At 57.3% G+C, this 137,761-nt stretch overlaps 2 protein-coding genes and 2 long non-coding RNA genes across 21 annotated transcripts in view; 1 reads left to right on the top strand and 3 right to left on the bottom strand.

Annotated features, from left to right (window-relative positions):
- Positions 1-23,440: 23,440 nt before the first annotated feature.
- On the top strand, positions 23,441-119,950 carry MYO18A (myosin XVIIIA). Of its 18 annotated transcripts, XM_070061146.1 has the most exons (47): positions 60,631-60,717; positions 67,744-67,873; positions 70,027-70,085; positions 72,108-72,722; positions 73,928-74,005; positions 75,062-75,097; positions 76,798-76,885; positions 77,045-77,151; positions 77,238-77,414; positions 77,691-77,901; positions 78,044-78,186; positions 78,747-78,847; positions 79,504-79,567; positions 79,696-79,840; positions 80,122-80,142; positions 82,424-82,600; positions 82,802-82,892; positions 83,118-83,310; positions 84,049-84,135; positions 86,562-86,703; positions 86,827-86,986; positions 88,060-88,246; positions 88,472-88,715; positions 90,826-90,935; positions 93,364-93,429; positions 96,044-96,172; positions 96,773-96,916; positions 97,286-97,375; positions 97,516-97,635; positions 97,834-97,945; positions 98,263-98,390; positions 98,602-98,756; positions 100,298-100,421; positions 100,508-100,708; positions 101,286-101,396; positions 102,458-102,562; positions 102,831-102,977; positions 103,356-103,469; positions 104,838-104,954; positions 105,119-105,202; positions 105,631-105,768; positions 107,285-107,470; positions 107,853-107,992; positions 108,693-108,737; positions 111,753-111,875; positions 113,089-114,383; positions 118,718-119,950. In XM_070061146.1, the coding sequence occupies exons 2-46, from the start codon at positions 67,834-67,836 to the stop codon at positions 114,377-114,379; spliced, it is 7,146 nt and encodes a 2,381-aa protein (XP_069917247.1). In that variant the 5' UTR covers positions 60,631-60,717; positions 67,744-67,833; the 3' UTR covers positions 114,380-114,383; positions 118,718-119,950. The 18 variants fall into 18 exon arrangements, with proteins under 18 accessions (XP_051681343.2, XP_051681337.2, XP_051681345.2 ...); XM_051825383.2 differs by lacking the exons at positions 60,631-60,717; positions 67,744-67,873; positions 70,027-70,085; positions 72,108-72,722; positions 73,928-74,005 and adding exons at positions 23,441-23,585; positions 36,071-37,150; XM_051825377.2 differs by lacking the exons at positions 60,631-60,717; positions 67,744-67,873; positions 70,027-70,085; positions 72,108-72,722; positions 73,928-74,005 and adding exons at positions 23,441-23,585; positions 36,071-37,150 and having other exon boundaries at positions 75,062-75,205.
- On the bottom strand, positions 58,994-60,646 carry LOC138846176 (uncharacterized). The gene is made up of 2 exons (XR_011383615.1): positions 60,518-60,646; positions 58,994-59,510 (listed from the first exon to the last, which is right to left on the bottom strand). It is a non-coding gene; the product is annotated as an uncharacterized lncRNA (long non-coding RNA).
- LOC138846178 (uncharacterized) lies at positions 111,760-126,889 on the bottom strand. Its single transcript, XR_011383619.1, has 3 exons — positions 126,033-126,889; positions 111,988-125,614; positions 111,760-111,895 (listed from the first exon to the last, which is right to left on the bottom strand). It is a non-coding gene; the product is annotated as an uncharacterized lncRNA (long non-coding RNA).
- Positions 126,890-136,253: 9,364 nt separating this feature from the next.
- PIPOX (pipecolic acid and sarcosine oxidase) overlaps positions 136,254-137,761 on the bottom strand; it is a 13,816-nt gene continuing 12,308 nt past the window's right edge. The window contains exons 7-8 of the mRNA XM_002718915.5: positions 137,286-137,361; positions 136,254-136,996 (exon numbers count right to left, since the gene is read on the bottom strand). Coding sequence (XP_002718961.1) covers positions 136,866-136,996; positions 137,286-137,361 — 207 coding nt within the window. The 3' untranslated portion in view covers positions 136,254-136,865. The remainder of the gene's footprint in view (positions 136,997-137,285; positions 137,362-137,761) is intronic.

Genomic DNA, 137,761 nt, shown 5'->3' with positions numbered 1-137,761 from the left:
TGTTGACCAGGGACCCTGTAGGCTGCAGCGCCAGGCCTCTCGTCTCTGACCGCCAGGGGGCATACACCTGTTCCCAGAGCACCCTCATTCCCATTCCATGCCTGAGCCAGTTCCCTGGGGACAGGGGAGATTCCCAGAGAAGGCAGAGACTCTGCCAGAGACTTTGAATTTAAGATCCATTAGAAATGAGTTTTTCAGAGCAAGGTTCAAGGGCCAGTAAATCCTCATCAATCAGGATGCATGGTTAAAATGCAGACTCCAGCTTACTCACCCCAGGCCCAGAGAATCCAACATTCTGAGGGTAAGGTCTGGGATTTGGATGCTAAACAAAGTCACTAAGAGATTTTTTTAAAATTTTTATTTATTTATTTGAAAGGCAGAGTTATAGAGAGAGGAGAGAGAGAGAGAGAGAGAGAGAGAGAGAGAAACAGAGGGCTTCCATCTGCTGGTTTACTCCCCAAATGGCCACAACAGCTAGGGCTGGACCAGACTGAAGCCAAGAACTCTATTCAGGTCTCCCACATGGGTAGCAGGGGCCCACACACTTGGGTCATCTTTGATTGTTTTCCCAGGCTAATTAGTAGGGAGCTGAGTGGAGCAGTCTGAACTTGAACTGGTGTTCATATTTGATATTGGCATTGCAGGTGGTGGCTTAACCCACTGTAACACAATGCCTCCTCCATTAAGCGATTATTTTTTTTACCCATTTTTTTTTTTTTTTACCACAGCACTGGACTCAGACTACCTGTCTTCATGTTGATCTTTTTGTGTGTTAACTGTGTGACCTCAAGGAAATCAATTAACCTATGAGTCAATGCTATCATTCAAGGGGAAGATAAAAACACACCTAACCCTCAGAGTTGCTGAGTAATCCATGGATCAATCCATGTGGAGAGCTTGTTTTAAACTTCTCGAGCTTTCGTTCCATTCCTGGAGGGGGCGTTTGGCCTGGCAGTTACAATGCCAGCGAGCCAGGCCGGAGGTTTGGTGTCTGGTTTTGTTCCTGACTCCAGCCCTGTGAACGCACACCCTGGGAAGCAACAGTGACAGCTCAAGTGACAGGGTTCCTGCCACCCACATGAGAAACTTGACTTGAGTTCCCAGCTTCTGGTTCTGGCCCCAGCCCAGTCCAGCTCAGACTGTTGTGGACATTGGAGAAGTTTACCAGGGGATAGTAGCTTTCTCTCTATGTATCTCTCTCTCTCAAAAAAAAAAAAAAAAAAAAAAAAAGTTTAAAGATATCATTACTATTGAGTAAACTTAGCAGATGGAGAATGAGGGGGCAAGAACACAATGGAGAGAAACTGGAGGAAGCTTGATATTGATTCCAGTCTAGCCATTGTGACCTTCATCAGCTGAGTGACCTCGGCAAGTCAGTCAACTTTCCCCAAGCCTCAGTCTCTACACAAACAAAAAAAGGGCATGGGGCTAACAGGTCTGTGAGCTCCCCCCAGCCCTGGTGCTCTATGAGTACTTCACAGGGCTCAAGGGGCCTCCTGCACACACAGGTACATGCTTGCCTACGTGCACATGCTCACACACACGTCACCCTTTTGCCTCTATGTCCCTGCAGCCCCTGTGTGGTTCTGGCATCTGGAATCCCATTGCACATCTCTTCCCTGCATTCCTGGGGAAGGTGGAGTGCTTTCATCCTCAGATCCTGGCTCAGTGCCTCGCATGGTTCTTGTGCAGTAAACATCATCCCTGTTGGCGATAGTAGACAAGTGAAGCGTCGCACAAACGTGAAGGGTCAGGATCATTTTTATTCCTTGTTGGCCTTTCAGAAAATGGCAGTTGGGGTGGGGAGGTGGGTTGGTCCAGGAATGGCTTGGGGAGCTGAGGAGAGCCTTCTGGAGGGTTGGGTGTAAAGAGAACTGCGTGCAGGGGGCAGCTGTCGCTAGGGAGCTGGCAACACGACTCTATCAGGCTCCTCCTGCAATCAACCGCCTTGTTCTCATTTGTTGTTGTTGTTTGTTTGTTTTTAAAGGAGCAGGAATGGGGTTGGTGTTATGTATTTCTGTTAGGCCGTCACAAAACACAGCAAACACCGGAGTAAGGGTTTATTGGGGAAAACCCAGCGGGCTGGAGGGAAGGGGCAAAGAAGGAAAAAGGAGAGTAAGAGAGAAAGAGGAGAGAAGAGAGGAGAGAGGGGAGTGAGTGAGAAGAGAAGGCTAGAGAGAGTGAGCAGGAGGGGAGAGAAGCCAAGAGAGCCACGTGTTCAGGAACAGGCCCTTTTAAAACTTTGCCAGAGGGCGGGCAGGGAAGCAGGAGCAGTGAATCCCATTAGGATGGGGGTGGTGCTTGGCAGAGGTGGTTGGGCCATGTGGCCACCTGACTTTCAGCAATGGCGGTGGGAGCCAGGGCATAGGATGTAATCAGGGTGTAGATCACGCCATAGATAAAGCTGCGCCATTTTCCTAACAGTCGGTGCCTTGCTTGGCCACCTGCATACAACAGGCCATCAAAGATTCCACATGTCAACCTAAGACCTGCAGCATGAGAGAGCTGGAAAGAAACAGAGGTGTGAGTCCTTGCATTTTTTTTAAAAAAGATTTATTTATTTATTTGAAAGGCAGAGTTACAGGGGCCAGCGCTGTGGCATAGTAGGCTAAGCCTCTGCCTATGGTGCTGGCATCTCATATGGACACTGTAAGGTGTCCGGCACGTAACGGATCTTCCCAGGCAAACGAATCGATTAATTCACAGGCTTTTATTGGGGTTCCACTCCCGGGCGAGGTTCCCCGGTCCCAACAGAGCAACAGAGCGGGGGCCGGGGAAGTCACGTGTCAGAGATTGGGAGAGCTCCTTTTATAGATTCAGGGCATGGTTAAAGGTTGAGGCGGGTCTGATCCTCATTGGTTGACCTTTAGGCACCTGCAGGGACCTTGACAAGGACTTTCTTCCCCGGAAGTAGGCCTCTCCATTCCCGGAAGTGTAGGCCTTCCCTCCTTGCGGATCCCAAAGCTACCATCCCAACCTTTTGATGATAGGAAAGGGGGTGACGATGAGTCTCTCTGGCTACTTCCTGCTGACTGGGGACATCGTCTACAGGGGCCCGCTGGGGGTATCTTGGGGCTCCACAGGGACAGGCATGTATGGATGGAGAAGCATCTGGTTGACTGCCTGGTTGCTGAAGGCCTTGGTTCATTCCATTATCACCTGCTGAAAACACTATAGTATGTAAGTCAGGATGAGAATAGCAACCGATGATCCTAAGAGTGGCATTAACCAGGTAATGAAAGGATTTCATAGAGGAGAGGAAATGAGGTGGGTCTCTGGACCCTTGTGAGGATTGTTTGATGGACGTGGTTTAAATCTGATCCCAGCCAAGACCGGGAGAAAGGCCACTCAACTTTTGCAGGTAGCGGGGTTTGTCTGTAGGGAAATTTTGAATAATCATACAAATTAAGTGGAGGAGAGGACCATCAGTACACACAGGTTGGGAGTAGAGCCATTGATGTTAGAGTAGAGGCTATGATTACAAAGGAATGAGACCCAAGTGGGCTAGACAGGGTCTAGAACAAAGGACAGAGTCATTATTAGAGGACCCAAGAAAGGTGCTGTCTCAGCCACAAATAAGTTCTCCGATTGAGAGACAAATAGAACCTGACAGAAGGGGCTTGAAAATAATCTGGTGGGCTTTAGGCCTTGTAAGTTAAGAGGCCCAGACCTGTCTGTCTCTTCACATGGGGTACATCCTAAGGGAGGTGTGAACCTCCTTGGGGAAGGAACCCTGTTGACTTCCATTACCTGACTGGCCTGGGAGGAGAGCTGGCCAGGTGAAGGCAGGTGGCATCTGTAACAGGAAAGTCACAGTTCTGCCTGCAGTGTTGCTGACCCTACTTGGCCATCTCCTCTCAGCAGCGGTGGTCACCTTGGAAGCTGGGCCGAGTGAAGCGCTCTTCAGCTTAGAGCCAGTAAGATCTGTGGCTCTGACCTGAAGTCCTTCGACTCCAGGAGAGGTCCACTTCCAGTGATCCAACTCTTGGCTGGCAGAGCTGCCAGGGCTCTTCACAGGCTGACTTCTGCCGAAACCCAGGCTTACCACACTGAGAGCCAATGTAGTGGCCTGGCCTGTTGGGCCTCCTTGAGGGCAGATCACTGTACAGCACAGCCATATGGACACTGGTTCGAGTACTGGCTGCTTCACTTCTGATCCAGCTCCCTGTTAATGCGCCTGGGAAAGCAGCAGAGGATAGCCCAAGTCCTTGGGCCCCTGCAGCCATGTTGGAGATGCGGAAGAAGCTCCTGGCTCCTGGCTTCTATCTGGCCGAGTTCTGGTCATTGCCACCATTTGGGGAGTGAACCAGCAGACAGAAGACCTTTCTCTGTCTCTGTAATGCTTTCTTTCCTTTTTTTTAACACATGAAACGTACTTTGGGTTTTTTTATATATATATATATTTTATTTATTTATTTGAGAGGCAGAGTTACAGACAGAGAAAGGGAGAGACAGAGAAAAGTCTTCTGTCTGCTGGTTTACTCCCCAAATGGGCGCAATGGCTGGAGCCGGGCTGAACTGAAGCCAGGAGCCAGGAGTTTCTTCCAGGTCTCCTACATGGGCACAGGGATTGAGTGGTTGGGCCATCTTGTGCTGCTTTCCCAGGCCATAGCAGAGAGCTGGATTGGAAGAGGAGCAGCCGAGACTAGAACTGGTGTCTGTAAGGTGTCGGCTCAACTCTGGCCATTGTCGCCATTTGGGGAGTGAACCAGCGGATGGAAGGTCTCCACCCCCCCCCCCCCCCGTCTACCTCTCTCTGTAACTCTGTTAAATAAATAAAATATTTTTTTTTTTTTTTGACAGGCAGAGTGGACAGTGAGAGAGAGAGACAGAGAGAGAAAGGTCTTCCTTTGCCGTTGGTTCACCCTTCAATGGCCGCCGCGGCTGGCGTGCTGCAGCCGGCGCACCGCGCTGATCTGATGGCAGGAGCCAGGTACTTATCCTGGTTTCCCATGAGGTGCAGGGCCCAAGCACTTGGGCCATCCTCCACTGCACTCCCGGGCCACAGCAGAGAGCTGGCCTGGAAGAGGGGCAACCGGGACAGAATCTGGCGCCCCGACCGGGACTAGAACCCGGTGTGCCGGCGCCGCAAGGCGGAGGATTAGCCTAGTGAGCCACAGCGCCGGCCTAATAAAATAAATCTTAAAAACAAAAATGAATAAGCCCTGCAGGGTTATAGATGGTAGCTTTGGGATCCGCAAGGAGGGAAGGCCTACACTTCCAGGAATGGAGAGTCCCTACCTGTACTTTTGGGGAAGAAAAGTCCTTGTCAAGGTCCCCACGGGTGCCTAAAGGTCAACCAATGAGGATCAGACCTGCCTCAACCTTTAACCCCCATGCCCTGTATCTATAAAAGGAGCCCTCCCAACCTCTGACGTGTGACTTCCCCAGGCCCCTGCTCTGTTGGGACCTGGGAGCGGAATCCCAGTAAAAGCTTGTGAATTAATTGATTCGTCTGCCTGGGAAGATTTGTTACGTGCCGGACACCTTGCAATAACATCTCTGTCCTTAAGAAGAGGGGAGTAGAGGGCAGGCATTTGGTGCAGAAGTAGTTAAGACGCAGCTTGGGACATCTACGTCTCATGTCAGGGTGCCTGGGTTTGAGTCCTGGCTCTGCTCCTGATTCCAGCTTCCTACTAATGCACCCCCTAGGGGGCAGCAAGTGGCGGCTCAAATGATTGGGTCCACACCCTCACCTGGAAGACCTGGGTGGAGCTCTTGGCTCCCAGCTTTGGCTCAGCCCAGCCCTGAGGGCAGGGTCGGAAAGTCTGAGGAAGGCAAAGAATGTAAATCTTCAGTGTGTTTGGCACTGGGAAACCACTGATATTTGTAGGTTCTATTACACAAGTGAGGACCAAAGAAGTAGAGAAGCTGTCCAAAGTCACACAGGAAGTGATAGAGTCCTGGACCCCGACTGCAGACTCAGATGCCCGGAGGAGACAGGAAGGAAGGCCTGAGAAGCTGGGAAGGCTTTCTGGAGGAGGGGTCCTTGGGAAGGACATCTAAACGTCATCCCCAGCTTCCCTGGAACCCTCTGCCTAAAGGGAGCAAAAGGCTTCACCAATGCGAGGTGGAAAAATGGCAGCTTTGGCCCCATTCCTGGCAGGGTAGGCCACGCCCCCTTGGCACCAGCTGGTTTCTAAGCCGGGCCTCACCTGCTCCTGGGTGTCCATACCTGTGGAGCAAATTTCCCAACCCTGGTGGGTCCTGGCCACAGCCGGGTCTCGGGGTGCGGGAGGCAGCAGGCCTCGTGGGCCTTCTGGGGCCTAGCGAGCAGGACCTGGACCATGAGGAACGCCCACATGTCTCTCAGCCTTTGTCCCAGAATTTTTTTTTCCTTTTGACCTGCAGGACCCCAGTGGCCTGGGGTCATGTCCTGTGAGGGCCCTGTCGGCAACACCCTGGGCCTCCAGTCCTCAGACAACGCCTGCTCTCAGGTACGGGGATGGTGGGCCAGGCTGCGGGGGTGGGGGGTGGGGGTGGGGTGGGGTGGGATTGTCTCCAGAATCCAGAAGCACAGACTAAAGGGGTGTCTTGCTGAGGGCAGAGGATGAGGCCAGAGCAGGCCTTGTCCACAGGGTTTGCTGCTGGGATCATTGAGACACACTTGTGAAAACACACTGCAAGCCAAACAAAATCCAAATGTGTGTATAATCCAGCCTCTGGGCCTTGGTCTGTGGCCCATGACCTCTGCCCTCAGGTGTGCCTCATGGGCTCCCCTGCAGGAAACCCAGTGAGGGGGGTGGACCAGGAGGAGAGGAGGGAGGCGCTCACTCAGGCATAAAATTTAAGGAACTGCCAAGAATCTCAGTAAAGATAAAGAATATGTTAATGCCATATTTTTAACAGTAAGATTAATGAAAAAAGTCCATATTGAGCAAAATAACATTTTCTTTTTTTCATTTTATTTGAAAGCAGAGAGACAGATGGAGAGAGATTTCCATTTGCTAGTTCACTCCCCAAATGCCTGCAATAAACAAGGCGGGGCCAGGCAGAAACCAGGAGCTAGGAATTCCATCTGAGTCACCTGTGTGGGTGGCAGGGAGCCAAGTACTTGAGCCACTCCTTACTGCCTTCAGGGTGTGCACTAGCAGGGAGCTGGATTGGAAGTAGAGTAGCCAGGCCTGGAAGGAGGCACTCCAGTGTGGAATGCAGACAGCTCAGGGGGCGACCTCACCACTTTGCCACACGCCGGCCTAAGGGTCACGTTTTCAAAAAAGGCAGCTTCGGTAGCCGGCATCATGCAGGGCCACACTGGAACCCCAGGCAATAGGAAAATCCGTGATACTGATTTAGGGCTGGGGGGCTTACGGACCACCAGTGGCACTCCTCGGCCCAGCTTGCTAGGGCTTGGAGGAGGGCAGAGATAACATGAAGACCTGGAGCTTGGAAACTGCTTTCCAGGCCTTGGCTTCTGTTTTCTGTGTGACTCCAAGATGGCCTGGAGAATGTGTACCCAACAGCCTCCACTGGCCCTGGAAGATCTGCGTGGAGAGCAGGAGAGGGTCCCCTGGAGATAGAGTGTTTGCGTGGCAGGCACGGCACCCACCCATTGTGGAGTCTTACTTTTTGGATTTTGAGTCCAGAGGTCAACTTTTTCATTCCCTCCCTCCAAGCAGAAACCAGTGCCTGGATGAGCAATTGTCACACAGGGGTGGGGGACAGTCTGGTCCCTTGGTGGACTTCAATGAATTTTTTTTTTTGGTCCTCTTGACCGGGTGAGGATGCTGCTGGCGGCTAGTGAGGAGAGACGCCTGGAAGCCTCCTGCCCCGCGCAGTAGCCTATCTGCTCCACAGTATCGCTGCGCTGAGGGTAAAGCTGCCGTTGAGAAACCCTGGCCTAAAAAGACAGATCTCTGCCCCATTTTCGGAGTTCTCCTGGGAGACCGTGTTCTCTTCCATCGCCTTAACGCTCAGGCGACCGGAAGCATCTAACCTCCTTCACTCCTAAGACTATTTTAGAACCTCCTCCGTCTAGCCTCTAGGCAGATAGAAAATAAACGCCCCTCCCCACACTATTCCTGCGCCTTGCCGATTTCTTTCCGTGCTCTCTCCTCTCTGGCTCCAATCAAGGGGGAGGGGGTGGGGCTCAGGGCCGGTTTCCTGGGCTTGAAAAGCAGCCGGAGCCTTTGTGCTGTGGGGAGGGAGGCAGGCAGGGGGCTAGACGACAGTTTCGGAGTTCGCAGGGGCGGAGGCCGGCCAGGGACGGGCGCGCAGCGCCCCCACCCCGAGAGGATTACCAACTTGGCATAATGAGGGACAGGTGGTTTCGTCTTCCACCACCTCCTGACTGTGTTCGCTTGACTAGAAGGGGGCTCCCCGCGTTTTCCGTCTCCCAGGTCAGCTCCTGTTCCTTGGGGTGAGAGAAGTTTGGACAACATCCCTAGGAGTTCCCAGTTTCTTCTTTCTGAAGAGGGAAGGGAAGAGGTGGGGGTTGGGTGGGCTGCGCCAACGCAGTGATCACAGCTTCTGTGTGTTATCCAGCACCTACTAGGCGCCAGGTGCTGGCTAAAGGCTCCCATCTTGTTTATGCGCCTTGTGTGTGATGAAAAGACATGCCTAAAATCTAGCACGCTCGCCACTGTTACACCGACAGTTCAGTGCCCTTACGCATATGCCCAGTGTTGAGCAACCCTCACCACCACCCCTTTCCAGAACGTTTTCATCACCCCGCACAGAAACTCCGCACCCATGAAACAATAGCTCTCCCGTCCCTAGCCTCTGGTGACCCCTGTCCTGCTTCCTGTCTGTCACTGTGAATTTTGGGCAAGGAGTTGTAAGAAATACGTTATCTGTAGACATCACCACGTCTCTGCAATTCCATATTAAAATATCGGCTTCACAGATGAGGAAGTCGTCCCAGAGAGGTAGAAGCATTGGCCTCACCATCATGCAGCTGGCTAGTGACAGGGCTGGGATTCGAGCCCAGGTCTGCCCGGTTCCAAAGGGGAACAGAGGGAGCCTGGGTGTTCTGGCATCCGTTCCTGCTGGTGGCTCTCTCAGGCACTGCTAACCCAGGCAAGCCTTTCTCTGCTCTCCCGAACTCAGGCCTGGAGCTGGGAGTGAGATTGGCCTGCTAGGAGCTTCTGTCTCCCTAGATTCATTGGAACTCTGGGCTCCCAATACAATTGCCAGGGCTTCCTCCTGAACCCGCCTCCTTTGGGGTCCTTGTCCTTCTGTCCCTCAACAAATTGGCCAGCGGGTGAGGCTCTCTGAGCCTGGGTCCCCCGGGTCCCCCTGTGCAGACGGCTTTGTAGGACAGAACAATGAGACAAGGTCTGATGGTGGGGCTCCATGCCAGCCAGCGTGGCTCAGGACAGCAGGGAGGCCAGGAGGTCCGCCTGGAGGCTTTGGGGGTTGGCTGGCACTGTCAGAGAAGACTGTAGAGCAATGTAGAAGGCCGGCCAGGGAAATCTTTTGGTCTGGCCTTGCCAAGGTAATCGCAGGTGGGACTTGAAAATCGATGCATCTATAGTGGCTAATTTTTAAGTTGATAACTGTGTATGGCCTGTGAATTATGTGATGAATATGCAAATGTCTAGAGGAAGTGGGGTCAAGAGATTGGTAGGACTGGGGTGAAAGAGGAAGCAAATAAGGTTCCTGGAGAGGGGAATGAGTCAGAACTCTTGGCTCCTCACTATGGGGCTCTGGGAACCCCAAGGATGGAGGAATTCTGTCATCTCATTCATTCCTTCACTCGTTCATATAGTAAACATGTGTCAAGCAGCTGTAATTCTTTTTTTTTTTTTTTTTTTTTTTTTTTTTGAGAGGCAGAGAGAGAGAGCTTCCATCTACTGGTTTACCCCTTAAATGGCTGCAATGGCCAGGGCTGGGCCAAGCCAAAGCCAGGAGATTTTTCCAGGTCTCCCACATGGGCGGCAGGTGCCCAGGCACTTGGGCCATCCTCTGCTGCGTTCTCAGGTGCATTAGCAGTGAGCTCAATCAGAGGTGGAGCAGCTGGGACATGAACTAGTGCCCATATGGGATGCTGGTGCTGCAGGCAGTAACCCAACCTTCTATGTCACCACACTGGCCCCGCAGGTACAATTGTATTTATTTATTTATTTATTTTTTGACAGGCAGAGTGGACAGTGAGAGAGAGAGACAGAGAAAGGTCTTCCTTTGCCATTGGTTCACCCTCCAATGGCCGCCATGGCTGGCGTGCTGCGGCCAGCGCACCGCGCTGATCCGATGGCAGGAGCCAGGAGCCAGGTGCTTTTCCTGGTCTCCCATGGGGTGCAGGGCCCAAGCACCTGGGCCATCCTCCACTGCACTCCCTGGCCACAGCAGAGAGCTGGCCTGGAAGAGGGGCAACCGGGACAGAATTCGGCGCCCCGACCAGGACTAGAACCCGGTGTGCCGGCGCCGCAAGGCGGAGGATTAGCCTAGTGAGCCGCGGTGGAAAGGCTTACTTCAATGTAAAACCTTTTGAAATGCATGCATAGTTTTTTCCTAAGACGCATTTCCCATGTGCTCTTTGCGGGTAGCTCCTGCAGCAGCAGCAGGTGTAGAGTGAGCTCAGCACGTGTGCAGTGTGAGCTCAGGGTCCACAGAGATCCCAGCCTTCAAGACACTCATGGCCCTCTCTAGTCCCCGCCTACAAAGATCCTGCCCTCCTCCTCCTCAAGTTCAGGAAGCCACGTTCTCTGGGGTCTTATCTCCCAGCTGCTCCGTTTTCGTCCGCGTGCCGTTTTCCTCAACTCCCTGTAAACACCAGTGGTCAGTGACATACCTCGACATCCCTCAAGTCTCTGCAGGTGTGGACTGCTAGGACGGCCGTGTCCAGCCTAAACTCTTTCCCTGCAGGAGTGGCTCAGAGGCTAGGAGCTCAGAGCTGTGTGACCTTGGGCAGGTTGCTTAACCGCCCTGTGCTTCCTTTCTTCATCTATTAGAAGTAATGACACCATTTTCCTTATGGAGTAGTGCAGCTTACTTGAGTTAATAAGCGTAAGAAAAGGGGCCAGGGTTTGGCATAGTGGGTTAGACCACTGCATGCAATACCGGGCACCAGTTCCCATTCAGCTCCCTGCTAACGCGCCTGGGAAAGCAGTGGAGGACAGCCCACGTGCTATCCACCCACGTGGGAGACCCGGAAGCTGCTCCTGGCTCCTGGCTTCAGTCTAGCCCAAATCTGGCTGCTGAGGCCATTTGGGAATGAATTGGCAGATATAACACCTCTCCCTCTGTCTCTCCTCTCTCTGTAATTATAACTTTCAAGTAAATAAATAAATCTTTTTAAAATATACAGAAATTACACTTATTTATGGAAACATTCATCTCCATTACTAGATGATGGATCATTTGATGGCAGGAGCTGTGTCATATTTGGCACTACTCTTGTGTTTAACAACTGTACCTTGGCCGGCGCCGTGGCTCACTAGGCTAATCCTCCACCTTGCGGCGCCGGCACACCGGGTTCTAGTCCCGGTCGGGGCGCCAGATTCTGTCCCGGTTGCCCCTCTTCCAGGCCAGCTCTCTGCTGTGGCCCGGGAGTACAGTGGAGGATGGCCCAAGTGCTTGGGCCCTGCACCCCATGGGAGACCAGGAAAAGTACCTGGCTCCTGCCATTGGACAGCGCGGTGCGCCGGCCGCAGCGCACTGGCCGCGCGGCCATTGAAAGGTGAACCAACGGCAAGGGAAGACCTTTCTCTCTGTTTCTCTCTCTCACTGTCCACTCTGCCTGTCAACAAAAAAAAAAAAAAAAAAAAAAAAAGAAATAAGTCCATTCTACTTTTCTACGAACTTTTTAAGTACTTTTGTGTTTAGATTATGTGTTTATTTGGGAGGCTGAAGGGAGAATTTTTTTTTTTTTCATTTTATTTGACAGAGACACACACACAAAGATACAGAGAAATCTTCCATCCCCTGGTTCACTCCCTAAATGCCTGTAAAAGCCAGGCTGATGCTTAGAGCCAGGAACTCAACCCAAGTCTCCCACATGGGTGGCAGGGACCCAGCTACTTGAGCCATCACTGCTCATTACCTGAAAACTGGATCAGAAGCCGAGGACCTAGGACTCCGGTTGGGGATGCGCTATGTGAAAGGCCTGCCCCACAGGAGGGTGTGCATGGAGATAGTGGGTGTAACTGCCCAGAGACAGAAGTTGCAGAAATGCAAAGGAAATGATATATATATTGGACAGGCAGAGTGGACAATGAGAGAGAGAGACAGAAAGGTCTTCCTTTACCGTTGGTTCACCCTCCAGTGGCCGCTGTGGCCGGTGCACCACGCTGATCTGAAGCCAGGAGCCAGTTGCTTTTCCTGGTCTCCCATGCGGGTACAGGGTCCAAACACTTGGGCCATCCTCCACTGCACTCCTGGGCCACAGCAGAGAGCTGGACTGGAAGAGCGGCAACCGGGACAGAACCTGGCACCCCGACCGGGACTAGAACCCGGGGTGCCGGCACTGCAGGTGGAGGATTAGCCTATTGAGCCATGGCACCGGCCAAGTTTAACTTTTAATTCCATTTTTATGAGCATTTTGAAGTCCGCAGTATCTCAACAGACATGGTATTCCAGAGGTGAGTAAGACCGAGGCCTCTGGGGACCAGCATTGTGACACAGAGGGTTAAACTGATGCGTGCGATGCTGCCATCCCATAGTGAAGCCCTGGTTCAAGTTCTAGCTGCTCTGCTTCTGATCCAACGCCCTCTAATGCACCCGGGAAAGCAACGGCCCAAGGACTTGTGTGCTGCCACCTCTGTGGGAGATCCAGGTGGAGTTCCTGGCTCCTGGCCATTTGGGGAATGGAGCAGTGGATGAAGATTTCTCTTTCTCTTTCTCTTCCTCACCTTGTGTTGCTCTGCCTTTCAAGTAAATAAATCATAACGACAACAAAAACCAAGCTTTTCTCCCTGCCTCCACCGTCGGGGTGCGTGTACCTGACTCTTCCCCGCCGTGTCTTCTAACAAGACCTTCAGGATCAAGAGTCCTGGACTGCCCCTCTCCCCAGTGGGTTTGCATGGAAACTGGTAACCAAAGCAGACAGTGGAGAAGCAGCAGGCTGGGCCTGTGAGGAAGTGCACTTACATGCAAGACACACAGGTTCCTGCTCGCCGGCACATCAAGCTGAACATGTCCCCATCGTCTGCACAGCTGGACATGTTTGATTAGAGCTGCAACCAGTGGCTTGGTTCAGTAATAAATATGTGAGACCTTTTGGAAAAAAACATCTAAAAAGATGGAGGCTTCTGCAATCAGGCCGTCTGGGTTCACATCCCAGCTCTGCCTCTGACCAGCTGTTTAATCTTGGGCAAATTGCTTAACCTCTTTGCAATCAGTTCCTTTACCCGAGAAGTGGGAGCTCTAATAGATTCGGTCTCTTCAGAGTGTTGTGAAGACGAAAGAGTTAATCACTGGTACCAATAAGCACCAGTCATTTTATTATCCTTTGCCGCCTAGAGCTCACTTTTGCCTTGCTGCCTGGTCCTCTGAGATTCCAGGAAACAGGGATTTGCCTAGTCATTAAGATGTCACTTGGGATGCCTGCATCTCACATTGGAGTGCTTGGTTCACTTCCTGGCTCCCTTCCAACTCCAGCTTCTTGTTAATGTGCACCCTAGGAGGCAGCAGCGATGGCTCAAGTGCTTGGGTGCCTGCCACCCACATGGGAGACCTGGCTTGACTTTCCAGCTCCTGGCTCAAGGCCCAACCCTGACTGTTAAAGGCATTTGAGGGGTGAGTCAGACGATGGGAGCTCTCTGTCCATCTCTCTCTCTCTCTGTTTCTTTCTCTCTTTCTCTCTCTCTCTCAAATTAAAAAAAAAAAAAAATTGGGAAAGCAACTGTCAACCCTTCTGTCGCTTGCTTTTATGTAGCCAATCCCTGATACCAATCTTCCTGGTATCTCCCATGCCTCTCCCCGCCTCCTGGCCCCTGTGCCACCTCCCTGGTTCGGGATCCCATTCTCACTCCCCTAGACGTCTGTGTCTGCTCTGTTCCCTCCCTCTGTTCCAACCTGCAACTGGTTCCCAAGCCCCTCAGCCTATGACCCAGCATCTCCTGACCTCCCACTCTGTTGCCTGGCAGCCCTCCCTTCCTGCGCCCCCAGGAGCGGGCCTGGGACTCTCATAGGCTTCTACATCGCCCATCCTTTGCCTCCTCCCGGGGATCTTTGACTTGAAAGTCTTCAGAATTGAACTGAGTTCAAATCCTGTGCTGCCACTGGCTGGCTGTGTGAACTTGCGCATGCTATTTGGTGCTTTGGGATCAGTTTCCTTTGCATAAAGAGATTAAAGATACCTACTTCACAGGGTCGTTGTGATGATTACACAAGGTGGCATGGGTCAAGTGCAGGGCCCGCACAGTTTCTCAGCAAGCAGAAGATGCTGCTATTTGCGATTACCAGCGAGCCCTCCTGTCTTTCTGTGAAGCCTGCCTTGACCCCGCCCTCGCCCTCCCCCTGCCTGGCAGCCAGGAGCACCTGTTTAAATCCCCTCCTGCTGTGTAGCTTTGCGGGTCTCATTGCGAGGAGGAAGGTAGTGAGGATGTGCTTTGCAGTCGGGCCCCTCACTTGGCAATTTACGTGGAATCTGGCTCAACTCACACCTGAAGCCTGTCAGAAAACCAGGCTGAGATAGCCAGTCGCCTACCTCCCTCCACAGCTGGCACCACTTCCTAACAATCCCTTAGCAACCAAGGAAGTTCCTCCCCGGGTCTAATCTGAATCTTACTGGCTGCAGCTGAAGCTGCCCTCCTTGGGCTTCAGGTTACTGATGTTTAAAACCTGAGGAGGTGCTATCAAGTATAACCAGAGCTGTGACCCTCCTGTGACCCAGCAATTCTATTCCTAAACCCACGCATCATTTTCTCATAAAACTTACGTTCATGAATTTTCGAAGATCCTTGGTATGCATGAATTTCAAAAAAATTTCTGCGCCAGAATAAGCTTAGTTTTAATTTCATTGTCCACCAACTGTTCGAAGTAGCCTCATGCATGTCCTAGAAAGTCTCTTGCACAGTTAACATCCAAAGGAATGTTTCAAGGAACAGCTGTTTAGCGTGGCAGCTAAGATGCTACTTGGGACCCCTGTGTGGCACACTGGAATGCCCAGTCCCAGTGCTGCCCCTGATTCCAGCTTCCTGCTAACGTGCATCCCAGGAAGCAGCAGATGATGGCTCAAGTACCTGGGTCCCCCACCCACATGGGAGACCCGGATAGAGTTCCAGGCTCCCGACTTCAGTCTGGTCTGGCCCTGGCTGTGGCAGGCATTTGGGGGAATGAATTAGATGATGGGAAATCTCCCTCTGTCTGTCTCTCCTTCAATAGATAAAAATACGTTAATTACAAGTTATGAAAAAGATATGTTTTTATTGTTCACATCAGCAATGTTTTCAATAGCTAAAAAACAGAAACCATATTCATCAACAGAAGAATGGATAATTTGATTGTAGAAATTATACAATAGTGAAAAGGAATAAATTAGAGCCAATTGTATTAATATGAATCAATGATGAGAAAAAGCAAACTTCAGAAGAGTAAAAACAATGTAGTGTTATTTTTACAAACTTGGCCAAATAATACTTTGAATGGTTTGAGGATATTTGCTATGTCATAAAAGTGTGTTACAAGTGCAAGGAAATGATACACACCCAATTCAGAATAGTGGTTGCTGCTGGGAGGGGGGAAAGCCACACAGGTGTTAACCACTGGGCGTTCAGACCGAGTTTGAGTGATAACTTTATTATTTAAGTGGAATAGTACGTTTTTGTAGCTGCATTGTGTTGTTATTTATATTGTGTTGTGTTCTGAATTGTGTTACGGGTTTTAAAGCAAATAGTACCAAATGGATTGTTTCTATTTGCTTATTGTAATAACAGTAAACACAAAATGTAACACAAAATGTAGCTTTTAAACCATTTTAAATTGAACAGTTTAAATCAATTTTTATATGGAGATTTTTTCCAAGAAAAGAATAATAGAAACATAATTTACTTTTCTCCTCCCCCTGCTGGGAGGATTTTCCCTTCTCTTCGTGGGTGGCAGTTGTGAGACACGGGCCTCGTGATCTGCTGGGTACGATATGGGGAACCAGGAAACTCTGCTGGGCCCTCTCTTTTTGGAACAGATTGGATTTATGGAAATTACTCATGGTTTTGGAGTCACTGAGCCCTGAGTTTTGTTGTCTCTGACCCTACCCAGCTGTCTCATCCTGACCAAACTCTTTGGCTTCTTCCAGCCCAGCTTATAACCTGAGGATTGCAGGCAGGCGTATCGGCAGGGTTACAACTGACTGATTCATAGGGCGTCTTGCCCTGTGCTTGGCACACGGTGGAGAGATGTGGCACAAGTCCCCTTTCCTCCATACTCCTGGTCGGCTAATCAGAGGGCTGGCCCCTGTTTTGCCCCAGCTGCAATCAGATGTCTCTCCTGGAGAGAAAGTTACTTTTCATGTTATTCTCACATCTTGTGCTATAGAAATAATTTTTTCATTAAGCATATAATTCATGGATAATATATTAATGAATACATTAATTCATCAAGCAAATAACAGTATGGTATGGTAATCAAACTATGGACTTCTAGTTGTGGCTATGCATATACTAGCTGTGTGACCTGGGCAGGTCACTTCAACTGTCTGTGTTTCCTTTATTCATCTGTCTAATGGGTGCTACAATAGGGCTGACCCCATCAGAGCGTGGTGCTTAGTGGCAGCTGTTAGTGTCCCTACTTTGCTTGGCACTGCGGGGAGGAGGAAGTACGAACAAGACTGCTCTTGAGGCAGTATGGTCAAAAGACATGGTGACCGGCTGACGCCGCAGCTCACTAGGCTAATCCTCCGCCTTGCGGTGCCAGCACACCGGGTTCTAGTCCCGGTTGGGGCGCCGGATTCTGTCCCAGTTGCCCCTCTTCCAGGCCAGCTCTCTGCTGTGGCCAGGATGTGCAGTGGAGGATGGCCCAGGTGCTTGGGCCCTGCACCCCATGGGAGACCAGGAGAAGCACCTGGCTCCTGCCTTTGAATCGGCTTGGTGCGCTGGCCGCGGCGGCCATTGGAGGGTGAACCAACGGCAAAGGAAGACCTTTCTCTCTGTCTCTGTCTCTCTCACTGTCCACTCTGCTTGTAAAAAAAAAAAAAAAAAGACATAGTGACTGAGCGGTGCCTTATACGCTCGTACAGTGATATACGGAAATGGTAGGAAGCGCTGGAGTCAGGGAGGACCGGCTCTTCCTGTAGGTTGCCAGGCAGTTGCACAGAGGAGCTCACAGGTGGAACACACCTTGAAGAATCAGTGGACTCCTTAGCCCAGGGGATGGGGAAGGATGCTTTGAATTGGGAGGGCAGCACGTCTTCAGGGAAGAAGGCATTTCCCATGGCTGCTGGTTGCAAAGAGCCTTTGGCCAAGAAGCCTGGATCCCTTGGGCCAGGGGTTGGCAAACCAGAACTCTCAGGCCAAATCTGTCCCGCCGTCTGTTTTCATAAATAAAATGTTATCGGAGCACATTCATGCCCCTTCACTTCTGTGTTGTCTGTGGCTGCTTTTGTGCTATGACGGTAGGGCTGAGTGTGGAGACAGAAAGCCCTGGGCTGGGGAAGCTCAGACTACTATCCGGTCCTTCACAAAGTTCGCTGACCACTATGCTAGGCCACTGAGAACCTTTGAAGAACTCCAAGCCTGGGAATGACGTGATCATATTGATATTTTAGGAAAATCACCCTGGCGGTGACATGGAGGACAGGCTGGAGGGGATGAAGTGCAAAGAGGTGACCACCACAAGGCCTGAATTGAGGGGACGGCAGTGAGGGGCAGACGATGCAGACGGGGGGCACCTTCGGGAAGCAGGGGCCAACAGGGCTTAATGCCTCAGTGAATGGGGGCTGCAGGGGTGGGAAGAGGTGGGGAGAGTGGATTTCTGGCCTCATTAACTGGATCATTAGCAAAAGGAAGAAGTTGGTGAGGAAGGTTGTACATTTACTTGGGATTTTGGGATATTTGTGAGTGATGGTGCGGATACCAAGCTTGCCCGAGATGATGTCTGCCATGGAGACTTGGGAGCTACCTGTGTGTGAGAAGCGGTTGGGGATCCTGGGAGTGAAAAGATCTCCTAAGGGGAGGGGTGTAGGAGCGTAACAGCAGAAGGCAGGGCCCGGTTTGCTGTGGCACAGTGGGTTAATGCCTCGGCCTGAAGCACCGGCATCCCATAGGAGCGCCAGTTCGGAGCCCGGCAGCTCCACTTCCTATCCAGCTCTCTGCTATGGCCTGGGATAGCAGTGGAAGATGGCCCGGGTCCTTGGGCCCCTGCACTCACATGGGAGACCTGGAGGAGGCTCCTAGCTCCTGGCTCCTGGCTCCTGGCTTCGAATCGGCTCAGCTCCGGCCGAATTGGGGATTGAACCATTGAACAGAAGACCTCTCTCTCTCTCTCTCTCTCTGCCTCTCTTCTCACTGTGTAACTCTGACTTTCAAATCAATAAATAAATCTTAAAAAAAAAAAAAGGCAGAAGGCGAAGGAAGAAATACTGAGAAGTGACAGCATTGGAAGGAAGCATATTCAGCAATGAGACTCTGAAGATGTGGTTCCAAAGGCCAAGTTCTAGAAAGGAGGCAAACCTGGTAGGCCACAGTCTGTGGCTCTGGGAGGCGGTCCCCAGAATTGGCTAATGGGGTCACCGCCTGGGTGTTCAACTCATACCCAGGACCTTCTCAGCTTTAGCCCAGAAAAATCCACATCCTGGGAGTTCCCTTGGTCTCAGGCAAACCAGGACAGATGGGCACTCCAGCTGACCTTACCAGAATGGTGTGGAGAAGGGTTTAGGTTGCAGCGTAGCTCGCTTTTGAAGGCATCACTGTTCCAGTGAGAAGATTACTAACTCCCAGGCTGATTGCCTGAGCAGAGTAATGAAAAGCTCTCTTTCTGTACAGCGCTTGACCATCATAGGACCTCCCTCAATCTTTACAACAGCCTGGGGACTAGGGCTTTGTAGCCCCAGTTTCACAGGAGTACAAGCCGAGAGGTTAAGTCATTTGACTAAGCTCCGGAAGCACCTAAGCAGCAAAGGCAGGGCTCTACCTCGAGGCTTTTGGCTCCAGAAGCGCTTGCGCTGGCTGTCTCTGGCTTGAGCCATAGCAGGGGTGCTGGGCTCGTGGCTGCAGGGCCCACTGGAATATTCTCTGATGAAATGATGTATATCCCGGATTTGCTGCCAAGCTGTGTTGAACATCAAGGGGAGTAGGTAGAGAGACAGTGGAAGCAAGATTTTCATGAGTTGACAACTATTGAAGTTGTGAAATGGGGGTTGGTTAGAATCTTTGGGCTTATTTTGTATGTGTTTGAGCTTCCCAAGAGAAAACACTTTAGAAATGTGTTCCCTCATTTTGGCATGAGCTTCAGCAGGTACCGTCTCCTAAGAATTTAGCTTTAAGTTTCCTAGAGTATTCTTCACCCATCCTTCAAGCTTCTATGTAAAGGAGTAAAAGATTTTAAGCTAATGACTGCATTTTGAAGAGCAATATTCAAAGGTACATCTTTGTCATCTGAACAGCACCAGCTGGCAGGCAGATTTGTGGGCTTTTAAAAAAGTAGGCTTGCTTATTTGCCATTCTTTTGGGCAATCCTATTATGATAGCTTACCATGTAACAGATAGCATTTTACAAGCTTTTGTATCTCTATTTCTCCTTTTTTTTTTTTTTTTTTTTTTGACAGGCAGAGTGGACAGTGAGAGAGAGAGAGACAGAGAGAAAGGTCTTCGCCGTTGGTTCACCCTCCAATGGCCACCGCGGCTGGTGCACTGCGCTGATCCGAAGGCAGGAGCCAGGTGCTTCTCCTGGTCTCCCATGGGGTGCAGGGCCCAAGCACTTGGGCCATCCTCCACTGCACTCCCGGGCCACAGCAGAGAGCTGGCCTGGAAGAGGGGCAACTGGGACAGAATCCGGCACCCCGACTGGGACTAGAACCCGGTGTGCCGGTGCCACAAGGTGGAGGATTAGCCTAGTGAGCCGCAGCACCGGCCCTCTATTTCTCCTAAGCCTCACAGCAAACTCATGTCCTATGTGTTTTCAGCCTCCGTTTCACAGATGGGGAAATGAAGGTCCAGAGGTATTAATGATAGTTATCATTTGTTAACCATGAAGGGTCTTTCAAGTGCTGGGCTAATTGCTTTAAATGAACTTGCTTATTTTATCGTCTCATATCCTTATGAGGTAGACACTATTATTATCCCCATTTTATAGATGAGGAAATTGAGGTTTCAAGAGGCTCAAGAGCTTGTGGGCAGCTGCTGGAGCCAACCATGCTCTTTGGGTCACCCCGTAGCCCGGGCACTGTCTGCCCCGCATCACTCCCAGGATGCAGCCTGGAGGGGTGGTGCAGGGCACTTGTTCTCAACTCTGCTAGTTATTAGTCCTGTGGCCTGGGGTCACATGCCTCCCTTTCTGAAGCCTGGTTTGTAATCTGTAAAATGGGGCTAATACTAGTACCTCTCTAATAGAGTAATTATGGAGATTAACTGAGACAAGGCATAGGACCTGATGTGGAGAGCAGAGAGCTCTATTGGAAGCAGTGTGTTTTTTTTTTTTCTTTTTTTCTTATCATGCTTCTTCCTTATTTGTAGAGATAAATTTATTTATTTATTTATTTATTTGAAAGGCAGAGAGAGTGTGATATCTTTCATCTGCTGGTTCACTCCCTAAATGGGTTCAATGTCTGGGACAGGGCCAGCACCAAACAAGTAGCCAGGGGCTCTCTCTGGGCCTTCCCCAGGGTGGGTGGGAGGGGCCAGCCTCTGTGGCCTCCCAGGTGTATTAAGAGGAGGCTGGGCCAGAAGCAGAGATGCCACTAAATCCCAGGCACTCTGAAACGGGTTCTGGGTGTCCCACGCGCCAACTCAACCAGCTGCCCAGTGGGGACATCTGTCCCGTAAAGCAGTTTTAGGTTCACAGCAAAGCTGAGTGGGAAGTGCAGAGTTCCCATGTACCTGTGCACCTCCGCAGCCTCTGCCGCAGTCATCGTGCATCAAACTGTGTGTTTATTGTAATCGATGAATCTCCGCCGACACATCCTTATCGGCTGAAGCCTGTAAGTTTACATTAACTGTGCTGGCGTATATTATATAGATTTTCACAAATGTATAGTGACATGGACCCAATCTGTAGTGTCGTACGGAATCCTGCCTATCCCCCCTCTTCCCCTCTAACCCTGGTACTATTTCCAGGGTTTTGTCTTTTCCGCAATATCATGTAACTGAAATCATACAGAAGACTTTTCAGTTTGGCTTCTTCTACTCAGTAATATGGATTAAGGTTTCCTCACGTCTTTCTATGGCTTGGTAGTGCATTTCTTTTTAGTGTTGAATAATATTCCATTAATTAGTTGCATCATAGTGCATTTCACTTGGTTGCTTCCGAGTTTTGGCAATTACACTTTGTGTGCAGGCTTTTGTGCAGACATAGCTTTTTTTTTTTAAATTAAAAAAAAATTTTTGAAGAGTTACATAGTGAGAGAAGGAGAGGCAGAGAGAGAGAGAGAGAGTCCTTCCATCCGCAGATTCACTCCAACTGGCCACAACAGCTGGAGCTGCACTGATCAGACACCAAGAGCCGGGAGCTCCTTCCGGGTCTCCCAGGTGGGTGCAGGGGCCCACCAGGGGGGTGAACCAATGGAAGGAAGACCTTTTTTTTTTCTCTCTCTCTCTCTCTCTCTCACTGTCTGTGACTCTGCCTGTCAAATTAAAAAAAAAATTTTTTTTCTCCAAGTCTATGGTCTGTCCTCCTCTTGACAGTCTTTTACAGAATAGACATTTTGAATTTTAAACAAATTCCAGTTGATTAATTCTTTCTTTCACGCATGATGCCTTCGTGTTCTATTGAAAACATCACTGCCATACTCACAATCACCTAGGTGTTCTTTGTTATCCTCTAGGAATTTCATGGTTTTGTATTTTACACTTAGATCTGTGATGTGCTTTATTTTTGGTGAAGGTTGACAAGTCTGTATCTGGATTCATTTTTTCCCCTTCTTTTGCTTGTGGGTGTCCAGTTGTTCTAGCATCATCTGTTGAAAAGACTAAGCTCATTTAGTTCACAAAATAAACATTGAGGATAGGAGGCACCATTATTATCCCCGTTTTTCAGATCAGGAAACTGAAGAATGGAGAGATTTTTATGAACCGCCCGGAGTAGCAGAATATTTGACAGAACTGGGATTTGAACCCAGGCAGCCTGGCTCCAGAGTCAATATACTCAATCCACGTTTGTAATAGTATCTCCCTCACAGGTGTGTTGTAAGGAACAGAGACGGTGTCTGGCACATAGTAGGTGCTCAGGAAGCAGTGGTGACGGTCATTACCCTGCCTGGCCCTCCAAGGCTCTGCTCAGCGCGGTGTCCATCACAGCACCTGTGTCACCACCTGTGACAGCCTGCTGCCTTCACCTGTCACAGCTCCCCCCCCTCCCCGCTCCCCATGTGAGTTCTCTGGGGACAGGACCCACGTGGGTTTCTTCCGGCATCACCCCAAGTGCCTGGGGCTGCACTTGGCACTTGGCAGCTTATCAGTAAAAGTTTGCTGAGTTTGAGTAGCACGGTAGTCCTTCATCCAAAATGCACACGGCGCCGCGTGGTTCCCAGGAGTTCCCTGGTTCTTACTCAGCTCTTTGCTCCTGTGCTGCCTCACCCAGCCTTCCCTGGTCTGTCGGGTTGGGCCACCCTTGCCTGGAGAAGTTTCCATTCGGTCTGTGAAGGGACGCAGCTGCTCCTGTCTGCTACACCCTTTCTCCTCTACCTCTCCACCTGGCTTCTCCCCCATTCTGGAGTATTCCACTCCACCCCAGACACTGCCTGGAGACCTGTCTGCTTCTCTGTCTCTCCCCGCCACCCGGCCCCAGCTCAGGACTTAGCACCTGTCTAGGAAGCCTGGTTTCTCAGTACCCCTTGGCATCTCCCAAGAGGTCTAAAATCTCTTCTTGCTCCGAGAGGGACTTCATTCGGAAGAGCTGGTGAAGACTGTTGATCTTGGCATTGCCGGGCTTCTTCAGGAAGTGAGTGCGTTGATAGCCATGACCCCTGGGTCCTGGTACACCTCTTGAGCAGCTCCACACCAAGCAGAGCTCTCTCAGACCAGGCCACCCCGAGCCCGATCCCATCTTGGGGAGTTTGTCTTGGCAGGGTTCCCTGGACAGGGCAGGCAGTACCTGCTCTGGACTGAGCCCACTGACAGTGTAGGGAAGGCAGCTGTGTGTGCCCCTGCAGAGCCACCTGGGAAGCAGCTGGCTCTGGACAAAACTGTCCTGGGTACAGCCAGCAGGGTCCCTGGACATGTCCAGCAGCCTCCAGGCCCAAACGCACATCAGACCCTCTGGGCGGAGCCTTTCGCACACAGCGAGAGGAGCCTGGGAGCCCACTGTGGACGAAGCCTCCCTGGGCGGCTCCGGTGCCCGCTGACCCGCGTCTGGCGGCGCGCCCGCGCGCTGCCCAGGCCTGCCGGGCGTTTATCCCCGCAGCCGCCAGCAGGGAGCTCCCTTTCGGCTCCGCTCGCGCGGTCGCGGGGGGCGGCGCTGCGCTGCGCCGCGCCGCGCTCCAGCCCCGACCGGGCCGGGGTCGCTGGATGCCGCGTCTCCGCTGCTGCTGCCTGCCCGGCGGGCTCCGGCGGCCGGTGAGTGCGGGGCGGCGGGGGCGGTCGCTCGATGGTGGGCCCTGCCGGGTGGGGCGGCGGGGTGAGCTCCAGCCCGGCAGGCGGACGGGCGGACGGGCGGGCAGGCGGGCGGCGGGGCCCGCCGGCTCCTCCTCCCGCGGCCGCTGGAAGCAGCGGCCCGGACTCCCGGCTCCCGTCCCTGGTGGCGCCGCAGAGCTCGACGCCTGAGGGTGGGGGCCGACCCGAAGGGGCAGCGAGGGCAGCGCTGGCCCCCTTTGGCCAGCATGGGGGACGCGGGGCAGCAGGACAGGGTGGCCTTCAGTTTGGGGGTGGGGGGATTTGAGGCTTGGAGGAACCCAGGTGGCCCAGAGCTACGGGGTGGAGGGAGCCACCTCAGGGGTGGGGGCTTCCCAGGGCCAGGCCCGGGACTCCCAGATACAGCGGTCGAGCGAGGCGCTGAGGAAGGCAGTGGGGAAGGCGAGCACCTCCACAGAGCCCTTTATCCCTCCCAGTGGCCTTCACCCTTTCACTGCCAGGCCGCCAGCGGGCTCCGCTCAAAGGAGCAGCTGCTAGACAGCTGGCAAAACAATGGAGACCCCGCTTCCCGGCCCCCTCCTCTGGGGGCAGATGATGGGGGCGGGGTGGGCGAACGGCAGGCCTGGGAGCTTAGGAGCGCAGGCGCTCCCCTGGGGCCGGCTGCGCACCTCACCTTGCCTGCAGAGGGGTGGGGTGCGTGTGGGAAGGTCGGACCGCCTGCCCTGCCCAGGCCTCTGCGAGAGCGCGCCCTGATGCCCCGCCCTGCGAACCTGTCATGCCAGTTGCTTCGCCAATGGGAAGGGGAGGTAGCAGGGTCAGCCGCCCTGCCCTGCCCGCCGCCGACAACCCCCGTGCCATGGGAGGCGGGCGCGAAGCTTGGTACCAAGGCTGGTGAGGAGTGGGTCATGTCCCTGGGTGAGATAAGGCCCGCAGGGACGCACGCACGGTGGGGCTTTGTGGTGGGGGTAGAGGGGTGTCGCCCAGTTTGAAGGCACATGTGTGCAGCTGATTAGTTGGAAAGGCTGCCGCCCTGTGGGGGCGAAGGTGGAGGTGAAGACAGCCCGTTTGTGGTTTGAGCTGGGACTCATTTTGCCTGGTCACTTGGCCAGTGGGGCATGTGTTTAGCTGTGGGTTCACACTTTGCTGCGAAGCACCCTCCTGGCTGGGGCCTTCCTGCCCACGGTTGGCCCCCTAGCATTGTAGGCTTGGTCCCTTGACCCCACTCCGCCTTGTCGGTGACCTGTAATCCTTTGCTTTGGTTTCATTTTGTCTTCTGGAGTCCCTGATCTGTCTGTGGCTGAGGCGGCTTTGGGCGTGTGAGTGTGTGCGCTGTGCTCTGTGGCCGTGTTGGAAGGGACAGCAGTCACCCTGGCTGAGACTGCTTCAGCAGGACACTGACTCTGGAGGGCATTGAATCAGTGCCTTGCTTTTGCTTACCAGCTCTGGAACCTTTTTCTGGAGCAGGTTGGTGTCCTGTTGTCATGGCAACAGGCCTGGCCTACCATTTCCCACCTCTTTTATTTTATTTTTTGGTTCAGGGGCTACTTTCTATTCGAGGATACTGAAAGTCTTTCTCCTGAGATCTCTGGCTTCCTGAGAAGCCTGGCTGGCTCCTCGTCAGTGGCCTGCCACCTCCTCAGCTTCCCCTCGTCCTTTTGTGATGAGGACTTTCCAGGAAACATCCTCCTGGTTGCTGGACATGACCCGACTGGTTATATATAGCCGTGGGTGGAGGTGTGCTTGTCCATTTGGGGTTGAGGACATAATGGTTGGGGCCTGGATTCTAGGAAGACAATGGCTTTGGGGTAAGCTATTATGAGAGGAAGACTCCCAGGGGATTGAGAAGGGTTGTGGCTAGGGGCGGCGGGTGGGCGTGGGAGGGGTCAGAAGCTGGTGGGCACTTCCTTTGGGAGCTGTGAACTTGGGAGAGTTGATGGCGGCATGCCTGGCAGCTCTGAGGGTCAGGTTTGTTTATTCCCTGCTGCTCTGGTTCAGGTGCCAGGGCACATGCCCAAGGACCTCCTCCAACCCTCACTCTCCCAGAAGACTCCCGGGGATTATGGCCTCCTTGACCACCTGCCTGGGCTGTGCAGCACACTCCTGGATGGTCTGGACAGCCCGCCTGTTGTCTGCCCTACCCCCCACTGGCCCTGCTGGAGGCTGCTCCTTGAGGGGTGCATGTGTCCCCAGAGGTTGGACCTGAAAACTCTGGGGTCTGCTGGGCACAGGTCCACGGAGGTGCACCGGGTGGAGCAGACCTGGGAGTGCACCTGCAGGGGAGGAGCAGGGAGTTCCTGGAGCTCAGCGGGGCTGCTCTGGCTCCTTCAGACCAGACATCCATCCCAGGCAGACCCCTCACCTGGTATGGACACTGCAGACAGGAGCCAGAGCATCCATGTGAACTGGGCCCCTCCCCGGCCTCTCCTGGGTGCGGTGGGGGAAAGCTGGGGGCTCTGGTTCAAAGGTGGTTTTCTTGAGTGAAGGTGCGGGCCCAGCCCACTGTGTGCTGTGACCCACCAGTGCTTGCACAACTCAGGATGCATCTTGGAGTTTGAAGTTCTGCTTTGAGCCAGGCCTGGGGGTTTTATATCTGCCCAGTGCCCCCCACCCCAGCGCCATCTCCCCCTTTATTGAGGTGCCGCTGCCAATTTTTGAGGTAGTCTGATGAGAAGCTGGTGTACAGAGGTGGGCGCTGGCCGGGGGAGGGGGGTTGCCACTCTGCACCCCTCCTCCCCTGCCCTTTGTCTTGGGCTGGGGCCACACAGCACTTTAAGTTGCGGGCTGCTGATTTTACAGGGCCCAAAGCCCCTGCCCTCTTCCAGGTACTTTATCATCATTTACGAGGGATTATTTTTATTATTCTCTGGTTTTTCAGAGATGTAGCAAGAGGGACTCAAGGTCACACAGTGCGAGGGAGGCAGCACGGGATTAGAACCTGTAGTTTGTGGTTGCTCAGAAAACCTCTCAACAGAGGCTTGGGGCCAAGTCAGCTCGCCGGCCCTTGGAGATTTATAGTTGAAATAGCGGAGGCCAGCAGAGGGGACGAGGCGCTCTCAAGGTCACACGGGAGGGGGTGGGGAGAGGTGCGGGAAGCGCGCGCGAGGCGGGCGGCGGCGGCCCGGAGTCACGCCCTGGAAGGCCCGCAGGGGACCTGGCTGGGCTGCTGGCGCCTCTCCCGCGCTGTTTCTCCCGGGACCCGCGGGCTCACCGCGTTCCAGGGGAGACCGTATCGCGGCGAGAGGCGCCGCGGGCCGCACCGGCCGCACGGAGAGGCCGCGGGCCGCCGGACTCGCGGCGCTGCGGCGGGCCGGCCGGCTGCTGTCATGTGAGAGGCGGGCGGTCGGAGCACACCTGGAGCCAGATAAGCTCCGTGTGACCTGGCAGTGAGTCACAGGGCGCTGCGGAGCTCAGCAGAACCGCGGGAGCAGGCTCGGCAGCCGCCGCCCCGGGCTGGGCCAGGCGGGGCCGGGCCAGGCAAGGTGCGGGGGGACCCCCGCAGGCCGCTTCTGCAACCCCCGGTGCCGGGCCGGCGCCGTGCTAGGGCCTCAGGACTGTAGGAAACTGCCACTCTGGGAGGTCAGAGGCCGAGGGAGGGAGGCCGGCCCTCTTGGGAAAGCATTTCCTTTGTATTTATTTATGAGTGTGGTCTGCGGGTGGGGGTGGGGGCCCAGTCCTCCCCCTCCTCCGTCCTGGGATCTGTTTCCTGGAGCTTTTGCTTTGCCTGCTGCAGAGTGACCCATTTAAATCTGTCCCCACTGAAAGCCTCGGGACAACAGTGCCATCAGTTAGCTGAGTCCCCCAAGTCGCTGAAAGTTTCCAGACAGGAAGGCCAGCCTTGAAGTGCCACTCCAGCCCCACTCCCAGCGCCCCACTTCCCAGCCGATGCCAGCGCTGCCTGCTCTCTTGTCAGCACTCTTCCATCTTTCAGCTTTTTCCTTTTTAATCTTTAAAATCACCAAAGACACGTGCTGAGAAACAGCTGAGTCAGTAGGAGGTGTTTTAGGTAGAAAGCTAGGTGTTAGCCCTTTTCCTCCATGCCCCAGAGATAACCAGTCGAGTCCCAGCTGCTCCACTTGCGATCCAGCTCTCTGCTATGGCCTGGGAAGGCAGCAGAAGGTGGCCCAAGGCTTTGGGCCCCTGCACCCACATGGGAGACTCGGAGGAAGCTCCTGGCTCCTGGCTTCGGATTGGCACAGCTCCGGCTGTTGCGGCCAACTGGGGAGTGAACCAGCAGATGGAAGACCTCTCTCTCTGCCTCTCCTTCTCTCTCTGTGTAACTGTGACTTTCAAATAAATAAATAAATCTTTAAAAAAAATCCAAACAATGTATATGTAACCCAGGTTTGCTTTGGTCCTTCTCTAATCCCAATTTCTTCCCAGAGCATCTGTTTTCCTAACCAAATGCAAATGTTGTAGGTGATGTGCATATCCACATGTATACATCGTTTTTTATTTGTTATTTATTTATTTATTTATTTATTTATTTATTTATTTATTTATTTATTTTTTGCCGGGCAGAATTAGACAGTGAGAGAGAAAGACAGAGAGAGAGTTATAGGCAGTGAGAGAGATACAGAGAGAAAGGTCTTCCTTCTGTTGGTTCACTCCCCTAATGGCCGCCACGGCCGGTGCTGCACTGATCCAAAGCCAGGAGCCAGGTGCTTCCTCCTGGTCTCCCATGCGGGTGCAGGGACCCAAGTACTTGGGCCATCCTCAACTGCCCTCCCGGGCCACAGCAGAGAGCTGGACTGGAAGAGGAGCAACCTGGACAAGTACCCGGCGTCCACATGGGATGCTGGCGCTGTAGGCAGAGGATTAGGCAAGTGAGCCACAGCACCGACCTACATAATTTTTTTAATGTTATATACTATCTTGTGACTTTTTTTTTCATTCAACAAGGTAGTATAGAATCTTTCCAGGTCAGTGTATACAAATCTACCTTATTATTTCTTTTTAAAGATTTTATTTATTTGAGAGACAGAGTTAAAGACAGTGAGAGGGAGAGACAGAGAGAAAGGTCTGCCAACTGGTGGGTCACTCCCCAATTGGCTGCAACAGCCAGGGCTGTGCCGATCCGAAGCGAGGAACCAGGAGCTTCTTCCGGGTCTCCCACACAGGTGCGGGGGCCTAAGGACTTGGGCCATTTTCCACTGCTTTCCCAGGCCATAGCAGAGAGCTGGATAGGAAGTGGAGCAGCCAGGACTTGAACTGGCACCCATATGGGATACCGGTACCCACTATGCCACAGCGCTGGCCTCCCAGTTTGTACTTTCACCAACAAGGCAACTCCTTGCTTCCCATTTTCCTAATTTTTGAATGTTATCAACCTGGATAGCTTTTACTAAACTGCCCAGTGAAACACAGTAACTTCTGTTTCACACGTCTGTGAACGCTACTGAGGCCATTGTGTTTCTCCTCCTGTGAATTACCCATCTGCACCCTTGGCAGGAGCTGCATGGGCCTCTGGACCCTGCCAGCGTGTTCCAGCTTGGCCGCATACTCACTGAGTCGTCCTCACTTCTGTGGGCTCTACTTTCAGATATTTTCATCACACCTGTGACTGTGATGCTAATGCTCCTTGTGTGCTCTGTTATCGCCCCTACCATCCCGTGCCCTCGCAGAGTGTGCCTGGTTGCTATTGGCACCATTCTCGAGACCCCCCATGGGCTGGGCATTGTGCGAAAGATGCGCGCACGCGCACACACATTTCATTCCACGCCCACTCCTGATACAGCAGATGCCAATGTGGAAGCAAACAGAGACATTTAGTGACTTGCCCAAGGTTGCATAGCCATGAACTTGGTTTGTTCTCACGTTTGTGGCCTGACGTCTGAGCTCTTTCACTAGGCTTATTTCCCTTTCAATCTTTTCCCTTTGGTAGGTGCTTGAGAGCTACATAATTTCCCCCAACATTTTGTCACAAAGATCTGCAAACATTCGGAAATGGTAAGGAATTTTATGGCTGATATTCCCTACCACATCCTCCTGGATTCTGCAGTTAACATTTTCCTATCCTCACTTTATCATTTATTTAGCTCTTGATCCATCTATCAAGCTAGAACACATCTCAAAGTAAATTACCATCATCAGGACACTTTAGCCCAAATGGTTTAACATTACCTGGAATCCAATATTTGTTTATAGTTTTTTTTTTTTAACTTTTGGATGACTATGTACATACAATGAATGCACAAATCTTATGTGCACCTTTTTTTTAAAAAAAGATTTTAATTGCTTATTTGAGAGGCAGAGTTATAGACAGAAAGAGGGAGAGACAGAGACAAAGGTCTTCCATCTGCTGGTTCACTCCCCTGATGACTGCAACGGCTGGAGTTGGCCTGATCCAAAGAGAGAAGCTAGGAGCTTCTTCCAGATCTCCCAGATGGGTGCAAGGGCCTAAGCACTTGGGCCATCTTCCACTGCTTTTCCAGGCCATAGCGGAGAGCTGGATTGGAACAGGAGCAGCCAGAACAGGAACTTGAGCCCATATGGGATGCCGGTACCACAGGTGGAGGCTTAACCTGCTACCCTACAGTGCTGGCCCTTGCACAATGATTGTTGTAAATCTATTTATTTATTTGAAAGTCAGAGCTACAGAAAAGGAGAGATAAAAAGAGAGATCTTCCATCTGTTGGTTCATTCCTCAGATGGCTGCCAAAGCCAGGAGCCAGGAGCTTCTCCCAGGTGGGTAGCAGGGATCCGTACACTTGGGTCATTGTTGCTTTGCCAGGCAGATTAGCAGGGAGCTGGATCAGAAGTGGACCAGCCGGGACATGAACTGGCACCCATGAGGGTTGCTGGCATTGCTAAACCATGACACGGACCACTCTGTGCACTATTTGATGACAGTTGACGAATGCATGTAGCTGTCAACATACAGGACATGAACAGAATCCCAGATAGTCCCCTCCTCCCCTTCTCAGGTGGGCCTCCCACCCCCTCACCCCCCATCACCTAAAGGGAACTGCTCTTCTGATTTCCTTTCACCTTAGATTAGTTTTGCCTGCGATGGAGCTTCATAGAACCAGAATCACAGCAATATCTGCTTTTTCCCTCGACTTCTTTCCTTTTGCGCTGGCATCATGTTTTTAAGATTGATTGGCTGGCACCGTGGCTCACTAGGCTAATCCTCCGCCTGTGGCGCCAGCACACCGGGTTCTAGTCCCGGTTGGAGCGCCAGATTCTGTCCCGGTTGCCCCTCTTCCAGTCCAGCTCTCTGCTGTGGCCAGGGAGTGCAGTGGAGGATGGCCCAAGTGCTTGGGCCCTGCACCCCATGGGAGACCAGGATAAGTGCCTGGCTTCTGCTGGATCAGTGTGGTGTGCCGGCCATTGGAGGGTGAACCAACGGCAAAAGGAAGACCTTTCTCTCTGTCTCTCTCTCTCACTGTCCACTCTGCCTGTCAAAAAAAAAGAAAGAAAAAAAAGAAAATTGATTGCTGTTGGTGAGTGTATTGGTCATTGTTCCCTGTTTCTTACTGAGTAGTATTCCATGTGTCCATTCTCGTTGCTGACACCTGGACACACATTTGAGTGGAATGTTCCTTGGCTTCAAGATGCTTATAAAGTGATAAAACAACTGAGTTGACAGATTGTACTTAGCTTCCTTTTTAGGGATGAGGGGGTCAAAATAATTTAGGTACTTATCCTAATTTACATGCACATCTTTCCTCCACCTAAAGTTAGGAGAAGCTTCCTGGAGTAGGATGAGGAAAGACAGGCAGAGAAAGAGGTCAGAAGAATCCTCCAGTTACCCTCACTGGCTGAAGAGGGAGGGCGAGGGAGGAAGGGAAGAGGGGAGAAACTGCAGCGTGAGATGGGGAAGGAGGGAGGAGGCGGCGGGGTCAGACCCGCAGGAGACAACTCGAGGACAGAAGGTGCTGGCAAGTCCAAGGTCGACATAAAGATGACGGAGCCTAGCTCTCCAGCACATCCGGGGTTCAGAAGCGCAGGAGCGGCCGTTGCTGTTGCAGCTGCACTGCAGATCTGGGCCTGGGAGGAAAGACTGCAGGCAGCCAGGTCGCTCCAGTGTGTGGCGCAGGAGAGAACCGGTCCACAGCCCAGCCTGGAGACTGTGGGATGGCTCTGCAGAGGGGCTGGCTTGTGAGCTATGCAGAGAACAGTGGCAGGCAGGAGTGGTGAGGGTGGGGCTGACGTAGCCTCAGCTCAGCTTCTGAAGGCCCCAGCGTTGGGATGAGAGGGGTGCCTTTGCAGAAGGTTAATGACTAACCTGTGTCCACAGGAGACTCAGATATGTGGAATCTGAGAGCTAGAAGAAGCCTGGATCATCTCGTTCCGCCTTGAGCAGAGTGTCGGGGTAGGGTCCTCCAGCTTCCCACCTGGGGCGCCCCTGTGCTGCTGCTGTGCCTGTGCGATGGGACATCGAGGCAGGACTGGGGTAAAATGACTCCTCAGGGACTTTTCCAGCCCAGAGATTCTAGAATTCTGGAGACTGCTTTCCGTTGAGACTGCCCAGCTCTCCAGCCCCCCAGCCAGGCTAGGGTAAGGATTGCGGAGGGAGGACTGGGCATCTTGGCAGGACAGTGCTGTGGGGAGCTGGTTCATTCTTCATGGTGGGACTGTGGTGGAGGTGTTCTTGTTTGCCTGCTGGAAGCCCCAAAGGTGGGTTTCTGCCTTTATTTGCCCCAGAGCCACCCCTGGAGCCATCTTCTCAATAAGTCCTTTATGACTGTGTGTAGTGGTAGATGAAGGGGGAGGAGGGTGGTGACCAGCCTGAGATCCCACGTCCTGTTATGTGGCAGGCCTGTGCCTCACTCCTGCTGAATGCCCAGGAGGAGAGGGAGCCCTGAAGAGAAGGTATCACTTGTCAGACTCTGCCCCGCCCCAGTCAGTCCAGACCCAGCTGGGCAAGGCTGCCCTGTGGACCTTTTTTTTTTTTTTTTTTTTTTAAAGATTTACTTATTTATTTGAAAGGCAGAGTTACAGAGGTAGAGATAGAGAGAAAGAGAGAGGTCTTCCATCCGCTGGTTCACCCCCAAGATGGCCACAAAGGCTGGAACTGGGCCGATCTGAAGCCAGGAGCCAGGAGCTTCTTTCAGGTCTCCCTATGGGTTCAGGGGACCAAGGAACTGGGCCATCTTCTACTGGTTCCCCAGGCTATAGCAGAGAGCTGGATCGGAAGTGGAGCAGCCAGGACTCAAACTGACGTCCTTATGGGATGCCGGCACTGCAGGCGGTGGCTTTACCCGCTACACCACAGTGCTGGCCCCTGTGCACCTCTTTTTAATGAATCTTTCTTCACTTTATTTGGAAGGCAGAGAGACAGAGAGTGGCAGAAAGCCGTCTTTGATCCATTGCTTCAGTTCCAAAACACCCACAACAGCCAGGCTACAGCCAGAAGCCTGGAACTTCTACCCAGGTCTCCTATGTAGATAGCAGGGACCCAAGTCTTTGAGCCATCACCTGCTGCCTCCCAGGGTTTACATTAGCAGGTAGCTGGATTAGAAGCAGAGTGGGGGTGGCTGGCGCTGTGGCTCACTTGGTTAATCATCAGCCTGTGGCACCGACATCCCATATGGGCACCAGGTTCTAGTCCCGGTTGCTCCTCTTCCAGTCCAGCTCTCTGCTGTGGCCCAGGAGGGCAGTGGAGGATGGCCCAGGTGCTTGGGCCCTGCACCTGCATGGGAGACCAGGAAGAAGCACCTGGCTCCTGGCTTCGGATCGGCGCAGCACCAACCGTGGTGGTCATTTGGGGGGTGAACCAACGGAAGGAAGACCTTTCTGTCTGAATCTCCCTCTCACTGTCTATAACTCTACCTGTCAAATAAATAAATAAAAAGATTGGAAAAAAAAAAAAGAAGCAGAGGAGGGGCCAGCATTGTCACGTAGCTGGTAAAGCTGTAGCCTGCAGTGCCAGCATCCCATGTGTGCGCCAGCCAGTTCAAGTCCCAGCTGCTCCACTTCCAATCCAGCTCTCTGCTATGGCCTGGAAAAGCAGCGGAAGATGGCCTAAATCCTTGGGCTCCTGCATCCACATGGGAGACCTAGAGGAGGCTCCTGGCTTCTGGCCCCTGGTTTTGGATCGGCACAGCTCCAGCTGTTGTGGCCAGTTGGGGAGTGACCCAGTAGATGGAAGACCTCTCTCTCTCTGCCTCTCCTTCTCTCTCTGTGTAACTCTGACTTTCAAATAAAGAAATAAATATTAAAAAGAAGAAGAAGAAAAGCAGTGGAGGAGCTGGGACTTGAACCAGGCCCTCTGATGTGCATCATGGGCATCCCCAACTGCAGCCTGAGTGTTGGACTAAATGTCTGCCCCGTATGTCCCTTGACTCCCAGCTTTCTGTCTTCCAACTCCCAGGTACTGTGCAGGGAGCATTTAAAATAAAACATTTAGAGAGAACATCATTTTAGCAAGTAGAAACAGGTCAGAGAGGGAAAGGGGTTCTTGCTAGGCCCACGGGGAGCCAGTAACCAGCCCAGATTTCCATCTCTTTGGAGAATTCTCCAGAATTGCACCATCCAGTTTTGTAACCACTGGCCCCTTTGGGTGTGTTGAGTACTTGAACTGTGGTTAGTCTGAATTGAGATGTGCTCTAAGCGTAAAATACACACCAGGTATTAAAGACTTACTATGGAAGAGAGAATGAAAAACATCCCAGTGTTTTTATATGGATTCTATGTCGAGATGACAGTATTTTGGAGTTACTGCATTACACAAATATATAATTAAAGTCAGTGTCACCTGTTTCTTTGTACCTTTTTTTAGCCTGACTGCTGGAAAGCTACAGATTACCTCTGTGACTTGAGTTATGTTTCTTGTGGACGGTGCTGCTTTAGAGAGAAGATGCATGTGTCTGCCAGGAACCACAGGGCTTGGGGTGCTGGGCAAGGCGAGGCAATGAGCCAGTGCACTGAGCCCTTGATGAATTCCTGGGCCTTGTACCTGGATGGTGTGTGTGGGGTCCCTCCCCGGAATGAGGATCCTGGAAGGCCCTGCTTGGGTGTGGGGGTGGGGAACACAAGGCCTGGCAAGAGGCCATTGCTGGAAGCGCTTCTGTTTAGACCCTGTGTCTGGAACTCGGTGTGTGTGGGGGGTGGCTTCGCTGGAGAGAGAAAAAATAATTCCATGTGATTCCTGCTTTGGCGGTGTGGCCTGTGTCTGCTTCTTGGTCCCTGCTGGTCAGAACAAGAAAGGCTCCCGACTCCACCCCGACCAGGGTTTTCTCATTCTTGTCCCCGTATTGGGTGTGATGGGGTGTGGGTAGGTTGGCGCCACAGGTGCCTGTGTCTCGGAGCTGGGATTTTCTCTGCATCGCCACAACTTTCTTCCTGAGGCTATATTTAGGTGTTGGGCGAGGGAAAAGGATGTGAGTTTTTCAGGATCCTGTTTATCCAGCAGACCCCGCCCCGCCCCCACCTCACAGCTGCCTGTCCTGTGTTCAGTCTGGAGCTTCCCCTTCCTTCCCTCCCTGCCCCACTCCGGGCACCCAGGGCCTAGACAGAGCACAGACTTTGCCACCGAAGCTCCGCATTGCCACTGGGCAGCTGGGTGGCCACGGACATGAAGTCTGTTTTCTGAGCTCTGTGTTTCTTGCTTAGAAAATGGAGAGAATTGGGGCCAGCACTGTGGCATAGCGGGTAAAGCCCTGGCCTGCAGTGCCGGCATCCCATAAGGGCGCCGGTTCTAGTCCCGGCTGCTCCTTTTCCGATCCAGCCTTCTGCTGTAGCCTGGGAAAGCAGTGGAAGATGGCCTGAGTCCTTGGCCCCTGCACTCATGTGGGAGACCCGGAAGAAGATCCTGGCCCCTGGCTTTGGATTGGCAAAGCTCTGGCTGTCTCCAGCCATCTGGGGAGTGAACCAGTGGATGGAAGACGTCTTTCTCTCTCTCTCTCTTTCTCTCTCTGCCTCTCTGTAACTCTGTCTTTCAAATAAAATAAATAAATCTTAAAAAAAAAAACAAACAATAGAGGGAATGGTCCTGCCTTGCATGGAGCCTGTGAGGGTCAAATGAGAGCTGTGTGTCCAGTGCCTGGCCTGGGCACTGAGTAAGTGCGGGTTCCTTTGAGGTCTTGTTAGGCAGCGGCTGAGGATGCTGCCCGAGGATTACAGGCTTAGCAGGGGCCCCAGAGCATGTGGTGTCTGTTGCTTCGGGACTGCAGCTGTGGTGGGTGGGTGTGGTGCTGCCTTCTCCCTTCACATCTGAACCTTCAGTCGGGTCCCAGGTTGATGTGACACATCCTCTTGCCAGGAGGCCAGGGGTCTTGAGGCACACCCGAGCCGTGGTCTCTCGGAGCTTAAAGGCGAAGTCAGGCTTGGAAGTCTGGACTTTTACCACTGTGTTCAAACCTCGAGATTCCTTCGTTTGTGAAGTGGGATGATATCAGTACCCACCTGTGGAAATGCTGTGGGGATTTAGTTAGCTGAGCTTTTGTTGTGTGACACTTGCACTCTGGACTGGAGACACAGGCAGTGACTGCTCAAATAACCTTGCTCTGTGTGTGTTTCTGTTGCAGCAGCGAGGTGGGGTACACAGGCCCTGTGGCAAGCACCCATATAGTCCTCTGGGGTGCCACCCCTAAAACAGCACCCTCACCATGTTTAATCTAATGAAGAAAGACAAGGACAAAGATGGCGGGCGGAAGGAGAAGAAAGAGAAGAAGGAGAAGAAGGAGCGCATGTCGGCGGCAGAGCTGCGGAGCCTGGAGGAGATGAGCCTGCGCCGCGGCTTCTTCAACCTGAACCGCTCCTCCAAGCGCGAATCCAGGACGCGCCTGGAGATCTCCAACCCCATCCCCATCAAGGTGGCCAGTGGCTCCGACCTGCACCTCACCGACATCGACTCGGACAGCAACCGGGGCAGCGTCATCCTGGACTCAGGCCACCTGAGCACAGCCAGCTCGAGCGATGACCTCAAGGGGGAGGAAGGCAGCTTCCGGGGCTCTGTGCTGCAGCGGGCGGCCAAGTTCGGCTCGCTGGCCAAGCAGAACTCACAGATGATTGTCAAGCGCTTCTCCTTCTCCCAGCGTAGCCGGGACGAGAGCGCCTCAGAAACCTCCACCCCCTCCGAGCACTCGGCCGCCCCTTCGCCGCAGGTGGAGGCAAGGACGATAGAGGGACAGCTGGTGCAGTACCCGGGCCCAGGCATCCCTCGCCCGGGGCCCCGGACGCGCGTCCCTGAGCTGGTGACTAAAAGGTTCCCAGCCGACCTGCGCCTGCCGCCCGTGGTGCCCCCGCCCGCCCCTGCCCTGCGGGAGCTGGAGCTGCAGCGCAGGCCCACCGGGGACTTCGGCTTCTCGCTGCGCCGCACCACCATGCTGGATCGCGGCCCCGAGGGCCAGGCCTACCGGCGCGTGGTTCACTTCGCTGAGCCCGGTGCGGGCACCAAGGACCTGGCCCTGGGGCTGGTGCCAGGAGATCGGCTGGTGGAGATTAACGGGCACAACGTGGAGAGCAAGTCCAGGGATGAGATTGTGGAGATGATCCGGCAGTCCGGGGACAGCGTGCGGCTCAAGGTGCAGCCCATCCCGGAGCTCAGTGAGCTGAGCCGGAGCTGGCTGCGGAGCGGCGAGGGAGCCCGCAGGGAGCCAGCCGATGTGAGTGTTGCCCTGGGCACCGGGGGTGAGTGGGGGTCAGGAGCGCTGGCAAGTGCCGCTGTGGTACTTAGAGGGTGCTGCGGTCGGAGCCTGGCAGGTGGAGAGCAGGGTGGGGATGCTGTACCGATCCTGGGGCTGTGCCAAGGAGCGAGGAGCGTATCACTCTGCCTTGCTGAGGGACGGGTCCCCCAGAGTCCCCTAAAAGCTCACTGTCCAGTGGAGTTCTCACCGCCCAGCCGGGCCCGTGGTTTGCTGTTGGCTTTCTGTGTTGTGGGTGTCAGGGTGACTTGATGGATGGAAGCAGGCGTGATGTTTTTCTCCAGCGTCCAGGGTGAGGCCAGCTTCTGGCTGGACTTCAGCTGCACCTGGGAGCCTTCTGGAGGGGTCTGACGCGGGTTGGCGATTGTGGGCAGAATGTTCAGCTTCGTGATACCGAGAGCAAGGCGGCGGGCTTGGGCACTGTGTTTCCTAACCCTAAGTGGGGCTATGTAGGCTAACATGTGCCACTTCTGGCCACAAGGGACACTCTGGACACCAGAATACAGGACTGCCATGTTGTTCAGGTCTTGGAGGTGAAAAAAAGGGCACACGATTTCAAATCAGGGCTGTCACAAGCGTCTGGGACGCCCAGGGAGACGGCTCCCTCGTGAGTGAGGTCGTAGAGATGGCAGGGGCTGACCGTGGAGGGCCGTGGACATCGTGGTTGCCGTTTAGACTTTATTCCAGGGACATGACACCCCTGGAGGGTTTGGCGCAGTGGAGTGTCTGTTCCCGATAGAGGAAAAAGTGCTTGGCTCCTAGCATCCAAATTACAGCTCCCAAAGCAGAGAAACAGAGCCCTGGGAAAGAACAGGGACCAAGCCCACAGGCACAGCGTGACCATTCCTGAGACGCCACCTAGTACCCTGCCCACACAAAACAGCAGTGCAAGGCGGAGAAGCAGGGCCTCTTGGCTAAACTGCCTGTTGAAACACACACATCCAATTTCAAATGCAAGTATCATCTCTGCTCCCGATTCCGGCTTCCCGCTAATGCAGACCCCAGGAGGCAGCAGGTGATGGCTCGGGGAGTTGGGTCCCTGTCACCCACGTGGGATACCTGGGTTGAGTTCCTGGCGCCCAGCTTTGACATGGCCCGATGCAGTCTGCTGCAGGCATTTCGGGGTGTGAACCAGTGGTCGGGAGCTCTTTCTCTCTGCCTCTCGATAACTAAATACATACATTTTCGAAAGCTTTTTTGATTTCAGTTTGGAATGTCCTGCCTGTGATAGTGCAGGAAGGACGAGCTGACCTCTCTGGCCATCCCTTCCTCCTAGCTGTGGACTTTAGACCTGCAGCCTGACTGGGACACAGCCTGGCTAAGATTTCTCGGCACTAAATGACCGGCCAGATGTGTCAAAGCCAGAAACGAAAGGAAGTGCAGAGGAAGCAGGCAGAGTCCGGTCCCAGCTTTCTCCCAGGGAGGGGGAAGTGGGTGCAAGGATGGCCACTCACCCCAGCGGCATGTGGGGCCTCGGGGACTGGGAGTGGCAGGAAGCGCTGGTTTGGGCTCCAGGCCTTCCTTGACCGTGAGGCTAGTTGGGGTTAGGAAGCTTTGCAGGTCAGGGAGTGGTTGTGAGTGGGAGGGAGCTGATGTGGAATCCAAGAAAGGACCTGAATTCATTCATTCCAGAAACACACGTGGAGGGGCCGGCACTGTGGCTCACTTGGTTAATCCTCCACCTGCAGCACCAGTGTGCCATATGGGCGCCGGGTTCTAGTCCTGGTTGCTCCTCTTCCAGTCCAGCTTTCTGCTGTGGCCCGGGAAGGCAGTGGAGGATGGCCCAAGTGCTTGGGCCCCTGTAGCAGCGTGGGAGACCAGGAGGAAGCAACTGGCTCCTGGCTTCAGATTGGCGCAATGTGCCAGCGGTAGCAGCCATTTGGGGAGTGAACCAACGGAAGGAAGACCTTTCTCTCTGTCTCTCTCTGTATAACTCTGTCAAAACCAAACCAAAACAAAACAAAAAAAATTTGAAAAAAAATTTTTAAAAAAGAAACATGTGTGGAGCACCTACTGTGGGTCAGCCACCAGGCTAGGCTGAACCCAGGAGCCATGACTTGGCAGGGGGTGTAGGGGGAAAGAGCTGGGAGGGCAGGTAGGGGAGGTCTTTATCTCTGAACCAGAGATCCTAACCTGTCGCCATGGCTGTCTGCTTTCTCCCAGGCTGGCATTGCTTTTCACAGTTGGAATTTTCTTTGTAAAGAATGATTCCCCTGGGGAGCTTAGTGCAGCTTCCCTGCTGAGCCGCAGCGAGGTCTCTGTGGGGCCTGGCATCCCAGCTGCTGTTGGCGCTTCCTCATTACAGCCCTGATATCTCACATTTCCTTTCCCAGCTCAGGGCTGGAGAGGTGGGTGGTGGGCTGGAGAGGCCTGGTAGGTTCCCTGTAACACCTGCTACCTGACATGCTGGCTCACTCTGGCCCCCAGGGGACAGGGTCAGCTGGTGCCCAGAGGACTTCTTCCCCAGGTATCAGCCTGGAGATCCTGCAGGGAACACAGTAGAAAACTCCATGCCCCTGCTTGTCCTAGAGCCATCTAGTGGGACAAGAGGCACAGGCTGAGAACAGCCCTGCATCGCCCCCGCCCCCAGGGTAGATGGTGGGTGGGGACTCGTGCCACCAGCAGAGGGGGCAGGGTGAGCCCAGCTTCTCCAGCTTCCTGGGCCAGGTCCCGGGAGTTGGTGTGGGAGTGCTGCAGCCGGCTCTGCGGCCCTCAGCCTCCATCTCCTCCTCTTCCTCGCACTCCTACTCCTGCTTCTTTTCTTGGCTTCACTTCTGCTCCCAGTTCTGGACCAAGACAAGTGTCTTTCTGCCTCCTCCAGGCTGCTGGGCACGGTCCCCTGTTGACAGTAGCTCCACAGGGACAGCTCCTGGCGGCCACCCTGACCGTCAGGCCATCCATCAACTGTGTCCACACACTGCTTGTCCCCAGGGAGCTCCATAGGACTGACTAGCCATCTGTTCTCTTCCTGCACACGGATGGGGGCCAGGGCCTCTGGCTTCCTTCCATGGCCGGCTCAGAAGGCCCGAGGGAGAGACAGCCCTCGGGTTTCCCTCTCACGTGGTGTGGGTCCAGAATGTGGGGCTTGCGCCTCCTTTCTGTGTCCCTATAGCTGCCGGACGAGGCTACGTCAGGAGTAGGGGTGAGCCACAGCGGTTGGATAGACGGGCCTGGCAGGTCCTCCAGCAGGCTTGAGAGAAGCATCTCTTTTTTTCTGCCAGTCACCCTTGCAGCCACCTCCCTGTGACGCAAGCACTTGCTGTGCACCTGCTGTGTGCCAGGTCCTAGGGTCTGGCAATGAGCAGAACTCGGAGTTGGGGGAGAGGTGGTCAAGTAGCAGGCAACAACAGTGCATTTGAGCAACTCAGTGGCGGGGCCAGTCCAGGGCTCCAGGCGACACAGAAGAGGGGCTTCCAGGAAGGGGTGGGCCAGCAAAAGCTGACAACTGGGTAGGAGACGAGTGGCTGGGAGGCAGGAGGAAGGGAAAGCTTCTAAGAGACACAGGCCTAGAGGCAGGAGAGAGAAGGGCACATTAGTGGCACAGTAGGTTGGGCAGCTTGCTACACTTGGGTTCCCTATCATGTACTTTTTCCAGTTGGGACTGGAAACTGCTCCGCTTCCAATCTAGCTTCCTGCTAATGCACCTGGGAAGGCAGTGGAGGACGGCCCAAGTACCTGGGCCTTTGACATCTGTGTGGGAGACCCAGGTGGAGTTCTTGGGTTCTGGCTTTTGCCTAGCCCAGACCTAGCTTTTGTGGCTGTTTGGAGAATGAACTAGAAGTAGGAAGATTCTCTCTCTCTCTCTCTCTCTCGCTCTCTCTCTCTCTGTGTGTGTGTGTGTGTGTGTCTTTCCCTCTCTGCCTTTCAAATAAATATTTAAAGTGGGGGGGAGGCGATGCAGGGGCCAGGCCACTCAGGCAGTGGGAACTTGGACTAAGGGCAAGGAATCCCTTGAATCTGGGAATGACTGAAACAGATCATAGAAATCTCTCTGGCCGCTTATGGAGAGTGCTTTAGGGTACAGCAAGGGTAGCTATGGGGAGAGGAGCAAGGTGGCTTGTGCCAGGACTCGGATGGAGGCCTGAACTTGGTAGAATCCGTGAGCCTGGAGTCCCGGAGCTGGCTGACTGGTGTGGGAGCCGAGGGAGAGGAGGGACCCAGCGTGGCTGCCAGGCTTGGGGGAGAGGCTTTGTTCTTCCCTTTTTTTGGCGGTGGTGGTAGGGGGATTCTGTATTTGGATCAGTTGCTAAAGGTCCAGGGTTTCCTGAGTCTGAGGAAGAGAGGGAGGTGTTGGTGAAGACCAGGATCTGAAAACGCTGGCTGGGTCCAAGATACTCCCCACCCCCGGCTCTAGGAGGCGGGCTGGGCGGGTTGAGGCCTGGTGCGGAGGTCCCCGTGGCTGCGATCACAGGAGTCTGAACAGGTACCGGTATGGGGCAGGAAGGAGGCGCACAATGGGCTAGGAGGGAGGAAGCGGCCGTTCTGCCTCAGGGGCGGGGAGGCAGGAGGAGGCTCCTCGGGAGGTGACCCTGGGCTCTGCCAAGTGGACCTGTTTCCTCCCTGAGCTGGAGAAGGATTCATCCCGGCCCACGCCAGTTATCTCTGGGGCTCAGTGGAGACTTGGTTTTATCCTGTGTGCTGTGCTTTGTGGCTCTTTACACACAACACATGTGTGCGTGGTGAGCTCTCCAAGACCTTGGCAGGCCTAAGTGTTCAGGCTCACTGGTTCCCTTCCCTCTGCCCTGTCGCTAAAGCCAGCTGGGCAGGTGATTTTGCAAGTGTCCCCTGTTCTGGGTCCTGCCCGGGGTGTGTCTGGTGGGACCTCCTGCTGCTTCGGTGGCTCTGTGCTTAAGGACCACAGCTGAGGGAAGAAGAGGTGGACGCTGCGTCCCCATCCTCACCAGCTTTTCAGAGCCCAGCTTCTCAAGCTGCCGGTCTGGCCACCGTGGCCCTGCAGGGGACTGCCTGCGTGGGGGCAGGAGAGCCCCCTTTGCTGTGGCAGCCCTGGACCCCTGGAGGAAAACGCTATGAGCCTGGGCCACCTTGTCCCTAGTGTTGTGGCTGCCGTCCAGAGTGGGGACCGGAAGCTGAGCTGCTGCAGGCCTGCCGGGCTGGGGCGTGCGCGCTGGGCTTCTGGCAGTGGTGGCGTAGCTGGGGGCGGCCTGGGCTCGGTGTTCTAGAATGCTTCTGTTCCTAATTTTACTCCAAATGATCCTCGGAGGGGTTTTGGGTTTGTTTTTTGTTTTTGTTGTAAGCAGGAAATTTTTGCTTCATTTTATGCCAAAGCTTCAGGCACCTCTGGCTTCAGAGAGTCTGGCCGCACGAGAGCCCTGGCTGGGGGCTGGGCATGGAACTCTAACTCAGTCCTTGTGATGATGAGGGGTCTGTGGGGAGGGGTCCAGAGTGGGAAAGGTCCTTGGAAGCATTTTGGGGGGGTTCTCTGTCCTGCATGAGTGGGGCACACGGGGCTGGCAGGTAGAGCGATGGATAATGTCATTTGTCTTCTCCCAGGCCCCCCCCTCATGGCCCTGGAAGCCCCATTCTGCCTTCTGCCCTGGGAGAAGCTGGGCGAACTGCAGTCCGAAGTGCCCTGGCCACCCAGCCGTGGGTGGTGGGCACAGTGCCCAAGCCACATGGAGCTGGGTGAGGGCACATGTCATGGTCATTGGCTTGTTTTGCACAGGCAGCTTGGAGGCAGGGTCTCAGAGGTGGCCTGCCCTGGCAGGAGCCCCCCCCTCCAGGCTGTCCCCGCTGTCCCTGCACCCTTGGCCACCCTGCCCTTTGCTCCCTTCTAACCTCTCTTATTTACATTGAAACGGTTCTGGGAAGTACCAGATAGGCAAACACCCTGACTGGGGGTGGGTGCCTGGAGTGGGGTGAAGTGGGGTGGGTGGCGGGTGGGAACACAAGTATTTTAAAAATGCTGCAAATCTCTACAGCGCTTCCCAGAAGCCACAAGCACGCGCTCTGCCTGCCAGCAGGGCTCCCGCCACCCCGCTGCACTAAGCTGCTGGATTCTCCTCCCTGCAGCCTGGGGTGGAGCGCAGCATCTTGGGAGGGGGGGCGGGGGGCGGGGAGCAGTGGGACTGGTGACCCAGATGAGGTGGGGGCTCCCCTGCCGCCTGCAGGCTGCCTGGCGCCTGCATTGTCAGTCCTGCACAGCAGGCACCAATGTGCCCCAGGCATCTGGCAGCACTGTGGGTGCCCACCACGCCAGATGGGCACTGTGAAGGAGTGGCGTTTGCACCCCCTGCCGTGCAGCTTTGGGGGGCGGGCAGCCATCCACAGGGTGTTTGGCAGCGGCTCCTGTCCTCAGCACAGGGGACGGTGTCAGCAAGATTGTGATTTTTTTTTTTTATTGTTGGCCCCAGCTGGTTGGGAAACTTTCCTTAGACCTGGGCCGTCACTCTGGTCCCTTCCTGTCCCCCCCTGCGCTGCTTGCAGTCAGAGGCTGTGGTGTTGCCCTGGCACAGGCTCGCTCGGGCCCGGGAGGCGCGGAGGGTGCTGGCGCAGCCTTCTCACAAGCAGCCTGGACTTGTGAGGTCCCGTTGAGCCTGAGAAGGAATAGGGGGTGAGGAGCTGGCTGGCGCTTGCCCCCGTGTTAGGCAGCGTTCTGATGTTTGCTTGCTGAGTCCCCCAGCCACGCACTGAAGTAGGCATTACCTTGCTGGCTGTTTCCCAGGTGAGGAGGGCATGATGAAGGTGGCAGGAGGACAGGCTGAGGGTAATCCGGCTGCAGGAGCACCCTCAGCCCTGAAGGGACACGCGGGGCTGGGACCCAGGCTGGCCTGCTGGGTAGGAGAGAGGAGGCAGGGTCAGGACAGCCCTGTGAACCCCCATCAGGAGTCAGGAGGCCTTTCCCGCCAGGCAAATGGGAGGCGGGAGGGCGGAGCCCTCTGGATGGTGCCGGCGCTCAGTGCTCCAGAGGCTCAGCCGGAGCAGGAGCCGGAGAGCCCGAGTGGCAGCAGGCAGACTCAGTCTGGTGGGAGCGGAGGAAGGCGAGGGAAGCCCTAGCGAGGGAGGAGCACCTGCCCCGGCAGCATCCAGGTGCGGTCCCCACAGGGTGGAGGAGGGATGCCCTGTTGCCCCTGACTCATCTGGGCTGAGAGGCAAGGACTTTGCCCCTCTCGCCTCTTTTGGCCCTCGCTGATCTCTGTGGCACTTGCGGCGGCCAGGCCCCACCCAGCTGGGGGTCACCTCTGACCCAGGACAGGCTCCTCCGCATGGCACAGGTCTGTGCACTGTGGTTTCCCCTCTGTGCATGCGAGGTCAGAGACGGGGACTGTAGCCCAGCAGAGGGCCTAGCGGGCGGTGGGTTCTCTCTCTCTCCCCGCCGTGCCGTTCTCTGTCTGAGCTGCTCTGCCCTGCCTGGCGTGGACGCCCACATACCTTGGCCCCAGTTTGCCTGGCACTTCCTCTGGGCACCCTTGCCTGGCCCTCCCACTGCGCACCGCACCCTCTCCTCGGGATTATAGTTATCCAGTGACTTCAGCAGCGCTGCAGCCTGAGAGCTGTGGGTATCTGTTGAAGGAGTGAGGGCCGTTTCCTGTCCTCTGCCTGGTCCACCTCGCTTAGCTCAGTGTTGGCTCCTGGCCTCGGTCCCTTGTCTGTAGGACATGACCACGTCCTGCGCCCACCCACAGACTCTGTTTCCTGTGTGCCTGAGAATGGCATCCCACAGGCGTGGACAAGAGATGGGTCCTGTATGCATCCATGGGCCTGGGGAAGAGGGGTCGCAGGGGCAGCCTGCCCTCTTCCCTGCACGGGAGCCCCAGCAGGGGCGCCAGGCTAGGATGAGAAGGAGACCCAGGGTTCTGTGGGAGCCACAGCGTCCAGCTGCAGGTCTCCGAGGGGCGGGAGTGTAGCCGGCAGGGGGCAAGGCTCTTTCTTCCCTTGGGCCAAGTTCCCAGGGCTGCCTGCCTGCTGGGTTGTCAGCAGCCTGGGGATCTGCATAGCAACTGCTGTCCTGGGTCAGAATGACAGATCCCAGCTGAAGCCCGGGGACAGCTCCCACGGGCAGGGGCTCCCTGTGAGGGCAGGGGCGTGGCTGGGGCAGCCCCAGCTTCCCTTCTAGGGGGCTCACCCCCATTGCAGTCCCCTACAGGAGACACAGCATCTGCCTCCCTGGGGGACCAGGTTGAGAGGGAGCTGGACTTGTGGCACAGCAGGACTCAGGAGAGGCAGTGGGAGGAGGCCTGGGACGGCAGAGACGCCGCCTGGGTGAGGAGAGCACCAGGCTCGCCAGGCCCACGAGGCCTCACTTCCTCCAGCCCCATATGAGTCAGGAAGGGAGCGCCTTGGATTCCATCCTCAGGTGGGGCCGGGTCTGCCAGAAGCAGGTTCTGGGGCCTACAGGGGCCCCTCAGCCTTGGCGGGAAGTGGCACTGCTGAATTTGTCCCCCATAACCATCCTCTGCTCTGTGGTCCCCACAGCGCCTCTGGGGCCTGCTTCCCCCGTCGTGACCTTTTTGGTCCCCGTGCCCTTTGCCCCCTGATGTCCTTTCTGCTGGCCCCTCCTCCTTCCCATTTCTGCAAGGAGCTGACTCACTTCCTCCTCTCTCCCCAGCTTCTCTCTCTGCCAGGCCCTGTGGCGAGCAGGGGACACACAGGGAGGAGGTTTCTCCCAGGGCACCTCCCCTGCCCTCTTCTCTGGCAGTAGGACAGGGAGGTGCCCCTGGCTCTGGAAAGAGGGCTGAGCGTAAGCGGGGGAGGAGGGCCAGGTGTGGAGTCTGGGCACAGCTGGGCGAATGTTGGGGGGGGCCTCGCTCCGCACCTGCTCCGTGCCTCCTTGTGGGCTTGGTCCCATGCAGGAGAAAGGCTGAGATGCTGTCCCTGGGATCAAGAGGCCTGTGCTGGAGCAGAAGATGTCTGTGAACAGATTAGTCCCAGCCCCGGGTGGCACGAGCTGGTGGCCAGCAGCGTGCACCTGCGAGGGCTCCCTGGGGCCCCCAGTTTCATGCCTCGAGGGAGTGAGGATCTGGAGAGTCCAGTGGAAATGTCCAGGGACAAGGCAGAAGGAAGGGCCTGATACTGTGTCCCGCGTGGCTTCTTCTGCTGGGGGCCCTGCCTCCTGCTCCTCCAAGCCCCGCCTCCATCGCTGGTGGACCGGTTTGGTGGTGGGGCTGACGGCAGAAGCCCTGGCATCGGCTGCCTCGCCCTCCCCGGAGCTGCCCGGGCTGGCAGCCTGTGTGCCTGGCGCTCCAGGCTCCGGGGGGACTGGCCTGTGCTGAGCCTGGCACAGCCTTGCACCCTCCTCAGCAGGCATGTAGGTCGCCCCGAGGACCCAGACACAGCGTGAGGGCGAGTCTCCCGCACTTGGCCACAAGTCAAGATCAATAGAGGCCAGAGCGAAACTGGGCCCACAGCCTGAGAAGCTGGGGACCGCTGTGGTCTAACTTCCTGGAATCCAGTGACCCGCAAACATCCCTGTGCCCGAGCCCTTGGCTCTGCCCAGTAGAGACCCCATGCACTTTGGCCTGGGAGTGTGGCCTCAGGATTTCTGCACAGTGACAGGAGTTTCTGGTTTAGGTGAGGTTGGGGACAGGAGATAGAAGCCAGGGATGCTGGCGCGGCTCAATAGGCTAATCCTCCGCCTGAGGCACCGGCACACCGGGTTCTAGTCCCGGTCGGGGCGCCAGACTCTGTCTGGGTTGCTCCTCTTCCTGTCCAGCTCTCTGCTTTGGCCTGGGAAGGCAGTGGAGGATGGCCCAAGTGTTTGGGCCCTGCACCCACATGGGAGACCAGGAGGAAGCACTTGGCTCCTGGCTTCAGATCAGTGCGGTGCGCCGGCCGCAGCGGCCATTGAGGGGTGAACCAACGGAAAAGGAAGACCTTTCTCTCTGTCCCTCTCTCTCACTGTCCACTCTGCCTGTTAAAAAGAAAGCAGGGATGAGGCTGCAGCTTAGAGAAGGTGAGGGGTGCTAACCTGACTCCCCCGCCCCCAATGCCCTCGCCTCCACTGTGGGAGATGAGCTGCGCTGAGCATCATGGATGCCTGTCTGCATTCCCCTCCCAGAGCTGCCTTACTGGTCTCTCCTCCACACATCATTATTTGCCCTCCGCTTGGGGACAAGAACCACGAAGCTGGGCTCCAAGGCAGGACACCTAGCCTGGGAATGACCTGTGGCCTGGGTACCGCACACATGCGTGCACTCACACATGCATGTACACAAATGAAATAAAATAAATCAGTGCATTCAAAAAAGATATTTCAAAGGAAAATTCCAGAAATAAACACTTCATAACATTAAAAATAACTTTTATGATAATATACTGTCACGTTCTATTTTATTCTATTTTGTTATTACTGTTTTTTTTTTTTTTTTTTTTTGACAGGCAGAGTGGACAGTGAGAGAGAGAGACAGAGAGAGAAAGGTCTTCCTTTGCCGTTGGTTCACCCTCCAATGGCCGCCGCTGCAGCCGGCGCACCGCGCTGATCCGATGGCAGGAGCCAGGATCCAGGTGCTTTTCCTGGTCTCCCATGGGGTGCAGGGCCCAAGCACCTGGGCCATCCTCCACTGCACTCCCGGGCCATAGCAGAGAGCTGGCCTGGAAGAGGGGCAACCGGGACAGAATCCGGCGCCCCGACCGGGACTAGAACCCGGTGTGCCGGCGCCGCAAGGTGGAGGATTAGCCTATTGAGCCACGGCGCCGGCTCTATTACTGTTGTTAATATACTGACCTAATATCTAAATTAAACCTTATCCTGGGTATGTATGAATAGGAAAAAGCATGGGATGGAGGGGGTTCAGCACTACTCGCAGTTTCCAGTTTAGACTGAGTTGTCTTCTTCCCCAGCCCCCTGCCACGCTTTCCCACCGTCAGCTTCCAGTCTCTAGCGAGCCCTCACCTCTGTCCAGAGCAAGGCTGGCTTCAACCAGAGGACTTGGGCTCCGGGAGAGGGGAAGGCAGGATTTTGCTGCTTTATTCAGGGTCATGGATTCAATGCCTGGCCCCGTGTCTTCCGAAGGCTACTGGTTTTGAGGTCTCTCTTCTCTGCTCCTGACAGGGGGACCCATCCTATAATGGGCCCTCAGCCCTTCACCCCTGCCCATTCTCCTCACTTCTGCTGTAGAAGCAGATGCTTGGCAGATGTGGGGATGGGCGGGAGGGTGCCAGGGCTGGTTTTGGTTGTAGGGGCTGCTCTCTGCTTGCTGGGGAGAAGAAAGCGGGGGAAGGTCCCACGGGCAGGAGACAGGGTTACCCACGTGGTGTGGTGATGCCTTTTCATGCACGGGTGAGTTCCACTGCCTGGTCTGAGTCTTGGCTCTGCTGCTTGTTGGCTGAGTGACTCTGCACAAATGACAAAATTTCTCTGTGCCTTGTTCTTATCTGTAAGATGAGAATAATTCTAGTCCTTCCATTGCATGGTTGCTTTTTTTTTTTTTAATAAAGACTTATGTATTTATTTGAAATGCAGAGTTAGAAAGAGAGAGAGAGATCTTCTCTCTGCTGGTTCACTCCCCAGGTGGCCCTAACCACTAGGGCAAGGCCAGGAGGAAGCCAAGAGCCACACGTTTATTCTGGGTCTCCTGTGTGGGTGACAGGGGCCCAGGTACTTGGGCCATCTTCTGCAGCTTTCCTTGGCACGTTAGCAGGAAGTGGGTTTGGAAGAGGAGCAGCTGGGACTCGAACCAGCACCCATATGGGATGCCAGCATTGCAGGTGGCGGCCCAAGCCTCTACACCACATCAGCCCCACATGGTGGTTTTGAGGATTAAATGAACCTATCTCTGTCTGTCCAGCTGTCAATCACTTAGAGCAGTGCCTCCAAATTATGCCTTGTGAGTACAGTGGTCCCTCCTTATCCATGGGGATACATTCTAAGATCCCCTGTGGCTGCTGGAAACTGTGAGTGTGCTGAGCCCCCTACATCCCATGTTTTTTCCTATCCATACCTACCTAGGATAAAGTTTAATTAAACATTAAGCTCAGTATATTAACAGTAACAGCAAAATAGAATAAAGTAGAATGTGATAGTATATTATCATAAAAGTTATTTAAAATGTATGAATTGTTTATTTCTGGGATTTTCCATTAAATATCTTTTTAAAATATATTGAAATGCAGAGTGACAGAGAGACAGATTTTCCTCCCACTGGTTCACTCTCCAAAGGGCTGCAGATGGCCAGGGCTGGGCCAGGCAGAAGCCAAGAGCCAAGAACTCCAACCACATCTCCCACACGGGTGACAGGGGCTCAAGGTCTTGGACCATGTTCCACTGCCTTCCCAGGCTCATTAGCAGGAAGCTGGATTAGAAGCGGAGCAGCTGCGACTCAGCACCTGGGACTTGACCCAGCGCTCTGATATGAGACACCAGCTTTGCAAGCAGCGGCTTAACCCGCAGCACCACGACCCGGCCCCTCCGTGTAAATGTTTTGGGGCTGCGGTTGACTGTGGGTGATTGAAACTATGGAAAGGCTACTCTAGACTTGAAAGCGAGCTTCAGCTGCACATTCATTAGTCTGCCTCTGACATCTTGGGAGCACTCGGTGCCTGGTGGCAGGGACACCTGCTCTCTTCCTGTCCATGACTCAGCTCTGCTGGCGGGGGTGGTGGTGCAGGGGCTATTTGACTCTTGTCCCCAGGCTGGCTTTCAGGTGGAGACAAGGAAATGGGCCAAGGTCACTCAAGGCCATCTCAGGGGTAGGGATGGCTTCGCTGAATTTCCCATCTGATCTGTACTTTGATGCCAGTTTTTAAGATTATTTTTCAATGCAGTGTTCAACCTGCTTTTTCTGTGACTTAGCCGGAGTCAGAGTCTGAGCTGACGCCGGGAGCTTTGGAGTGCCGGCTTCTCCCCAGCCACTGTTTTCCCACTGAACCAGCGCATCCTTTTTGGTCCTTGTACAGCTCCCCCGGTTTCCTCACGCCCGTCCTGCTCCTGACAGCCCGTCTCAGTCAGGCTCAGCAGAACCGGGGCTCGGAGCAGAGGGCCAACCCTGACGGCCAGTTCCTGACTCTGCATGTTGCCCGGACTCTCCCACTTGGACTTGTAACCCCCGGAGTGGAACCTCTCAGGCGGAGCCTCTGTGATCGCTGTGGCAGTGGGCAGATCCGTGCTCTGGTCCTTGTTCTCCTGTGGATCCAGGCTGTTGGCGCTTATCTGGGCGAGCCTGCAGGCCACGCATGCCAGCGTCCATTCCACCAGTCCCCCACTCCTCTTCCTCGCTTGGCTCACCCAGCGCACATGCAGGGAGGAGTCCTGTGCCCCGTGGCAGAGTTCCTGGCAAGGCTGCCCCCAACAAGGCCCCTGTGGCCTTACTTGCCCTTGAGAGTTCAGTGATGCATTGGGGCTTCTCTCTCTGGGGGCGCAGACATCAAATGGGTGCTGCTGCGGGGGACGGGGAAGCCCTCAGGCCACCACATTCCAGATGTCTTACCCAGGCGTGGCCCAGAGAGTGCAGGAACAAGGGGCGATTGTACGGCACTGAGGGGCTTTCTCCCAGCCCTGGGCTGCCCGGGGTGGGGGCAGCCTCCCGTTCAGCCCTGCCTTTTCAGCCCCGTGGCATCTGGCTTCGGCTCGCAGGCTGGGTGGGAAATTGTGACCACAGCCCCCCTCCTCTGCTGCTTTTTGAGGTCTAGGGCATAAGGCAGGATGCAGGGGGGTAGGGAGGTAGGGGGGCCGACCACACTCTGGGGTGGGGTGTGCGGAGGGCCCAGCAGGGGGTGGGGCATCGCCTGAAGGAGGCTTTGGCAGTGTGGTCCAGGGGCACGCACGGCCGGATGGACATATGCTGTAGCCACCCGCTTCGAGTGTGGCTGGTGCCCCTGCGGAACTGAATTTTCATTCTTGTTTTTAATTTTTGTTTATCTGAAAGGCAGAGAGAGAGAGAGAGAGATCTTCCATCTACTAGATCACTCTCCATATGGCCGCAGTGGCCAGGGCTGGGCCAGGCTGAAGCCAGGGGCCAGGAGCTCCCTCCAGGTCTCCCCCGAGGGTGGCAGGGGCTCAGCTGCTAGCTCCGTCACCACTGTGTTGCAGGGTCAGCAGAAAGCTGGAATGGGGAGCAGAGCCAGGACCGGCACCAGGACTCGGGGATGGAAAGTTCCCGGTGGTGTCTCAATCCCTCAGGAACAGAATTCTCAGTTGTACTTTAATGTCACTACTGTTGTAGCTTCACTTTCGATAGCCACACACGGCCAGCAGCCACGCTACTGCGGAGTGCAGCAGGACAGGCCCCAGGCGGGGACAGGGGCTGCCCCTGCAGAGGCCTGGCCAGGCTGGGCACCGGGCCCCGCTCTCCCCTTTCTGTGGGGAAGGAAGGTTTGCCCGGGCCCGCGGTCTCTCTGCTTCACCAGCTCTGGAATCCTGCAGCCCCAGGGCCGGCAGGCCCCTGGCTGTGTGCCACCCCCAGCCGGGCAGTGCCTGCCTCCTGCTCCTCGCCCGGCACGCAGGTGCCCGCACGCCCGGGCCGATCTGGCGGGGGCAGCGGTGCGCGCTCCCCCTCCTCCCTGCTTCTGTGGAGACTGGCTTTGTGTTGTCTCTTTACTTAAGATGGTTCTAGAAACAAGCGCACGTGGAGCCTCCAGAGGTGAACGCAAGGGTCTTCAGGCCTCAATTGAATGTCCGGAGTGGAAGGAGCCCCTGCAGGGTGAGGGGAGCCCCAGGGGCCGCCGGCCCTCCTGTGGGGGGGCTCGCTCATCTTTCGCCTCAAGCCATGCCTCTGACCGGCCCCTGGTTTCCCATGTTCCTTCTGCGTGAAAGAGAGAGCAGTTCTTCCTGTCGCGGTATTTGCTGGACTCAGAAGTGAGATTTGGCGCAGGGGCGCCGAGGGCCCCGGTCCGCCGCCCGCCCTCCACGCTGCTTCCCGGAGCTGGGCCCTGGGGCAGCTGCTTGTGTGGGGGCAGTTTGGAAATCCCCGGGGCTGTGAGGAAAACCCCTGCGGCCCCGTGCCAGGGAGCAGCAGGCCCAGTGGAGCCACCCCCATGGGGGTCCCTGCGGCCTCCAGTGCCCCGTGACCTAGTCTCCTAGGTCACCTCAAGGTGCCCGCAAGATGGGGTGATGTGGCGCCAAGCTCGGAGCAGACCTGGGGCCATGCCTGGGCAGGAGCTGGGGGACCGAGGGGCTGCTAGTGCCTGAGCCCCAACGCTGCAGTGGTCACTCCTCAGGCAGTGATCTGCAGCCAGCTCGTGCCCACCAGCCCTCCTGATGGCTCGTCCTGGTTCCCTGCCCACATCACAGGCCCAGGGCCTCCCGCAGGCTCCATGTATTCGTTCATTCATTTGACCCCATCAATAGCATTTACTGAATGCCCAGGCTCTGTGGACAGGGCGGTGCTGGGAACAAAGTGCATGTCCAACCCATCCCCGCCTCCTCGTGCCATATCCCTCCCCAGTGAGCCGGGAGGCCATCTTGTGGCCGCAGCCCCTCGGGCCTGCAGCTCCCTGGGGACGCCTCCTGGGGGCGGGGCCCGGAGGTCCGCCTGGCGGAGGTGAAATCCGCGGCCTCGGCGGTTCCACGAGAAGTGCGCGGTCGCCCTCTGCCGGGCATTAGCAGCACTACAGGGTGGCGCATCCCGGGGCTCCAGGCGCATGTGCCGGTCTGGCCCCGCCCACACCCCAGGCCGGGCCGAGGGCCGTGGTATGGGTCTGGGAGGGGCCGCGTCTCCCCCCAGCCCTACATCTTTGGGAGGGTGATGAGCATCTGGACCCAGCCCTGGGCGTGCGCCTTTGGCCACTCCAGGTTTCTTCCCAAGGCTTTGCTCTCCCACTTCAGGATCCACTGGTCATCGCTACCAAGTACAATCTCAAAAAAACGTAAAGATTGGTGCCACATGGAATGCCAGTCACTTTCTGCTGACACTGATTCCATAGAAGAGAAGACATTTCATTACACACATGGGAATTAAGGCTGATTCCCCCAGGAAAGGGGAGGCCCCTGGCCCTGGCCTTTTCTTGGCGGACAGGTGGACTGGCTGGCCGAGGAGCCTCTGCAGAGGTCATGGGACCCCTGGTGGCGCCCACCGCATTGCTGAGGACTGAGGGCTTGAAACAGGACTCACCCCAACCTCTCTAGGTGCACGGTTCACTTAGGGACAGCCCATACCTTGTAGTGCGAGTATCCTGCAGTTAGCACCCATGCAGGGAGATCATGTCCATAGCCATTTTTTTTTTTTTTAATTTTTATTTTTGACAGGCAGAGTAGACAGTGAGAGAAACAGAGAGAAAGGTCTTCCTTTTGCCGTTGGTTCACCCTCCAATGGCCGCCACGGCCGGCGCGATGCGGCCGGCGCACCGCGCTGATCCGATGGCAGGAGCCAGGTGCTTCTCCTGGTCTCCCATGGGGTGCAAGGCCCAAGCACTTGGGCCATCCTCCACTGCACTCCCAGGCCATAGCAGAGAGCTGGCCTGGAAGAGGGGCAACCGGGACAGAATCCGGTGCCCTGACCGGGACTAGAACCTGGTGTGCCAGCGCCGCAAGGCGGCATTTTTTTTTAAAGGCGTTTTGATTTACGGGCACCACAAGGGACCGGTGGGTTGGAGGAGCATTTTCTGTTAAGATATTGAATAGAACTTTATTCTCAGTGTTTTCCAAACTACCCCTTGCTTCTGCTTCAGCCTCCCTGTTCTGCATGGTGGATCGAAGCCTCAGGTCTTTGCTTCCTCTTCCAAAGCCCCACTCCCCCCACTCCTCGTCCCCCCAGCAGCCGCTGAGCCCAGCAGACTCTCCCGTCATCACCCACTTCCCTTTGGCCGTCATTTTGACTTTTGGTGGTCTGTGTGGTCTCCTTCTTGTCCCCCTGTTGGGTCAGCAGCATCATGCCCTCCTGACACCTGCCGCGACTCCCTCTGTCTCCCAGTTGGGGATAGGGGATAGGAGCAGCGGGCCTGGGGTCTGGACCCTGCCGGTTACACTCTGAGCCATGTTAACCTCTGCTTCCCCAGCCACAGGTCCTGTTTCCGGCACCTACCGCTCAGGGCTTTGGGAGGAAGACAGGGAGCCCGGTGCTGCCTCAGTTACTGCCCAGGACGTGGCCTCTCTGTCCGTGGACCACTCCCGACTCTTCCAGCTGCAAGTGACAGAAAGCTCCACGGGGTAGAACTGGCTGTGGCTCAGCTTTACTCGGAAGTTTCTTTTCTTTTCTTTTTCTTTTTTTACTCGGAAGTTTCAGAGAGACCAGGCCCCAGGCCTTTCCTGTCTCTCAGCTCATCTTCTAGGCTGAGATAAATCATATGGGAAGAGAAGTATGACTGGATTTCAGCAATCCCAAAGCGTGTTCTTGCTGCTGATTGTGTCCCCTGCCCCCATGAACCGGGGAGCCTGGAGTGGGTTCCTCCTGTTGGCCGGCACCATCACATGAGGGTGCAGGACCAGCTCGTAGGCAGCAGAAGCACCCCGGGTCCGCCTGCCTCTCCAGCTTTGGGTCTCATTGCCTTTTTTTTTGATAGGCAGAGTGGACAGTGAGAGAGAGAGAGACAGAGAGAAAGGTCTTCCTTTGCCGTTGGTTCATCCTCCAATGGCCGCTGCGGCCGGCGCACCGCACTGATCCGATGGCAGGAGCCAGGTGCTTCTCCTGGTCTCCCATGGGTGCAGGGCCCAAGCACCTGGGCCATCCTCCACTGCACTCCCTGGCCACAGCAGAGGGCTGGCCTGGAAGAGGGGCAACCGGGACAGAATCCGTCGCCCCGACTGGGACTAGAACCCGGTGTGCCAGCGCCACAAGGTGGAGAATTAGCCTAGTGAGCCGCGGCGCTGGCCTGTCTCATTGCTTTTCTAGCTGTGTCTGTTATGGAGCTCTCCAAAACTGGTTAGAAGAATTGCTGTAGAACCCTTAAATTGAGCCAACCTGCTGACATGCACAAGCTGGTCACAGCACCAGGGCCGGGAACAACATAGGTGTTTGTTGCAAAGCACAGAGCCTGGGACCCAGCAGCCATTGCTTAATTCCTGGGCTCCTAGAGGGGTTAAGGGTAACAGTTTTTGAAGACAGTTGGTCTGTGCTGCTCGTGGCCATCCTTTGGTCAGCAATTTAGCGTGTTCTGGGAATGTTAGTGATGGCAGAGCAGGCCCCCGTCCGTCTGGTGGAAATGCCTTCTTGCTCCGGGCCTGGGGTTCCTGGGAGACCCCTCGAGCAACCTGGACACCAGGATGCTGTCCATGGAGGAGACAAATGACCACCTGAGTCTTGTGTTCAGGGACCCTGTAGCGCCCGGCACCACCCTCAATTCAGTGAGCTGATTTCAGGAAGAGCAGAGGGAGGCTGGGGGTCACGGCCTACCCTTCGTGCAAGCTTAGTGTCCCGCCACCTGTGACGGCCGCACCCCTTGTGCCTGCTTTCTCGGCCTTACTCCACGCTGGCCATGAGCAGCTGATCTGGCCTCCCGTCTGTAATCAGGCCAGATCTCCGCTCTGCACCGGCCCCGCCACGCTGTCCCCACCCCCAGCGCTGGCTCGCCTGAGTTCTAGTGCGCAGTTCTTGTTGCTCCTGTGCCCTCTGCTGCCCCTGTGTGTGTGTTGGGACCAGGGACTGTGTCTCCTCCATGTCGTTTCACTCACTCACGGCTCAAGCATGTACCGGCTGGGCCCGGTGCTGGGTGGGTGCGGGAAACGGATCGCAGCCCCAGGAAGCAAGCGGTCCAGTGCGGGGAGACCAAAGAGCAGGCAAGCGTGGTGCGCCCCACAGCGTCCACTTTGGGGCATTACACAGCACTTCCTCGGTCCTTCTGAGCTTGCTGCCTGGTCAGCTCCCAGCGTAGCTTAGCCGCTCTGCTGCTCCGCCAGCTTGCTGTGGGGGCAGAGCAGTTGAGGCTGTTGCCGCCGTGGGTGTCCTCTTGCTCCCCATTCTGTTCCACCTAGATAATTCTGCTTGCACCCGTTCAGATCGGTTGTTGAAATCCAGTGGATTTGGGTTGACTACCCATTGAGTGCCCAGTGCCGGCAATGGGATAGGGTGCAAAGGAAGCAGGAGATGGCCCCTGCCCTCCCGGGCCAGGCTTGAACATGTGACACAAGTCAGTCACCTCGGGGAGGGGGTGGTGAGGGCACATGTACAGCCAGACTCAGCGCACTCAGCTCTAGGGCTGGGTGAGAGGCCACATGACTGTGTATGCGCACTTTCTTGTAGTTTTACGTGACTACACACAGTGCTTTTGCATAGACAGAGTAGTACAGCCACTCAGACCCCCAGTGGATGTCTGAAGCTGTGGGTAAGGACAAACTCTACGCACACGATGTTTTTTCCTATACATACACACCTGTGATCACATTTAATTTGTAAATTAGACACAGTGGAGCAGGTGTTTGGCCGGTTGGGATACCTGCATCTCCTATCGGAGTGTCTGGGTTTGAGTCCTAGACCCAGTTCCAACTTCCCGCTAACACACACCCTGGGAGGGAGCAGGTGGTGGCTCAAGTGGTTGGGTCCCTGGCGCTCACATGAGACATGGATTGAGTTCCTGGCTCCAAACTTCAGCCTAGCGCAGTCCTGGCCATTGCGGGTGTTTGGGGAGTGAGTCAGAGAATGGTAGTTCTCTCTTTGTCTCTCAACAAAAAATAAAATAAAGCTATGTGAAAATAAGTTAGGCATACTAAGAGGAACAACAATATGAAATAGAGTGCTTATAGCAATAACTGTAACAAGAGTTATGTGAGTGTGGTCTCTGAGCTCTCTCAGTTTACCATATTTCACCTTTTGACTTAAAGGAAGCACCTTATGGCTTCTCCTTGGCACATCCGAGTTGCCAGCATCACTGCTTTTGCACTTTGTGGTCATTTTTTAAAAAAAAAAGGTTTATTTATTTGAAAGGTAGAGTCACAGAGAGAGAGAAGGAGCGGCAAAGACAGAGAGAGGTATCTTTCATCTGCTGTTTCACTCCCCAAATGGCAGCAATGGCCAGGGCTATGCCAGGCGGAAGTCAGGAGCCAGGAGCTTCTTCTGGGTCTCCCACATGGGTGTAGGGGCCCAGGGACTTGGGGCATCCTCTACTGCTTTCCCAGGTGCATTAGCAGGGAGCTGGATTGGAAGAGGAGCAGCTGGGACTCGAACCAGAGCCCACCTGGGATGCCGGTGTTGCAGGCGGCAGCTTTACCAGCTATGCCACAATGCCAGCCCCCATGTACTATCTTTTCTATTCTCACAACCCCAAAAGGAAGGTGTCATACTGCAAAGCAAAAAAGAAAAGAAGTGGAAACTCTAAGAAGTCAGTAAATTTCCCCTAGGTCTGACAGCGAGAAGGAGGCCCAGCTGGGACCCAGACCCTGGCGTGCGTGGCTGTCAAGGCTGTGCTATTTGCACAAGAGCTCCAGGTGGGCCCTGGGTTTCAGAGCCGGTGCTGGAAAGAAAGGAGGGAGGACCTGGCCTGGGGGGCAGCTGGCTTGTAGCTGATGGCCTCGGTGCAGGCAGGCAGAGAGGCTGGGGGGTTGGGGGGCTGAGCTGGCTGTGGGAGTGCCCTCATGGCCCCGGAGCCAGGGCTTGGGCTTCCTGAAGCATGGACCATGCCCTGAGCAGCAGAGGGGCTGCTTGTGGCCAGGTGTGAGGGGAGTGGGCTGCAGGGGCCCAGGTTCTCTGAACACAAGCCCTGCGCTCTGTGTTAGGGGACATGAAACTGGATTGAAATGCTCTCCGTTGGTAATGCCCAACCTCTCAGAGACAGAATGGACAAGGTTCAGTCATCCAATGGAGACGAGGCGTGGTGGCAGGCATCTGGTGCGGATGCTGGGTTCAAGTCCCAGCCCTGCTTCCGATTCCAGCTTCCTACTCATGTGCACCCTGGGAGGCAGCAGGTGATGGCTCAAGGACTTGGGTCCCTGCCATCTACCTGGAAACCAGGTGGAGCTCCTGGCTTAGGGCTAACCCAGGCCTGGCCATTGCAGGCACTTCAGGAGTGAGCTAGTAAATGAAAGATCTGTGTGTGTCTATCTGTCTCTGTCTCTGCCTTCCAAATTAAAAAAAAAAAAAAATTTTTTAAATGAAAAAGCAAGGCGTCGAGGGTAGGCATGTGGTTACTAAGAAACCAGTAGACTGCAGATAGAGCGATGCCTTGGTCACCCACAAGTCCCCTTCCTGGGCACGGCTGGGTGGGTGGCCATGGGCCTGGGAAGCCCGCAGGCAGCTACAGTAGAGGACACGGAGTCTTCCTGGGAAACAGGCCCTCTGTGTGCAGGAAGACCTGCAAGCTCGCGGAGCTCCCGCTCCTTCTGCCTCGGCCGCTCTTGGAGCAGACCTGGCTGTCGGGCTCTCCAGCCTGTGGCAGAAATAGCATGCTAGAAGGAAACGGGACAGGCGTGCCGACAGGTGGAGTGACAGAGTGACAGCTGACGGCCCGACGGCGTGGGGCCAGAAACCAAAAAGCAGATAAACGGCCACAAAGGGTGTCAGGCCTTCCATATATGGGGACGTGTGAGGTGTCGGGGTGACTGTGGTGCCTCGGACGGGGCTGGTGCCCTTTGAGAGAGGCGTGGGGTGTCAGTGGGGCAGGGCACAGGCTGCTGGGAGGCGTCACGGGGGCAGCAGGTGGGGGCAAGCGCTTCAGCGCAGGATGGAGGGGAAGTGGGTTAGGTGCGAGAAGGCACACCCAGAGTTTGAAGTCCTTCAGATGAATTCAGAGTGTTTCACTTAAAAAATAAAGAGTATACAAAATGCTTGTTATTATGTTCATGATTGTCAAAGTAGTAGAACTTAGAAGACTACTTACAATAGAAAATACTGTCTTTAAGGGGATGGGCTTCAGGTACCTGGAAATTGTGACAACGATGCCTCTCCTGTCCTCCTAATGATCCAGATGGATACGAACTGTTAACATTTTATGGAAAACCAACATACTGGCACTATTCTTAGAGCTTTGCATGGACTAATTCCTGTATTATTATTTTTAAGATTTATTTTATTTGAAAGGGAGAGGGACAGAGAGAGGGAAAGAGATCTTCCACTTGCTGGTTCATTCCCCAGATGCCTGCAATAATCAGAGCTGAGCCAGAACGAAGCCAGGAGCCTGGAAATCAACCCACGTGGGTGACAGGGTGAGCAGATCCCGGCTGCTTCCTGGGGTGCACAGCAGGAAGCTGGAATTGGGAGCGGAGCCAGGCCATGAACCCAGGGACTCTGACAGGGGATGTGGTCACGCCGAGGGGTCCTAAGCGCTGGGACAAGCACCTGTGCCGTCACTGTTTTCAAGTCCCTCAGGGTTCCAGTGAGCTGCTGCAGTTGGCACCTTTACGCTGAGAAGGCCGTGGGGATGCGGAGACCTGCGCCACCGCCCACAGCCCGGTGGGGCCAGGTCATCTGCTCTGGGAAGGCGGAGGCTCGAGCGCCGGGTCCACAGTGTGGGGTGGGAGGGGAGCTGGCTTCGGTTCTCTCGGGCAGTGCTGACCCGTCTTTTCCTGGAAAAAGTAGTACGCATTCAGGACGCACTGGTTCTTAGAGCTGGCCAGGGCCCAGGAGCCCAGGGTCCCTGCCAGCCTGGACACAAGCGAGCTCGGCCCCAGGGCTTCCTAGCTCCGCCCCACCCCACCCTTTTTCTTTTCCTCGAGGGAGGCAGTGACAGGTTCCTTCCTTCTCCTGTGGTGCTGACAGCTTCCGATTCTTGCAGGTCCTGTCTTTTGGCTCCTTCCCATCCTGCTCCCAGCTGTTTTTTCCAGCCTGCCCGGGGTTCCCAGCCCCGGCCTGGGTGTCCATGGTGCTAACGGCAGGCCAGGCCAGGAGGTGTCTCCAAGATGAGCGCTGGCTCTTCACTGGCAGCCGATGCTCACTGGCTTCTGTCTGCAGGGCTGCGGCCCACCCACCCCGCCCTCCGTGTCCGCACAGTGCCTGGCTGGTGTGCTGGGGGGAGAGGGGGCAGTTGATTCTCTGCATGATCACTGTGTGCTTACGACAGCGAGGCGGGGACAGTGGCCTCTGACAGAGTGTGTGGGCTGCGCTCCCGCTGGACTCCACGGGACCCTGCTCTGTGGCTGCGGTTTGGGCACAGTGTGGAGGGGCCCCTGTGTGTTGTACTGGATGTGACGTTAGGGGCCGTCTCGGCCTCTGCCACAGTAATCAGATGGCTGGAGCAGGCCTGTGATTTATGTGTTCCCAAGAACGCCGGGCAGCGATGGAGTGTTCATGTGTGCTGGGGTGTGTGCGTCCGCCACGCTTGTCTCTGTCTTGGCCTGTGGGGCCGGGGGCTGCTGGTCTCAAATTCCCCTGCTATTTTTAGGGACCATATCAGCCCAGCTGTCGGGGAGTTTGGGTGTGTGTCAGTAGAAAAGTCCACCCCCCTTGTCCCTTTCCCTGACCCTCCCACACCGCCTGCCCCCACCCCGTGCCCTTACTGCAAGAGCCTACTCCTCCCTGCCAGCCCCCCCCCCCCCACACACACACTCTGTGTCCCCCTCTCCACCCTGCGTACCTGGTCCCCGCCGCTCTCCTCCAGGCGCTGGCGCTCTGCACCGGCTCCTGCCGGGGTCCTGCCGCTCTGGCAGCGGGAGGGGCCTCGGCGAGGGCGGTGCCCGGGGCGGGGCTGCGGCTGGCCGAGCTATTTTGAGCTCTAACGGAGCAGCAGCAAGAGGAGACTCCTTGCTCTGGGCTGCTCTGAGCCAGGCCATGCGGGTGAGTGTCCCTCTGACCCCCACCCCGGAAATGTCCCCTGCTCATGCTGTTTCCTGATTTAGGGAAGGAGGGGCCTTTGTGTTTTTTTACCCCAGATGTGGCTGGAGTGGGTAGGGAGGAAGGGGTGGGGCTGCTTGGGGCTCCTCCGGGAGCCTCTTGGTGGGAAGGGGAGTACCCAGCCCCTCCAAGCCCCTCAGAGGAGGAGGCGGGTCCTGGGTCTCCTGTGCCTGATACATAACTTGAGGAGCTTGGGAGGGGGCACTGCCTTGTACACCTGGGTTTCCTGGGTGGCACCCGCTCCCCTGCCTTATAGGCTGTAGTGCCTGGGAGGCCTTCATTTCTTGGAACACCGTTTTCTTCCCAAGCCTGCAGCCCAGCACCCCCGGGCCCTGGGAAGTCTTGTCCCTGGGTTGTGTTGCTGCTGTTAGTGTCCCCACCCCCTCTTCCTCTTGCCAGACAGGGGAGACGGGCTTGAGACAGGAGGGTCCTAGCTCACTGCCCCAGCATGGCCTCCTCCGTTGCTGTGCGTGGGGCACTCGGATGGGACACAGATGGCACCCGGGGCTGCCCTGGCTGTCCGTGAGTCTCTTTTTCAGTAGCGATTACTCCGGAGAAGTAAGTTCCTTTAAAAAGAAAGTGAAGAGAGACATAGCTGCCTCCCAGATCATTCCACACCCTCCCCCCAACCCCTCCCGGCCACCAAGGGTAAGGTTTTCAGTTGTGTCAGCACTTGGCAGAGTGCAGGCTGGCTTGGAGCGGAGGTGCATCAGGAGCCCAAGATGTGAGTGTCTGTGTCTCCCCTGTGCCCAGGGATTGCCCCACCCTGGCCCTAAAACTGGCTCCAGTGCCAAGGTGCCTGAGGGCAGAGTGGCTGGGCAGAGAGCTCTCGCCCTGAGAGGTGGGTGCTTCCTAGCTGGCTTCACGCCCCACCCACCCCAGTTTCCAGGCCACTGGCACCGGACAGGTCACAGATTCAGGGCTCTGCACTACGATGGCCAGGCGGATGGCAGGGAGCCCTACAGTGGGGTGGTGAGGGTCCCCAAGGAAGAGGGGCCTCCGGCAGGCCTGGCCGTTGGAGGAAACCCGGGCCCTTCTGTAACTGCAATGGCAGCAGGAAGCCGTCCCAGTGCACCTGCTTCCTCCGGGCAGACCGGCAGTGACAGCAGGCACTCACTGCTTTCTGTTCCGCCCTGGGGCGGGGAGGGCCCTGGCTGGGGGCTGGACCGTGGGGCTGGGGTGACCATGCCAAACTCTGCTCCTTCCTCCACTGGCCACTCCCTGCAGCGCTCCCCTTCCTGTCTGTGCAGCACATCAGGTCAGGGGTGGAGGGGAGCTGTGGCCTGGCAACCCCAGCCGTGGAAGAACAGCAGTGCAGGTGGATGGGGGCAGGGCTGGCCTCCGTCCCTTAAGGTGGGCCTTGGAGGTTCTGGCTGGAGGGCAGGCCAGGGCGTGAATCCTGGATCTGCCACCCGCGGCTGCGGGCCCGGGTGAGTCACTAGCCCTCCAGAGCCGTCTTTTGCTCACCTGTGAGCAGGAGTCAGGGACGTTGCAAGGCCCAAAGGGGAGAGTGCAAGTGGCAGGTTCAACCTCGCGCCGTGGTAAGTGCTCAGAAAAGAGCTGCTGTGACTGGCCACTGTGACTGTTCCTCCCTGCCCCCCCCGCCCCCCATAGCTGAGACAGCTGGCCCCAAGCTGGGCTGCACAGGGAAAAGGCTCCCTGGGAGCTGCCCCCTGGGCCTAGAATGGGAAAGAAGAGAGTGGGGAGAGGAGAAGCCGAGGAGAGGAGCGGTGGCAGAGGGAGAGGCTGAGCTTTCCCAGGGCCTTCTCAGAATTACCTGCTCCTCTTGGGTTCACAGCATGCAAGTGTGAGCACTTGGGCCTCTCTGCACGTGTCCCTGCCTAAGGGGCGGCCTGTCGGGGTGTTGTCCTCTGAGGGGCCCAGAGGAAGGTTAAGGAGGGAAGTTGGCCCTGGTGGGTGCTTTGGGGATGACAGAGACGGGGTACACGGTCCGCAGCCTGGTTCCTGGGCTTTTCCTCTTTGCTAACAAAATGCTTCCAGCTATTACTTCCTTGGCGATTTCTTCTTTTATTGACTATTTAGCAATCTTTACAATAAAAATAAGCAGTAAGTAACAAACACATAACAAAATGGATGCCAACTGTCTCCATTGTGTCTAATTCACACAATTTACAAGATTATTATGAGCACCATTTGCATACCGTTTAGATTCCAGTCTTTCTGATGATGTCATTTGATGTGGAATTTTCCATATGGTTGCATTGTCCATGAGTTTGTATAACAAGTGTTGAGCTGATGTACCGTGGTTTACCTAACTGTTCCCCAATTCTAGGCATTTGGGTTCTGTCCAGTTTGGAGCTATCATCTAGATACACCCATAAAAAAAATCTTTGCCTGGGTTTGCAGGTATTTTTCTTTCTTTCTTCAAGTGCACGCATCAGAGGCCCATTCCTGAGGCTGGGATGGCCACACCGGAGGATGCTGCATTTTGTGGCTATCGTTGATCCTGCAGAGAGCTGCTAAGCACTTTGAAAGTGTCCTTGCCCTCCCTCTAGACCCGCGGCATTGAGTTTGCTATCTATTGTTGCTAAATTTAGAGATTACACCCGCTTTGTAGTGCACCCTCAGGGATCTGGCCGCGGCAGGCTTGCTGTCCACAGTTTGCAGCTGCGAGGAGAGACCAGCTGGGAACGGGAGGACTGTGCAGAGGACCCCTGCTCTGGCACTCGCCGTGCAGCCAACCGTCTCGGCTTCTGAACCCGGGAAGCGGGAGGATTAGATGAGGAGACAAGTGGGGAGGGCCTCTCCCCGTGGCTGCTCTCCCTAGTATTCCCCGAGTGGTGGTTGCTCTTCCTTCCTCTCAAGGGAAGGGGGCGGCGGTGCCACCGAGGGAGGAGGTGCTCAGAGCCTCAGCACGGCCCATGATCGTGGCAGGGTCTCCCTTTGCAAGTCCAGAAACCCCATTTGGGAAGTTGCCCACTTGTAGGCACCACACCGTCAGCCCTGGCTTGACTCGACCCCTCCCACTGAGCCTTGGCACTGGTCAAGTGTGCCGTGCAGGTGTGGCCACTAGAGATGACTCCATCCCCAGGGTGCCTGCTTGCTTAGCCCACCAGGAACCATGGGCCAGTCGTTTTGCTGCACAGGCCCTGGGGTGACCAGCTTGGGCTCAAACCCTAGTTCCACTACTCAGTAGCTCTGTGACTTCTTTCCTTCCTGAATCTTTTCCCCTCAGCGGTAAAATGGGAATAGTAATAGTTCCCATGGCTTGGGATCCTTGTAAGATGTTATCTAGAAAATCAGCATTAAGTACCATGTCCGGGCCCGGCTTGTTGTAAGCATTCTAGCTTCAGTAATTACAGTTGTTGGAAATGGCTGGACTCTCTGGAGTGGACACTGGCAGGGAGGAGAGGCTGTGGCCCTGGGCCCTCGGCTGCACAGACCATTAGTCCCCAGTGCTGGGGTTGGCTGTAGCAGAGACATGGCTGCCATCTTGGGAGCTCTTCCCTGTAGTGTATTGGGTAAAGATGGCTTGCTCTTTTTCTTTTGTTTTCAACTTTTTAAAAATTTATTTTTAAAATTTTTGGGGATAATTTTTTTTAAAGATTTATTTTTATTTATTTGAAAAAAACAGTTACAGGGAGAGGTAGAGACAGAGAGAGAAGTCTTCCATCTGCTGGTTCACTCTCCAAATGGCCGCAATGGCCAGAGCTGAGCCAATCTGAAGTCAGGAGCCAGGAGCTTCTTCCGGGTCTCCCAGGAGGGTACAGGGGGCTTGTGCCATCTTCCACTGCCTTCCCAGGCCACAGCAGAGAGCTGGATTGGAAGAGGAGCAGCTAGGACTAGAACCAGCATCTATACTGGATGTCGGATGTTGGCGCTCCAGGCCAGGGCTTTAACCCACTGCGGGGGCCCGGGGTGGGGTGGGGGGCAGATATAACACTTTTAATTTACATTATAATCAAAGGCTTAATGGCTCCACTAAATAAGGAGTTTAACAATTAAAAAGTAAAAAGACTGTAGTCCATTGGGAAGATAGGCAAGGGCTATAAACAATTATCCAATGAAAAGAAGTTCAACTTCACTCGTATAAAGTAAATTTTAAAGTAGTCACACAAGGCCGAGTGACAGAGAGAGACTCTTTGATCTGCTGGTTCACTCCCCAAATGGCCACAATGGCCAGGGCTGGGCCATGTAGAAGCCAGGAGCCTGGAATTCCATCCAGGTCTCCTTCGTAGGTGGCAGGGGCCCAAGTGCTTGAGCTGCTGCCACCCAGAGTGCATTAGCAGGGAGCTGGGTGGGAAGTGGAGCAGCTGAGACTCAAACCAGGACTCTGATATAAGATGCTGGCGACGCAGGCAGCAGCTTAACCCACTGAGCCGTGACACCGGCCCTGATAGCTTGCTCTTGATCCTCAGCAAATCTTGGTTAAAATCTAGTGATAAGGAAGAGAAGGAAAATATCCGGGCGGTTCTACACAGAAGCTGCAGAGAGAATTTGCTCTGGGGAGAAGCCCAAATTCGTACTGAGAGTGGTGCTGGTGCGGGGCGCCTGACGCAGAAGAGCAGGGCAGCTGTGGGTGGCCAGCGTCCTTCCTGCACAGTCAGAAAGCTGAGCAAGAGATCACAGAGCAAATGCGTTCATGCAGCACTTTAAAAAAAAAAAAAAAAAAAAAAAAAAAGGTTTCTTTGTTTGAAAGGCAGAGTTAGAGGGAGAAACAGAGACAGAGACAGAGATCTGCTATCTACAGGTTCACTCCCCCGATGACCATAATACCAAGGGCTGGACCAGGCTGAAGCCAAGAGTCTGGAACTCCATCCAGGTCTTCCACACGGGTGGCAGAGGCCCAAGCACTTGGGCTATCCTCTGCTGCTTTCCCAGAAGCATTAGCAGGGAGCTGGATCAGAAGTGGAGCAGCTGGGACTTGAAATAGCGCTCATATGGGATGAGTCACAGGCGGTGGCTTCACCCACTACACTGCAGCGCTGGCGCTTCCTTTAACAAACGTAACATCACTGGCAGACTGAATAATGAAACGGAAGTCAACAAGGCAAATTAAAAATAACTGATCGAGGAGCCAGCGTTTGTGACCCGGCATCTCAGGTGGGCACTGGCTTGAGTCTTGCCTGTTCCACTTCCTTTTTTGTTTTTCCCCCCCAAATAAACATAGTTAACCCAGTCACACCCCGTGTTTAAAAGAGCAGAGGAAGGGAATCCTCTTTAACAGTGGAATAAGAAGAGCTTTTCTCAAGGCCACCCAGGATGCCTGAAAGCATTGGCTGGAAAGGGTTCCTGCTCTACTTCCGATCCAGCTGCCTGCTGATTTGCCTGGGAGAGCAGTGGAAGATGGCCCAACTGCTTGGGGACCTGGAAGAAACTCCTGGCTCCTGGCTTCTGCCTGGCCTGGTCCTGTTTTGGCCATCTGGGGAATGAACCAGCAGATGGAAGAGCTCTCTCTCTCTGTCTATTCCTCTTTTTTGGTAACACTTTAAAATAAAATAAATAAACCTTTAAAAACTTCATTGGAAACAAAAATCATCAAATTTCTAAACTATAAATCCATTATGAGCAGTTAGAAGAATGAACCAAGAGTGACCATTTGTGTCCTGGGGCCATGCCGTGGCGTAGCAGGTCAAGCTGCCTACAATTCTGGCATCCCATGTGGGCACCGGTTTGTGTCCCAGCTGCTCCACTTCTGATCCACCTCCTTGATAATGGTCCGGAAGAGCAGTGGGGGACAGCCCAAGTGTTTGGGCCCCTGCTACCCATGTGGGAGACCTGGAAGAAGCTCCTGGCTCCTGGCTTCAGCCTGGCCCAATCCTAGCCATTGCAGCTGTCTGGGGAGTAAAGCAGTAGATGGAAGATCAATCTCTCTCTCTCTCCAACTCTTTCAAACAATACATAAATCTTTAAAACAAAAAGAAGAAGAAAGATGCCTGTTTTCCACTTCGAAGAGCCTGGATTCCATTAACCCAGCTCATGGGAGGCAGCAGTGGTGGCTCAAATGACTGGGTTCTCACCACCCACTTTGGAGACCTGGATTGAGTTTCTGGCTCCCAGCTTTAGCCTCAGCTCCACTCTGGATGTCACTTGCATTTAGGAAGTGAACCAGTGGATGGGAATGCTTGCTCTCTCTGTGTTTGAAAAGAAAAAAGAAAAAAAAAAAACCAAACACTTGTTTTTAAAAGATTTATTTATTTTGTTTGAAAGTCAAAGTTATACACAGTGAAGGAAAAGCAGAGAGAGAGAGGTCTTCCATCCTTTGGTTCACTCCTCAATTGGCCACAGCGGCTGGAGCTGCACTGATCCAAAGCCAGGAGCCAGGAGCTTCTTCCGGGTCTCCCATGTGGGTGCAGGGGCCCAAGGACTTGGGCCATCTTCTACTGATTTCCCAGGCTATAGCGGAGAGCTGGATTGGAAGTGGAGCAGTTGGGACTCGAACCAGCGCCCATATGGGCTGATGGCACTGCAGGTGGTAGCTCTACCCACTAAGCCACAGCGCCAGCCCCACCGAACACTTTTTAAATGAACCAGTTCTTCATTTCCACTGAATTTAAGGCCAAGGCCTCTCCATGGACAGAGGCAGAGTCCCCTTGCTGGGGGTCAGGAGGCCCATGTGGGACAGCTTTGCTCTTCCCCAGGCCTCTGGCCCTGGCAGGTGACTGGGCTGCCGGTGGACAGCAGAGCTGCTGGGTGAGGGGAGCAGTCCTCAGCTCTGCTCCTGGCCTGCAGCCCCACTCCCTGGTTCTTGTGTGGAGGGCCCATGTGCCTCTGCCCACAGCGTGCCCGGGGGCCGTGCCTGGAAAGGACTTCCACTGTTTTCTGGACTGGTCCAGCCCAGAGAGGCCCAGAGAGGTCACGGGGCTTATTCAGGGGTGCATGGCCTCCAAGGGCAGGCAGGAAGCTCTGTGCTCTGTGCCCTCCTTCTTCTCTCTGCCCCTCCTGTAACCTTGCCTTCTCCGTTCCTTCCCACCTTTCTCCTTGTCACCTCAGTGTCTGTCTCAGCAGGTCCTGGCCTTTAGGAAGACCCCGAGTTCCTGAGAGACCCTGTCCCCCCGTTCCTTCTCTGGCCCAGGGTGCCAGGCTACCTTTGGCGCCATGGCCTTCTCGTCAAGGTTCGCCTTCTGGGAGCAAAAGGAAAGTTGGATTTCAGAGTCTTTATGTTTTCCCCGCGTCTGGCATGATGTGGCTGCGGCAGGAGACGGGCTCGTGGGCGGGGGAGCTTTGGGCTGGAGATGGATGGGGCCTGTGTGTGTGCTTGGGGGTGCTGGAGAATGGGGGCTGGTGAACTCACTCCTCTGCCCTCATGGGCTCCCACGCTGAGTCACGCATGCTCCTCCCCGAGCGCCACCACAGTAACCTGAGCCGCCTTTTGTCCCTCTGATGCCCCTGCAGGCTCACCCTGCACACCCCTCCTGCCCGCCAGGCTGCTCTGACTCACTCCCCGGATTGCGGGCTGCTCTGGAGGGGCTGCTAGGAACCACTTGGCCCTGAGGCCTCTAGCAGAAGAGTCTGGATCTGAGGTGGGCAGGGGAGAAGGGACCAGGGCAGTCAAGCCAGCTGCCCGCTGGGTCCAGAGGGTGACCCAGGCTGCAGCAGCCCTGGGCGGGCCCCTGTGCCTGTGCACAGTCCCCGGCCAGGCCCTGAGCTCCAACCCCCCAGAGCCCATGGGGCAGGGGAGGGGCCGGTGAGTCAGCCTGAGGCTAAATCCAGAGCTGAGCTCAGAGCTGGGCCTGTTGTCCCAGACACTTTGGGGGGTAGCTGGGGTTTGCCCCAGTGCCTCGCAAGGACCGGACATTTGGGGTCCCGTTTGGAGACTGAAGGACATGGATTGGACTTGAATCTGGGCCGTTCCCAGCCCATGCCGCAGCGAGTGCGTCTGTGTGGCTTGTGAATTGCTCTTCCTCTAACCTGTGTGTCTGGAGCTAACGCATGTTGTGAACCCCCATGGGTGGCCCCGGCGGGGACAGCCGGTGCAGACCTCCCCTGTCATCCCGCCAGTCCCTCTGTTCCCCTTGTCTGCTGCAGTCCTATCTGGTGAATATTTACCATGGCGGTGACAGAAGCTGAGCTGATGGGCAAAGCAGCCCAGCCCCTTGCTGGCCAGTGCCCCAGGCACTGGTAATTGGAGCTCAGAATTTCCCATGGACCCTGGTTAAAAATAGAGAATCCCCCAGGTGGATAATGGAAATGATTCTGGATGTTTCCAAAGATCTTCTCCTTTAGGAATCCAAGATTTCTCCTGTGCCTACTCCATCACACCAGGAGAGAAAGGCCTGCTGACAATGGGGTGGGAACCCCACCCCATTTATTTCTATTCTTCAAGAATAGAAATAAAGCCCCCCAGGACTGCCAGTGCTTTGGGGGCAGAGATGCTGGTGAGGGGAAGAGGAGGGCCCTCTGAGCTGGGGGGAGCTGAAGACCCCTGAGAGCCCCTACGTCGTCATGGGACCCTTTTCCTGACAAGTTACGGGGTCTGCTACTTCCCTGACTCGGTTCCTCCCTCTGACTCTGGATGGCCAGCTTGGGGCCCCAGGCGTCTCTCCTTCCACAGCCCGCCCCCCGCTGGGGTTTCCTCCCTGCACTGTGTGGTTGGCAGTTCCACGGGCCTCCTGAATGCCGCTGGTGCCCCACTTCCTGCCTCCAGCCAGAGCTCAGCTGTGGGCGGGAGCGGGGAGCTGGGCCTCTCAGGCTCCCAGCAAGGGAAACCCACATGGGGCCTGGAAGCAGGGCCAGGCCAGTGCCAGCCTGATGGGGGCCACCTGTCCCCTCTACGCCAACGTCTGCGGGCCCAGAGGGCACCCATGCTGGGCTTATTAAAAGAACGCATTTTTCATGAACTCTTTCAGGACCCCTCATATGCATGGGTTTCAGATTTTTTTTTTTTTTTTTTTGCACTAAGATAAAGGTCTTTCTGTTTCATTTCCCATACGCTCTGTTTGAGCTATGAACGACCTGTAGTGTAGCATGATTGAACTAGCTGGATCTTTCTTCCTGCCATAATTTCGCTAGTGGCTGGGCCTCCTGAGACAACCCCAGTGGGCGAGGTGCCAGGTCACGGGGGCCAGGGGATGGGGCTTTCACCCCCGCAGAGACTCCATCCTTGAAGTCTCTGTGGACAGATCTAGTCCAGGGTGGACCAGCTCTTGCCCCGGTCCCGTAGCCACTGAAGACTTGGGAGCTCTTCCTCTTCAGGAAGCCAAGGCCCCTTGTGTGTTTTCTCCCTGCCCCTCGAGTGCTGTCTGCCAGCCCTGACCTGCCAGTGACTCCTTTGTCGTCTGCTCCCCCAGGTTAAAGAGGAGGACAAGATTCTGCCAAAGCCTGGCCCCCTTGGCAAGGAGGAAGGGGCTGTAAGTGGTTCTCCGAGACTGTGTGTGTGTGTGTGTGTGTGTGTCTCCCTGTCCTGGTGCGGTGGGCTCACCCCTGTCCCCACCAGCCCCAGGCTCACCTGCCAGGGGCTCTCCCGATGTGGCGTGGCTGGAAGGAACACCAGTACAGGGGCAGCAAGTGCAGCGTGGCAGTACCGGCCTGGGGCGTGTGAAGGTGCTCTGGGGACCCTCTGCGGTTGCCCACCCTTAGTTGTGGTTCCTGAGCCCTTTGCGGGCTGAGTGACAGCTGCTGGGACTCTTCAGCCTGCCCTGGTGGCGTAAGACAAGGGCACGGAGGATCTCCCTGCAGCTGCCACCCTCCCTTCCAGGACCCCGTCAGCTGCTCGGTGCCCGTGACCTGGAGCAGCCTGCAGCTGTCACTGCGCTCAGGAGTGGGCCTTGACTAAAGCTGGACTTTTAAGGCAAATGAGGAGATCTAGTTCCTGGATAGCCGAGTCTAGAAGTGTGTAGTTGGAGAACTGCCACTGGTGTAGGGGCTGGCCGTGCCCAGGGCTCTGAGGCAGGGCCGGGTCACAAAACAGATCGGCGCTTCTGAGCCCCACAAGGTGCCTGTTGCAGTCCCCCCACCCCACTCCCGCTTCCTTGGATAATTTGATTGGTCAGGCACCGTGGCCTCCTTCTCGTGTGTACACAGTCCTGCAGGGCCTGAGATGGCAAAGGCCAAGTCTGAGACACGCTGGGGAGGGATGAGTGCGCTATGTGGCAATGATGTACAAAGTGCCTGGAAGAGTGGCACGTATTAGGTGCTGTGTGTAAGTGCCACCAGCTACTGTCACTGTCATCATCCTCACTGGGGGAATGGGAGGAAGGAGGGGACAGCGGCCGGCTCTGCATTGCCCTGGCGTGCCAGTGAGAACGCGTGGCCAGAGGTCCAGGAAGAGGCACTGTGAGGCCTCCCCTGGACTCAGCTCTGCTCAGGGGATGGGGCGACCTCTCCCAGATCCAAACAGGCGTGAGCAGTCTCCCTCCATGGAGCCTGGTGCCCAGGCATGCTGGCTGTGCCCTAGCAACGCCCCTCAGTGAGTGGCAGGTCACTGCTGCCTGGCTAGCGAGGAGCCCCAGGGTGACCTAGTGCCCCTCAGGCTACATGGCTGGAAACCTGCCCTGCCATTCGCCAGCCTGGCCTCCCCCGTGGCCATCCCTGGGGACCGTCCCTGGCAGCGTGTCGGGGAAGGAAGGGCAGCAGGTGGAGTGGCTCCAAGCTCCTGCGTGCCCACACACCGAGAGGCTGGCTGAGCCTGGAGCCCCACTCTAGGGCAGAGGGGAGCCATGGGCTGCAGCTGCCTCTTCTGCTGCCCGTCGTTCCATCTGTAGGGCCCTAAATGCTCGAGAGGTTTGCAGGGGGAGCACTGCAAAGAGCCTGGCTGAGACAGGAGGCTGCGGTGGGCGCTTCCTGGCCCATCAGCCCGGGTCTCTGCTGCTTGTGAGAGTGTAGGTGAGGGGAGGACACAGAGGCAGAGCCCAGGAGCTAGGGGGAAGCTGGGGGTGTCTCGGGGCCAGGAGGCGCTACCTGACCGCTGCTTTCTTCTGATGGGCAGGCTCCAGATCTGACTGTCGGAGCGAACGATGGGGAGAGCAGGGCGCGTGCAGGCAGGAAGCCCCGGAGCCATGGGAATGGGCTGTCTGCCCTCTCCCCATGACCTGGGCTGTGTTTGGGCTTCAAGAGAGTGGGCTTGCCGAGAAGGGAGCTTGCTTGCCACGCTGACATCACGCCAGTGATCTGGGTTGCCTCACGGGCCCTGGACACTCTGTGCTGGCATCGCACAGTCCCGTGCTGAGCCTGGGGATAGACAGCAGGTGGCGACTACCTGGTTGTGCACCTTCAGCTAGAAGGCGCAAAGCAGCCTCTGGGGTAAACTCTTAGCTCTGTGTGTTGTCTGGTGGGTGATGAAAGAGGCCCTGCCCTGCGACTTCCTCCACGCGTGGGGCGGGCAGGGCTGTGGGCTCAGATGCTAATGTCTCCCTGTATCTGTGTGACCTTAGCCAGAGGGCAGCTCCAAGGACGGCACAGGCGCAGCTAAGAGTCCTCAGCCCCCGACCAGCCCGGGGCCCTCCGAGACTCCCCAGAGAACTAAGAGCCCCACAGCGGCCCTTGCCATGAACGGGCCGGGGGCTGCCTCAGCAGAGGGCCCAGGTGAGGAGGCGCAGGGCCTGTCCCGGAAGCGGGTGGCGAATGCAGTGAGGAAGGTGGTGAGCAAGGTGCTGCCCGGCGAGGAGCCCGGGAGTGCCAAGGAGCCTCCGGGCAGAGGGGTCAAGTCCCCTGAGCACCCAGCTCGAGGCAAGAAGGGAGAGAAGACAGCCCCTGGCCCCAAGTCGCCGCCGCCGCCACCGCCTCCCCCTCCCCCTCCCCCGGCCCCGTCCAAGTCTGAAGCAAAGAAGGAGACTGCCAAGGATGAGCTCTCCGTGGGCCTGCGGAGCCTGATGTCTCGGGGCAAAGGCAAGGACCACAAACCCCGCAGCAAGCAGTCTCCTGGGAAGGGGGAGAATCCTCCCAGCCAGGAGCCGGGCTCCCCGGTGCCGCCGGCAGACTCAGCCCCGAAGTCGAACCTCCCCGGAGAGGCGCAGCCCAAGTCACCGGCCCCTGGCATCCAGCAGGAGGTACTCGAGTGTGCCACTAACCTCCCGTGTGACACCCCCCACACACCTCGCTTGAGGGCCAGGCACCTCCCTCCAAGCCTCTGCCGCAAATCCCGCATGACGGAGAGGTTGGCTCATGCCGTGTGGCATCGGCTGGGGCTGCATGGCTTCCCTTACCTGAGTGCCAGCTCCTGGGGTGCCATGGGAACTGCTAACCAGCATGCTGCTGGCCTGTGACACTTGCCATGGGATTCAGGGCCTGGTCCCCAGCCACACGGTGGCAGCACAAGGCCCCAGAGCCCAAGCTGAGGATCAGAGTCTTAGCAGATCAGTGCTGAGGTAGAAAGCCAATGGTGTTGGTTCCTGCTGCATGGCCTGGGCCCACGTCCCCAGCTACTCGCCCCTGTGGGACCTCAGCAGGGTCTTCTCTGAAGCCCTTGGGGCTAGAAGTACTTTGGAAGTTAGTGACTGATGTAATATAGAGTGTCATAGCGTGCGCAGCGAGCAGCAACCTGTAACAAACACATTCGTGTCTCTAAAGCAAAACCTATGCAAATGCACACTGCGTGGGAACAGAGGAAAAACAGCTTTTGCCTCCAAAATAGTTAAGAGAAAATGCTTTGTTTGGGGGCTGCTGTGAGGATTTTGGAGTTGTAACTGAGGGCAGTACTTGTTTTGAAGGGTTGCTGCAAAGATTAGAAACCACATGCCTGGTGCTGCAAGCCCAGCCCCTGGCGGCCCCTCCTGAGCCCCAGAGTTCCTGGGGTCCTCCTGGTGCCCCATCTTCAACACTGCAGCTTCCCCCAGCCCTCCTGGCTCACAGTGGGCACCCGGGAAGAGGCAGGGCGGGAGCCAGCGGTCAGCCCCTAGGAGAACCTGCAGGTAGCCAGGGAGTGTTGCGTGTCTGTCCCTGGACCGGCTGCCAGCCCCCTCTGGCTCCCCTGTCCCTCCTCCTTGCACTGGAGTTGGGGACTGAGACATGTCATGAGCTGGAACCCAGCCACTGTCGCCTGGGCCTGGGGCAGGAGTGAGAAGGGTGAGGGGGAAAACCAGGCCGTTTGGCACTCAAGGTGGTTAGGACAGACTCCCAGGCCCCGTTCCTCGTTCCTCACCACCTGGCTTGCTCCCCGCTCTGGCACTGGGTCTCAGTGACCTCCTGGGCTGCGATCCCAGCACGCTGAGCCCCCTGCTCCCTGCGCCGGGACTCATGGTGGTTTGACCTTTAGGCGGAAGCTGCCCCAGAGGCCCTGCTGACCCCCGCCGAGGAGGCCCACCGGCGGCTTGAGAGGATCTTCACAGCTTCTGTAATGCACCTGTCGTGTGTGTGTTCTCAGTCCCCGGCCCTCCTCTCTGGAGGCTGGTGGCTGGGCTGTGTGTGCGTGTGTGCAGGAAAGCCTGACTGTGGGGGGAGGCTCATGGCGATCCCTGGGCCCCTCACTTGGCCTGTGTCTGTGGAGGGTCTCCTTCCAGAGAGCCCCCAGCCCTGCACACAGGGGAAACAGAGCCCTCTTGCTTGGGGATCCAGGCTCCTTCTCTGGCCCTGCTCTCATACCTCAAGGGCAAGTCTTGGTGCCAGGGCCTGGTGGGCTGCGAGGCAGGGAGCTGATGCACCCCGTGTTTGTTGCCCAGGCCCTCAGGGCTCATGTGGGACCTATTACAAGCTTCAAGGCCTGGCTGGATCCCCCTCTGCCTCCCAAAGGCCTTGGAGGGCGCAGGTGGCGACCAGGAGGCCAGGGCTGGCCATCGGGCTGCTTGCGGTCCCTCGGCTCTTGGGCAGTTGGCAGCCGGCTCCACATGATAACCTCCGCTGGCTGTGGGGTCAGAGTGCCTCCTGGGGGTGGTGCAGGGTGCAGTGGGGCTTTGAGGGAGGGGTCCTGGACTTGGGCTGCTGGTGGCCTTTGGCTGTGAGTGGTGCCGGGGTGGAGTGGCACCCTTGGGCAGGTGTTTGGTGGCCAGGGACAGCTCTGTGCCGATGTTTGGTGACTGTGGGAGAGCTATGCTGAGAAGTGCCCTGGAGCTAAAGCAGGAGGCTCCCAAGGGGCCTGATGGGTAGAGGGAAAACGAGCCTGGTTCAGAATGGACAGCATGGCCAGCCCGGAAGAGCCGGGCTAGAGGCAGAGGAGCCGACTCCAGCCCTGGCCGGAGTGAATGGCATGCAGGAGCCTCTCCTGAGAGGCTGGGTGCTCACAAGAGCCTCTTCACCTCCCTGCTCTGGCCTCTCCTCTCCTCTCCTCTCGGCCAGCTCTCAGTCCTGGCACTGAACACCCCCGGCGCTGGCTGAAGGGGACAACCAGCGGTGTGCTTGTCTTCACCCCTCTTCTCTCTCTCTTTCTCTCTCTCTCTCTTTTTGCTGCTGGTAGCTGGACCCTGAGGCTGCCTCTCCCGCCCACAGCCAGGTAGGGTGCTCCCGGCCCACTCCAGAGCCCTCTGCTTCTTCTGGTGACCGCCCACCGGCCCTGGCCTGTGCCTGGGCTGGCATCTGCGCCCGGGCCTCGTGCTGGAGTGTAAGGCCTCCTTCCTCTGCAGGCTCCCTCCTTGTGTCTGGCGCCCACCCCCACCCCCCCACCCCGCCCTGGAAGGCCTTCTGGAGCGTCCCTGTTCAAGTGGGCCTCTGTGTACCTGGTTCTCAGCCGCTGGAGCCCCAGGTTGAGGCCAAGTCCCTGCCTCATCCCCAGCCCAGGCCTGAGGATGAGATAGTCTCTGTCTCCACCTCCTGGCCAGTGTGAGAATCCCACGTTTGGATTCCCTCTCGTGGAGTTAGTTACCGGGCTGTGGTTCTGTGATGTCACCTTGTTTGTGAGCCCCAAACACATGGCCACAAGAGCATCCCCAGTCACACACTCTGAAAGAGCACTGTACTGGTTTTTCAAATGAAGCTGCATTTCTTTGAATGCAGCATGTTCTTATTTAACAAACCAAAATGTTGGCAGCTGCCCAGGGACCACATTGCTGAAGGCTGCTTTCCCGGGGCCCGTGATAGGCAGAGGGCTGGGAGGCGCTGGTGTAGCGGAGCCCTCATCCAGGGGTGGGCGGGGCAGGCCCAGCCCGAGAGGGATTTATCTGTGGCCAGGAGGTCGGAATCCAGCTTGGGAGTGCAACCTTGGTCTGTTTCTTTCGACTCCAAGAAATGGGACCCAGAGCACACTTGTTGTGTTGTCTCCCCTTCTCCCCTCGCCTCGCCCAGGGTCAGCATCAGAAAGCAGCATCTGGGCCCTGGCCTTGACCTTCACTGAGGAAGGGACGCCTGTGGGGAGGGACTCTCAGGGACCCTCGGAGAGCATGGGGCAGCACTGGTCTCGGGGTGGGGCACTGGTTACCTTCTGCTGCTTTGTCCACACACAACAAGGGGAGCTGATGGGCTGTGGGAAGCGGGCCCTCTCTTGTCCTGCCTCTGCTGGCACCGGCTCTCCCCAGCTCGAGTGTCCTGCTTATAGGGGTGCTGGGTTTGATAGCCCTACAACCTGGCAGTGCCTGTACCCACCCCGCCGTGCCCATCTGTGTGGCATCAAGTCCTTGCCTGTGTTTGACAGCTGCCTCGCCCGTGTATCTGGCCATGCTGCCTCCTGCCCTTGTGTAGCTCTGTGTGACGGCCGCCTCCTGACCTGGGCCCTCTGCTGACCGTGACATGGAGGAGGATCCAGGAGGCTGTCGTCTGCTCCTGGGCAGGCCAGGGCACTCAGGGCCTGCCTCTCATCCCACAGCCCCAGGGAGTCAGCTGTCCCTTGGGTCTTGGTGAACAGGCCCTGTCGTTTGCAGGAAGGGAGAAGCTGGGCCTGGCAAGTCCCAGTTGCTGTGGCCTGGGCTCAGGCAGGAGAGAGAGGTGGCTCGAGGCAGAGCCTGGATGTTCGCTCTCCTGGGGCCTACCCTCTCCCTGGCACCTGCTCCCTGGGGGCCCCGTTTTCCCGTCTGCAGGGCTCCTCGGAAGCCACCATCGCCTCCTGGCTCCCCCAGCCTCTTTCCCTGACATCTCGGATGTCCCCGCGTTCCGTGTGTGCCACCTCCCTGTCAGCCTCTCCCAGTGGCTCCTCCTGCAGCCCTTCCCCTCTCTCCTGCTCTTCCAGAGCAGGGTCTCACTCTGTGCCCCCCTCTCTGGCAGGCGAAGACTGAAGAGCAGATCGCAGCCGAGGAGGCCTGGTGTGAGACGGAGAAAGTGTGGCTGGCCCATAAGGACGGCTTCTCGCTGGGTGAGTCTCGGGGCCGGGCCACTGCTCCCTGGGACTCTGGCCTCGGGGCCGGGTCGGGGCTGGGGGTGAGCAGGGAGAGGCTGACAGTGTGGCTGCTGGGAGGAGGTGGGACCACGAAGCTCCCCAGGTCTGTACCCAGCTGAGGTCCCTGCCCTGCAGCCACTCAGCTCAGATCAGAGGAGCTCAGCCTGCCGGAGGGGAAGGTGCGTGTGAAGCTGGACCACGATGGCACTGTATTGGACGTGGACGAGGATGACGTAGAGAAGGTTCGCAGCAGGCCGCCGGAGGTGGGCCAGGCTGGGCACCCCTGCCCCTGCGTCTCCATTACCCACCTGCTGGTCCTGTCACACAGGCAAATGCTCCCTCCTGCGACCGGCTGGAAGATCTGGCCTCGCTGGTGTACCTCAATGAGTCCAGCGTGCTGCACACTCTGCGCCAGCGCTATGGCGCCAGCCTGCTGCACACTTACGCCGGCCCCAGCCTGCTCGTCCTCAGCCCCCGTGGGGCCCCCACCGTGTACTCCGAGAAGGTGCTGATCCCAGGGCCCCACCCTGCCTGGCACCTGCCCTGCCCTTTTGACTTCTGCTGGGCTCCTGGCCACTTGCCCCTTTGACCTTGGGAAGAGGGGTCACTTCCAGAGATAGGGGGCGGAAGGACCTCCTCACTCGTAATGGAGTCCAGGAGTGGACAGGTGTCTGCGTTTCCAGGACGGCCCCAGCCTCAGAGTCCCTGAGCGGCCCTGGGGTAACACTGCAGACAGGTGTGGACCCGGGGCTGAGTTAAGAGCCTCCCTCTCTTGCCCAAGGTGATGCATATGTTCAAGGGGTGTCGGCGGGAGGACATGGCACCCCACATCTACGCCGTGGCCCAGGCGGCGTACAGGGCGATGCTGATGAGCCGTCAGGACCAGTCCATCATCCTGCTGGGCAGCAGCGGCAGTGGCAAGACCACCAGCTGCCAGCACCTGGTGCAATACCTGGCCACCATCGCGGGCAGCGGGAGCAAGGTGTTTTCTGGTGAGGCAGGGACACCCAGGATGAGGAGGAGGGGGCGGGCTGGGGGCCCCTCCGAGACACGGGCTCTGTCTCTCCCCGGCCTCTCCGTCTGCTGGACATGTCTGGCTCCTGGCCTCCCTGACCCGCGGCCCGTGTCCTGCAGTGGAGAAGTGGCAGGCTCTGTACACCCTCCTGGAAGCCTTCGGGAACTGCCCCACCAGCATGAACAGCAATGCCACGCGCTTCTCCCAGATCCTGTCCCTGGACTTTGACCAGGCTGGCCAAGTGGCCTCGGCCTCCATCCAGGTGAGGGGCACACCCAGGCCTCGGGGTAGCAGGGGAGGGGCCGTCCTAGGGAGCAGGCTCTTCCCTGGGCTTTTGCCCCAGCACAAGGTGTCTGGGCACTGCCCATTGCCCCCGCTGCTCCGCTCTCCATGGCTCCTGCATGGGGCCCGGCTCAGCTTCTTGCCCTACTTCTCCCCCACCCCAACCCTGCCCACTGCTGGGGTGCTGGCAGCACCCACTTTCTCAGACTCACGCTCACTGCCTTCCTTCTCTCGGGCTGCTCCTGCCCCGCAGCAGCCAGCCTGGCCGTGAGGTGAGGCCCAGCCAAGGCCACCTCCTGCCCAAGCTGGAGCGCTCGGCACAGGCTCCCAGCTCCCGGCTCCTAGGAAGGCTGTCCTTGGGGATCTGGGCAGGCGCTAGGAACCCCTCTGTGAGCTGGGCTGTCATTTCCCACCTGGCTCTGGTTTCTACCCTGTCTGGTCTGGGGAGGCCTGGCCTTTGGGCGAGACAGGCTGCTGGCCACCAGGGCCTGGCTCCCAGCGACCGGCACCGCCCACCTCACTCCTCCATCCATGCCACAGACGATGCTTCTGGAGAAGCTGCGTGTGGCCCGACGCCCCTCCAGTGAGGCCACGTTCAATGTCTTCTACTACCTGCTGGCCTGTGGGGACAGCACCCTCAGGTGAGATGGGGCAGAGGGGACACGGAAGGTTCTCTAGCCTCTAGTCTGTGAACTGGGACCGCTTGTTGGCTGTGTGTCTGAGCCAGGCCCAAGCCCTGGTGATGAGAGAGACATGGCCCAGGAGGAATGAGACGTGGCCCAGGAACTTCCTGGCTCCGGGTACCAGGGCCTGGCTGTGCGGGAGGAGCATCCTTCTGTGTTCCTGGGGCTGGGGTCTGGCGGGGCGGGGTGGGGTGCTCCCCCACTTGCCTGTAGCCCCACAGCTTGCATGGGGCTGAGCTGGTCTCCGAGTCCACACTGGCCCTCCCTGCCTGCAGTGGGCTGCCCCCCACTCTGTCCCCCTGCTGTGCTCGCCCCAGGCCGCCACCCCTCCCAACCACCTGTAGCAGAGCTTAGCCCGGCCCCTGTCCTGGCTTCCCTCCCCCTCAGGCAGGTTCCCTGCGCCCCATGTGGGCCTCTGGCTAGAGGGAGGCCCGCGCTCTGACCAGGCACCCAGGCCAACTAGCAAGGGTGGCAGCAGCTGGCCTGGCGGTCAGGGATGACAGGTGGACACAGCTCGGGGTCTGGAAGCAGAGTTTACCCGTTTGTGCCCTGGGAAGGATCCAGTCTTGGCCTAAGGCCCAAGCGCCGTGCTGATGCCTCGGTTGTACCCCTAGGACAGAGCTCCACCTGAACCACTTGGCTGAGAACAACGTGTTTGGGATTGTGCCGCTGGCCAAGGTGAGGGGCCTGGGGAGCCTGGGGAGGCAGCCTGTGGTGCCCTGGGGGTGGCTGCACTTGAGCCCGGCCCTCCCCGGGAGGAACTGCCCCTCCGAGGTACAGAGCCACGTCCCCCGCTGTCCCCGCAGCCCGAGGAGAAGCAGAAGGCAGCTCAGCAGTTCAGCAAGCTGCAGACGGCCATGAAGGTGTTGGGCATCTCCGCCGACGAGCAGAAGGCCTGCTGGCTCATCCTGGCTGCCGTCTACCACCTGGGGGCTGCAGGCGCCACCAAAGGTTAGCCCAGCGAGTGTCCCGTGCTGGCCCATCCCCCGGCCACCCAGCACAGCCTCGGCTGGGACAATTGGCCCTCCACCGCCTGTGCCCCCTCTTGGCCTCCCTGGTCAGAGCACAAGGCTGCCAATGACCATGACAGCCCCAGGCCTGGCCTGAGCTGGCAGCGACTGGGCACACTGGGAGGGGCGGGGAGGGTGAGGCCGTGGGGGCTGGGAGGAGACATGGGCACTGTCTTGGGCCCTCCCCTGCAATAACTCGACTTCTTGTTCCCTTCCTGACAGAAGCCCCTGAGGAGCCAGCGGGTAACCGACCGTAGCCCGCCCTGGGGTGTCGGGGCTGCCTGGCCCTGTCTTGGTGCTTGCCCTGGGCTCTCTCTGGGGGTGCTGGGCTTCTTCTCTTCTGGCCGCTGGGACTGATCTGGGGAGAAGCCCAGGGCTGAGCGTGGAAGGGGAGCCTCTTAGCTGGGGGGCTTCTCTAAGGCCCAGGAGTAGCTGCTGCTTCTCCTGCCTGTTTTGCACTGGGGTCCTGGAGCCTGTCGGGGTGCCCTCCCTTCCTGGAGCCTGTTGGGGTGCCCTTCCTGGGGCTTAGGTGGGATGGAGGTGCTTGCCCCTGGGGCTCCCTGAGGCCTGTCTTCCTGTGGCATCTTCCACTGGCATCAGCTTCTCTTCCTCTCGCACATCAGGGTGGCAGCCACTAGAGGGCAGCAGGCACCGCATAATGAATGGGCTGCCGCTGGGGCACTGGTGCTGGGGCTTGGGAATGACTGGGTGTGGTGGGGCCTGGAAGAGCCCCGTGGTTCCCCACCCAGCTTGCCCTCCAAGGTGGCGTTTTGAGCACATCTTCTTGGCTTGGCTTTCTCGGGGCTGCAGAGGGGCTGGGCCGCAGAGCAGGAAGCCTGTGGTGGTGCGTAGAGGGTTGGCCTTGTGATGCCAGCAGGTGGCATCCCTGGCAAGCAGTTGTGGTAGAAGTGTCCCCAGGCTGCAGGGGAGGTGGGCAGGCGGTGTCTTGTGACAGCCTGGGTTTCCCCTGCTCGGCTCTGAGCACAGGTGGACGGCTCTGAGGCGTGTTGCCAAGCACTGTCACATCCTGAGCTCCCAGTTTTTCCCAGGGCTGTGTGTGTGTGTGCTCAGTCCTTGTGAGTCTCCGCCTGTGTCACTGTCATAACACCCAACCATCTGAAACTGTGCATGTGTCTGTGCGTATCTCTGTGAGTGGGTGTCTCTGTGAGTGGGTGTGTCTGTGAGTGGGTCTCTGTGGATGGTTTTCTGTGTGTGCGTGTGTGTGTCTGGGTCTCTCTGTGTGTGTCTCTGTGAGGGGGTGCATATGTGTGTGAGTGGATATGTCTGTGAATGGGTCTCTAGTGGTTTGTGTGTCTGTGTGTGTCTCTGTGAGTATGTGTGTCTCTCTCTGCTTGGGATTGTGCCCCTGGCCAAGGTGAGGGGCCTGGGGAGTCTGGGGAGGTGGCCTCCCAAGGCTGAATGTCTCCCAAGTCTGAATGTCTCTGTAATGGTTTGTGTGTCTGTGTGTGTCTCTGTGAGTGTGTGTCTCTCTCTGCCTGTTCCCAAGTCTGAATGTCTCTGTAATGGTTTGTGTGTCTGTGTATTTCTCTGTGAGTGTGTATGTCTCTCTCTGCGTGTTGCCAAGTCTGACTGTGGCCTCATTTTCCTGCCTGCTAATCCTCACGAGCCCCAGCCCCCTCCGGCCCTTCCCTGGGCCCGTGGCCTGTGATGACTGTTTGCTAACACACTGTTTTTCTTTGCATGCTGCATGCTGGTCCTTTGCCTTACAGAAGCCGCTGAAGGTAAACCCTTGTTTCTTGTTAGCTTTCCCTAATTGCTGTGATTAGACACATGTTGGCTGCACCACTTAGATCTGTGTGGGCTGCTCCCTGTCCCCTGCGGCTTTTTTGCCTTCCTACTGTTGGGCCATTGAGGGTGTTTGTCTTCTCCCCTAGAGTAAGAGGAGAGTAAGAGGGAGGGTCCTAATGCATCCCAGGAAGGGGGAGGGAGGCTTGGGCCCCTCTTGGTGACACCCCTCCCGCCAGTAGCCGCATCCTGGGTGGGCTGGCTCAGCCTCTGACTTTGTCCTCCAAGTTGGGCGTCCAAGAGAAGGGATTTTTGCAGCCGAGTGCCCTCTGGTGGCAGCACATGGAACTACCTCTTTCCTCTCCACCTGGCCCAGGGACGCAGGAAGATGCCTGCTCCCCAGTCCCTATGGGGCGAGGGAGCCAAAGCACATGGTGGTCATCAGGGGTCCTAAGGAGAAAGACTCAAGATGCCAGATCCCTGGGGCCGGTGCCATGGCTCACTTGGTTAATCCTCTGCCCGCGGCGTCGGCATTCCATATGGGCACTGGGTTCTAGTCCCGGTTGCTCCTCTTCCAGTCCAGCTCTCTGCTGTGGCCCGGGAGGGCAGTGGAGGATGGCCCGGGTGCTTGGGCACCTGGACCTGCATGGGAGACCAGGAAGAAGCACCTGGCTCCTGGCTTCAGATTGGCGTAGCTCTGGCCATATTGGCCATTTGGGGAGTGAAAAGGAAGACCCTTCTCTTTGTCTCTCTCTCACTGTCTTTTCTCCACCCATAGCTGGACGCAAGCAGTTTGCCCGGCACGAGTGGGCCCAGAAGGCCGCGTACCTGCTGGGGTGCGGCCTGGAGGAGCTGTCCTCGGCCATCTTCAAGCACCAGCACAAGGGTGGGACCCTGCAGCGCTCCACCTCCTTCCGCCAGGGCCCGGAGGAGAGCAGCCGAGGAGATGGAACCGGTACCCGGGGCCCCTTGGGGGTGGATGAGTGGCAGGCTCACCCCGGCTTGCAGCCGTCTCGGGGGGCAGGAAGACTGCAGGAGCGAGGGGTGCTTCTGTCAGAGGGAGAAGCCTGGCCCCAGCACCATGCTGGCTGGGCCCTGGGTAGGACGGGCGCATTCCCAGCCTGGGGGTCCTAGAGCTGGTTCCCTTCCCCCGCAGGCCCGAAGCTGAGCGCACTGGAGTGCTTGGAGGGCATGGTGTCCGGCCTCTACAGTGAACTCTTCACCCTCCTCGTCTCCCTGGTGAACAGGTCTGTGCCAGGCAAGGCCCAGGGGCCGCTGCACCCTGCCTCGGCAGAGGAGGGGTTGGTGCCTGTGTGCTGGGGCCTTGGCCGGGAGCAGAGGTTCCCCCCAACTGCCCGCCCCAGCAGAGGGCTGGCTATCCTCGTGGTCTGGGGAGCCAGGCGCCCGGCCAGGGTTGGGCTCTGGCTCAGGGTGCAGTGGGGCCAGCTGTGACCCCGGCTGTCTCTGTGAAGGGCCCTCAAGTCCAGCCAGCACTCGCTGTGCTCCGTGATGATCGTGGACACGCCGGGATTCCAGAACCCGGAGCAGGGTGGGTCGGCCCGGGGAGCCTGCTTCGAGGAGCTGTGTCACAACTACGCCCAGGACCGGCTGCAGAAGCTCTTCCATGAGCGCACCTTCGTGCAGGAGCTGGAGAGATACAAGGAGGTAGCTTTCACCCGGAGCGCCCACCGGGCCCCTCTGGCTGTGGCCCCCCAGGGAGGCCCGTGTGGGTGTGGAGAGGGCCCCGCCTCACCTGCCGCTTGCCTCCCAGTCCCTGCGCCCTCTTCCTTCCTGTCCTGTGCTCTCTGGAGTGGGGGTCATGTTGCCCCTTGGGCCTGACCTTTGGCCTTGGCCGCCCTCCTCCCTTGTGGGGTAGTTGCTCTCCAGGAGCCCCTCGTCACCCCCAACCCCCACCCCGGGCTCGGTGCATTGCCACAGTGCCATTCCTGCCCCAAGTGTGTGCGAGCTGCTGCTCCCGCCTCCCTTCCTGCTGCTGGCTGCTTGTTTAGGGCCCCTCTGTAAGAGGGTGTCCCGGCTGGGAGGAGCCCTGGGGTGCCGCCTCCCAAGGGAGGTGGGTTGGGTTGAGGACCGAGGACGAGGACATCCAGGAGGCACGGCCATCGTCTGTGTCCAGGGATGACTGTGTGGGGCCGGGCAGGTGCGGGCGGGCTCTCCCTGCCTCTCTGACCGTCTGATGAGAGTGACAGGGGAGCGGGCCGGCAGCCTGGTCTGTGCAGAGCTCGAGAGCTGTGGAACGCGCGTGTCGCCTCTGGGGCAGGGCACCATTTGAGTCTGGGGTGCTGAAGCACAGCTCCGCGCCGACCCCAGGAACCCTCCGGCCTGCTGCAGGGCTGCACTGGCACCACGGCCCCAGGCTCGGCACCGCTCTGCCTTCCTTCCTAGGAGAACATCGAGGTGGCGTTTGACGACTTGGAGCCCACCACCGATGACTCAGTGGCCGTCGTGGACCAGGCATCCCATCAGTCCCTGGTAGGCGGGGTCTGAGCTCCCCTTGTCCTTGTGCCCACTGCTCTGCCTCCCTCATTGTCCAAGCTGCTGCCGAGCCGCTGTGAGCCGAGGGAGGGCCTGGCAGCCACGCCCTGCCACCAAGCACTTTATGGCGCTAACATCTGGCTGGGAAGGTGGCACTTTCTTCTGCCCAGTGCAGTGGATGCCACAGCCAGGCCGGAAGGCATCCCTCCTTTCTTACCCCTCTCCTGTGCCTGGCCGAGCCTCCAGGGTCCCGAGGACATAGTCACACCCTCCCTGTGTGCCAGAGCCAGGCCGATGCAGCCTGGCAGAGCCGGGCCAGCAGGCAGCACATCCAACAGGGAGACGGCTGCCCACCTGTCAGGCAGCCTCAGGGGGTTGCATGAATGCGAGCCCACGCCCCTCCCCCAGAGGGCCAGCTCCGTCACCCGCTGTGAGCATCATGGTGCCTGGGGACACCCGGGGGCGGTCCTTCAGTGGGGACCGTGCGCAGGTGCTGTGTGTGAGAACCAGCTGCTCTCTTCCCTCCTGCTCTTCCCTGTATACGGACCTGCGTGGCTGGCAGGAGTGGCAGGGCCCTGGGGACAGTGCACGTCCCTCTAGGGACAAATGCTTACCGTGTGCAAGTAGCACATCTCCCCAGGGAGGCTGGGGCTGCTTTTCCCAGCACCTGGGCCCCTGTGGTGGCCTTCCTTGAGAGCCTTTGCCACTCCCAGGAGATGGGGGACGTCGCCAGGGGGCCGGCTGGTGTGTTTGAACGGGGCTCGGTCACTCCTCCCCTATGTGGGCCTCCCTTGTTTGGTGGGCCCTGGACTTGGGCAGGTGCACCTCTGGAGAAGGGGACTGCCATGAGCCTGCCACGTCCCTTCTGACGGCTTCGTCACTCGGCCCTGGTAACCGTGCCGACTCCCCTGGGAGCGAGGATGTGGGCAGCTGGGGTCAAAGAGAAGGACGCTTGCTCTTTCCTCGCTCGCTCTTCCTCCTGTCTGTAGAGGCCAGGCCAGATGGGGGGTGGGGAGGGGAGGCTGTGTTGTGGCGTAGCAGGTAAAGTTGCTGCCTGCAATGCCAGCATCCCATATGGGCGCTGGCTCATGTCCTGGCTGCTCCTCTTCCAATCCAGCTCCCTGCTGATGGCCTGGGAAAAGCAGTGGAAAGTGGCACAAGTCTTTGGGTCCCTGCACCCCCATGGGAGACCTGGATGGATTTCCTGGCTCTTCAGCTGTTGTGACCCTCTAGGGAGTGAACCAGTGGATGGAAGATCTCTCTGTCTTTCGCACTCGCTTTCTAACTCTGACTTCCAAATAAATAAATAAAATCTTTAAAAACAAACAAAAAAGAATAGGTCAAGGGGAGGTTCAGTCCTTGCTGCCCGAGGTGCCATGGGGCAGGTGCAGCCCCAGGCCTGGTTTGCTTGGCCTCCGTTGGGTATTAGAAATCAGAGTCCAAGATTTCCGCCTTCTCTTGGAAACTTGGGGCTTAGCAGCATGGACGATGCTTTTCAAGGACAGTGCTGGTGGCTGCTGAGTGGTGCTTGTTCCTCTGGGGGAGGGCACTCGCCTCCCAGCTTGCCCTGGGCTCAGCCGTCTTGGCTTCCGCACCCACGAAGTCACCTGTCTTCTGCTTTGGGTCCCTGAGCTCATGCCCTGCAGAGTCCCCACCTACAGTGACCCAGCACCTCCTGGGCTCCTGCACAGGGATCGGCATCAGCCCCAGAGCCGTCACGTACTGAGAGCTTCCGTGGTGCCAGGCATCTGCTCGGGGCTTGGCAGGCTTTATCCCGTTTTCGTAAAGTTTATTTTTATTTATTTGAAAGGTGGAGTGACACACACATACATGAGAGACAGAGAGGGAGAGAGAGAGAGAGCCTCCATCTGCTGGTTCACTCCTCCAATAGCCACAGCAGCCAGGGCTGGGCCAGGAGGAAAAGCAGGATGCTGGAACTCCATCTGGATGTCCCGTGTGCACGGCAGGGACCTGAGTGATTGATCTAGCACCTGCTGCCTCCCAGGGTGCAGGTTAGCAGGGAGCTGGCTCAGACGTGGATCCCAAGACTCTCTCTCAGGCTCTCCCATGTAGGATGCAGGCTTCCCAAGCAGCAGCTTAACCCCTGCCCTGTCCCGTTTACTCTGCCGGGGAGGGCAGGCAGTATGGGCTCACCTAAGCCCTAGGTGACCTGCAAGGGCGGGAGGATGGAAGAGAAGCTCCAGACGTGGGCTTGGATGCAAGAAGTCTTCGTTCTCTGGTGGCCTTGGAGCCGAGTCGCAGGAGGCCTGCGTGGCGGTGGGCCTCTGCGCTCTGAGCTCCTTCCAGGCCTCCCCCACCAGGTGTCAGCAGGGGGCAAGTGGCGGGAGCTCAGGCCTGTGTATGAGCCTGGGGACAGCGCACAGGCCTGGGTGATGAGCTGGGGTGTCCTACCTTCTCCGCAGGTGCGCTCGCTGGCCCGCACGGACGAGGCAAGGGGCCTGCTGTGGCTGTTGGAAGAGGAGGCGCTGGTGCCCGGGGCCACGGAGGACGCCCTCCTGGAGCGCCTCTTCTCCTATTACGGCCCCCAGGAAGGCGACAAGAAAGGTAGGGGGCAGCGGTGCAGGGGGCGCCTCTGCTTCCTCTCCAGACACGGCTGAGACCTCCCCACGCCCCCCCGGCTTGGACTCTGTGCCCTGCCCGTCAGTACCTCGCTTCTCCCGCCCGCAGGCCAGAGCCCTCTCCTGCGCAGCAGCAAGCCTCACCATTTCCTCCTGGGCCACAGCCATGGCACCAACTGGGTGGAGTACAATGTGACTGGCTGGCTGGGCTACACCAAGCAGAACCCGGCCACCCAGAACGCCCCCCGGCTCCTGCAGGACTCCCAGAAGTAAGAGCTCCGCCCACACCCCAGCCCCACCACAACTGCTTCCGGGGCTCCCTGCTCCCCAGAGGTGTCTCAGAGCCCGAGGGGCCTCCACTTCTAGAGCCCAGAGTGAGGCCAGGTGGCCTTGATGGTGCAGGGGCGGCCTCCTGGAGTGGCAGTGGGGGCAGAGGTGGCCAGAGGCACCTAGAGTTTTACGATTGGATAACACCCCACTTTTTTCAGGGAAGGTGGCAGCGGTCTTAGAAACCCCTGGGTCCCGGCTGGTGCTGCAGCTTGATAGGCTAATCCTCCGCCTTGCGGCGCCGGCACACCGGGTTCTAGTCCCGGTCAGGGCACTGGATTCTGTCCCGGTTGCCCCTCTTCCAGGCCAGCTCTCTGCTGTGGCCCGGGAGTACAGTGGAGGATGGCCCAAGTCTTTGGGCCCTGCACCCGCATGGGAGACCAGGGGAAGCACCTGGCTCCTGCCTTCGAATCAGCGTGGTACGCGGGCCACAGGGCGGCAGCTATTGGAGAGTGAACCAACGGCAAAGGGAGACCTTTCTGTCTGTCTCTCTCACTGTCCACTCTGCCTGTAAAGAAAAAAAAAAAAAAGAAAGAAAGAAACCCCTGGATCCCATAAGCCGTCATTCATTCATTCATTCACTCATTTATTTCGTAGATGGTGGGGACCTCTAGGGCTTTGGCTGTCAGCAATGAACAAAGCAAAAACCTCTGTCCTTGTGCAGGCTCATGGCCTGGTAGGGGAGGCAGCTGGTGATGTCCTAAGTAAATGACGCCATGCGCTCTCCTGCCGTGTGGGAAACAGTCCCTCTGCCCCCTGCCCTCCCCAGAAGGGAGAAGAAGCAGCTGTCTTCTGCCCGAGCCCCGCCCACCCCTGGCTTCTGCCCGTCTACACGACTCTCTTCCTGCTGAGCGTTCCCTCTGTGGTGCAGGCCCGGCAGCACAAGCCTGGTCACCCAGGCCCCTGGCCTTGGCCGTAGGGGCGTTGCTTGGTGTCCCAGGGGCTGGGAGGAGGCACTGCCTCTCCTGCCCCTTGAATGGGACATTTGCCCCCCACACCCTCCCACCTCTGGCAGAAAGGTCATCAGCAGCCTGTTCCTGGGCCGCGTGGGTGGCACCACCGTGCTGTCCGGCTCCATCGCGGGGCTGGAGGGCGGCTCCCAGCTGGCGCTGCGCCGGGCCACCAGCGTCCGCAAGACCTTTACCACGGGCATGGCCGCTGTCAAGAAGAAGTCCCTGTGTATCCAGATCAAGCTGCAGGTGGTGAGTGGGCTGGCCCCGGCCCTTGTGACCCCCACCCCCACCCGGCCAGGCCGACAGGCAAGCCCGGGAGCTGTGGGCACAGCGCCCACTGTGAGTCCGTGCTGCAGCCCAGCAGGGGTGTCCAGCTTGCGTGTTCTGGCCGGCGCGGGACACCTGCTGTGCTGTGAGGAGGGGAGGTGCCCCGGCCTCCCCGTTGCCCTGACAGCTCTCCCTCCTCTCCGGCAGGATGCCCTCATCGACACCATCAAGAAGTCCAAGATGCATTTCGTGCACTGCTTCCTGCCCGTGGCCGAGGGCTGGGCCGGGGAGCCCCGCTCCGCCTCTTCCCGCCGCGTCAGCAGCAGCAGTGAGCTGGACCTGCCCTCGGGAGACCCCTGTGAGGCCGGGCCCCTGCGGCTGGACGTGCCCCTGCTGCGGGCCCAGCTCCGCGGCTCCCGCCTGCTGGACGCCATGCGCATGTACCGCCAAGGTGAGGCCGCCCTCCCTCGCAACCCTGGCTCCCGTTCCCAGCTGGCCCTGCCCCCTCCTCCCGAAGGGTCGGGCCCTGGGGCTGGCGGGGTGCTGCCCTGTCCTGCCCCGCTCTGCTGTCCGCCTCCCCCGGCAGGCCTCTCTTCTCACCGCTCTCAGCCCTTTTCTCTGGTGCTTTCCCTCCACGCCGTGGACTCCCTGTCTTCCCCGACCCCAGCCCTGGCCCGCAGTCCCCGTCATGCGTGAGTGTGGGCAGGTCAGCCGTGCCCGCAGACCCGGTGCCCCTCCAGAGCCACCTGCCCAGGGAGAGTGAGCTGCTCAGTTTATCTGACGTTGAAAGGCCACGCAGGCCCACTTCATGGGCCCTTCTGGACGAGGGGGCCGAGAGGACGTGAGGGTCGGGACCGACCTGCAGGCCTTCGTCTCCGGCCAACACGGCTGATTCTAAACCCTCCTGCTCCGTAGTTCCTTTCCTCCTCACCGCCTCGTGAGGAGCCTAAGGCCCAGAGCAGTTAAGTAGCTTTCTCAGGGTTGCACGGCTCAGCTCATGAGTGGCATTGCTGGGTTCGGCTGCAGAATCTGGCCCCTCCAGTGAGGCTTTGTTCGGAGTGGGTTTGCTGGGTGTCTCCTCCTTTGTCCTCAGCTGGAGGAGCAGGCAGGGTCCCCCACCCCCACCCCTCAGCCAGATTCCCCGGGGCCATCCCCACCAGCACGGTCCCTCTTCCTCAGCAGCCGAAGCCAGGAAGCGAGTTCCCTGTCCTGCTCTAAATAAATCATCGATCTGTCCCCACGTCTGGATATGGAGTTGGTGTTTATTATTTCAAAACCAGGCTGTTACCGCTCTGAACCAAAATCAATGTGCTTTACTCAAACAAGCAGATCGATGAGGCCAGCGGCGGCAGCCCCTCCCCTGGCCCCCGGCCCCTAGCCACCGTCGATAGCGCTGATGATTAATTAAGATGCCAGGCGTCCAGACCCGCTATCCTGGCCCATCAATTTAATTGCAATTCAGATACAATCAATAGCTCACTTTGTCTTGGCCCCTCAGCGGCCCCCGCCTCCTGTTTCAATTATCAGGCACACGCATCAGCCTCATCTCCCAGTTGGAGGGTTTCCCAGAGCCAGGCACACCCCCTTCCCCCACCGGCTCTTAGGAGCCCAGGGTTCGGGGTTCGGTTCTGCCTCCAGCTATGGCCTTTGCGCCCTTGGGCAAACCGGCTGCTCCACCTGTCAGGCCTCCGTTTCTGTGTCTGAAAGATGACCTGGGTCTGGTCTAAGACCCCTTCCTGGTTTGGAATTCGGTGGCTGTAGCCATGAGCCTTCACCATGGGTGGTGGCGAGGTCAGAGTGACCCGGGGTCACTGCCCACTTGCCACCACTGTGAGTCACCTTCCCCTGACCCCCCAAGCCCAGTCACTCTTGGGGAACAAGAATCTACACGTGTTTTTGGTTGCCTGGCCCAGGGCTCAGGGTCAAAGTGGGGCAGGGAGGGACGCCCAGTCAGATCCTGCTGCAGGGGACATGCTGAGTGCCCGCCAGGTGAGCCGTGCTGGGCCGTCCCTGTGTTTCTCACCTGACCTCCCTGACTGCCATGCAAGATAAATACTTGGGCGCCCATGTAAAGAGGAAGAGACTGAGGCCCAGAGAGGTTGAGTGACCGGCCTGAGGTCATCCCAGGCCCTGAGAGGCAGCCCATGCACTTTTCCTCTTAGCCACTCACAGGCCATTTGCTCATCGAGCCCCCAAGGCCCGTTCTGCCTGGGTTGCATCAGTCACAGAGCTGGGGGGTTGCATCAGTCACAGAGTTAGGGGCTCCGCAGCACCTTAGAGACCACCCAGGGTCCCCAGAGCATTCCTTCCAGCTGGTCTGCACACCTCGCTGACTTGGAACTGCTTCCTCGCGGAGGCGCCTGTTCCCACCCTGAACCTGTCCCGCTGTGGAGCACCCTCATTGTCCCCGGCCCCTCCTCCTCAGTGCTCCTCTGTGGGCCTGCCTCATCCCCACTGTCTTGCCTGCCCACCGTCCAGGGTACCCGTGTGCACAAGCTGCAGGCGGGGCATGCAGGAGCGGGCGGGGCGCCGACTGACCCGGCTCTGGCCGTTCCCCCCAGGTTACCCTGACCACATGGTGTTCTCCGAGTTCCGCCGTCGCTTCGAAGTCCTGGCCCCACACCTGACCAAGAAACACGGACGCAACTACATCGTGGTGGACGAACGGCGGGTAGGCCCCCAGCTGACCCCTGTCCCTCTGCTCAGACCCTTCCGTCAGCTGCCCTTCCACACAGCTGGGCTGGCCCCACTCACGTGCCCGGTTTGAGGTGCCCAGCGCCAGGATGGGGCACCAGCGGTGGCCGTGTGGAGACGGACACTGGGCGAGGACCCTAGGACTGGACAGGAGCTCCGGGGCCAAGTTAGGATGAGTGCTTGGGGAGCCCTGTGGACAGCACTAGGCCCCTCAGCCTTGGGCTCCAGGGCGGGGTCGGGTTCCCACAGCAGGAAGCCGTCCTGTCTGGGACGAGCTCTCCTCCTGGCAGGAAGGCTGGTGTGGAAGCCCCCTTGGGGCCAGGAGGAGCTCGAGGCCACCGGGCTGTGGACGGGGTATCTTGTGCATCCTTTGCTGTCGCCTTGTCCCCAGAAGCAGCTCCTCGTGCAGCCAGAGGGCTCCTTGAGCAGGGCCCCTGCTTCCCTGTGCTCTGCACCGGCACCGCCAGGGGCTCCCCCACACAGGTGGCCAGGAAGCCCCACAGCCAGGCCCAGCCGTTCTCCAAGTGCCCCCGAGGCCCCGGCCCACACCACCACGGCAGGCCCGTCACTGGTGGTGTGGGGACCGACGACCCATCTTGCACCCGCTTCTCTCCAGCCTCCGGCTTGTGGCTGCGCTGGGCACCTTGCGTCCGAGGTCCCTGATGGCAGCGTGGCCATCCCTGACCACAGCCTCGTGCCCGCCTGCTCGTGGAGTCCGTGTGGACCTCACGTGTGCTCTATTCTGTCACCTCCCTAAGACCTCGCTTCCTTTGCTGCTCAGCTCGACATCCTGGTCCAATCCTCCAGCTGCTCACGCTCTGTGTCTCCCAGAGCAGCCACCCTCTGACCCCGCCCCAAGGACCAGCCTGGGCGTCCCCAGGGCTGTGGGGGAAACTGTGCAGCCTGAATGGCGGCGGGTCCGGAGTCCTCCACGTCCTCCTCCCTTTCCCGCCAGGCTGCCAGCTCCTCACCAGCTACTCCTTCCTCCTCCCTTTCTCCTGAGCCTGCACAGCCCAGCGTCCCTGGGCCTCTTCCCGGCACATGACCTTGCCCCCGGGCTCAGATAAAGTGAGGTTCTCTTTCTGCCTCCCTCACATCTGTCCTCTTGGGAGCAGTGGCCCTTCCTTGGGCCTCCCAGAGCCATTCGTTTGGTCCCAAGAGCTGCTCACAGCCATGACTCGTCCCCTCGGCCTCTCCACCTCTCCTGGTGGTGACGGGTTCTGCAGACCAAGCTTTCTGAAAGGAGAGGGCGGCCTGGACCCGGATGTCCCTCCTGCCACCCTCCCCACCCCCAGCAGCTGCCATGGTGCCGCCGCTAGCGGGTTCTTTGCCGGCCTTCCCCGAAGTCTCGGCTCACGTGGCTGTGTGTTCCCTGCTCGGCCTCTGTGCTGGCTTCTCCTCGCCCCGTCCTTGCTCCCTCTGAGCTCTTCTTGTACTTGGACCCGCAGCAAAGCTCCCCCTCTCCAGTGGATCTTGCTGGCCGAATGTTTCCCACTCCGCCCCATCTTCCCGGACAGCCGCGTCCACAGCCCCGCTTCAGTTCCTGCGTGCATGTTCAGGCTCGCGGTCAGCCCAGGCGCGCGTTCCCATCCAGCCAGTGCTGCGCTCTCCTCCCTGGGCGCGGGGTGGACTCAGGCCTGGCAGGTTCAAGCCCCATGCACGCCGCTCCTTCTCTCTACCTCCCTGCCTTGGGGAGTGGTGCCACGGTCCATCACATCCCTAAGGTAGGGGTCTCTGTGCGACCCTGGCTTCCTCCTCCTGTATCAGGTGAGGCGCCCGCTCCTCTGTCATCTCTGGTCAGGCTGCAGCCTCCCTCCCTTACTGCCTAAGGAGTTGCTCACGGTCTTCCAGCCATTTGCCAGTGGGATTGCAAAATGCCGGTCTGAACACGTCCCTGCCCTAGAGCAAGCAACCTTGAGGGGCTCCCAGAGCACGCAGCCCCCCCGCCCCCAGCAGCCCCTGCCCACCTCTCTAGTTGCACCTGAACCCCTCTCCCCACCCCTGCCTCAGCTAAAGTGAACTGCTCAGCGTCTCCTCCGTGCCTTCTGCTCTTTGTGCTTCCAGGCTTCTACTCACACTGGTCCCTGGGCCTGAAAGGCCCTCGGCCCGACTTCATCTAGCACAGTGCTCAGCACAGTCGGCGCCTCCTCCAGGGTGCCTTCCAGGGTCCCCTTGTCTGACTGAAGCACCTCCTCCTCCCCGTCCCTGGCAGGTTCACTTGCTCCCAACAAGAAAGCTCATTTCTCTCATAGTCGTCTCCGTGTTGCCCGAGTCTGTCGGGGCCTGGCACTGCAGAGCTCACCAGCAGGGCTCATGGCAGAGATAACAGATGGTTTGGGTGGAGGGGGAGCACTGAGTGGAGGTGAGGCGCCCTGGTGGGCCCTGACGGAGGTCTCTCCCCACAGGCCGTGGAGGAGCTGCTGGAGTCCTTGGACCTGGAGAAGAGCAGCTGCTGCTCGGGCCTGAGCCGGGTGAGTCGCCCCTCAGAGGCAGCCAGGCCTGCCCTCCCTGGCGGGCCCGTCTGAGTCGTGGCCCCCCAGCTCCACCCCTACCAGTCCCTCAGGGCTGCCTCCTGTAGGCCAGAGGCCAGGGAGGCAGATATTCCGGGGGGCAGCAAATTGGAGCTGCCCACTCTCTGGATATCTGGTTCATTAAGCACTGCAAAAGCCTCTGTGATGTCAGGAAGGGGTGTGTTGGAAGATGGGCTTGAACTTGGCCTGAGTCCTGGTGTAGGAAGTAGGGAAGACAGAAGGGCTAAGCTCAGAGGAGGTGGGCAAGAAGGAGCAGGGAGGCCATGGGCACGGTGCTGCGGAGGGCAGAGCACCCTTGGGAGCCGCCTATAGCTGCCAGGGTCCCAGAGGAGCAGGCAGGACGTGGTGAGGCTGTGCTGCCACTACCTGCCCACGAGCCAGACTCCTCATCGGAATGGAACGTGGTGCTGGAGAGGCAGGCCCGCCCATCCCTGGTGTCAGTCTACTGCATCGCTGCCACCCGGGGCCAGCGGAGCTGTCTGCCCACAGGCGGGGACCCTGCGTGGCCCCCCACCCCCACCCCGAGGCTGGGACGTCTGCGTATGTGCTCTGAGGGCTGGGGTGGAAGAGGGGGAGGCCAGTGGGGAGCCAGGGAGAGGGGTCTGGACCTGGCTACCTGGTAGCAGAGGGAAGGAACTGCGTGAAGGCTCCATGGGGAGTGTGAGGTGGCAGCAGGATCTTGCGAGACAGGCTTGCACGTTACGAAGTCCTCTGCTCTCTACCCTCCCTCTGCTGCATTTGGAGTCCCTGGGTTCTCCCGCTGTGCCTCTCTGTGTGCCTGCCTCCTTTCTGTCTGCCCTGGCCCTCTAAGCTCAGAGGTCTGCTGGCTGGGCTTCCTTGCTGGGACCATCTGCAGTCAAGGGTTTGTTCAGCTGTCCGGCCTCTCCGGGCTTGGCTCACTCAACTCTCCCACCTGGCTGCTGCCAGCTGACACCGGGGGTGGCCTCTCCTCCAAGCCAGGGCCCGGGTTCTCAGGCACCAGTTAGGCAGGAGGAGGCCTGTCCGGGCTGGTCCTCTCCCCAGCTGCCATCCCAGCCCTTCTGTGTCCTGATCATACAAGAATCAGGGCCCACTGGCACTCAGGGTGCAGAGTTGGATGCTTGCTGCTGACATCCGGTCTGGGAAAGAAAGCCTGTGTCTTGTTGGTTGGCACTGGCTGGGGAGCGGGGAGCCCCTGTGTGTCTGTCACCTTGTTTCAGAGGAGGGAGGGGGTCTTCATCGGCGCCCACGGGGTCTTGAGGGCTCGGGCAAGGTCTCTGGGGCACTGGGGGCCCCTGACTTTGTAAACTGTGCCTATTCCTATGGGAGTCGAGCCTGAGTGTGCTCCCGATGAGCAGAAGGGTCCTCAGCCCTGCGGGGGCTCAGGAGGAAGCTGCGGCTCGCTGCTGTAGCCTCAGGACTTCTCTCTTCCCGATGCGTTGCGGGCCCTTCCTTGTCCTCTGCGCTGGCACCTGCCCTTCTCAGGTAGCCCTGTGTGCCCGCCGGGCAGGTTTGCCCGCCTCCAGGGGGCACTTGATGTTCCCTTCCCCCACAGATAGAATCCAGACTCACATATTAAGGAAAGGGGGGATTCAGGTAGAGCCTGAGACCCTGGGAGACCCCACTTAGCCCTGCTGTGGATTTGGGGCAGTCACCGGGCCAGAGGTGTGCCTTTCTCAGCAGATCCCTCTGCCCTGCAGGGGGCCTCGGCAAGCCTTGGCTTCCCCTGGCCATTACACCTTCTCTGCGCCAGGTGGAGTCACTGCCCTCTCCCAGGACACCCGAGTCCTTTGTTTACCTGCCCGCTGCTCCCAGCCCCTCACTCCTCTCCTCCGAGTGGGGAAACCTGACTCAGTGCCATGAGGAAAGGCTGGGCGTGGGGGCGCTCAGCTGCCTCCTCCAGCCCCCAAACCTGTATGACAGGTCCCCCTGCCTGCCAACCCCCGCCCACCTTGCTGGCTTCTTCATGACAGGGTGAAACCCTGGGAGTGTGGGGGTGGGGCGCTGGCACGTGAAAGAGGAGCCCGCCTGACATGAAACTGAGTGCGGGTGGGGGTCAGAATGCAGGAGCCCCCCCCCCCCGCGGCCGTGTGCCCCCCTCTTCCTCTGCAGCTACTCCCTGGGTCTTCCTCTCACAGCTACCCGCTCCACCTGATCCCAGGCCTCTGACATCCTGCAGGTGGGGCGGTGGGCGGTGGGCGGGCCTTGGTAGGGTGTGGCACAGGGCAAGGCCGTGTCTGCAGTCCCCGGGGAAGAAGCCATGGCTCTCCGTGCCCCAGGTGTCTCCCTATGCCTTTCCTCTCCTCCCATCTCTTGGAAGTCAGCGTTCACAGCTCGCTCCTCCCCTCCCAAACCTCCCATCCCAGCCTCCCTCTGGCTCAGCCTTCCCAGGGCCTCTTCCTGCTCCTCCCTCCTCTCCTGGACAAGTGGATTTTCAGGCTCTTCCCAACCCAGGGCCACACTCCCCAGCCTGCCAGCCTCCAGGGCCAGCTGCCTGTTCCTGCAGCTCCTGGCTTCCCTCGGCAGGGCTGCCCCGGCCCCGGGCTCTTGTCTTCACCTGCCTGCTTCCACACAGGTGTTCTTCCGGGCGGGCACGTTGGCGAGGCTGGAGGAGCAGCGGGACGAACAGACCAGCAGGCACCTGACCCTGTTCCAGGCGGCCTGCAGGGGCTACCTCGCCCGCCAGCACTTCAAGAAGAGAAAGGTGCCTTGCCTGGGCCTAGCTGGCCTTCACGGGAATGCAGGGGGAGGAGGCTGATCCTGGGGCTCTGGGTTATTACCTGGGGAGAAGAGGTTCCCACTCCCGGGGGCTCCATGCTCCAGCCCAGGGCAGGGAACGGGCAGCTCCCAGGTGCTAGTGGTGCGTGGATGGGTGTGCCTAGCACAGGGCCCTGTGGCCTGGTGGGAGGGCCGTGTCGAGGGGGAGGGGAGCAGGGCCCAGGCCAAGGTGGGCTCTGCACCGTAGGCTGCTCCATGAAGATTAAGGAGCTGTGTCAGCGACTCCTTTTCTTATTAGCAAGTCCATAAAACAGCCAGTACTGCCGCCTCTTGTGTTTCAGCAAGATTAGGTTTTATAGCACAGCTAGGCCAGGGTGCTGGAAATAATCAGGCAGCAAATAAAGCAGATGAGATGATCCTAATGACGGTGGGGTGGTGGGTGCCCAGTGCAGTGCTCCCCACCCTGAGAGGCGGGCGGCTGGGGGCTGGCAGGGGCTGGGAGGGGCTCTGGGTTGGGGGCCAGGGTGCCAGGCTGGGCCCGGGGGCACTGAGAGCCCTGCTTTGTGCCACACCCACCCGACTGCAGATCCAGGACCTGGCTATCCGCTGCGTCCAGAAGAACATCAAGAAGAACCGGGGGGTGAAGGACTGGCCCTGGTGGAAGCTCTTCACCACCGTGCGGCCCCTCATCGAAGTGCAGCTGTCAGAGGAGCAGATCCGGAGCAAGGACGTAAGGGCGGCCCTGGGCAGCCAAGTCTGCGAGGACACGCTGGGGCGAGGGTCTGGTCCCCCCCCCCAGTGCTACTCGGTTTCGTGCAGAGAGCTGGCGTTCCTGCACCTTGCCCGTCAAACAGACGTCCCTCTGGGGGCGCTGGCCAAGCCCCTGGGTCATCTCCTAGGAGAAAATCTGGGACGTCCTCAGAGTCTGGGGACAGGAACCCTAGGCGGCAGCAGCCCTCCTGTTGGAGACACGCCTCCCCGCTGGAGTCCTGGTCCCTGTCTCCTTAGCTTTGTCACTGTGCAGGGGTGCAGACCCAGAGCCCCAAGCGCCCGCAGTGCCTCTGGCCACTTTGTCTCCTTGCCCCCCCCCCCCCCCCAGGAGGAGATCCAGCAGCTGCGGGGCAAGCTTGAGAAGGTGGAGAAGGAGCGGAACGAGCTGCGGCTGAACAGCGACCGGCTGGAGACCCGGGTGAGTGGCCGGGCACACCAGGAAGACGGGCCCACCGTTGCAGCCTGGCCCTGGCCCGGCCCGGGAGCGCTGCCCACGCGTGTTCTGGCTGAGCAAGGCGGGCGCTGTAGCTGCAGGTGTCTCCCTCCCCCCAACCCCAGATCTCAGAGCTGACATCGGAGCTGACGGATGAGCGTAACACAGGAGAGTCCGCCTCCCAGCTGCTGGACGCCGAGACTGCCGAGAGGCTCCGCGCTGAGAAGGAGATGAAGGAGCTGCAGGTGAGGGCAGGGCCAGGCCGAGGACAGCGGGCTGTGACCGCCACACCCCACTGCCCGTATGCTCCCCCCAGAGACACTCGGCATCTTCACCACTAGCCCGGCCTCCCGGGGGGACTGGAGCCCTGAGCCTGCCTGGGACCTTGTCTGAGTAGTTCTGAGTGAGTGCGAAACGGCCATCTCCTCCCTACCACCCCGCAGAGCCAGTACGATGCCCTGAAGAAGCAGATGGAGGTGATGGAGATGGAGGTGATGGAGGCCCGGCTCATCCGGGCGGCCGAGCTCAACGGCGAGGTGGACGACGATGACACGGGTGGGTCCGAGGCCCGCGTTGGTGCCCACCCCTGGGCCCTCACACCCCTCTAAGATCAGGGTGCAGTGAACAGATGAGAAAGTAGAGGTGCAGGTAAATGCCGGGGATCATCACGACGAGGACACGAGTCAGGGCCAGAGGCCTAGCAGTCACTGGGTAGAAGTCAGCACCCCCTCTAGTCTGCTCCTGGTGGGCGGCCCATGCTTCCACCTTGGGAAGAAGCCACCTTCCCAGGGGCCTCCTTCCTGCCCTGCCCTCCTTCCCTTCTGTCCCTTCCTGGGGGCTCTCAGCACCTCTGCCCGCTCTCAACCGTGCAGGTGGCGAGTGGCGGCTGAAGTACGAGCGGGCAGTGCGGGAGGTGGACTTCACCAAGAAGCGGCTGCAGCAGGAGTTTGAGGACAAGCTGGAGGTGGAGCAGCAGAGCAAGAGGCAGCTGGAGAGGCGGGTGAGGCCGTGGGCAGGGCCGGGGCCGTGTGCCAGCCCGATGACTGGCTGGAGGCAGGCAGACCCCAGGAGCAGCGGGGAAGGTTGGCGTGTGAGCCCCTCAGTGCGGGGACAGCTTCTCGGGTTCCCGGGAGGCCCCGGGCTCTATGTCTCCTCCCCAGGAGTCCCCTCCCTCTCCACACCACTGACCATGCACCCTCCCTGGACCCTAGCTTGGGGACCTACAGGCAGACAGTGACGAGAGCCAGCGGGCCCTGCAGCAGCTCAAGAAGAAGTGCCAGCGGCTGACCGGGGAGCTGCAGGACACCAAGCTGCACCTGGAGGGCCAGCAGGTCCGCAACCATGAGCTGGAGAAGAAGCAGAGGAGGTGGGTGGGCCTCCATCCTGGGCCCAGAGAGCAGCCACAGACAGGGCTCCCTCCACCTCCTCCATGGGAGGACCTGAATTTGGCCAGGGGCCTGGCTGGCATGGTCACAGGTCCTGGCAGGTGACCAAGGGTTCACTCCCAACTTCCAGGGGAGACACAGACCAGGTCCCCCTCGAAGGCCTGTGCAGGCCTCCACTCTGACATGCTCCCCCCGTATGTGCCCGTCACTGCCTCCGGCCCTGCCCCGTGCCCCCACCCAGCTCTGCACTTGCCTCAGCCACACAAACACTCTCCCGACTAATGTCGTTAAACTACCGCGCCACTTCCATCTCATTACGGTAATGACACAAGGAGGGGGGCAGCCTCACAGGAGAAAATCCAATCTAAATTAATTTCCCTGACTGCGGATGGGAATGGGGCGCCTTTATTAGCAACACGGAGGAGCCCACACACCCTGGCAACAGCAGGAGGGCCCCCAGGAGCGGGAGCAGCCCCGTTTCCCCTCCGCAGGGGCGGCTTCTCAGCAGAGGTGCCCTTAGCCTTTGGGAAGGGGCAGCCCTCTACCCGCAGCCCTCCCAGCACTCCGGGTCACCCCTGGCCTCCCGGACGCACTGCCATCTTCCTCACAAGGTGGCCACCTGGGAAGAGGGGAAGCAGGAAGGCACCTGGAGGACTTGCTTCCCTCCTCCTCACCTCACCCCCACCTGCCCTTTTACCCAAAGGCAGGCACCCTTTGTGGGACCCCCTTCCCGGCACCCGGGTGCCAGTGCCAGCCCTATTTACCGTGTCGCCGTGCTCCCCGCTGGCAGGTTATTAGCTTTCAGCCACCTGGAGTTTTCTTGCTTTCTTCTGATGTGGGGTGGGGGTGGGGGTAGGGGGTGGTTCGATTTCCATGGGAACCTGATTAACTATTCAGGGAAGGGGTTAGCAGGAACCTCAGCCATTTGCTCCTTATTTGGAGTCACTGGGCGGGAGATGGGAGTGTGGGAATAGAAGAGCAGAGACAGAGGCCCTGAACTATGTGCCTACTGGAGCACACCGCCTGCTGGGGACTGCTGGAGCCAGGCATGGGTGTCCCCTTGGGGACAAGGGTGCTGCTGGGGCAGGGGATCCTGACTAGTGCCTGGAGCCCAGAGGCAGGTGCAGGAGCCAGCAGCTTCGTCTACAGTTGCTGAATCATACTGTGGAGAGTGAGCGGGATGAGGCAGGGCATCCACTTCCACCCATTCTGGTACCCACTCTGCCCTCGCCCTGGCCCCTCATTCTGCTCTGTTGAAACAGAAGATGTAGAGCCTTGAGTCCTGGGGAGAGCGTCTCTGCCTTTTCCAGCCCAGGGCTCCTTTAGTCCATCTTGAGAAAGGGCTCCCTCAATGGCATGCCCCCATCCCAGACGCAGCCTGACCTGTGACCTCTGAACGTCACCCCCGCCTCACCACCAGCCCCGACCCAGGGCTGCACGCACCCCCAGCCCTGCGTGTGTCCTGTCCGCGTCGGTGGCACCGTTTCTGGGTGTCTGACCGAGCCGCCCCGCGCCCCTGCAGGTTTGACAGCGAGCTCTCACAGGCGCACGACGAGGCCCAGCGGGAGAAGCTGCAGCGGGAGAAGCTGCAGCGGGAGAAGGACATGCTCCTGGCCGAGGCTTTCAGCCTGAAGCAGCAGCTCGAGGTGGGCGGGGCCTTCCTCCACCTGTGCTCTGCGCCCCAGCCCCCCCTCGCTGCCCAGTGCCAACCTGGTCTTCTCATTCGCCCCAGGAAAAAGACATGGACATCGCAGGGTTTACCCAGAAGGTAGTCTCACTAGAGGCTGAGCTCCAGGACATTTCTTCCCAAGAATCCAAGGACGAGGCCTCTCTGGCCAAGGTCAAGAAACAGCTCCGGGACCTGGAGGCCAAGGTCAAGGATCAGGAAGAGGAGCTAGACGAGCAGGCGGGGACCATCCAGATGCTGGAACAGGTGCTGGAGGGCTTGGCCAAGGGAGGGATGAGGTGTCGCCAGAGGTGCCAGCAGCCCCACAGCCAGCCCTGGGTGTGGGCCAGAGGAGGGCAGGATCCCATATCCATTCATCCGCTTGTTCTCTCGCTCACCTACTCAGAAAATGTTGAGTGAGCACCTGATCCGTGCCAGCCACAGTGTGAAGACAATTAAGCTCTCACAGAGCTTTCTGCAAAAACAAATCTTGATCAAGCTCTTGTAGTGAGGGGTGTGGGATGCGTGGCAGCCTGCAAGCCCTGGGCCACCCCACTGGCCCACCACTGAGCCCCCAAGTCAGTTCAGGGAGCTAGAGCCTGCAGGCCAAATGGAAAAGTTGCAGAACAGTGCCCACCTCCAGCAGCCTGCCTCTGGGCCAGTGCCAGACACTTAGTAAAGGGAGTCGAACTTCTCGGCAGAAGCCTGCGGCCAGGGAAGTAAGGGGAGAGCAAAGGGCGTTGGCTGGGTGCACCTGCTCCTGAGACCCAGGAGAGCTCCGAGGCAGGGGAGGGGCAGTGGGCTGCTGGGGAAGGGACCCTGACCCCTCCGCCAACCACTGCAGGCCAAGCTGCGTCTGGAGATGGAGATGGAGCGGATGAGGCAGACCCATTCCAAGGAGATGGAGAGTCGGGACGAGGAGGTGGAGGAGGCCCGGCAGTCGTGCCAGAAGAAGGTGAGGCGTCTGGGCACTTACCTGTCTCACACCAACACCTGCTCCCCCACACTGCTTCAAAGTAAGGGTTTTTAATTTCATTTTAACTTGAGAGATGGGGAGAATGAGAAAGGTAGATAGATGGGGAGGAGAGCTTCCAGCCCCTGGCTCACTCCCCACATGCCTGCAATGCCGGTGGAGGGCTGAAGCCAGGAGCCAGGAACCCATCCAGATCTCTCATGTGGGTGTCAGGAAGCCAATTACTCGAGCCATCACCTCTGCTTCCCAGGGTCTGTAGTAGCAGGAAGTTGGAATCAGGAGCAGGGTCAGGGTCAGGGTCAGGTATCAAACTCAGGCACTCCAGTATGGGACGTGGGTGTCTTAACTCAGCATCTGAACTGCTATGCCAAGTATCCACCTCAGTAAGGGTTTTGTTTGTTTGTTTTAAAAATTTATTTATTTATTTAAAAGAGTTACAGGCAGAGAGAGAGAGACCTTTCATCCAATGCTTCACACCTGGATGGCCACAATGGCCAGGGCTGGGCCAGTAGCCAGTAGCACAAGCACTTGGGCCATCTTCCACTGCTTTTCCCAGGTCACCAGCAGGGAGCTGGATTGAAATTGGAGCACCCAAGTCTCTAACTGGCACCCATATGGGATGCTGGCATTGCAGGCGGTGTCTTTACATGCTACGCCACAGCGCTGGGCCGGCCGTAAAGGATTTGGTTTTCCTACCTTAGCCATGTGGTCTCCCATTGCCATGCTGGACCAAGAATGTCGGGATGCTGGCATTGGCATTGGCAGAGTCTAGAGAAGCTTGGGCCCCTGAGGAACAAGAGCCGCCAGCTTTCTATGGCAGGCAGCAGCAGCACCCCTGTGCTAGCAGTCCCACAGGGGATGGAGCCTACCCTGGCTCAGGGGGCCACTATGAGTGGCTGGGTACTCTGGACCCCTGGGAACTGGAATTCGGGTTCTGACCTCTCTGGGGTCGTCGATGCTAAGCCCTGCTCCACTGAGGGACCCAGAGGGAAGGGGACTGCATGGCACCCGACGGATGGGTCTCTGTGTCCTCGGTACCCCAGTTAAAGCAGATGGAGGTGCAGCTGGAAGAAGAATACGAGGATAAGCAGAAGGTGTTGCGGGACAAGCGGGAGCTGGAGAGCAAGCTCACTGCACTCAGCGACCAGGTAGATACCTGTGGGCGGGGGGCTGGGGGCTGGGGGCTGGGGTGGGAAGCTGAACACAGGGGCAGGGGTGCTCTGCAGCACTCATTGTCGTAACTGGGGGTGGGGCAGTCCCTGTCCACTGCCACATGCAGGCCATTCTCCTTGGCTGGCCTGATCCTGGCACTTCCCTGTGCCGTTGCTCATTATGGGGACTCCTGAGAGTGAGGCTGAGGTGAGGGGTGGGCTTGGGGCAGACGGGAGGGCGTCCTCACTGCTGGTGCCCACCCAGGTGAGCCGGCGAGACTTGGAGTCGGAGAAGCGGCTTCGGAAAGACCTGAAGCGCACCAAGGCGCTACTGGCGGACGCGCAGGTCATGCTGGACCACCTGAAGAACAGCGCGCCCAGCAAGCGGGAGATCGCCCAGCTCAAGAACCAGGTGCCCTGCCGAGGGGAGGCCGCTCACCCAGGGGCGGCAGGCCTCACTTTCACAGTTCTCTTTCTCTCCCCCTTGCTCCTCTTGGTAGCTTTTGAAGGAGGGTGATGGGGAGGTGGGGAGAAGCCACTTGTAGCAGGCAGATTCCCGAGAGTCTGTACATGCTGTTCTGGGTGGCGGGGGTGGGGCCCGGTCCCCATCATGGGAGGAGATGCCCATGCATGATCACAGCACGGCCGCGGCCCTGTGGTCTGAAAGTCTGGAGGGGGACGGGGAGGAGAGCCACTGGGCTCCCTCTGACCTTCCAGCAGCCTGCCAAGCCTGCTGCCCCCAGGGAATGGCTGACGTCTCTCCCTGGGGTGGGGGTGGCCCTGGTTCCAGCTGGAGGAGTCAGAGTTCACCTGTGCGGCAGCTGTCAAAGCACGGAAAGCAATGGAGGTGGAGATTGAGGACCTGCACCTGCAGATCGATGACATCGCCAAAACCAAGACTGCGGTGAGCATGCAGGGTGCACGGGGCTGGGCCCTGGGGACTGAGCAGGAGAAGAGCCGTGATGGCGATGCCTGATACCCCCCAACAGGTCCCTTCACACCAGGGCTGTCTGCCAGGAGAGCAGGCCTCCCATCCCTGCCCCCCAACTCAGAGCACAGGCCTTGTCGAGGGGCGGGTGGAAGAGGGAGCCAGCCAGGACCCATCTCCCTGCTTAACCACCTGCCTGTGGGAGCTTGGCTGCAGGCCCCGACACCATAAATAAAAGCAGCTAATGTGGCTGAGGGATGTAAACAGGTGCCTGGAGATTAGCAGAAGCACCGATAAGAGGATGGGATGGCTCGGCTGCCCTCCCCTTCCCCTGCCCGGCCCACTGACAAGCCCAGGCGGCAGCTAATTAGAGCTCTTATTTAATGCCTCCCTTTTAATTTCCCACCTCTCCCACGGCCCATCCACCGGCAGAGGATCCACCACCGGGGATGCGGCCCCCGGTACCTCCTCGGGCAGGGCGCCGGGCAGGGGAGGGGGCGGGGCTGGGCGGCCTGCTTTGAGGGCCCTGGCCCCGGGCACCCAGCTGCTGAGAGATGTCAGTCTCAGGGGCTTAGCTTGTGCCCGTGACACTCGTGCTCCTCAGCAGTTTCAGGTGAGTAATTCAAATTCCTTAATTGTGTTAAAAAAGGCTGTTATAAAATTACCATTTTATTTAAATCCGAGTTAATAAATTTCTTGGCAGAGGCTTCCCCAGTTCCCCACAGCCCAGTAACAAGATGGATGGGGCCGAGAAGGAGCCAACGCAGTCATTTTGGTTTGGAATTACAGGCTAATAGATTCATTCATTTCCTGAAGCTGCTGTTGGCTGTCTCGTCCCCTCCCCCACCAGGAGTGGACTGGCTTCTGGGGGCCAGGAGGGGAGTGGGCAGTCCCAGGGGACAGAGAATTCGAGCCAGGGAGCTTCCCAGACTCCAGGGGCCCTTCTACGTACGGGGCCTGACGCGGCCAGAGTGCGTGCAGGTCGGGGCCTGGGCTGGCAGTGCCGGGATGATGGGTCATTTGTTCTGGGCAGGCTTTTTCTGCCTTCTCATTAGCTTCCAAAGAGCTGCCAGAAAGCGGCTGTCATTTAGCCCAGAAGCCCGGGGTCTGCCTGTGCTGCAGAGCCAGCCCCTCCCCTCATCGCCTGGCCCAGGGCACAACAGCAGCAGCTCTCTGAGCACCCTGGGTCCTGGAAGCCGCTCCAGGGGTGGGCCTGACGCCCTCCCCCCCCAGCCCCTCCCCTACCTGTTGGAGTGGCATGGGAGGCGGCCCTGACTGGCCACCTGGAGCCTCTGGGCAGGCACGCCGGGCCCGATGCCCTCTGATCTGTCTGCCTCTGTCCAGCTGGAGGAGCAGCTGAGCCGGCTTCAGCGTGAGAAGAATGAGATCCAGAACCGGCTGGAAGAGGATCAGGAGGACATGAATGAGCTGATGAAGAAGCACAAGGCGGCCGTGGCTCAGGTACCCGAGCCGCGATGGCCGTCCTGCCGGCCCCCCCACCCACTTCCCTCCCCCGGTTCCCCCGTGCAGCCGTTTCTCTGGGGAGACTGCAGCGTGTGAACCTATCTGGGGATTGGACCGGTGTTTAGAGGACCCTGCACCCCATGCTGTCACCCCTTCCCCAGGCCTCCCGGGACCTGGCTCAGATGAATGACCTCCAAGCCCAGCTAGAAGAGGCCAACAAGGAGAAGCAGGAGCTTCAGGAGAAGGTGGGTGCTGGGGGCTCTCTCGCTGGAGAGAGGGTGAGGGGCCACACCAGTGGGGACAGCCCCAGGCTCACGGTACTGAGAGCGCTCCTCTCTGCCGTGGGCAGCCCACAGGGCAGCGTAAACTGGCGGAAGGAGCTGGGCGTGGAGCCACGTCACCACAGCAGACATTTTGGCTTTGCTGCCTCATTTCACACGTCTGCTCCCTCTCTGGGCCTTAGCCCTCTCCTTTCTCTCAGAAGGCAAGATCTGTGCCAAGCACTGGGGCCAGTGGGGGACGCCTCTGACCCAGAGCGGCCTCCCTCCGCTCTCGCCATGTGTCCCTCCCTGCCCTGGCCTCCTGGTCACCATGGTGACGTCGCCTGCCCCGATTCCGCCTCCTCCCTTCCTGGGCTCAGTTATCCCTTCCCATCCTGCCCCCTCCTCCCCAGCTGCAAGCGCTCCAGAGTCAGGTAGAGTTCCTGGAGCAATCCATGGTGGACAAGTCCCTGGTGAGCAGGCAGGAAGCGAAGATCCGGGAACTGGAGACTCGCCTGGAGTTCGAAAGGACGCAAGTGAAGCGGCTGGAGGTGGGTCCGCGGCCGCAGGGAGCGGGAGCAGAGCCGCCCCCACTGCTGGAGCGATGCAGGCTGGCTCCGTGGGGCTGGGCAGGCCCTGGGCACTCCTCCGAGGCCCTTGCCAAAGCCGCGGGGCCGGCTGCCGGGGAGGGGGCCTCTCTGGGCGCCACGGAGCCTGCCTGCTTTGTATTCCGGTTCCGTGCTTGCTTTCTGCCGAGGGACCAGAGCAGCTTAGCTTTTCGTCTTCATATTTTCCTGCACACGCGCTCCCCCCTGCCTGTCCCCCTGCTCCCTGGCAGGGTCATAAATATGCAGCGGGCGGCAGCGCGTCTGTGAGGGCTGAAGTCTGTGCTCTCATCTCGCCGCTCTCCTCCCCTGCCTGTGATCCCCTTTATTCCTCACTTCTTCCCACCCTTCCTGCCTCTGCCTCTGCCTCTCCTCTGGTTTGCCCTGCCATTGCCCGACGTTTTCTCCCCTCGTCGTATTTTTCCTCTCCCAGCCCGACTCCCCTTTCTGTCCGCCCGGTTCCTCCTCTCCCTCAGCTCTGCTCCTCGGTGCTTTCAGCCCTTTCTCGTCCTCTCTGCCTGGGCCCCTCCCTCCCTGACATGGCAGCGAGCTGGAGCGAGGCAGCCAGGCGGCCACCCGGCCCTCCCCTCCCCCCCACCCCGCCCCGGCCCTGGTTACACCCTCCTGCTCGTGCTTCTGGGGCTCAGGGACGTGGGTCTGGGCTGCGTCAGCCCGGCCTGGGAGCTGTGGTCACAGGGTTGGAGCCGAGCCTCCTGCTGCCTTCCCTGTCAGCGCTTCGGTCTGCAGGGCGGACGTGAGGGTAGGGGTGGGGACAGGAGGAGAGCGGAGTGACAGCCTCCCCAGTCGGGACCCCGTGCTCAGGAGAACTGGAGAGAACTGGAGTTTGGTAGTTCGATTCCTGCCCCACCAGCCCCAGGATGGCTGGTGATATTCTGATCCCCATTTTACATAAAGGGCTGAGTAGACTGAGTGAGGCCCGAGGGATGTCCAGGGGCAAAAGAGACCCCTGGGTTGGGGGCCACAGGGCAGACCTGCTGGACTTCTGTCCGTTGCTCTTGGGCCTCGTCCTTTCCCTCAACGCTGTCCCTTGGGAAGGCATGATCATGATTTAGATTTATCGAGCATTCAATACAAACGGCCCCTAGCAGTCCACACAGCCTGGCTCCGTTATCCTAGGGGTGGGGGTGGGGGGCTGGGGGACAGTTGCTGGTGGGATGAGAGGATCAGAACCAGGCGCAGGCTCCTTCCCTCAAGCCCGCCTGCCCCTGTCTTGCAGCCTCTTCCTGCTCAGTATCCCACTGCAGGGCACAGGCACCGAGCTCAGGTGTGGGGATTGAGAGCCCGCCCCTGCTTGGTCTCCTGGCCCCCCGGCTCTCAGCGAGGCCCTGACCCCTGAGCACAGGAGCCAGCTGTGCTGGAGCCCAGGCTCCCTGACCCAGATTCCTGCCTTAGCCCCTCTCTGCCTGGCTGATGGGCCTGCCTGCCCCTTCTGTCGGTCCAGGGCCTGGCCAGCCGGCTCAAGGAGAACATGGAGAAGCTGACTGAGGAGCGGGATCAGCGCATTGCGGCCGAGAACAGGGAGAAGGAGCAGAACAAGCGGCTCCAGCGGCAGCTCCGGGACACCAAGGAGGAGATGGGCGAGCTTGCCAGGAAGGAGGCCGAGGCGAGCCGCAAGAAGCATGAACTGGTAATGCCCGCCCCCACCCCCACCCCCGTGGGGCCCACGCAGGCAGCCCCCTGAGTGGCTGCTGAGTGTCCACCTCCCCGCAGGCTGCTGGGGGGTAGGGCTGCAAAGAAATGAGCATTTAGAGACTGGAGAGGGGAGGAGTGTGACCAGAGGATTGTCCAGGAAGCCCTGAGGGCAGCTGAGGAGCCAGGGGGGACCCCAGAGTCTCCAGCAGGTAGGGCTAGGCCCCCACAGCCCAGCATCGCAGAGCAGAGCGGCTGTGCAGGTTTCAAGCAGTGCCCACCCAGCTCCTCCAGGCAGGGGAGACGTGAGCAGGCTTCTTGTGGGGCGGCAGGGGCAGGCACCGGCACTCGGCACACCGGACTGTCCGCCTCCCTCCTAGGAGATGGACCTGGAAAGCTTGGAGGCCGCCAACCAGAGCCTGCAGGCCGATCTGAAGCTGGCGTTCAAGCGCATCGGGGACCTGCAGGCTGCCATCGAGGATGAGATGGAGAGTGATGAGAACGAGGACCTCATCAACAGGTGGGGGCAGCCTCTGTGGCGTCTGCAGCCTGCCTCGAGGTCTCTTGACGCCTCTGCAATCGGGCCTCCTGGCAGAAACCCTGTCTCCTCATCACCTCCCACTACCCGCCTACCACCGCCACCAGCCCACCCTCCCCCGGCTGCCAGACCCCCTGAACAGAGACAGATGCTGTCCCTGCGCCTCCCGGACCCCTCCCCACACTTTCCTGAGGACCCAGCTCCCCGCCTCCGCCTATCCGAGATGAGTTAGCCTCCCGCTTAGCCGCATTTCCAGTGGCGCCTGCTCTCTCGGGAGAGCAGGATTTAAAGGTGATGGTGCCGTGTTACCATGCCAGAGACCTGCTCTCGTAAAACTCACCCAGTGAATGGTTTAGGAGAGGGAGAGATTTGCAGTCTTTGGCTGCAGATGGAGTCAAGAGGTGGGAAGACCAGCAGAGACGGGGTGGGGTCAGGCCCTGAAGAAGCTCCAGAGACCTTCCCCCATCCCGCAGGCAGGGCCGGGGTGGCCCAGTGAGCCTGCTCGGTGGGGGCAGGGAGCAGCGCTGGCGGGTTCTGAGGACAGCACAGTCACTCCTCCCCCTGCCCGTTCGTGGCCAGCCAGAGCCATCTCTTGCTGAGGGTCCGCCTTGGCCTGCCCATTGACTGTTCCATCTGTCCCTTCCTCCGGCCCCCTTGCCCACCATTTTCTTTCTGTTTCCAGTTTGCAGGACATGGTGACCAAGTATCAGAAAAGAAAGAACAAACTGTGAGGACCGGAGCGCATGCGCTCTCTGCCTCTCCTCGCGGGTGTCTGACCACCCCTAACACTGGGTGCTGTGCGGGGCCCCCGCTGCATGCCACACGCACATGGCCCCACGGCCCACACTCTCCTCCCTTGCTGGTCTCTAACACTAACACTCAGACTGGACCCTGGCCGGGGCAGAGCTACACTTGGGTCGGCAGGACCGGGAAGGGAGCTCGGCCTCATTTGCTTCCCTGAGCCCAGCCCTCTCCACCCTCAGCTGCCTCCCTGGCCCAGGTCTCTGGCAGGGTGGGGGTTGGGGGTCTAGGCTGGCCTTGTGGGCACCCCTGGGCTCCTTTGCAGGGGGCGCCTCCTGAAAGGAGCAGGTGTGCTTTGTCTTCAGAGGTCCACTGTCTTCTCTTGGCACGGGAGGGTGGAAGGAGAGGGCTCAGACGGTCCCTTGTGGGGAAGATGAGCTTTCAGGCAGCTCATCAGCGCTGCTCTGCCGTGGCCATGAAGGGAGCGGGGCCACATGTGTTTACCTGGCTCTCTGGGGACACCTTGGACAGAGGGACCCAGGCATTGCCTTAGTGCTGTCTGTCAGGCGGCAGGAAGCCAGGGAAACCCGCCCCTGTCTTTCCCTTCTCTCTGGGCAGGAGCTGGCCAGCAGGTGCAGAAGCACAGGGCTGCAGGCAGATTGGGCTGCCGGGTTGGTGTTTGGAGCTGGTTTTCTCTCGTGTAGCCTTGGGTGTCCTCCCCCACTCGCTCTCGCCTGGCAGGCCTCCTCCTCTGGTCAGGATGGGCTGGCGGCCGTGCAGAGGACTCCAGGAGAGCTAATGATAAATGTAATAGTGTGTAACAGTGATAGAGGGCCGCTGGAGCCCGCTTGTCACACACAATTAATATCCCCTGCCGTTCTGTCTCCGTTTGTTTGTTCCCCCGCGATTCGGCTCCCAGTTAACTAATAGCACATGAGCCCGGACATAAATTGTATTTGACGCGAGGTTTAATTCCGGCCATTTAAAATTTCAACTGCCCCCTGAGCCTGCCTGCCCCTGGAGTTTGTTTACGGGCCTGATTATTTAAGGAAAAGAACCCAAACATTGTCTAGATGTTTGCTGCTGAAGGCAAGGCGAGACCAGGCAGGCCAGCTTCCCAACCCATTCGCTGCTCTGAGTGCAAGGAGGAAAATTCGTATTCTGGATTCTGGATGCACAACCATCTGTCCCCAGTGGGTCCTGGCCTTGCCATCCGCGGGCAGTGGGAGCTTCGAGGGCTGATAAAATGTGCACTTAAAAGCACATTCTAAACTACTGCTGAGTGCACAGGCGCAGGCGCAGGCGCACACACACACGCCCCAGCCTGCACTCAGGCAGGCGCGTGGGGACGTGCATTGCTAAGCGGGCTCCCGCTGATGGCAGAGAGGTGGCGCGGCTCCTTCTGCAGCAGCTCTGGGCCCCAGCTCCAAGTTATCGAGCCAGTGCGCTAAGGCGGGCAGAAAAATAATGTTTCGATTTACTTAGAGATACAGTTGTTATTGCCATAACCTTAATGAAAGCCGTAAACAGGGCAGTATTAAGGGAGATTTATACAGAAACGCTTTTAACATGTAGACATAGATTTTGCGATGCATACAGCACCTCCTTTCTAAAGGCAATCAATATGGTTATGAACGGCGGTGATAAATTACAGGCTCTGGAGCTAGAGAGGGAGGTTTTTTGCACGGGTGTATAAATCAGGTGGTATTGGCGTTCCATAGGGCCCATGCACTGCAGTAAATCTGCCAGGCTCACACGGGCACACGGCTTGCATTAGTGGTTTCGGGGCTGTCTGGTAAACTCCTGTTTACCCGGGGCATCAGCCGGCCTCGTCTTTGTTGCAGTTCTGTGTGTGACGGAAGCCCATAAAATATGCCTGCTTATCCCCTCTGCTCCCCACCCACGCACACACAAAATCACACGGGTCGGGCCCTCTCACAGTTCCCAAAACAAGGTCTGGTGGTTTTCTCTGTGTGTGTGTGTGTGTGCGCACGCGTGCGGCCGCATGCATGAGCCCATGTGACTATTTATTCAAGAACATAATTCAGGAATGGGGCTGCTCCTGTTGACACAGATGAAAGGAAATTTACATCAAGGAGAAATCCCAGCCTATCCGTGCAGGCGAACTTGGAGAGCAGGCGTTTTGCAGGATTTTAGAAGCATTCACAGTCAGAAGCTGTCTCCAAACCTCACCTGTGTCGTGAGGGGCTCCCTTGACTCCAGCCTCAGAAATCCTGAAAGTGCTAGGGTCAGTGTGGCCAGGAGCAGCACTGGAGAGCAAGGGCTGGAGGCTCACAGATGGAGGCTGCCTGACAGTGGGGGCGACAGGGAGACTTGGAGAGACAGCCCCCATCTGGGACTTCCTGAGCCCACCTGGGTCTCTTGGAGCTGTTGTTAGTCCCTTGGGAAATGCATCCCCCCCCCCCCCCCCCCCGTCTTCTTGTGTGCTTAAGGTCCAGGGAGGCTGCAGGGTGGGTCCAGGCTATGGCCTGGGCTTAAACCTGGTGCCTGGGTCGGTGTTGGAATCAGCCAGGGAGACATCCAGGTTCAAGCCAACTTGAAGTCACATGAAGCTGCAGCCCAGCTCTTGATCAAAGGCATGGGAAATGGTAGCCGCCGTAGCCACGGTTTAGGGTGTGGCAGATGAGAAACAGCAGAGTAAGCCTCAAGAAGTCGCTGAAGGGCCCAGGGTGCCCCCTTTTTAACCAAGAACCGTGCTCCTGTAACTGATGAGTGGGCGATCTCCTCTCCTCCCTGGGCTGGTCGTACTGACACCCGGCTGCGCGGCCCTCCCTGCTCCTCAGGTCTTTGTGGTCTCACAGCGTGGCCTGCCGAGTGGGGCAGGCTCCTCGGAATGGTGTGCTCCTCCTAACTGCCCGTTCTCCTCCCCAACTCACGACACGCATGCCACCTGCATCCCGCCCCTGCCCATGGCACCCTGTTCCCCTTCAGCTCTCCCTCCTGCCTGGCTTGCCTACCTTTCTGCTTCTCCTCCTGACAGTGAGGGAGACTCAGATGTGGACTCGGAGCTGGAGGACCGGGTTGACGGGGTCAAGTCCTGGTTGTCGAAAAACAAGGGACAGTCCAAGGCAGCTTCCGATGACGGCAGCTTGAAGAGCTCCAGGTGAGTGCAATGACCTTGAGCTGGGAGGAAAAAGCCATCTCATATCACCAGGAACAGATGAGTGGTGCCTTGGTCCCCAAGGGACAGGCCTCACGCCATCTGCGCCACTTACCTGGAGCTCATCCGGTTCTTAGCCAGGAGCTGCGCCCCCTTATTCTTCCCAGGTAATGCTTCCTTTGAGGCAGGAGGCTTTGGTTGGTATAGGTTTAACTTCATTCTTACTTATCCATTCGGCAAATGTTGGTTGAATTACCCGACGCTTTGGGCCCTTGGAATTGAGTCTGGGGTGAGACAAGAGGGACTCCGGCTCCCATGAACCTGCTCAGGCTTGGCCCTGGCCAGCTCTGGATCTCTGCCATCTTAATAGGAATAGCAGGATAGACACAGTCTGCCCTGATGCCCATTCTAGCCCCAGGGGCACTGCTGTCTCTCTCTGCCCATTGTCTCCTTCCTCCAGTCTTTTCATTGCCGCCCCCCTCCCACCCCATGCTTCCTGTAACTCCCACCCACTGGGAGAACTTGCTCCCTGCTGCCCAGTCATGGCTTTCTGATCGTGCAGACGGCTGCCCCTGCAAGGTGCCCCTTCCCCAACCCCAGCCACTGGCCAGGATGGCAGCCTCCTTGGCCACTCCCCTGCTGTCCCCTACCCAGAGTCCCCCCCTGCTCAGGCTGATTCTGATCCTGCAAAGCACCTTCCCACCCCTTCCGAGACAGCAGGTAGACTGGGTAGAAAAAGTAGCACCCCTCCCCACTTCCCCAGCTCCCTAGAGGCCCCTTCCCCAAGTCCAGCCCCTCACCCCAAGCACCCAGCGGCCCCCTCTAATTGGTTAAATTTATTCGGCCGAACAGCATTTTGTTATTGCAGATAGTGCCGCCTTCCCCGCCCCATTGCCGTTCACCACGGCGTGGCACGAGGCTCCAGGTAGTTGACAATGAAATAAATTGAACTAAACGTTTTAGAGGGGGAAAAGTGATGAAATAGAACAATAGTCTAATTTACATGACATTCTCCATGAAGCTATTTTCACTGACGCAAATTATTTTGCTTCATTTCCTCCAACGCTCTCACCACCACTCTGCCAGGCTGCTGCCGTTTTCTCTTCCCTTCGCCTCCCGCCCCCTGGGTCTTTACTCTCCAGGTTTAACGCTTGCTCCTCTCTCCTCTCTCCTCTCTCTCTCCTGGTTCTCTCCTGCTTGGCCCTCCCTCCCTCAGATTGACCCTTAATGTTCTCCCCAAGGAGGGCAAGGGGGTGGAGGAGAGGCCGGCCTCCGTGTTGAGCTCCTTGAGCTATCGGAAACGGCTCACCCTGAAGGACTCCATCGGGGGCACCGGGGATGAGGACTCGCTCTTCACCACGCTGAGCGAGCGCGCGGCCTCCCCCGAGAGGCCCCCCCGAAGGCCCCGTGCTGGGCCCAGGCAGGAGCCGGCCGCAGCCGGGAAGCCCGGGGAGCCGGACGATGGCGGCTCAGTGTTCTCCGAGGCCAGGAGCCGAGCCGGCCGCGGGCTGGAGAAGCGCTGCGGCTCAGACTTCGACCGGGCCTCAGCCGTCTCTGCGCCCGTGAGCCGGGCCTCCTCAGCCACGCGCCGGGGCTCTGGCGAGGACGGGGCCCGCTCCTCCCTGAGCTTCTCGCTGTCAGGCTCCCCAAGTGCCCGTCGCAGCACCTCCCGCCTCGACAGCCTGCCTGGGACCCTCAGCCCTTCCTTGAGCCGGGTCTCAGGCCTGGGCCGGGACAGCCCTGATTCCCGCCTGTCCCTGGGCCGGAGCTGCCTGGATGACTGGGACGATGGAGCCAGTGTGGCCTTGAGCGAGGCGCAGTCACAGTACAGCCACCCGTCGCTGGCCCGCAGCCTGTCGGTGCCACCGCAGCCGCGCGGCTTGGCCTCAGCCGCCGACGAGCCTCTTGGCGCCAGTGTCCGCCCCATCAGCCGCCACTCCTACCTGGACCCCGACCTGGAAGCTGCCATCAACGAGGTCTTGAGCTACAAACCCGTCCCGTTCCAGCGGAGCAGCCTGGAGCCCGACTCCGAAGATGATGACCGGAAGAGCATCCAGAGTGCCCGGAGCGCCCAGCTGGACCTCCCGGAGCGAGCCGCCAGCATCCGCCGCTCGGCCTCCGCAGCCGACGTGTCTCGGTCCCACGGCGGCCGCAAGAGCCGGAGCAAGCATAGGAGCAGGAGGAGCAGCTCCAGCTCCAGCTCCAGCTCCAGCTCTGAAGACTCGGAGCACAAGCGGCGGAAGAAGGGGCGCTCCCGGAAGAGCAAGAAGAAGTCCAAGTCAAGAAGGAAGAGAGCCAAGACCGAGTCGGAGTCCTCCTCCTCCTCTTCCTCATCCAGCGGCTCCACGGTCTCGAGCCACAGCCGCTCAAGCGTGAAGAAGGGCCCGGGGGCGGAGAGCGAGGAGGCTGGGCAGGCTCAGCGGCAGTCGAGGAAGGCGGAGAAGAAGCGCAAGAAAGAGGTGGACAGCCTGATGATGCGGTACCTGTACCGGCCCGAGAGCGACTAGCGCAGTAGGTGGCACCTGGCGTGGAGTGCGGCATGGTGTGACCCACCGGTGTGCACTAACGCTCCCCGCCCCACCCGCCACCACCTCAGACCCCTCCTGCCTGCCTGGCCTCCGAGAGCCTGCCGGCTACCTCGGGCACCCAGGGTTGGGGGGCAGCTGAACAGGTTTGTCACTCGGAACCCTGATGAGCTGGATCGGCTGACCGCGCTGCAGGTGGTGCTCATAGCTCCCACCCACCCAGTCCTTATGGTGGGCCGGGGACGGCCTAGATCCTAGCCTCGCTTTGGTCACCTAACCTCACAAGCCCACGACGGAGGTCTCGTTAGCCCCTCACTCAGACAAGGAATCCGAGGCGCAGAGAGGTTAAGTCACTTGCTGCGCTCACACAGCTGGGAGTGATGTTGCCAGAATCTGAATGGGGTTTGTTTAACTCCACTACCCTTGCCCTGAGCTGCGTCTCCACGTGGCCCGGTGCAGAGCACGTAAGGGATATGACATGACTGCGTGCCAGGCGGCACCCGTCCAGGCGCTTTTGACTGTGTCCCTGACAGGCTGGCTCCAGGTGCCTCAATGGCCATAAGCTATTGGGGGCCTTCTGCTCAGCTCCCCACCTCCCGCCCTGCAAAGCCACCTTCCTCTCTGGCAAGCCTCAGAGCACAAGGCTCGCAGGCTGCAGCCCACGCGGCACCACACCCCATAGCAGACCCAGGAGACGCTTGCCTCGCTCCCCAGCCCTCCCACCCGCAGCCCACACATGGGCGTCACCTCGGTGCTGCTCATCTCATGAAGTTCTAACGGATAGAAATTAGCACCCGCTGAGTGACAGCCCCCTCCTGGCTCTCCTGCCTCCCCCGGCTGGCTCCCCTCCCTGTCAAGGGGGGAGATCTCATAGTTGGGCCCTTTATGCCCACACCCCCACTGTGAAAGAAAGGCAGAGCCTGACTCACTGGAATCCCGCTGTTGCCAGTTCCCCTGGAAGGTGGTGGCATTTGGATCCCCCTGGTTATGTGAGGCTGTTTGGGCTTGGTACCCTCCCAGGGCGAGCCTGCTGCCCCCCAGGAGGTATGACCCTGGAGTGCAGCCCCCTGGGGCACGGGTTTTTATTTCCCACATGCATGAACTAACACACACCTGTCGCATGCTTGTGCTGTGGGGTGGCTGGACAAGTATTCTGCCTTTGGATGTGTTTCACCACAAGAGACCAAGTGGAAGTGAATGTGACCTGAGCTATTTGGAGACAGGGGATGGAATGGGAGGACGTGGAACTCGAACCCAGAACAGGCTTGTGGCCAACTTGTTCCAACCGCTTGGGCTCAGCACTGCTTTGTCACTGCCCTCCCTGTGACAGATGGTTGCAGGGCACTCCGGAGAAGAGCAGGAAGCATCTCCATTGCACTGGGAGCCAGTCATTGTCATCTCTTTGGTGGGAAAGACAGGAGGCACAATGTTTGTTCTCCCATCTCTGCCTTCCTCTCCCAGCCCTGCTGAGAGCCCCACACCCTGGGGTGCAGGAAGTCAGCTGATGGAACAAGGTGACTGTCTAGGGAGCTTAGAAGGCCAGACCCTCCTGTGCACTCCACCCTCACCTCCAGGGGGAGACACAGGCCTCGCTGGGCCGTCTCACACCCACGAGTGACTGGCAGATTCCAGACCCCAATGCCTTCAGCCCACTGTAACCCTTGAGCCCACAGCAAGAACAAAAAAAGAGAAAGCCCGTTTCTGCCACCAGCCACCAGCACAGTTCCTTGCAGTCACCAGGAGACTGCACCTGGACAGCGCCTCCGAGGAAGAGGAGGAGGTGGAGGAGGTGCAGGAGCTGGGCTCCCTGCTGGCAGAGGAGTGCCCCATGAGAACCTAGCCAACCACGGAGGCACAGAGGAGGGGGCTAGGAGGGAGCACCTCGCCAACACATTCACCGGCTTTGCCGTCGCTCTGCTTCCCATCTGGCGAGGGGGACCAGCGAGAATTCGGAACACGAACGCTGCAGCCAAACACTGCATCGGTAGCAGTCGAGGGGAGGGGGGCTGCCACCCTGGGCTCTCCCAGCAGGAATTAGCTTATTTACCAAATTGTTTGTGACAGCGCGGAGCAGGAGACACTGGCTTGTGGGGAGGAAAGCTTTTTAAACAATTCGGTTAAAATGTTCAAATTGCCAGCACCGACTCCTGCCCTGGGGAGGAGGGAGCTGCCTGCTCTTGGCTCTCTGATGGCTGCGGCAGTAGAAGCCACTGAGGAGACTGGCGAGAGAGCACCCCAGGGTGACCTGACGGCTCCACGGAGCAGCCGAGAGGGAGACGTGAGGTTTGCTCTCTCCGGCCGCCCCGGCCACTCCTCTGCGTCTTGCAGGGGACAGCGTAGAAATCCGGCTGTGCATCCAGGCCTTGTAGACCCGCTGTGAGAAGAGGGCGGGCCTTGAGGCAGAGGCTCCAGCAGCCCTGCTCTGTCCTTACAGGCCAGGCGTCCCTCTGCCTAACAGCACACTTCCCACACCGAGTGCCCGGAAGGTCTGCGTAAAAAATGAAAACAAGACCTGCGTCCCGCTAATTTAGAATCAAACAACCCCAAAGCTAAAATAGCCCCACTTTTTCCCCGATGCTGCACAGTCATCACTGAGCTTCGTAATTTTGTCCCAGAGACACCCCAGAGTCCTTAAGTGCCTTTGGCCCGTCAAAGTGAGACTCATTTCTGTTCAGTCTGGTCTGTACGAAATGTGTTTTGTGCTATTCTGAATCTTTTAAAAATGGTAATTCATTCATGAGAAGTGCAATAACTATTAACCAGACTGCCCCATTCCTGAACCACTTTGCATAATTGAACATGTATTCTGTCAGCCTCCCCCCACCCCCCCACCCCACCCCCGGGACGCAGAGAGAGAGAGAGAGAGAGAGAGAGAGAGAGAGACACCTGTCTTAATACTTGGGACTCACCCAGGCCAGCACCAGAATTCAGGTGTAGTCTTGTTTTCTTCCGAAGTCGTCCAGCCTAGCTGGGGAGTGGTACCTTCCAAAGACTTGAAGGACTGAGTCCGGTTCAAGTTCATATCCTGGCTCTGTGACCTTGGGCAAGATCCCTCATCTCTTTGAACCAGCTTCCTTGTAATATTTCACAGGACTGTTGTGAAGAATAAGATGGCATAGCTAGTGCCTAGGCTCATGTCTTACACACAGGACTCCGTGCCACCTCACGGAAACCTTGGAAAAAGCCAAGAATGTGGTTCTTTCTGGCAGAATCCTGTTTCCTTCTCTTGGGGTATGGGGATAAAAACTTTAAAAGGGCCAGGAAACAGAAGGCTCTCCTAAGATTGTTAAGTCAGCATTGTGGGCAGTGGGGCTCCCAGAATCCCTGTGTGCCCAAGGAGCTCTGTAGGATCTGGAGGCAGGTGTGTGCCCTGCTGTCTGTCAGAGTACAGGGCAGGCTGCAGCTGCAGGGACCTGTGCAGAACCAGGGCTGTGTTTTCTGCAGTGATGTTGTGACTACAGTGCACTTGAGCTGGCAGAGACAGTGGAGGTAGCAAGGGGAGGAGGCAGTTAGGAAAAGAAGCGAGGAGGTGAGTGGAACTGGCAGGTGAGGTGCCATCTTCCCTGGTCGGGTGCCATGATCCAGCTCCCTGTGGGGGACAGTGCTTCCCCCACATGGAGGACAGCTGGAGCTTGTGGAACCAGTGGCCAGATGAAGACTCCATGGAGCTCGGTGGTTGTGTCAAGAAAAGGGGCCGTCCCGTTGGGCCCCCTGAGATAGGCCCTGCCAGCCCCTGCTACCTGAGCCACCATTCCTTGTGGTGAGCGGATGACGCCAGGGCCAAGAGCAGAGTCTGAGAAGGGGTTGGGGTCTGGGAGTATTCAAGCAGGAAGACCCCTCCTCCTCAGAAGGAACTGGAACCTCTTTAGGAACATCTGGCCTAAGAGAGCCCCTACGTTAGATCAGTGGGAACCACAGAGACCCTCAGTCTCTAAGTCGGTGTGATCCACGGACCGCCTGCCGCAGACTCTTCAGGCATTGGAAACACAGAATCCCTGAGTTCCACCCGGGAACTGGCGCATCAGAGCGGCCAAGGGGAAGGACTGGGAACCTGAAGCCAGCTCAAGGCTGAGCCCCACAGTTTGCCAGCATCCCTTCCCTGGGAGTTTTTTAAAGCTTTCACCAAACAGCGTGCCCCTTCCTCTTACTGTCTAGGGGGTGTCTTTCTCAGTGAAGCGTGGAGTGGGGAGGGTTTCTCCTGGGCCCTGTGTGGCTCTGGTGGGGGGTCTGGCAGGCTCCAGGGCCTCCCCACAGCCACGGGGTTTGGTGCTGAAGGGGAGGAAGGTTGTTCACTCAAACCCTGTGCCTCCCGCCCTGCAGCCCCACCGGCTACTGGAAGTCCCCCGCCCATGACCGGTCAGATGAGGAACCCGACGCTCTCGACAGCACCTCCAGAGCCCGGTACTCCCACAACTACACGAGTGACAGCGACACAGAGGCCAAGCTCATGGAGACCCACGCGTAACCTGGGAAGCAAGCGGTTCACAGCTCTCCCACTCCACAGCCCCGCAAGTGGCAGGGGGACACGCGGACCCTCTCTGTCAGAGGGACTTTCCAGGCTGTGGGTGTCTAACGACTCCACGCAGAAGAGGTGGGAGAAAGAGGAGTTTCTGAAAAGAGAACTGTTTGCTCCTCCCTGCCTCGAAGATGCCACGCTGTTGGCTTCCACCCTGGGCCGCTGTGCCGGGCAGGTGGTCTGGCGCTGCGTGGAGCTGGCACGCTGGCCTCCTTCTCAGCCCCTGCTCAGGGACGGAGCTCAGTTGCTGGGTCTACAGGGAGGCGTGGGTGAGGGCTTTCTCTTCTCAGTGCCTGCTGTCTTTTTACTTTTTAATTTAAATCCCCAACCTCCCCATCACAGCTGCATCCCTGGGAGTGGGAGGGGGCCGCGGCGGCAGCTGGGGCCCCCGGGAACCACCGGGGAATCTCATCTCCGTCTTTACTCTCGGGAGAGCGGCCTTTTCTCTGTGCAGCTGGAGAAGCTGCTGGGCGGAGCTGGGGACCGGCAGTGAAGAGGCGGCTGGGGAGGCCCCTCAGGTGCTTCTGGTTGGGGCCAAGCGAGCCCCACACAGACCGGTGCAGTGCGCCAGCCCCCACCCCGGCCCCCCTCAGCAGCGTGTGAAGTGCAATGACCTATTTAAGAGAAAACCCATTCCACCTACACGCTTGCTCGGGGCTTAGCCGAGCTCTGCCTCCCTCCCGCGCCGTCCGTCGTCCGTCGGGTCGCCTGGGCCCTAAACTCCGCTTGAGAGGGAAAGCCTGGAGCTGAGAGCTGGAGAGGCAGTGCAGAGGCAGGCAGGACGCGAGTCCTCACTCTGTGACCTGAGCCTGCACTGTCTCTCTTCTTCCAGTTTCCCAGCCCCATGCACCTCTGCCCTCCCCTCCAAGGCTGTCCCGCTGACTCCTCCAGACCTGGGGGCCCAAGGGCAGTGCCTGGTGCTGCTCCCATCCACCGGCCCCCTCTCTCCTGCAGTCGGTCTGGACTCACTCTCTGGGCTGTGCTCTCTCCCCTGCTTACCTGAGGTATGGAAATAAAGGCCCTTTTCCCTTTGGTGACGCCAATCTCCTGCCTGTTCTTCAGGCTCAAGGACCCTCCGATGTACTCCTGGGGTGCGGGGGTGTGGGACTCCCCCACTCTTTGGCCTGCGCCCTGCAGAGTGCCTTGGCAGCTCATCTAGGGCAGGCAGAGGCAGGCGGTGGGATGAGGGACTGCTCAGAGCTGTGAGCTGCCGTTCAGGTTGACAGACCTTGGCCTCCCCGGCCTGCACCAGACCATGCTGAGGTCTAGCCGACAGCTACATCTTACCACTCACCAAGATTCTGTCTTTAATGTTTTAAAAAGGGAATCAAGCCCTTCTCGTTAGGAAGTTTTTTTTTATAGGCTGAATTTTAGTCATTCCAAAGGTGACTTTTTGATCAGAACTAGGCAGAGCTGTCTCTAGCTCTCAGCTCCCCTTGGTCACAGAGCAACTTAAATAGACCGGGGGTGCTCGTCTTCGCACCCCAGCCCGTGCCTTGGCCCTGGGTGGCAGCTCAGAGGTGGCTCCTGGCGCCTGCGGAAGGGCAAGGAACAAACAACCCCTCGTCTGCTGCCTGCACCAAGGCGTGAGTTGTTAGGTCCCCTGCAGGAGTCCAGGGGTCTCAGCGGGTAACCCCCAGTGATGGCAGCCCCTCCAAAAGAGACAAGAAAGGCACAGAGGTAGAAAGTCAACCCCAACATGAGTGGGAGAGGGTTATGAAAAGGCACCATCTTGAATGAGGGCTGCTCCACTTGCCGCCCCAGGATAGAACAGAGAAGGTAGTAAAAGTGAAGCTTTTTTTTTTTTTTTAAACTGCTGGCTCATGTTCTGTTCTGTCACTCACATCTTTTACTTCTGCTTCCAAACATCTCAGTGCACTTTCAGCTTCCCCCAGGTACTAGTGTGACAACCTCCCTGCTCCCTGCTGTTCACCCGCACCGAGGCAGGCCTCTGCATGATGGCAGGGAAAGTCCGACGTCAGCCTCGGCTAGCCTGACCGAGGCCTTTGTCCAAGTCAGAACACGTATTCATTCATTTGCTCAGCAGTGGAGAACTATTTCACAGCTGCCTGCTGGGGTCCAGGCACCGTTCTGGGTCCCAGGGATGGATGACATCAGGCACACAAAGTAGGCACCGCACCTGCCAGTGTGTGCAAGCTTCGGGTGGGCAGAAGGGAATAAATTATAGTGCTTGCCCTCCAGGTGCTTGTGGGGGAGCTGAAGCAGACTCCCGTGGAGTCTTTGCATAAGATGTTACAGAACAAAGAAGTTGCTTTGGGCATATTTTGGAGGGAGACATTCTCTTAGGGTGGGAAGAGGGGACTGGGAAGGATTTTTTTTGAGCTGGGGCATGAAAAAAGGGTCATGCCGGCACAGGTAGATATTGCTGGAACAGCCACTCCAGGAAGAAAAGAACTTAAGCAAAGGTCCTGAGGCAGGGAAAGATGGATGGTGGCAGGGCTGTGCCACAGGCCGCCTAGGGAAGGCAGAGGACGTGGCTTTACGTGACCAGTGCGTCAAGCCTCTCCAAGCAAAAGCCTCTTGGCTGGGGCGCTGGGCTGCAGGCTTGGGAGGAGATGATTCATCTTGGCACCAACTCCCCAGAAGAGTCCAGAGGCCTGCAGGGCCACCAACACCCATCTGCATTTTGGCTGTGCCCTGAGAGTCTGTAAGCTCCTGCCCTCAGCTCTGGTTCCTAAGAAACAGCACATCTGTCCTGTGCCAGGCTCCAGAGCTGCCTCGCTCGCTCCCCCTCTCTAATCACAGACCCTCAGGATCACTCTGACTTCTGACGGAGAGGCGTGGGTGGGAACTGAGGCCCTGCGGGACTCCGCGCCGTGCCTGGAGAGGACGGCAGTGGGCAGTGACCCCTGAACTGCCTCCTTTTGTCCTTGTGTCCCCTTGGCATACTCTCCCAGTTGCCCCGCCCCCATGCCTGGTGGCACAGACACTTAGCGATTTGCTCCTTAATTGTCCCCCAGCTAGGCTGCGCAGATGCTGCTCTTTAATCTCTCCTGATAAATGAATCGCGCCGCTCCTTTAATCATATGTTCATATCCAAGCCAATTTGAATCAATTTGGCAGGGAGCGTGTTGCAAGAGATGCCACGACTGCTGTTTCTCCCCTCCAGGGCCCCGGAGCCAGAGCAACTGCTGTCCTTACCCCTCACCCTCCACAGACAGCCCAGGGGGCCCGGGAAGGTTCAGGATCTCCTACCTGAAATGTGGGGACTTTTCAAAGTCACCTCGTTTATCCCTGTCCCCAGGCTGGCCGCAGGGGACCCGAGGAAGACAGATCCCCAAAGCCTGCAGAAGTGGAAGGGAGGGGGCTGAGTCCACGGCCTCCGTTGGCCACTGAGTAAAGGGCCCCATTATCATCCCTGAGAGAAAGCGCTGCCTTCAATCTAACCCGAATCTTTTCTGCTCCCCCTTTCATTTCCTCTGAGCCGGTTCTCGGGGAAGCTGGAACACTCCATCACCTTTTATATGCCAACACATTCCAAACCGGTCCACGGTCATTTGTCCTTGCCTGCTACTGGCGGCCACCCCAACTCCTTTCATCTTCCCCTAGGGCCTATTCTCCTCCAAAACCTCCAGCCTGGTGGGCAGTCATTATGTGCTTGGTTCCGTACCAAGTTCAGCTGCCTTAGGGGCTGCTGGCTTTCGCCTCCAGAGTGGTGTGCACTTGCAATAGGGAAAACAAAGCAAAAACCTGCAAAACTGAGTACTGCTTCAGCAGCTGGCACTGCAGCCTCAGTCTCCCCATCTGTAAAACAAAGCTACCGGGGCTGGCACTGTGGCATAGCAGGTAAAGCCACCGCCTGCAGTGACAGCATCCCATATGGGCATCAGTTCAAGTCCCGGCTGCTCTACTTCCAATCCAGCTCTCTGCTATGGCCTGGGAAAGCAGTAGAAGATGGCCCAAGTCCTTGGGCCCCTGCACCCATGTGAGAGACCCGGAAGAAGCTCCTGGCTCCTGGCATCAGATCGGCGCAACTCCGGCCTTTGTGGCCAATTGGGGAGTGAACCAGCAGACAGAAGACCTCTCTCTCTGCCTCTCCTCTCGGTCTGACTTTCAAATAAATCTTAAAAAAAAAAAAAAAAAAAAAAAAAAAAAAAAAAAAAAAAAGCTACCTTCTGGCAAGATCCTTTGACTCCTAAATTCAGAACTCCTTACTGCGGACAGTAAGATCTCCCGGCCAAACCCTTTATCAACCCCTGGTGAAGAGCAGGAGAAACCCTCACCCCCACCCCAGGCGGCACCAGTGTAGCTGCAACATCGTGGGACTGGATGAGAAACGTCTTCTCCCAGTGTGTGGTCTGTCTGGAACTGGTTTCTGTCCAGCTGTCTGCCCCTCAGCATCCTCTTTTTTCTTTTTTTAAAAAGATTATTTATTTGAAAAGCAGAGTTAGAGAGAGGCAGAGAGAGAAGTCTTCCATCCGCTGGTTCACTCCCCAAAGGGCCGCAACAGCCAGAGCTGCACTGATCCAAAGCCAGGAGCCAGGAGCTTCCTCCTGGCCTTCTACGTGGCACGGGGGCCCAAGGACTTGGGCCATCTTCCACTGCCTCCCAGGCCATAGCAGAGAGCTGGATCAGAAGTGGAGCAGCCAGGACTCGAACCGGCGCCCATATGGGGATACCAGCACTGCAGGAGGTGGCCTCACCGCCATGCCACAGCGCTAGCCCCTCAGCATCCTCTTTCATTTCCTTTCCTCCTCCTTGTGGGCTCTGCCATGCCAGTCCAGGCAGGTGCTTGCAATTCACTGGGAACCGAGAGATCATTACCATATTCAGATCTCATTTGCATGTCTACGATTTGGCGCTCTCTGGCCCCGCCCCCGTCTGGAGGTCCCTCCCACAATTCTGGGAAGCCACGCCCCTTAAGAGGGCAGTGTTGGCTCTGTCTTAAAACAGCTGACAAGGGCCCAACCCATGGTGTTGCCCTTTTAATGATGGCGGAGGCATGAGGCCCTACCCACTCAGTGAGGCGGAAATACTGCTTCCCGCCTTTTTAAGAGGTCCTGGAAAGCCCTTGACCTGAGGTGAGGCTGCGGCAATGATTGGGACTGAGGAGCCCTTCCCAGCCTGGCAGCGGTGTCCTGCAGACGGCGAGGAGGGTGACAGAGCCATGCGTTGGGCCGCGCTCTTACACTTCGCATACTCTCCTTTGGCTTCCGTCATAACCGAGGCTCTGATGACGTCATCTTCCACATAAGTGCCTCGGCTCGCTTCCAGCAGCAGGCCAGGCGTCCCGAAGCCGTGTGGGGCTTCTCAGAGGAAGGGGGAGGCGGGAGAGCGCAGACGCCGGGCGCTTGGTATTCGCTGCCGGGCCTCAGGAAAGAAACGCTTCTTGGCAATTTGTGGGAGACACCTACACCCATTTGCCGCGCTCTTTACAAATTCCGTCGCATATATTATCGCGTTGGCACGTCACCCCCACTGTGCCAACAATATGAATAACATTTCCACGCGGCCCAGGAGGCTTATTTTAAGCTATATTCGCTTCAGTCTAATTTTACGAAACCACAACAGAACAATTCCGACCTTTCTCTGTGATTTGATCGGGAAGGAGAGATTTCCGGAGAAATAGCTATCTTGGAATTAAGGATACTAGATCTGTTTAGAAGGAATTTTACAGAGAAATTGAGTTTTTCTATAGCGTATGTCCCAGTGACGGGTCATCTCTCTAGGGGAACGTGTGCTTTGTGCATGAACTCGGTGACATAGCTCTCCCAGCGGAATACTTGTATGTGAAGATAGAATTTGCTTTCAATATCAAAAGTCAGCTATGACAATTTTATAAAAAAAAGTTTAAAAAGGATATTAAGTTTTGACATCATTCAGGCAAATTATATTTGAGGTGGCTTAAGAGTCAAAGAGCTTCCACATTGTAATAAATTTTTATATGTTCTGTGCCACATCTATGATCCAGCTAGATTAGGAAAAGAAGCAAATGGATTTGGGAAGAGAGGACGCTAGGGAATTTGAAAGTGGAGGATTTTTTTTTTTTAAAGAGTGAGGAAAAAAATAAAGATCCTGCTTCCAGGGAAGAAGCAGCCCGTGGATTCTGAAGCATCCGATCTTTCCAAGGCCAGGGACTGGCAGCCAGGCAAACGTAAAATTGTATGTGCTGACCTGGGACTCACGGCTCATCTTGACCTTGGGGCCTGGCATCTGGTCCCTGGCTCAAGGGCTACTTCAGGCTCCCGTGGGACCCCCATCCTTTGGAGAGTGGGAGTGGCCCTAGTGCATGGGTGCTCCCTGGAGAGGGCTACACTGGAAGCACAGGTGTCTTGCTCTGTCTTGGAGGGTCCCACAGCTCCTCTGTGGGGTCTGCCCTTTCTGGTGAGCCGCGACCTCAGCCATGGGACTGGATTTAATAGCAGAAAAGGACAGAGACTGGTGAACTAAGCCGAGAGAACCAAGCAGAAACTGAGGCAGCCTCAGCTCTGCTCACGAGTCTCTAAGGTTACCTGTACACATGACAGAAGCACACGTGCAAATGTGGATCGACAAATAACTAGGGACCTAGGAAAACTATAGCAGGTCATAGATGAAGAATCTGTGCTTTTAATGGACGCTGTCATGTAATCTCTTTAAAAAAGATTTATGGGACCGGCATTGTGGTGGGGCACATGGGCCGCCACCTGCAGTGCCAGCAGCCCATATGGGTGCAGGTTCCAGTCCAGGCTCCTCCTCTTCTGACCCAGCTCTCTGCTGTGGCCTGGGAAAGTAGTAGAAGATGGCCCAAGTCCTTGGACCCCTGCACCCATGTGGGAGGCCTGGAGGAAGCTCCTGGCTCCTGGCTTCGAATCAGCCCAGCTCCTGGCCTGGCAGCCATTTGGGGAGTGAACCAGCGGATCGAAGACTACCCTTTCTCTCTGTCTCTGCCTCTCTGTAACTCTACCTGTCAAATAAATAAAATAAATCTTCTTTAAAAAGTAAAAGATTTATTTATTTGAAAGGCAAAGAGAGAGGGGGAGAGAAAGAGGGAGGGGGAGATCTTCCATCCACTGGTTCACTCCCCAAATGGCCACAACAGCCCAGACTGGGCCAGGCCAAAGCCAGGAGCCAGGAACTCCACCCAGGTTCCCCATGTGGGTGCAGGGGTCCAAGTACTTGGGCCATCCTCTGCTGCTTTCCCAGGCACATTAGCAGGGAGCTGGACTGGAAGTGGAGCGGCAGGGACCAGCAGGGACCAGCACAAGCCGTAGCTTAACCTGCTGCGCGGCTACACTGGTCCCCAGTGTTGTGGTTTGTTTTGCTTGTTTCTGTTTTTAAGTCAGTACAGATATGTGTACCAGCACCAAAATAAGCCCCAAATTGCCGTATTAGTGTGACTGCAAGAGTAGCTTCTTTCCTGGCATTTCATAGATAGAAATCTTAGCCGAGGGGGGTAAACCAGGTGGCAAAGCTGCTTAGAAACTGCTCAGGGAGAGCCAGTCTTAAAGCTGCAGGCATCTCTTGGCATGGTCGAGAGTGGAAGCTGGAAGAGGAACAGACTGGAAGGTGGAACTGGAAGGGACTATTTAGTGGGGGTGGGGCGAGCTTCCCGACCTTCCCTTCCCTCCCCTCGCAGCCTGGAGCCCTGCAGGTGAGAGCATTTGTGTTGATAAAGGGACTGACTGATGGTGAAACTGGAACGAGAATTGAGAGGGTCATTTAGAATATGTGGGTCATGGTTTTGTACTTTTCCCCCCCTAAGAACTGTAAGAGAGAGGACCTGGCTCACTGGCCAGACTTTGTACCTGGCTGACAGATTCCTGCTTCTAATACTTCATTTCATCTGAGAAGCGTTAGCTCCAAGGAAAAGAGCCTGTTGCTGAGCAAGGTGACCAGTGAGTTTGTCTGAGGAAGTGAGGAGGTATCCGTCGTAGAGGGGGTGCCCCGGCAGGTCTGGGAGGAGTTAGTCCCTGGGCACCCCAGATCACCATCTCCCTCCCCACCCCCACTCCTTGCTCCCCAGCAAAATCAGCTACAAATCTCGGCTTGTTGGGAACAGATGGCCTTGGCTGACGAATAAGCCACCGCAGGCTGCTCCACCTGTTCTCGGGCTGGAATAATCAGCTCGAGACAAACATCGGCGCTGAAATAACTCATGGCAGCGGGTGATGCGCAGGCACCGATTCCAAAAATTTCTTCAACAGACCCCCTCCCACCCTCTCGTCTCCCCAGCCCCTGGAGGCCATCAGGGGAAGGTAATGGAGCAGAGAAGACTGAAAGAGCCCCAAGTGCAGTGAGAGGCCAGGGCTGGGGGTGCCCCAGGCGTGGCTGGGTTCTGCAGCGAGGTGGGGCGTTCACCTGGCCAGGGAGAGCACAGGAACAGGAGATCTGCCGGTGAGCCAAGGGGTGGCGCCCCGAGTTGTCCGGGGGGGGGGGGGGGCGGCGGGGAGTGGTAAGTGGATAGGGCCAAGAGAGCGAAGGTCTTTTCTCCCTGACTGTGACCTGGTGTCTGGCCTGCCCTCATCTCCCTGATGGAGTCAGCTGAGCTGATTTTCCCTGGCAGAGGGGAGTGACAGCTTAGGGAAGCAGTGGTGACGGCAAGCGGGGTGCTGGCTGTGATGGGAGTCCCGCTCCCTGTGGAGCCAGACAGGAGAGAGAGAGAAGAGCCCGGCCAATTGCTTGCGCTGGGTGACTCAGGAAGGCTGCTTGCCTCGGCCCTGGGCACCAGGCTTGATGCCCCGAGAGTAGGGGCTCTGGGTCTCCACAGGCTGTGTGGGATACAGGGAAGAAGCTAGCACAGCCCTCAGGCTTATTTTTCTCCTCATGTGGCCCCTGCTGTGCTGCCGGTCCTCTTGTTTAGGGTCTTACAAGCCTGCTCTCCTCTAAGCCTTAGTATTGGAAGTGCCAGGGCAGCCCCAGCCTCCAAGGTGGCTCCTGTCCCCCCTGGTGCCTGGCTTGCTGGTGCGCTCCCTGGCTGCATGTAGAAGCACTCAAGGAGCTGTTGCTTGGGTTGGTATACAAAAAGTAGAAGGACTACGAGAGAACCTGTTCCCACCAAGCGGGACGCAGTTACCAACAGTAAATCTTGCGTCATCCACACCCCCAACCACTTTCCCACACCTTTGGCTGGATTATTTTAAAGCTGACACTGGTCCAATGTCGTTTCATCAGGAAATACTTGAGTATCCCTCAAAAGAAAATTTTAAAAAATCAGGAAGCTGGGCCGGCGCCGCGGTTCACTAGGCTAATCCTCCACCTAGCGGCGCCGGCACACCGGGTTCTAGTCCCGGTTGGGGCGCCGGATTCTGTCCCGGTTGCCCCTCTTCCAGGCCAGCTCTCTGCTGTGGCCAGGGAGTGCAGTGGAGGATGGCCCAAGTGCTTGGGCCCTGCACCCCATGGGAGACCAGGAGAAGCACCTGGCTCCTGCCTTCGTATCGGTGCGGCACCGGCCGTGGTGGCCATTGGAGGGTGAACCAACGGCAAAAAGGAAGACCTTTCTCTCTGTCTCTCTCTCTCACTGTCCACTCTGCCTGTCAAAAAAAAAAAAAAAAAAAAATCAGGAAGCCGAAATCGTGGCACAGAAGGTTAAGCAGCCACCTGTGAAGTCAGCATACCCCACGAGCGCCTACTGCCCAGCTGCTCCCAATTCCAGTCCAGCTCCCTGCTAATGACCTGGGAAAGCAGAAGATGGCCCAAGTGCTTGGGCCCCTACACTCACGTGGGAGACTTAGATGAAGCTCCTGGCTTCAGCCTGGGCCAGCCCTGGCCATGGCAGCCACTGGAGAGTGAACCAGCAGACCAACAGATAGAAGATCAATCTCTTTCTCTCTCTCTCCTCTCTCTGTAACTCTGCCTTTCGAATAAATAGATAAAATATTTTTAAAAATTAAAAAAGAAAAAACAATCAGGGGTAGGCCTTGTGCCACAACCTATCCTGGGCAGTCCTAGCTACTCCAGTGCTTCTGACCCAGCTCCCTATTAACCTGTCTGGGAGGCAGCAGGTGATGGCTCTAGTACTTGGGTCCTGGCCACCCATGTGAGAGACCCAGATGAAGTTCCTGGCCTGGACTCAGCCTGGCCTAGCTGTTGTGGGCATTTGGGTAATGAGCCAGCAGAGAGAAGATCTCTCTCTCTCTTCATCTCTTTCTGTTGCTCTGCCTTTCAAATAAATAAATACATATTTTTTTTTAAATCAGAATACTCATCACGGCTAAAAAAGATCAATAATTCCTTAATATCAAATATCTAGTCAGTATTTTAATTTCTCTGACTTTAATATATTACATATTAGAATATATAAAAGTTGGTTTGTTCAAAGCAGTATCCAAAAAAGATTGAGGAGCTTTTTAAAAAAATTCTGTGCCCAGGGTCTTCTCAGACCTCAGGGATTCTGATTTACTGAGTCTTGGGTGGGGCCCAAGCGTCACAGTTCTAAAGCTCCGCAGGTGGTTCTAATGGGCGGACAGGATGGAAGAATGCTCAACTTTCCCCTATCATTTTCCTGCCAGCTCCTCTGCATCCAAGCTCTTCAGCCTCTCTCCTGTTTAGCCAGCTTGAGGGGCCCGGCCCCCATGTGCCCGCTTGCACTCGGCGGGGCTCAGAGAGGGGGACACAGCCCCCACCTGCCAGCCCACACAAGCTGCAGGCTGACTGCCCAGGTCCCAGGCTCTTCTTTCAGGGTGGGCTGGAACTCTGTGGACACAGAATTCATTTCCCCTACAGAATCAGTGCCTGTTCTCCCCTAATATGCCTGGTGCTCATTCTTGCCTTGCAAGCATAGCAGATTCTTTTTTTTTTTTTTTTTTTTTGCTTGAAAATAGCAAAATTCCTGCCTCAGGAAAAAGTGAGAACTTCCCCGAGGGCTGTAGCCGTCATTTGGCTGCTCAAGTGGCTCAGGCTTCGTTGGAGCTGAGCGAGGGGCCCGCAGGGGGCTTGGCGACTGATGTAGGGAACCCAGGGATTTGGGTGAGACTTGAACCCAGCACATTTTGGGAAATCTGGGAATCTGCTCCTCCCTTAAGATGTCGGCCCCAGGAACATTTCAGAGGAGGCCCGCCTGCCCAGCTCCCTGCCTCCGCCGGTGGCCGCGGTGCGTTCTCCTCTCGGTTTCCCACCCTGTGCTCCAATAGCTTTTTGGATTCACTCCTCCCTCCTGTGTCCCCTACTCCATGCCTCACTGAATGTTGGTGAAACAAATCTAGTCTAAAATAATGAGCAATCAACGACCATGATGCTTGGGGCAGGCTGGGCAGGGGCTGGGAAAGGGGTGGGGAGCTGAATCATTTATAAAGCTTAATAAAGATGCAGATGAGCAGTGCCGACAAGGAACCCCAGAGCTGGGCTTATTCATTATTCAAAGTTATGTAAATGCCACTGGGCCCAGCCTGTAAGAATCCAGCCCCTTGTCCCGGCTGCTTTCCCAGGCTCACAGACCCCATGCGCCTTGCACCTCCCACTCTCCTAGGTGCTCCCCGCTAGCCCTGTCTTGGGCTCCAGCCTATGAACCCCCTTCAGATCCTGCTGCTAGTGCAGTGGTGGGGAGCACCTGTCCATGGGCTGTGAAATCGATTGGTCTGGCCTTCCCAAGGCAACCACAGGCAGGACTCAAATTTCAATCCATCTATAGCCAGCTTATTTTTAAGCTGGTAATTTTGCATGGCCCGTGAATGATGCTATAAATATCTAAATGACCCTTGGCCGACAAAAGTTTCCCCACGCCTGCTGTAGAGTCATGAAAATCCTACACCCCTCCCCCACCCACACAATTCTTTTTCATAGATGGTTTCTCCTTCTCTGAGGTTTCCAAGGAGAAACTACCATAAGTGTGCTAATATGCATGTTTTAACATCTCACTCATCTACCTGATGGGGTGGGTTTCTTGAAGTCTAACCAAAACCCTCCTTGCTGCCCTGAAAATCCTCCACTGAAATGACAAATTCACCTTAATCCTCTCCTGAGGTGTGGAACGCGGGTGCTGAGTCACTTTCCAGCCCAGCGTCTTCTGACTCTACCTGTTGCCTCCTTTTACCTTTTTGTTCTTGTTTTAAGATTTATTTTATTTATTTGAAAAACAGAGTGACAGATCTTCCACCCACTGGTTCAACTCCCCAAATGACCACGACAGTCCGATCAGGTCGGGTCAGATTCAGAGCTGGGCCAGGCCAAACCGGGTCTCCCATGTGGGTGCAGGGGTCTAAGCACTTGGGCCACCCTCGGCTGCTTTCCCAGGCGCATTAGCATGCAGCTGGATGGGAAGTGGAGCAGCCAGGACTCCAACCGGCACTCATATGGGATGCCAGCGCTGCAGGCAACAGGTTAACCCAGTGAGCCACAGTGCCAGGCCCCTCCTGTTGCCTGTCTGGCTGGCCGAGCCTCCTTCCAAATTAGACTCACTCTCCATAAGCTCTGAAGCCTGTTCGGGGGTATCCAGCTCTAGCCCAAATGTGTTAGTACTATAACTAGCACGTGTTACCTAGCACTGACACACTGACTTCTGTTTCTCCACCATCTCCTAGGGCCCCAGCGACTCCCCCTCCTCTCTCCCCTCTGCACCGGTCCTCCCCTACTTTCCCACCACCCCTGGTTTGTCAGTTCGGCGAGGCTGAAAGATGAAGAACTGGGTCAGAGTTGCGGTGGCATCGATTGCCTTGTCTCTCCCTGCCTTGCTGGCCTGGCTCACTAGCTCCCTGCCCCCACTCTATTTTTAGCCTGCCTCTGTTTTCCTTAGTTTGGTTGGCAACCACACTGGCCTCTTTCTCTTCATTGCCCTTATCTCTCCCCTGCAGCTTGTGCAGACCCCAGCTAACCTTCCAGAGGTCTCTTACGGCCTGCCCGATTGATTTTGATTTTCTTCCATCTTGAAGATATGTTAAGGGCTGCCTGAAAGGCACGGCCTGGCCATGCGCCGGCAGGAGGGAGGCAGCCAGCTCATAACAGTCAGTCTGGGCAGATTCGTCAGTATTACTGAAACCCTTACTATGGCCTCCAACTCCTTCTTTGGTGACGTTTACTCTCCTCTTTGCCCATACACCCCTACATCTCCTCTCCCCTCTATGACCCCACCTCTTCCCACTAAGAAACACTCACGTTCCAGGCAGGTGTTTGGCCTGGTGGTTAAGACACAGGTTTAAGATACCCATACCCCATACTGCAGTATCTGGGCTCCACCCATAGCTCTGGCCCCGACTCCGGCTTCCTGCTAAGGCAGACCTCTGCGGGGCAGCAGTGACGCTTCAAGTGCTTGGGCCCTTGGATTGAGTGTCTGGCTCCTGGCTTCAGCCTGGCCATCCCCAGCCATTGCATGCATTTTGGGGAGTGAACCAGCAGATGGGAATTAGCAATTGCGCGCGCTCTCTCTCTGTCTCTCTCTCTCTTTCCCTCCCTTTCTCACTCTCTTTCTCTCCCTTGCAAATAAAATAAAAGTTTAAAAAATGCTCAGTTCTAGGCCCATTTTCTTTGGCTTTGGGGATGTGCAGCAGCCCTGGAGGTCCTGGCCTGCCTTCTTAGTCAGTGTGTGCATACCAAAGCTCTTCTTACCCAGTTCCTTGTCTGTCTCACACACATCTTACCCAACTGGTGCTGCCAACCTCCTTCTCCCCTTTTCTAGGACGCGCAGGGCTCACTTGTAAAGGCCTTCGCAGCTCAGGCACGGCTTGGTAGCATCCCCCACTCGTCCTTTCCCAGCCTCCGCACGACATTCGGTCCCCTCCTTGAGCTGTCACCAACAAGCTGAATGAGGCTGGATATTTTGGAAGGGGAGCTGCAGCTGGCTGGGGGAGGCGGGTGGCACTGAGCAAAGACACAGAGGGAGCTTCAGGCAGCAAGTGGGACGTTCCCAACACCCTTCTCCCCAGCTTGTCAGCTTGGGAGCTGGTGGGATCCCACGCTGCTCTCTCTGTGCCTCATCCCCCCACCCCCCAATAATGACATAATAGCTTGCATTGCAGTTTGTAACACTCTTCTACATACAACTAAGTATCTGCATGGCTCCTTGCTTCTCCTCCAAATGCTCCCAGGCCCTTTCCTCAGTGAGTCTTACCTGAGCACCATCCAGATTCGGCTCCCAGCAGTGCCTGCCTCACCCCTCTGTTATTCCCAGAGCACTTAGCACCTTCTACTGTATGATGGCAGGCACTTGCGTGTGCTGCTGTCTGTCTGCTCCTCACTGCTCTGTAAGAACCACAAGCACAGGACTTTTTTAAGCTGTGGTAGATTACACATAACACAAAGCTTATCATCTTCACCATGTAAGTGTGCAGTTTAGCAGTATTAAGGACATCCACATGGTTGGGCAACCCATCTCCAGACTCTGTTCATCTTGCAAAACTGAAACCCTGCATCCAACAACCATTCCACATTTCCTCCTCCTCTCCTAACCCCAGCAGCCACCATTCTTCTCTGCATCTCTGTGGATTTGATGATTGTACTCACGTTAGTAACATCATACAGCATTTGTCTCTTTGTGACCAGTTTATTTCTTTTTTAAAAAAGATTTATTTAACTGAGTCATGGGGGTGGGGGGCACGGGAGAGACAGAGAGAGATCTTCCATCTGCTGGTTCACTCCCCAAATGGTTGTAATGGCCAGGTTTAGGCCAGGCCAAAGCCAGGAGCCAGGAGCTGCTTCTTGGTCCCCCAGGTGGGTGTAGGGGCCCAGGGACTTGGGCCATCTTCTGCTGCTTTCCCAGGTGCAGTAGCAGGGAGCTGGATTAGAAGTGGAGCAGCCGGGACTCTAACCAGTGCCCATATAGGATGCTGGCATCACAGACAGTGGTTTAACCTGCTACACCACAGCGCCAGCCCCATGATCAGTTTATTTCACTTACCACAGTACCCTCAAGTCTCCTCCATATTGTAGCCTGTGCTAGAATTTGTTTCCTTTTTAAGGCTGAATGATAATTCCATTGCATATACATACCCTGCATGTTATTATCCCCCCATTTTTTAAAGTTGTGTTTTGTTTTGTTTTAGACAGATAGAATTAGACAGTGAGAGAGAGAGACAGAGAGAAAGGTCTTCCTTCCATTGGTTCACCCCCCAAATGGCCGCTACAGCCGAAGCTACACCAACCCAAAGCCAGGAGCCAGCTGCTTCCTCCTGGTCTCCCATGCAGGTGCAGGGGCCCAAGCACTTGGCCCATCCTCCACTGCCCTTCTGGACCACAGCAGAGAGCTGGACTGGAAGAGGAGCAACCAGGACTAGAACCTGGCGCCTATATGGGATGCCAGCACTGCAGGCAGAGGATTAACCCAGTGAGCCACAGCGCTGGCCCCAATCCCCCTATTAACACCTCTTAGCCACTGGGAATGATGCTCTGAATATCTCTTTGAAACCCTGTTTTCAAATCTTTTGGGAATAAGAGCCAGTGTTGTGGTGTAGTGGGGTAAAAGAGAACCTGTGACACAGGCACTTCATATGGGGTTCCTGTCCCGGCTGTTCCATTTACAACCCTGCTAGTGTGCCCGAGAAAGCAGCAGAAGATGGTCCAAGTCCTTGGGCCCCTGCACCCATGCGGTAGACCCAGATTAAACTCGTTAGTCCTGGCTTCAGCCAGGCTGCTCTTGATTGTTGTAGCCATTTGGAGAGTGAAACAACAGATGGAAGATCTCTGTTTCTCCCTCTCCATCTGTAACTCTGCCTTTCAAATAAAGAAATACTTTGGGTATATACCCAGAAGTGGAATTGTTGGATAACATGGTAATTCTACATTTAATTTTTTAATTTGAAAGGCAGAGAAATACAGAGAGACAGAGATCTCTCATCCACTGCCCACAACAGCCAAGGCTGGGGCAGGCCAAAGCCAGGAGCCAGAAACTCAATCTTGGTTTCCGATACGGGTGGCAGGGACCCAACCAACTTCGGCCATCACCCTTAGCAGAAAGCTGGAAATGGAGGTGGAGCCAGGCCCCTAATCCAGGCATTCCAATATGAGATGCAGGGTCCCTAGCAACATCTTAACTGCTGCCCTAAACAACCATCTCTACTTTTTGAGGAAACACTTTACTGTTTTTACAGAGTTAGACACACACACAGAAAGAGAGATCTTCCATCTACTGGTTCATTCCCCAAATGTCCACAACTCCAGGGCTGGGCCAGGACAGTGTCTGGAGCACAGCAGAGGTTCAACATACAGGCATGTATTGAACGAAAGGAGGAGTGATCATGATTGATCCTCGCACTGCTTTGTGCAGTCGGCCCGTATCAATGATTATTCCCATTTTTATTTTTATTTTTTTTTTTGACAGGCAGAGTAGACAGTGAGAGAGAGAGAAAGGTCTTCCTTTTCCGTTGGTTCACCCCCCATGGCCGCTATGGCCGGCGTGCTGTGGCCGGCGCACCGTGCTGATCCGAAGCCAGGAGCCAGGTGCTTCTCCTGGTCTCCCATGGGGTGCAGGGCCCAAGCACCTGGGCCATCCTCCACTGCACTCCTGGGCCAAAGCAGAGAGCTGGCCTGGAAGAGGGACAACCAGGACAGAATCTGGCACCCCGACCGGGACTAGAACCCGGTGTGCTGGCGCTGCAGGCGGAGGATTAGCCTATTGAGCTGCGGCGCCGGCTGATTATTCCCATTTTACAGAGGCTGAGGTTCAGAGAAGCATTAGACCACACAAAACAGACTTGGCATGGCCTTGACAGGATTAGCTGGCTTTTACACCTCGCTGGAGAAATCAGTGCTGATACGTGTGCCTAGGCCGTTAAGGCCTCCAGCGGCTGCAGAGTAATTTCCTCATGGTTGTAGTTCCTTTGGGAATATTTTGACTTGTATTCCCATCGCCCACTCTTTAGTAAGTCCCCTTAACACATCCACCACCACCACCACCCCCGCCCCAGTCCCAATCTTGCACTCCTCAGTACATCTGTATGTCCTGTTTTCTGGGGTCAAACTGGCCCACCCTGGACCTCCTCCTGCTCGGGGTTCATCTGCATGCACCCGGCCCTACCGGCCTCCCTGCTAATACCTCTCACCCCTCCACCCACCCTGGGGTGCTTATGAGCCTGTTCCCATGCAAAGCAATTAGTGCAAGGAGGCCAGCCGACCCGTGCTAATGCTGTTTCATTAAGTGGGAGCAATCCTAATGATAATAAAATGGCACATTTAACATTCAAACATTGAACAGGGTTTCTAAGCGAGTGTGTCTCTCTCTTTCTTCCTGGTATAACAGCTCCATCTTCATAAAGACCTGACAATACACCTTAATGAGGGACTGGGGAGCTGAGCATCTTTATAGAACCAGGGAGAGGATGAAGACGAGACAAAGGATGCAGAGAAAGGGGGTGCAGTGCGTCGAGGGGATAAAGGCTCTCAGCATTCCTGGGGTAATAGATTCTGCGGTGCTAATTTAGACAATTAGAGCTCATAAGAAATGAGGTCGGATGGAACAGAAAGCCCGCCACAGACTTTAATGAAATGCAGCTATTTATTTGTTTGTTCAACAGATATTTTTCTTTTTTTTTTTTTTTTTTTTTTTTTTTTTTTTTTTTTTTGACAGGCAGAGTGGACAGTGAGAGAGAGAGAGAGAGACAGAGAGAGAAAGGTCTTCCTCAACAGATATTTTTCAACAAACATTCATTGTGCTCTTAGGAGCTGGATTTTTTAGGAGTTTGTGATGGAGAGTGGCTCTGGTTCAAGGAAAAGGAATGCAGTAGGGAAACCTAAGAGGTTGTCTTGTTTACCTTCCCCTGGGCAGATTATGTCAAATTCATGCCAAGCTCATCACCGTCCCAGGGAAGAGAACCGTAACAATTGCTCTGGTCTCCTGGGCCAGCCCTTGTGCCCTCCCATCTTGAGACCTTCATCTCAATGGTCCTTGCTCCTCTGTGACTGCAGAGGATCGGACGGACCTTCTAGAAGCAAGGAAGTCGTCGGGGTCGGGGAGCTAGCCAGGGAAAGAAGGCAGACTCGACCATCTGGGGATTCCACAGAGGCAGGAGAAAAGGGTGACATTTTACAGCCACTTCCCTCTCATGGGGCGTTTCCAGCAGCCCCGGGCTCCTGTGCACAGAAGGGAGGTCAGAGGTGGGCTTTGCCCAGGCCAGGGAAGCGGCTGATTCGAAAAGGTGTCAGGTCATAGGATGGGGTTAGTTTCATGCTTAGTTCATACAGGACCTTCCCCACGACAGGGGACAGCTTGAATCCATGCCCTAGGGGAAGGAGAGGGGACAGTCAAGCGCTCAGGGCCAGGCAGGCTGGGCTCTCGGCAAGTCCCCCACTGTCCCACTCAGAGGGCTGCCTCTCCTCGTGCTCACCTCCCACGGCCAGAAGCTGCCTCCCACCGTGACAACCCCTGCCCTGATTTCCCAGCCAGCCTCCTAACTGACCCAAAGCCAGGCTTTAGCCCCTCTGTGGGCACCTGAGTATGGGGAAAATACCATTTGGCCCAGCACGGAGAACAGCCAGCTCTAAGGGGGCCGTTTCCCCTCCTAAGCTCACCAGAGAATCCAGCACCGATGACAATGTTGTCATACTTCGGGTGGCGATCGAGAATGAAGTGCGTATCAGGGGTGTTCTAGAAGAAATATTCACACCTGTATATCACACGTTGATAACAGGGCCGGGGAGAGTGGTGGGGGGTAGGAAAACTGCAGGACCTGACAGGAGGGGGCTGGGCTGAGTTTCTTTCCAGAGAGAATGAGAACGGGGCACAAGCCTGCTTCCTGCCTGCCAGCACCCCTCTGGATGCCAGTCTTTCCTATCTGTCCATCTGTCTCTCTCTCCCCTGCGGAGCCATGAACACAGTAGGTGCTTAGCTCATCCTAGCAAACTCACTCCAGCCAGGATGCCTCAGGCCCTGGTGGCATCTGTCTCTTCTCTTTGTCCCTGAGGCCTGCTCAACTGGCGCGTCTTGCCAAAAACCCTTTTAGAGCTCTTCTGGGGACTATCGTCAGGGACTGCCAGGCCCAGCTCGT

Source organism: Oryctolagus cuniculus, chromosome 17 (assembly GCF_964237555.1).
Source record: "Oryctolagus cuniculus chromosome 17, mOryCun1.1, whole genome shotgun sequence".
Classification (NCBI taxonomy): domain Eukaryota; kingdom Metazoa; phylum Chordata; class Mammalia; order Lagomorpha; family Leporidae; genus Oryctolagus; species Oryctolagus cuniculus.
This window is presented reverse-complemented; position numbering and strand designations above follow the sequence as displayed.

What these genes read in the sequence shown, in the direction of transcription:
- MYO18A (XM_051825377.2), top strand. Translation starts at nt 36,152, where the DNA reads ATGTTTAATCTAATGAAGAAAGACAAGGACAAAGATGGCGGGCGGAAG. An exon ending in TAAGGACGGCTTCTCGCTGG is followed by an intron (nt 76,886 to 77,044) that starts GTGAGTCTCGGG and finishes CCTGCCCTGCAG; the next exon opens with CCACTCAGCTCAGATCAGAG. An exon ending in TGTGGGGACAGCACCCTCAG is followed by an intron (nt 78,848 to 79,503) that starts GTGAGATGGGGC and finishes TTGTACCCCTAG; the next exon opens with GACAGAGCTCCACCTGAACC.